The sequence below is a fragment of the Podarcis melisellensis genome (assembly GCF_964234715.1).
Source record: "Podarcis melisellensis genome assembly, chromosome: 14".
NCBI classification, from domain to species: Eukaryota; Metazoa; Chordata; class Lepidosauria; order Squamata; family Lacertidae; genus Podarcis; species Podarcis melisellensis.
In genome coordinates, this window is record NC_138546.1 from 34,580,953 (window position 1) to 34,723,964 (window position 143,012).

At 46.4% G+C, this 143,012-nt stretch overlaps 3 protein-coding genes and 2 long non-coding RNA genes across 11 annotated transcripts; 1 reads left to right on the top strand and 4 right to left on the bottom strand.

The window, feature by feature from the left end:
* Positions 1–4,009: 4,009 nt before the first annotated feature.
* LOC309356180 lies at positions 4,010–6,832 on the bottom strand. 2 transcript variants are annotated; one of them, XR_014162688.1, is made up of 3 exons: positions 6,747–6,832; positions 5,673–5,737; positions 4,010–4,608 (listed from the first exon to the last, which is right to left on the bottom strand). It is a non-coding gene; the product is annotated as an uncharacterized lncRNA (long non-coding RNA). The 2 variants fall into 2 exon arrangements; XR_014162689.1 differs by having other exon boundaries at positions 4,010–4,688.
* A 39,861-nt stretch (positions 6,833–46,693) lies between these two features.
* Positions 46,694–54,153, bottom strand: MRPL46 (mitochondrial ribosomal protein L46). Its single transcript, XM_081888775.1, has 4 exons — positions 53,921–54,153; positions 50,803–50,980; positions 48,437–48,610; positions 46,694–47,107 (listed from the first exon to the last, which is right to left on the bottom strand). Exons 1-4 carry the CDS (start codon positions 54,122–54,124, stop codon positions 46,857–46,859), a joined length of 807 nt encoding a protein of 268 aa, XP_081744901.1. The 5' UTR covers positions 54,125–54,153; the 3' UTR covers positions 46,694–46,856.
* Positions 54,154–54,825: 672 nt separating this feature from the next.
* Positions 54,826–69,575, top strand: MRPS11 (mitochondrial ribosomal protein S11). Its single transcript, XM_081888820.1, has 6 exons — positions 54,826–54,985; positions 59,613–59,729; positions 61,380–61,478; positions 63,106–63,235; positions 66,638–66,703; positions 69,234–69,575. Exons 1-6 carry the CDS (start codon positions 54,933–54,935, stop codon positions 69,339–69,341), a joined length of 573 nt encoding a protein of 190 aa, XP_081744946.1. The 5' UTR covers positions 54,826–54,932; the 3' UTR covers positions 69,342–69,575.
* A 53-nt stretch (positions 69,576–69,628) lies between these two features.
* LOC309356954 lies at positions 69,629–77,149 on the bottom strand. The gene is made up of 2 exons (XR_014162958.1): positions 75,630–77,149; positions 69,629–72,959 (listed from the first exon to the last, which is right to left on the bottom strand). It is a non-coding gene; the product is annotated as an uncharacterized lncRNA (long non-coding RNA).
* A 7,911-nt stretch (positions 77,150–85,060) lies between these two features.
* On the bottom strand, positions 85,061–108,030 carry DET1 (DET1 partner of COP1 E3 ubiquitin ligase). Of its 6 annotated transcripts, none has more exons than XM_081888576.1 (5): positions 106,072–106,171; positions 103,232–104,406; positions 97,717–97,907; positions 93,321–93,512; positions 85,061–88,263 (listed from the first exon to the last, which is right to left on the bottom strand). In XM_081888576.1, the coding sequence occupies exons 2-5, from the start codon at positions 104,312–104,314 to the stop codon at positions 88,074–88,076; spliced, it is 1,656 nt and encodes a 551-aa protein (XP_081744702.1). In that variant the 5' UTR covers positions 104,315–104,406; positions 106,072–106,171; the 3' UTR covers positions 85,061–88,073. The 6 variants fall into 6 exon arrangements, with proteins under 6 accessions (XP_081744702.1, XP_081744703.1, XP_081744700.1 ...); XM_081888574.1 differs by lacking the exons at positions 85,061–88,263; positions 106,072–106,171 and adding exons at positions 89,306–89,631; positions 107,792–108,030; XM_081888573.1 differs by lacking the exons at positions 85,061–88,263; positions 106,072–106,171 and adding exons at positions 89,306–89,631; positions 106,212–106,342.
* Between the last annotated feature and the right edge of the window lie 34,982 nt (positions 108,031–143,012).

Below are 143,012 nucleotides of genomic sequence, written 5' to 3' on the forward strand. Positions count from 1 at the left end.
GACATATAAGCAGCTGCCCTGCCAGGTGGGCAAAGATGCTCAGCCAGAGATTTGATCCCTACCTGGAGGATTGCACTTAAAAAGCCTTCGCACAGACACTGTGTCTTCTGCCAGGAAAGCTCATCACGAAGTTTCCAGCAGGCTAATTGTCTCCTTGGGCCAGGTGAGGTGTGGAAGGAGATGGAGGAGGAATGGTGGAACTCGTAACATGATGGGATGCCAGACGTTGCTTGCACCAGCAGAGGAGAAATGCACCTGTTGAATTTGTGTTGTCATGCAGCTGTCAAGAGGCACACAAGAGGCATGAGCGGCGAGAACAGCCCTAATTTGAGAGGCGTCCGGTCTCATTCTGCAGTAGGCCAACACATCTGCAGGCACTGGGGTCTCATCAAGAGCAGCACTGTTCCGCCCATCAATTCTTCATCACCACTCCTTCTAATAGCAAACTCAGTGCCGCTGTGCCAACAGGAATGGAACCAAAATGGGGGCACGGAGGAGGAGGAAGAGGGAGGGAGCTATCAGCATGCTTGAGGGGCACCTGAGGTTTGCAGAAGTACAAAAAGGTGGAAATTCTGTCATTCTGTCTCTCTCTCAGACACACACACAAACACATATATCCCAGTGAGGAGTGAGTATGCTCAGTGAACAGCATGAACCACAGAAGATTGAGCGTCAATTGGCCTTCAACTGAGAAAGGACTGTAGTTTAATGGTAACTTACAGGCTGACTCTTGGGTTGCTGTTCCAGAGGTAATTCAAAGGAACAGGAAAAAATGTGCAGATGTTGCTGTCTCTACAAGGGCGGAACAAGAAATAGCTAGACCAATCAGCAATCCCAGAATGTTAGCAAATGAGGGTTTATTCAAGTCTTTCACACCACAAAAAGCAAGTTCTTTGGTGGGACATTTCTCAGCTGCCTTCTCTTGTCTTAAGCAGTGGTGTAGTGTGGGGGGCGCAGGGGCAGTTGCCCCAGCCACAGAATTGTTAGGGGCACACAATTTCAACACCTGTTGCACTTCAAAACAACTGCATGCTTCTGTTGCTGGGCTCCGTTGAAAACGGCTTCTGCATGCAAACCAGACAATGGAATGACTCTACTTATCTGTGCAGCTGTGATCTCCTGGGTGACATAGGTGCCGTTAGGCAGTTGAATGTGCATGTATACTCCGTCCATTTCTCTCCCACCCACCCCGCACTGTGTGGCCCCAGGCACTGGCAACCCACGCTATGCTACTGGTCTTAAGGCTGATGCACCATCTCTGATGCCTCCTAAACAGAGAGAGCCTGGCCACAAGTTAGCCTCGAAGACTTCTTTAAAACTTCAGTTTGGTGGGGTAGGAGAGAGGAGGAAATTCTAAGTTGGGATATTCTTTAGAAAAGGCCATAAGAAGAATCTGCTGAATCAGATAATAGGCCCATCTAGTCCAGCACCTTGTTCTCACGAGTCCCAGCCAGATAGATGCCTTTGGAAAGCTCAAAAGTAGGACCCGGGAGCAACAGCACTCTCCTCCCATGCGATTCTCATCAATTGGTACTCAGAGGCGTATCGCTACTTTTCATATATGAGGACAAAGCTTGAGAAGTATGGAAAGCATCTGTCAGAGATTCTGAAAACCTCTGAGTATTTGGCAAGCGTTTCCACTGGTTACAAAGCACAGTGCAATTAACGTGTAAAGATAACTTATTTTCTACTGCAGATAATGCATTTTAATCAGTAATGTCAACCTGTAATTAGCGTTTCATTTTTTATTATTATTATGTTTTAATCATTAAGGAGGAAGATGTTAATGATAAAGAGTTTATAATGTAGATATACAGTGTTAGGGTTGAGGAGTTGGGTATCAGAGGACTTCCCCTGAGGTCACATGACCCAGGCAGCTCCGAAGGCTTAGAGGTTGTTGCACAAGTTTGTCTGAGAAGCTCGAGAGAATAAAATGGTCTCCAGGCATTCTTCATCCCTCTGGTCTGTCTGTGGGCCTGGAATTGGTGTAAGCTGCATCAGTGGTATTTGTGCCTGTTGGGACTGATAGGGAAGAAAGCAGGGAGCCCAAGAGTAGAAGAAGGCAAAGTCAACAATAGACAGAGCCAATGACAGGCATAGCTAACTAATTCTGTCTTTGACCCTACTCTCCTCCCTCCTGAATGCTATACGAGGCAACACAGGGAGGCAGTGTGGTGTAGTGGTTAGAGTGTCTGACTAGGGCCTGGGAGGTAAAGGTAAAGGTACCCCTGCCCTACTTGCACCCGGAGGTGCTTTCGAACTGCTAGGTTGGCAGGCGCTGGGACCGAGCAGCGGGAGCGCACCCCGCCGCAGGGATTCGAACCGCTGACCTTTCGATCGGCAAGTCCTAGGCGCTGAGGCTTTTAACCCACAGCGCCACCTGCGTCCCAGGGCCTGGGAGACTGGGGTTCAAATCCTCACTTAGAGGAAGTGGAAGGGGCAAGCAGAATATAAAATGGAAGAATGGTATGAAGAGGTGTGGGCTATAGTGTATTAATGATAGATTAACACGTGCCATTAAGGTAAAATGGGGAATATGTAGGAGAAATGGTTTTGAGGAGACATGGGAGGCATTTGTAGAATTTGTACTGTTAAGACAGAAAGGGGTCAAACCATTGCATGAGGTGTTGAAAGAGGTTGGATAGTTACAATGGAATGGTCTCTGTGGTGGAGTGCACATTTTTATTCTTATTTATTTATTATTATTACTTTGTAAAAAAAAATAATAAAAAAGAGTAACAAATATATTAAAAAATCTCCACTCAGCCATAAAACTCTCCAGGAAACCTTGGGTCAGTCGCTGCCTCTTAGCCTAAACTACCTCACAAGGTTGTTGTGAAATGAAGGGGAAAACAATGCATGCCATTCTGAGAGAAAAGTTAGGATACACTGTATATGCAATAAAATAAATACATCAATAGGTAAAGGTAAAGGGACCCCTGACCATTAGGTCCAGTCGTGACCGACTCTAGGGTTGTGGCACTCATCTCGCTTTATTGGCCGAGGGAGCCGGCGTACAGCTTCCGGGTCATGTGGCCAGCATGACTAAGTGGCTTCTGGTGAACCAGAGCAGCACACGGAAACACCGTTTACCTTCCCGCCGGAGCAGTATCTGTTTATCTACTTGCACTTTGAGGTGCTTTTGAACTGCTTGGTTGGCAGGAGCAGGGACCGAGCGACGGGAGCTCACCCCGTCATGGGGATTCGAACCACCGACCTTCTGATCGGCAAGTCCTAGGCTCTGTGGTTTAACCCACAGCGCCACCCACGTCCCTAAATACATCAACAGAAGAGGACAAAAATGGCAGCCGGTGCCACCACTTCCTGGAGTGGTTTTACTGTAAGTCAGGAATGAGGAAAGTGAGGACTGCCTGAGAGCAGCTTGAGCTGGGTGGGACACTGCCCATTCACACATATGGACCAGCCTCCCCTGGTTTGCACATTATTTACTGCATTTGTGTCCCATCTTTTTCTCCAAGTGGTTCAAGGTGGCGTGCGATTCATCCCCTCAACAACCCTGTGAGGTAGGTTAGGTAGAAAGGCAGCGATTGGCCCAAGGTTACCCAGGATGCTTCATGGCCAGGTGGGGATTTGAACCCTAGTCTCCCAGGTACTAGTCCGACACCCTGACCACTATACCACTGTAGCTCCCTATGTCATTGCTCCATTCAAAAGGCACCTGCTCCCTTTGCATTGCTGTACTATTGCCTCCATCACTCACCCTTTCTGATGGGGGGCCTAAAAAGAGGTCCCCAGCAACTTACATGTGGTAATTTATATGCCTCGGCACACACTTGGAAGCAATCGCCGCCATTCAAACAGCAATGCAATACATCTCACTGGAGATAGGGGGCAGGACTGTGAACAGCCAAGTTGAGGGTGTCTCCTCAGTCTGTTGTCAGGATCTGACTAAATGAAGATGGAAGGCACTAGCCGGTAAATCCTCAAGGGAAACCCCAGAGGAGGAAGGCTCAGAACCAAGGGATTGGGGGTGAGACACCGAGGAGAGGACTGGGAGGAGGCGCCGGGTGCCAAAGGGGCAGCAGGGTTTAGTGAGCAGGTGGAGCCTGTGACAGACAGCAGTTCAGACTCTGAGGCTGAAGCAGAGGGAGGGGGTCAAAAGGCTGCTGAAGGATCCAGGGGGTCTCCCCCTCCTGCTGTGACAAGCTCCCCTCCCCACTGGACTTCAAGAACTTGCAGAGTAATGAGAAGAGCAGAACAGAGGTCAGAGGTATGCAGATATCGTTGGCTTGGAAGACATCTAGGAGAGGAGCAGTCTTAGAAAGGGTGGAAGGCAGGGACATTCAGTCCTCCTGGCAACTGCTCCGTAGGGGCAAGACCTGCTGGGAAGTATTGCTGAGACCACTAGGCCAAGTTGTGTGTTTGTTTCCCTGGGGGGGGGGGAGAGTTAACTTCACTGACAACCGAGATCTGCTTCCTGTCTTGCTGACCTCCAGCCGTTCCATCGGTGTAGTCTGGGCATTGCTAAAAGTTGATGGGGAAACCTCAAGGCCCCTGCTGCTCTCCTTCCTTGATGGTTTTTGATCTTTTAAACCAGGCTCAGACTGGACAGCACTCAGAGGACACTTTCAAACAGAGGACTGTCCTCTGTAAAGTAGAGCACATGAGCACTCTCTGAAAGACTCCACATTCTTCAGCAGCCAACTTCTTTCTTTCTCGCCCACCCCCTATCAGACAAAATCTTGCAAATTAAGCAATCTCATGCTAATGGGCACCAATTTGCATACATTCCTGCAATTTGCTCTGATTGCAATATGAGGGGGTGGGCGCATATTACCGCCTTGACTCTTTTCTTTCCCCCCTCCCCTTCAAATGCAGAAACCTGCCCTACCCCCTGGGTAAATCTGCATGAAGCATTCTCCTCATTCTCCTTCGCACCAGGGGCACGCAATCAGTCCCCTGGGGGTTCCTAGACAATGAATCCCTTCTTACCAGGCCATGGGTTAAAAGAGAGGGGGGAGAGGGGAGAAACAGGCAGAGACAGTGTAAGAAAGCGTCAGCTATAAAGTGGCAGCAATTTCTAAGCTGAGAGCTCTTGAAAAATCTCTCTGACCCACTCCCCATAAGTGGTGCTTGGCAGACCTCTCTAATGCACCCTTCTTACAAGCTCTCTCCATTCTGAGAAAGGAAAGCTGTCAGGCCGAGGGGGAATCTCTCAGCTGCAAAATAAAACTACAGTAAGCCTGCCAAGGATCAACTAAGATGCCTATAAAGATCCAGGCGTTGACATTCCCACACGCGTTAATAAAGCAAATTGAAAACCTCTATAGCTGGTAGCTCTCGCTTTTCTACCCCCTCGCCCGTCAGGACCAATCGCTAGGGAATCTCTTATTTATCAGAACTTTTGGTAACAGCCCTGAGCTAAGTTTCAGAGGATGGAGACGCAGAAAAGGCTGTAGAAGGGCATGGTCAAAGGGCACAGTCTAAGGAATAGGTAGTAGGTAAAGATAATACAAACATTTTATTCAGTTCATATTTAAAGGCAAATCTACCAAATTCTCAGTTTCCAAGCAATACGCAAAGCAAAAGGCAGCCATCTCCAGAATTTGCACTTCTCCCAATTTTGCAATCAATTCTCCACCCAAGTAACATGTACAAACATATTTATACTACTGTAAAATAAGCGTGCAATGGTGGGGGGGGAAACTTACCGGAGAAAATGAAGATAGCTCCACCTAGATTTCAGTACCTGCAAATCAGCACTTCCCTGAATAGACTGATTAGAAATTGAGATATTTAAGAGAGAGAACACCAAATTTGATAAAGTACTAGAATCAAACAAATCAGGGTGATGCTCAAAGATATAGAAAACGATCATCATCTGACTGCTCTAGATCAGGGGTGAGCAGACTTGCAGGATCTACTTTGTTTTTCACTAGAACTTCGAGATCTACCAACCATAGCCTGGTGCAAAATAGATACTCTTAAAACAAGAGAATTCTGGGAATCTGTTTTAAGTACCAGAGCTGAAGAGAACGCATGGAATTTCCATACAAAAAACGGATCCCTGGTTATCTCAAGGTGTCTTTGTTTCAAAATAACTGAGGGCAGGGAGGGAACATGCTGCTGCTTTTATTTCTAAACAATTGGGAATCTGAAATCCTTTCCGTTTAACTGGGGTAGATCCAGGCCAGTGGAGGGAAGGTACACTTGACCAGGTACACTTGCCCAAGGCTTTGGAGAGCTACACTGGTGGGGGACTGCCAGGAGCCTGCTGGACTTACACTGTCGTGCCAAGAATAACCCGTGCCTCCCAGCTTACTAGAGACTCCCACCTGAGCCCCAGAAAAGCTCTACACCAGCAGTCAGTGAACTGGGGGACTAGGCTAGTCCCCTAAATGCTCCTGGTAAGTGAAGGTATTAAAGTACAGTGGTACCTCGGGTTAAGTAATTAATTCGTTCCGGAGGTCCGTTCTTAACCTGAAACTATTCTTAACCTGAAGCACCACTTTAGCTAATGGGGCCTTCTGCTGCTGCTGTGCCACTGGAGCACGATTTCTGTTCTCATCCTGACGCAAAGTTCTTAACCCAAGGTAATATTTCTGGGTTAGCAGAGTCTGTAACCTGAAGCCTATGTAACCTGAAGTGTATGTAACCCGAGGTACCACTGTATTAACATCTGGCACCTCCCTCCCAAAGCCCAGGAAGCTTCTCCCCAGCTTAAGGAGGGAGGCTTGATGCTCTGATGAGTCCAAGAACCCTGTCTCCACCTTCCCAAAACCCACCCAGCTTGGGGAAGGAGGCAAGAAGGCTCCAGCATCCTGTTGGATGCCTGGCAACTCCTTCCCAAAACTCAGGAAGGTACTGCCTGGCTTAGGGAGGGATGCACAATGCTCATGCATGTGACATTAAGACATCACGTTGTCTTACACTACATCACGATGCCACACGCTACACCCCCCCATTGCCCTCGCAAGCTGGTACCTCTGGCCCTAACTATTCCCCTACAAATAATTTTACCTCATGCCACTGCTCTACATGGGCCTGTCCAGATCTACCTTAGGCTGACCCCTACCTTAGATTATTAAGTGCAGATGCACCTAATGAATGACTGGTTGGCCCACAGCCGTAAACTACATATAACGAATGATATATAAATACAGCTGTTTTGTATTAAAGCATGAGCAACAGCCAAGCTTTGATCTAGAAGAAATTAGCAAGTGAGAAGATGAAAGCATCCCACTGATTGCATTCTTGGGCTGGAGAAATCTACACCTGTTTTGCCTGTCAAGAGCACAGATGTTCAAACAAGGGATGGGGAGCCTCAAGACCGGGGTCTAAATGTGGCCCTTGCAGCTCGGCCTCCACCACACATTGTCCTGAGCCATATCTCTCACCAGCCCAGCTCTGCGCCCTCCTTGAGCATATTCGCCAGGCTAGGATGTGTCATTCCTCTGGTGTGAGAAAGAACCTTCACCTGTGGGATTTAAGAAAATAAGAAGAATCTGATGGATGAGGCCAGGAGCCAGCCAGATGTCCATGAAAAGCTTGTAAGCAGGACCCGAGCTCAATGGTGTTCTCCCCTCCTGAGGTTTCCCGCAATATATTCGGTGGCATATGATCCCAACAGTGGCTGTAGAACACAGTCGTCATGGTTAGTTGTCACTACAGTGGTACCTCAGGTTAAGAACTTAATTCGTTCTGGAGGTCCGTTCTTAACCTGAAACTGTTCTTAACCTGAGGTAAAGGTAAAGGGACCCCTGACCATTAGGTCTAGTCGTGGCTGACTCTGGGGCTGCAGCGCTCATCTCGCTTTATTGGCCAAGGGAACCGGCGTACAGCTTCCGGGTCATGTGGCCAGCATGACTAAGCCGCTTCTGGCGAACCAGAGCAGCATACGGAAACACCATTTACCTTCCCGCCAGAGTGGTACCTATTTATCTACTTGCACTTTGACGTGCTTTCGAACTGCTAGGATGGCAGGAGCAGAGACTGAACAACGGGAGCTCACCCCGTCACGGGGATTCAAACCACCGAGCTTCTGATTGGCAAGTCCTAGGCTCTGTGGTTTAAACCACAGCGCCACCCGTGTCCCTTAACCTGAGGTACCACTTAGCTAATGGGGCCTCCCACTGCCGCCGCACCGCTGCCACATGATTTCTTTTCTCATCCTGAAGCAAAGTTCTTAACCTGAGGTACTATTTCTGAGTTAGCGGAGTCTGTAACCTGAAGCGTCTGTAACCTGAAGCATCTGTAACCCGAGGTACCACTGTAATAGCCTTATTAGTGGGGCAGGAGAGCTGGAAAAAGAATCACATCTGGTAACCAATACACCCCTTTCATTTCAGATAGTACACGGGTACCATGCTTGATTGCTATTGTTTAAAATATACCCATGCCCTCCTGCATCTAAGCCTGTATCCAAGCCAAAGCACCTGGTATTGAGACTATTGCATAGTCTTTCACTGTTTACCCCTGATTCCACATACCTTCTTCTTCTTTTCCCCTCTGGACCCATCTGCACTATACATTTAAAGCAGTATTATACCACTTTAAACATAGCTTTCCCCAAAGAAGTGTAGTTTGTTAAGGGTACTGAGAATAACTAGGCGACCCTTATTCCTCTCACAGAACTACAATTTCCAGAGTGGCTTAACAATCAATCCCTCTTCCCAATACTATGTTGGGAGAATTGGGGGGGAGGGTCGCACCTGGAAACCAATGCCCCCCTTTGGTTTCAAATAGTACATGGGTAGGCGAATCTAAAAAGCCTGGGACACACATTTTCACGGTCCTCTAGTGGCTATGGTGGCTCATTTAACAAAAATAATGTCTGTAGCATTAACTCTGGAAGTGTAGACTCGATTCTGACCGAACTAAGCCTCCTGGTGTATATTTTGCTCTAATAAGTTTAGTTTGGTCAGAATTGAGTGTACTCTGCCAGAGTTAGCACTAAATACATGACTTCTGGTAAACGAGCTAATATAGAGGGCCATGAAAATTTGCGTCTCAGGCTTTTCAAACTCGTCTACCCAAAAGGGAGAATTAGTTGCCAGATGTGAAATACATTGGTGTTATTTTCGGCTCTCCTACCCTTCTATATCCTCCATGAACTTGTCTAATCCTCTTTTAAAGCCATGCAAGTGCCCATCACTATCTCCTGTGGGAGCAAAGTCCGTGGTTGAACAATGCACTGTGTGCAGAGTCTTGTCTTGCCTACCCTGAACCTTCCAACATCTGGCTTCAGGGGGTGTCCACAAATTAAAGTGTTATGGAAGAGGGAGAAGAACTATTTTTTCTATCCACCTTCTCCATCCATGCTACTTTTCTCTATCCAAACTTCTAACATGTCACCTCTTGTTAAGTTTTCTCTAAACTAAAAAGGTTCCCATGTACATTGAACAGTTCAAGGAAGTCATAAAACACGATAGGGATACATTTGAATTTGCAATTAGGTATAACAGGGCCGAGGACATGGGTGGCGCTGTGGGTTAAACCAAAGAGCCTAGGACTTGCCGATCAGATGGTCAGCGGTTCGAATCCCCGCGACGGGGTGAGCTCCCATTGCTCGGTCCCTGCTCCTGCCAACCTAGCAGTTCAAAAGCACGTCAAAGTGCAAGTAGATAAATAGGTACCGCTCCAGCAGGAAGGTAAACGGTGTTTCTGTGTGCTGCTCTGGTTCGCCAGAAGTGGCTTAGTCATGCTGGCCACATGACCTGGAAGCTGTTTGCGGACAAACGCCGGCTCCCTCGGCTAATAAAGTGAGACGAGCGCCACAACCCCAGAGTCGGTCACGACTGGACCTAATGGTCAGGGGTCCTTTACCTTTATAACAGGGACACTACAAATATAGCAACAGTTAAAAAAAATATAAATTAAAACTTAGTCACTAACATATAACCTAAAATTATCATTTAAGACCTTAATCATTATGATAGCACAGCTTATTCCCTAAGTTTTATGGGAAACGCACAGAATTTGGCTACCCTTAAGGTGAACTCAGGATCCTTGTCCTCGACCAGGGATTTTAGACATAGAAATTCCGATTCATTTGGAGATTTTTGCATAGCAGGCCTAATAAATACCAAGCGTATATCCCCGTAGAAACGGCAGCATAACAAGGCATGAGAGACAGTTTCTACCTCCATCAAGCCGCAGGGGCAGACTCATTCCATGTATGGTTTACCCTCGAATCTGCCCTGCAATAAGGCAGATGGCAGCACGTTGAATCTAGCGAGGGTAAATGACTGACGTTGAACAGTTGTCAAAGGGCTGGCACAGGCCAGAGCTTTGCTTTGTTTTTAAGCTAGGCTCCCCCTGCCCACACACACACACACAAAAACCCCTCCACAGAATGGACATTATCTGAATAAGCCAGTTCTGCATAGAGGCACAGACCGCCTGCTGTCTTACCATTTTCCTTCCTCCTTGGCAGGAGATTTGCAGACCTTTTGAAGTCAGGTTCCTTCCGACCGAAGCAACATGCTCAGCCTGGGTTCTGAGTCTCCCTCAGACCCAACCGCCTCTCCAGAAGAACCTATTAATTGGCATCTATTCATGGCAACAATTATAAGGATATTAAATGTGTATTTATATCCCGTCACCTCCGTTCTGTAGCCACAGGGGGTTCCTCATCAAGAGGTAATTGAAAGGGAAGAGAAGAGGCGCAGGGGCTCCCTCTTAGGAGGCCGACACGAGCGACAGGGAGATGGAAACATCGTTGGGTGTTTCTGCCATTTATAATCGTAATGGATTTTACCCTTCTTCTCTCTTTGCTGCCGAACACAAGTGCAAATGGCAGATCTGGTAGCGAATGTGATGCAAAGCAGGGAGGGGAGCGATTCCATTAACTTTGCTACTGACACTTAATGGATGGCCTTATGATATGCCATCATAACATATCAATCCTCATCTTGCCTTTGGGAGCGACTGGAGAAGGTTGGCGACGGTGGAAGAGTTTAGAGGAACATCTCACACCTTCCAACATGACGCAGCCCAAATCGGGGACGCCATCTTCTGGGTCTGCACTCCTGGCTAGAGTCACATGACCCGTGCGAAAACACGGCCCTCCAAAAAGTGCTTTTTCAGGCACAGCACCCAAAAACATGTGTTTGGGGGCACCGTTCATGATTGCTGCCTCATATAAAATGCCTTTTTGGGGCAGCAATCTTGCATGGCACCCCAAAACACATGTTTTCAGGCACCATGCCCCAGAAGAGTGCAGCCCAGAATCATGTGAGATTGTGGTAGCCATTTTGGCCCCTGTCCTCTGGTGAGAAAAACTGGAATGTCCTGTTTTCTTCCAGGGGAGTTGACAGGTATGACTTTTCTGGGTGCAAACAATGATGAGAAAACATAGCTCCGTGGGATGAAGGTGCTCTTCCAGGCCTCTCCCTCTGCCCCTGGGACACTCCTTTGGAGAAGTGTACACTAAAATGCTGGGTGTCTCTCTCTCTCTCTCTCTCTCTGTGTGTGTGTGTGTGTGTGTGTGTGTGTGTGTTCCACAAACCGATGTGGAAATGTGGTTTAAGAAGAAAACTGAAAGCAACCCAAATGGAGAGATTAGTGCATCCCTAGTCTCACACACAACTTGGCCTTTGCTTGAATGTACAGAACTGCTCTTCAAAAACAGCCACAGATCTGGTGTTGCTCCTTCAGTTACTGCCCTGCTTGAGGGAAGTTGCACTTTTGAGAAGAGATGAAGGACCTCTTTCTTGGTCAGCAGTACTCACCTGAGGCAGTCTTGAGCAGAAGAAGGGGGAAGGGGAAAATGAGATCAATTTAGCTGCGCTCAAGATAGCTAGTAACTGAGATTTGTGCTGTAACAAGGCACCTCTGAAGCGAGCATTAAAATTAAAAAATGAGAGGAACGAGAAGAGGCTGGAGAAGGGGGAAAGGAAGACTTAAACCTAGGTCCTACCTGTACTATAAATTTAAAGCAGTATTATACCACTTTGTTAGTCATGGATTCCTCCAAAGAATCCTAGGAACTTTAAACCACTCTGCAAATTGTAGCTCTATATGGGGGGGGGGGGAATAGGGGTCTCTTTACAACTCTCAGCACTCTTAACAAACCATAGTTCCCAGAACTCCTTGATGGAAGCCATGCCTGTTTAAAGTGGTATGATACTGCCTTAAATGTATAGCGCAGATGAGGCCTTAAGTCCGCGTTGCCTGAAGAGGTAGAAGAAATTGTTGCCATGGTTTTCTGCCTTAACTTTGGTTTAGATTCTATACCCTAAAACTACTATTTAACTTGCCAGTTCAAGTCTTTCCCCCAGAGGATGCGTTCCAGGGTGACAACACCAAAATCTGCTTGTCATATGGGAGAAGAAAGGTTCACAAAATGGAGAAAGGAGATTGACCATAGTTTCCTCTATGGAGGTTCTATGCTTAACAATGGTTAAGACAAATTACAATTTTCAACACACACATCCTTCTAATAAATCAATTTCATATCTTGATTTGTGTCCAGTCCCTATTCAGTGTGGAATAATGGTTGGGGTGTGAGCTTAGGACTTGGGTGATCCAGATTCCAAACCGCACTTGGCCATGAAGCTGGCCAAGTGAACCAGGGCTGATCAATATCTCTCAGCCAAGCCTACTTCACAGGGTTGTTGTGGGGAGAAAAAGGGAAGGACAGAAAGAACTGCCTTGGCCTCTTTGAAGAAAGGCAGGACATCAATGTGATAAAGAAATAAATAAAACCATGGTTCAGTATTCATGTCCTACACCTACATCATGATGGGAAAGTTTAGGAAACCATGGTTGTATCATTAGGAAACCATGATTGTCTCATGCTATTTATGGACATAGAAAAGGAGCCTGGATGTTGTTACAAGGGGGTATTTCTATATGGAAAAATATCTCTGCCTAATAGTCTATTTGGTTTTAACACTGCGTGCTGGTTTTCATAATTCAGCTCTAAGTGCCAAGCACTGTAAATGAGCCCATTAATGACCCTTTAATTTACTTCACCGGGGCTGAATTCATAAAACATTCATGTTCCATTTACGCAGGATTTTTCCCAATAACTCCTCAGGGCAAGTCACTGTCGAGGAACGGCCGAGATGGTTTCTTTCAGATACCATTCAGTTAAGGCTCTTCCCTCCCTCTCTGCCCCTTTCCATAAACTCAGCACGCAGCTTTCCCCTCCCCACCACATGAAGCTGTCTTCCTAACAAGGGTAGCAAAGAGTAGAGGAGGCTTTGCGGAGGTCAGTTGCTCAACAAATGATGGGAACAGACTGCTGCATCCTAAGCTGTAGCATAATTGAGGCTAAGCAACTGCAGACCTTTGGTCAGTACCTAGGCGGGAGATCACAGGGAGCTCCACATGAGGTGCAGAGCTTTCAAAAAGAAGAAAGGAATGTACATCATAAATAATACCTAGAGCAGGATGGGAAATATTTTTCACCTTGAGGGCCACATTCCCTTCCAGGGTCCACATGTTAGTGGTGGGTGGGGCCAGAAGCAAAAGTGGGTGGAGCAACTAAGGTTAATTTGACCTTTATACAGAAGAATATAGGGACGCCGGTGGTGCTGTGGGTTAAACCACAGAGCCTAGGACATGCCGATCAGAAGGTCGGCGGTTCGAATCCCCGCGATGGGGTGAGCTCCCATTGATTGGTCCCTGCTCCTGCCAACCTAGCAGTTTGAAAGCACGTCAAAGTGCAAGTAGATAAATAGGTACCGCTCCGGCGGGAAGGTAAACGGCGTTTCTGTGTGCTGCTCTGGTTTGCCAGAAGCGGCTTAGTCATGCTGGCCACATGACCCGGAAGCTGTACGCTGGCTCCCTTGGCCAGTAAAGTCAGATGAGCGCCACAACTCCAGAGTCGGTCACTACTGGATCTAATGGTCAGGGGTCCCTTTACCTTTTTTACAGAAGAATATATTCTACACAAGCTCCTCTCTATCCTCTATCCAGGCAAACAAGAGGCATTGTCAGAGTTCAAGGATATCATCCAGGCAGGCAGGAACACACTTTTTTAATATAATAGTTTATTAGTTTTCCAAAAATAACAAAAAATAAAACAACAACAATACAAATTCATAACCAAATATAGAAAAATTGACCTCCCCCTGGTCCCTTCCCTGGTTTCATTGTTTATCATCATACCGCATGTCTATTGTAAATTTTAAAACCTTTAAAATTACTTATTGTCCATTCATAATATCATTACAAGTAGTTCTAAAATCTTGCTAATGTGTTAACCTGTGTACATTGCTTCTGTATATATGCAATAAAGTCCTTCCGGTCTTCCTTAAATTCATTGTCATCTCTTCCTCTTAATTTCATTGTCAATTTTGCCATTTCAGCATATTCCATTAGTTTGACTTGCCAATCTTCTTTAACTGGGACACATTCTTCTTTCCAATGTTGTGCTAGCAATATTTGTGTGACCATAGTTGCATACATAAATAGTCCTTTTGTGATCTTGGTATATCCACTCCCATAATACCTAGTAGGAAAGCTTCTGGTTTTTTACAAAAGTTATTTTAAACATCTTCTTCATTTCACTATAAATCATTTCCCAATATTCCTTTACAATTTTACAATCCCACCACATATGGAGAAATGTCCCTTCTGCTAATTTTGGAGTGCCCCATTCAGACCTGTGCTTCCCCATCTCAAGCTCGCAGCCCAGAAAGCAGTTTCGTGTGTCGGATCAATAAAAGACAACTCGCTTTCCCAACCTCTACAAATCCTGGCTAAGGAGAGCCCTGCCAATCACCCATCTTAGACCAGCATTCTGTTCTCACAATGACCAACCAGATGGCTGTAGGAAACATGCAAACAAGAACCAAGCAAAAGAAGACTCCCCTCTGGTGGTTTCCAGAGATATTCAGAAGCATTACTGCCACCAGCTGTGGAGGCTGAGCATACCCATTATGGCTAGTAGCTAGTAGGTGGACTGATAGGCTTGTCCACCATGAATTTCTTCAATCTGCCTTAAAAGCCACCATTCCCTCCCCAGATCCTTCAAGTGTCCCTATCTTCCAGGGACGTTCCGGGATTTACAGAGGCCGTCCCAGTTTCTCCTTTTATCCCAGAATGTCTCGCTTTTCCTATTTTCATTGGAGAAATGGTGGAGGGTATGGAGTTATGTGATTCCTGGACCAGGAGATAAGTAACTATACAACCTTTAGAAAACATCTGAAGGCAGCCCTGTATAGGGAAGGTTTTTTGTAAAAAAAAAATCTTTACTGTTTTATTATGTTTTTATATGTGTTGGAAGCCGCCCAGAGTAGCTGGGGCAACCCAGTTCAAAGGGCACGGTATGAAGAAGAAGAAGAAGAAGAAGAAGAAGAAGAAGAAGAAGAAGAAGAAGAAGAAGAAGAAGATGGTGATGATGATGGTGATGGTGATGATGATGATGATATAGGACGTCCCTATTTATCACCTTGCCGACAAAGGTCCGTATAGTTAAAGCTATGGTTTTCCCAGTAGTGATGTATGGAAGTGAGAGCTGGACCATAAAGAAGGCTGATCGCCGAAGAATTGATGCTTTTGAATTACGGTGCTGGAGGAGACTCTTGAGAATCCCATGGACTGCAAGAAGATCAAACCTATCCATTCTGAAGGAAATCAGCCCTGAGGGCTCACTGGAAGGACAGATCCTGTAGCTGAGGCTCCAATACTTTGGCCACCTCATGAGAAGACTCCCTGGAAAAGACATCAGGATGTTGGGAAAGATTGAGGGCACAAGGAGAAGGGGACGACAGAGGACAAGATGGTTGGACAGTGTTCTCGAAGCTACCAGCATGAGTTTGACCAAACTGCGGGAGGCAGTGGAAGACAGGAGTACCTGGCGTGCTCTGGTCCATGGGGTCACGAAGAGTCAGACATGACTAAACGACTAAACACAACACAATTTTCACTGGAGAGACATTGGAGTGTCTGCCTCCCATGGAAGCAGATCCCATTGTTTCACTCTTTATATCTCTCCCAGTTTTGCTTCCATTCACACTCCTTCCTTTGACTTTTTATTTTCTGTAGATCACTCGGTCTTCTAGCCATCCTTTCCTAACCCCCTGTTTCTTCTGCTCTTCCTTCCATAGGCCCGTCAGTCAAAGATCAGTGCCTCACATAACCAAGAAATAGGAAATGCCCCATCAAAAAATAGAGGACAAAAGAAGATGCAGATCTGCATATAAATTGCATGTGCTGATTATCTGACTATCTATTTTTATATGTGGTTGAAAAAACATAAATAATTAGAAATACAATGCTTCTTACCATAGTGGGGAAGACTGTGATCATCGATGACCTGTGTGTCTCCTTAGTTTGCATTCCTGGTGCTGCTAACAGTTGATGGGCAAATTCAGGGCCTCTGCTCTCCCTTCTTAAGGTTGTAGCTCACTGGCAGAGTGTCTCTTTGCATGCAAAAAGTCCCAGGCTCAACACACACACACACACACAGCATCTCCAGTTGGGACTGGGAATGTCCCCTGCCTAAAACCCTTGAAAAACATGTCCAATCAAGATTGCTGAACTAGATGGACCAACGGTCTGAGATGGTACAAGGTAGCTTCCTATGCTGCTACATTTAAAACACAGAGTCCACCAACTGGAGCAGCCTTTTCCAACCTTGGTTTCCCAGATGATGCTGGACTATAGCTACCAGCCAGCAGAGCCCAATGGTCAGGGATGATGGGTATTGTAGTACAGGAACATCTAAGGACCTAACGCTACAAAAAAAATAGAATAGGGGATTCCTTCAAATAGAGGACCAACACATGGTTGTCCTAGTTCTTAAGATAACTCAGCCACAGGGAGGCGGACATCATTCAGGCTTCCTATTCTCCCTGTGACAACTAGGCAAATGAGCCAATCACAGCCAGAGGCTTCACAGCTCCCATACAACAACAACAACAACCACAACAAAAGTAGAACAAAAATGTAAGCTCACAGCAGTAATGCCAGGATGCTGCTGTGCAGAGTTAATTGATTTGAATGATATTACTATTCTGGTGAAGTAGTCACATGACCTCAAGGCAGGTGTGCAGAATGAGTTGCTAGATGCCTGAGGTAGTTGTGCCTTGTGTGTGTGTTTATTGGGGGGGGGGCACTTTTGGATGCTCTTCGATGCTAAAAATAAAAGTCTGTGTCCATTTCTGGGTGCTGCATTTTAAGAAGGATATTGACAAACTCAGCCATGTCCAGAAGGCAATCGGCATGGCAAAGGGTTTTTGCACGAACTTCACGAAAACAAAGCAGCAGCAGAAATGAAGCTCACAATCAGGAATACTGACACAGACCACCCCCTACAACTCTGTCAACACATCGTTCCTCTTCAGGATGTCCCACCCCCTGGAAGAAAGAAATGCCGCCGCCCCTTCATAACTCCCCAGTTGTTTATTTATTTTATTAAACCTACTAATTGCTTTTCTTTTTACAAAGCTACTTACAAGAATAATTAAATAAAATTTACACTGAAACCACTGGCCGGGGTTGGTTGGTGGGATGTGGAGTCTAATTTGAGCTCGATAGTCTCAATATATAAGGGAGCTTCCTATATGCCTGGGACCTCCATCAGAGATTTTACACAGGGGATGAGAACCTGTTGCGTTCCAGTCGTAGCTGGACTACAACTGCTGCCGCCACCTGACCACTGGCCATGTTGGCTGGAGCTGATGGGAGTCCAGCAACACTGGAGGGCCTCAATGTTTCCATGCCAGGGATAGACTAGGCCTCATGGAGGCACTTGTGGCCTGATAGGCACATAAGCAGGGGTCAGCAAGGCTTGCTGGGCATGGGCCAGATCACTCTGGGCCAGATCCTACGTGGGCCAAGTCAGCACAGCACAATGACAGAAATTGCTTCTGCGTATGCCCAGAAACCAAAAATCACGCCTGTGCAGAAGCAATTTTTTGTGTCTGGGCATGCGCAGAAGTGATTTCTGGGCCGCAGACATGCACAGACACGATTTCCAGTGTCTGGGCATGCGCAGAAGCGATTTCCAGAGCCGCTGAAGAGAGTCTCTGCTCCGTGCTGTGTCAATTTAGCACAGCGCATGGGGACTCGCCGAGCAGACGGCTCAGCTCGGGGGCAGCTCAGGGGCCCGATAAATGCCCTCCGGGGGCTGCTTCTGGCCCATAGGCCTTAAGTTGCTTACCCCTGCACATAAGTGATCCCACAAAGAAGACAGGAAGGACACATATTTTGAAATCAATATCTATCATCACTATGTCCAAATAAGGCTTTGGACCGGGTTGGGGAATCTGTGGCCCCCAGATGCTCCTGGATTCCCATTGTCCCTTCCCGTTGCCCATTCTGGTTGGGGTGGATGGGCGTTAGAGTCCGACAACATCTAGTGGTCACAGGTCCCCCATTCCTGCTTTGGAGGCAGCAGCTGGCAGCTCTGCAGGTTCAGAAGACCTCCTTGTTTTCCATGAGGTCTCTGTTTTAGCTCAGAGCATGTGCTTGGGAATGGAGGATACGGACCTTAAGAGCGATAAGAAGCCTAAACAAGCAGACTGGCTGCTAATCTGACAATCAGAGGAAGACCTGAATGCCAGAAAGAGAAATGGAGGGTGCCCTACACCGCGATGAGAGACTCGTTGGCTGCAAGGAAGGTAGCACTTTGCATTCCTTAAGTGCTGGGCAAGCACAAATGAATTGAGATTTATTGGGAGTGCCCGGCACTTTGCTGACACCAGCAAAGTTCTAAGGGAAGATAGTGGCGCAAGTGGGTCTTCTCCAGACACAAGAGAGAGTGGAAGGTCTGGAGCTACTCCGTCTTGTCAACTCTCAGGATGCATCGCTGCCTTAAGCTAAGGACATCCAAAATTGACAGCTTGGGCCTACACCCAACTTTCCAATGCTCTCCAGTCCAGATTTATGACTCTATTACCATGTGCTCTGGCCTTTCAATGCCATTTAATCCTAATGCCCTGTAGTCTTCCTCTGGCCTTCAAAAAAACAGGTTTCCCCACAATGTGAAAGGATGAATTTTACATCAGGAGAGCCATAGCTCAGTGGCAGGGCATCTGCTTTGCATACAGAAAGTCTTAGGTTCAACTCATGGCATCGCTAGGTAGGAAGATGTCTGAAACTCTGAAGAGCCACTAACAGTCACTGCAGACAGTACAGAGCTAGAAGGACCAATGATCTGACTATGTTCCTTCTTGCTTAGGACAACCTGCAGTTCAGTGGCACAGCATCTACTCTGCCTACAGAAGTTCCTAGGTTCAATCCCCAGCATCTCCGGGTAGGGTTGGGAGAGTACCCTCTCTGAAACCATGGAGAGCAGCTGCTGTTCAATGTAGGCAGTACTGAACCAGATGGACCAATGGGTTGACTCCGTATATGACAGCTACCTATGTTCCTATGAATTACTTTTTTTCTCATTAGGACTGCTGTTTCATGAATGTGGACCCAAAGGTCAGGTTACCAAAATTGTCTCAAGGGGAAGTTGAGGGAATATCTTCAGAGGGAAGGATAAGATGGCTTCTCTACCAACTGGAGCTTCCATAAGCAGCATAGGTAAAGGTAAAGGGACCCCTGACCATTAGGTCCAGTCGTGGCCGACTCTGGGGTTGCAGCACTCATCTCGCTTTACTGGCCGAGGGAGCCGGCGTACAGCTTCTGGGTCATGTGGCCAGCATGACTAAGCCGCTTCTGGCGAACTGGAGCAGCACACGGAAATGCCGTTTACCTTCCCGCCGGAGCGGTACCTATTTATCTACTTGCACTTTGACGTGCTTTCGAACTGCTAGGTTGGCAGGAGCAGGGACCAAGCCACAGGAGCTCACCCCATCGCGGGAATTTGAACCGCCAACCTTCTGATCGGCAAGTCCTAGGCTCTGTGGTTTAACCCACAGCGCCACCCGCGTCCATAAGCAGCATAGTCAGGAGGAAATGACTACATGATTAGATAATTGTTGAACAACAGGAACAACAAATTATTAGCTCATGGATCATGGGAGATGGAGTCCAAAAATATCTGGCTGGCGCTGCATTAGCTACCCCTATTTCAAGGGGCCCATGACAGACAACTGCAAGGGACAAGTTGCCTCCGATCAGCTCCCAGGGGAGAAAAAGCACATGTCTCTCTGGCCACATGTGGCTTGGTGTATGTCTTATATGGAGATGCAAGCCCATTCCAACAGGAACCCAGAATGATTTTCTTTTGGCTGCCTAGCTAGAAATACATGAGTGTTCTTCGTTACATAGAAGGAGGGGATGAAGCCCAATGGTTTGAATTAAGAAGGAAAATATTTATAGAAAACCCCACACTTTTTCTTTTACAAGAAAGGTTCTCTATAGCTCCATGGTGACTGAAATCTGCTCTGAGCTTCAGCAAGCTGCTAAATAAACTGGATTTGGGGTTGCCAAGCCTCAACATCAAGCTTTGGCAGCCTGGTTCCCTCTAGTTGTTTTGGACTAAAACTCCGAAGCTGGGCTGGCTAGGGCAGATGGGAGTCCACAATATTTGGAAGATCCCAGATTGACAAAGTCTCTCTACATGCACCACAGGCAGTACAAGGTATTGCTGCCTCAGTTTACCAGTCCAGTTTGCCCAGTGGTCCACTTAACCTTGTGGAAGCACATTTTCTAGCTGACGTATTTGGCTGTTGGGCCTGTACTCCAATGGGATTGGCAAAGCACCAACTGTTTTCTGTCTCAAGCCAGTTCTGATGCAATATTTTCCATGCAATTTTTATTGATTTTCTACAGGAACTCAGTGAGAAAGACCAAGCTAGACATGACAGCGACAGGCCCATGTTTTTCAGGGAATGTAGAAAGTTTGCAAAAGAGGACCAATTGGGAGAGGAAGTGTTAGAGTACAACAACAGAGATCATTCATTGTGCAATTAAGGGGTTAATTCTGTTGGCATTAAAGCCAATAGGTGTGTGGGTGGAAGTGTTGCTTAGCAACGAGGCAGAGTGACATGATCCTTGCTGAGGTAATACATGCCCGCATTGGCCGATTGGCTCCTAATGGGGAGGGAAAGGAGGACATTGAATGGTGAAAAAGAAGGCAGAAGTGGCTTCTCTCTTGAGGTTACCAGTGTGTGAATCACTGTGGCCAGGCTACCCCTGTCCATCCATAGCCACTGACAAACATATATCCACGCAGAAACACGTCAAAGGCAGATTTATGGAACCAGCTGGAAGGAATAAAAAGCATGTCTTCACATTTTTGGATGTGACACCAAAGTCCTTTTCCGGCATCTCTTCTGGAATGTGTCCCTGTCATCGTGGAAGCATGAAAAATGAACAAAACAAAACATGATCTCACACAAGCAGTGATGTTGAAGTTTAAGACGTTGGCGTCCAAAACAAGTTATGGAGCCATGGACAGTCTCCTTACTGCTCCAACAAGCACTCTGCTTCCCCATGTGCTGTTTATTGCTAAACTCTTTTATGGAAGGGCCATAGCTCAGTGGCAGAACATCTGCTTTGCATACCAAAGGTCTCAGGTTTGATCCCTGGCATCTCCAGCTAGGGCTGCACATGTCCCCTGCTGGAAAACTTAGAGAGGTGCTAGATAGACCATTGGCCTGACTCCATATGAAGCAGCTTCCCATGTTCCTATGGAAGCAAACATGCACATGTACCACCAGTTGTTCCACCATTTGGGGGCCCATTTGGGCAAATGGCTTGGGGGCTGGATGGATAGATAAAGGTAAAGGTAAAGGGACTCCTGACCATTAGATCCAATCGTGACCGACTCTGGGGTTGTGGCACTCATCTCGCTTTATTGGCCAAGGGAGCCGGCGTACAGCTTCCGGGTCATGTGGCCAGCAAGACTAAGCCACTTCTGGCGAACCAGAGCAGCGCACAGAAACGCCGTTTACCTTCCCGCCAGAGCGGTACCTATTTATCTACTTGCATTTTACGTGCTTTCAAACTGCTAGATTGGCAGCAGCAGGGACTGAGCAACGGGAGCTCACCCCGTCGCGGGGATTCGAACCGCTGACCTTCTGATCGGCAAGTCCTAGGCTCTGTGGTTTAACCCACAGCGCCACCCAAGTCCCCTATTATTGTGAAATAGGATGTCCTTATTTTCATTGGACGAATGTTGGAGGGTATGCCATAGCTCACTGGCAGATCTTCTGTTTTGCAGGTCCCATGTTCAATCCCCAGCATCTCCAGGTAAGGGTGGGAATGTCCTCCTACCTGAAACCCTGGAGATTGACTGCCATTCAGTATCCATGATACTAAGCTATGGTCTGACTCAGTATAAGGTGGCTTCTTACCTTTGCCTGCCTGCTTTTCCTTCCTGCTTTGTTCTACCAGCCTTTCTCAACCTTGGCCCTCCAGATGTTTTGAGACTACAATTCCCATCATCCCTGACCACTGGTCTTGTGAGCTAGGGATCATGGGAGTTGTAGGCCAAAAACATCTGGGGACCCAAGGTTGAGAAAGGCTGTAACCCTGCAGGGAAGCATATGGCTCATCTCCCCAGCTGCCAGTGGGGTGACCAGGCATCTCAGCCAATCCAAGAGTCCAACCGTTACGCCACCTGCCTGCCCCTCTCTGGAGACCTGAGCCCTGCACTGGTAGTGAGCATCGTTAAGCTGAAAATTGTTCAGGTTCAGCGATCTCTGCCCCACCCCAGAGCCCCCAAGGATCTGCCACCTGATAATAAGGTTACCCCCCTTTTAGAAGCTTCCTATGGGGGGAGGGGATGCCAGTGTGGTGATGCTATGAAAAGGTCTCTGTGGAGTACAATGTTGAAGGCTAAAACTGGAGTCCTAAACACTGTTGTTGTTTTTCCTTTGAAAAATGTTTAGGGGTACTCTCATTTTCCTACTCATATTGAAATACTGCCCCTCAAGGACGCCAAACTTAGATTCACAAAATGTTTAGGGGTATGCGTACCCCTGCATCTCCCCAGAAAAAAGCACTGTCTAGACACAAAGATTAAGGTGTAGGGGATGTGTGTAACTGTCAATTTCGGCTTTTCTCCAATTCTCGTTTTTCCATTCTTAAATCCAGTCCTCCACATTTTCATCTTAGTCCTTTCTCATCTTAGTTGCAAATTGGTATTACTCTACAAAGTTTTTGCAGACACATTTTTTGCAAAGCCGTTTCTGCCAATGTACTGCATTTTTTGTATGTCGCTTTTCACAAGTGTATGCATTTTTATGCACACTCTAGGAACGCATTACAGGGGTGGAGAACTGCATTACAAAATTCGGAGAAGTGCCAGTTTTCAAATGATGGCTATGTTTTAGTTTGTGCATTGTTTTTTTAAAAATGCAAATCAGGGAGGTTTGTCTTTGAACATGAAGGTAACTGGATTTCTCCCTCGTCCCTTCTAGGGAGTCAGCTCCATCAGCGAGAACGGAGTAAACATGCAAGGAATTGCATTGCCAAAATACTGTCCTGTGCACATTTAATGGAGACTAACCAGGGTTGTGGGGGACACTTGGGAAAGATGCTTTCAGTGGCACCCCTCCCTGAGTGTGCCCACCAGCTCCTGCTGCCCCTCACCACTGTTGCTGCTGCTGCTGCTGTGTCTCCTGGGCTCTATCTGCATCATTGCAGTGGTGAGGAACTTTTGGTCCGTGGGTGTAATTTGGCCTACCAGACCTCCTAATCTGGGCTGCGGGGTTACTTCAGTCAAGCCACACTCAGCTGCCCTACGTCTCATGCCATATAGGTGTAGATCAGGTAAAGATGCATCTAGGCCACAAGGGGTTTTCAGGAACCACTAATCAGCTGGTCTCCAGCACCAGCAAAGGGATTTGCGAAACCTCAAAATCAGGCAGTGGTTGGGGCTTGCAAAGCACAGCAGTGTGCAAGCCAAAACAGGTTACTTGACATGTGGTGAGTAACAGCTGAGGAGCCCCAGCCACCTGTCCACCTTGACGCATTGTTTGTGGGAGGAGAGATCTGAATTTAGCCGATAAGTGTGGGCAAAACATACAGAAGGCTGTTGTTCTTGTTCATCTCACTCAAAGAGGCAAGGTCAACAGATGCAGCAGCAAGGAGGAGGATCAGGGCAGGAGGCTCAAGAGATTGTATGGGGTGGGCATGGGGGGGGGGCTTTACTGAGGCACGAGCCTTGGACAGTGCCCTGCAATGCCAACTCCTGGTGCCAGCCTGGGGAGTAACTATACCATTTCACATTTCACAGACGAAATGTGCTTGTAACATCCCTGTTCTGTTATCAAAAGCGATTGCCCGACCTGAGGCTCCCTGTTCTGCCTGGTGCATTTGATGACTCTGCAATACACCATCCCTCAATTATTTAAAGGCTAAGAGAGAGTGTTTCTTCTTTTGGCTAAAGTTTTTTTTTTCCTCCCCCCAAAAATAATTGGCTTACGGTTAGAGTGCATTAACAACAATTCAAAATACACCTTGTGGAAGGGAATGTTGGAAATGTTGCTGCATGGCACCTAAATGCCATGGGTCCATAAATTTACTTGTGTACACATTTACAGGGAAGGTTCACAGCTTAGTGGCAGAGCAACTGCTTTGCATGCAGATGGTCCCTGGTTCAACTTCTGGCACCTCCAAATAGGCATATTGGTGACCTCTTTTGGCCTTGTTTTTGATGTTGCATCTCCTGCTTGGGGTGGCTTCCGTGGCCAACCTTATTATGACCAGGTGGACCATCTGGAGTTTAGTAAGTCTCATTGAACTCATTGTGGACTTTTTTCCAAGTAAGAATGTGCAGTGAGTAAACATCTCGACCAAGCCAAGTTGGTGGGATGGAGGACATCAAACCCCTTCCCCTCTTCACAGGTATGGTTCTAGGTTAGGGGCAAAGCCCTATATTGATCTCTCCAGTCTCTTACCCCAAACTGCCAGTACACTCAGCCATAAAACCAGCTTGCCAGACCCGGCTCCATAGGCTAAGGATACCCAACAAGTTGGAGTGTTGGCCTGAGTTCTGTCAGCTGACCTTGCATCCCTATGGAGAAGCACCACTTCCTATGTCACATTTGGGAACTTCAGGCCACAAGACTGAATGCAGACCTTCAGGCACATCTGCCTGGCCCTCTGAACTTTCTCCAGGCATATGAAGAAGGGCCTCAGAGTCTGGGGTGGTTTATATGGGGAGAGGCAGTCCTTCAGATATGGCGGTCCTGAGCCATTTAAACTATCATTGTTCCACCCATTTTTGCCTCTGGCCCTGCCCACCACAGGCATGTGGCCCTCAGAAGAGTGCCCAGAAGGGAATGCAGCCCCTTGGCTGAACAAGATTCCCCACCAAGCCCTATATAACACTTTCACACACACTGGTCTGACTTTCCCATCGGTTGACAACACAGACACTCTCTCTTCGTGCTTCCCCCCAGCTCTGCCTGGAATCATCTCACTTCATCTCATCTATCTAATCTGCTGTCAACGTCCAGCTGGTCAATGGCAACATCTCCCACCTTCAGCCCTTGATTCCTGTTTGCCAGAGCTCCAACTCATTCACAACCTCATCTCCTACCTCTGACGTCTGCACCGGTCACCCCGCATCCAGAATCCAGAACCTAGGACAGCCCCAAGCCTGGCAGCACCTTGAAACATCCAGACAAAACAAGCCCATAAAAATTAAGGCTGACGGCCAATTAAATTTTGTTCAGTTAATGAATCATCATCTCCCTTTCAAGCATTTAAGCTTAAATGTGAAATCAATTTGCTTATTACTAAAACCTCGATCCAGGTGTCTTTTTAGAGGCATTGAATGGCATATAAGTTAAAAGACAAAGGTCGCCTCCAGATTGTCAGTGTTTTGCAGGAGGGATTCAATCACGTAAATTTAGGTTTCTGCAGTTAAAGTGTTCTGGCACAAGTAGTCCACTATTGTTGTTGTTTTCTAAAAACACACGCTAGACTTTCTGTGATCAGCTTAGTTGGTTAGAGCATGTTACTGATAACGCCACAGTTGCAGGTTCGATCACCGTATGGAACAGCTGCATATTCCTGCATTGGACTAGATGATCCTCAGGATCCCTTCCAACACAACAATTCTATGATCTTTGATTAGGTAAAATGTAAAAGGTAAAGGACCCACGGACAGTTCAATCAAAGGTGACTATGGGGTTGTGGTGCTCATCTCGCTTTTCAGGTCTAGGAAGCCGGCGTTTGTCCACAGACAGCTTTCTGGGTCATGTGGCCAGCATGACTAAACTGCTTCTGGCACAACGGGACACCATGATGGAAGCCAGAGCACACAGAAATGCCTTTTACCTTCCTGTCACAGCATTACCTATTTATCTACTTACACTGGTGTGCTTTTGACTTACTAGGTTGGCAGAAGCTGGGACAGAGCCGCAGGAGCTCACCCCGTCTCAGGGATTCAAACCACCGACCTTCCAACCACCAAACCCAAGAGGCTTGGTAGTTTAGCGCCACCCACATCCAGACATATTTCTCCGCCTCTCGTTATGCTAGAACCCAGGACCATCCACTGAAGCTGAATGTTGGACGATTCAGGACAGGCAAAAGAAAGCACTTCTTCACATGCAGCAGCAGCACATAGTAGAGCAAGGGGATTTGCTCCCACATCACGTAGCAACAACCACCAACTCGAACTGCTTCAAAAGAGGATTGGCAAAGTGGTGAAGATAAGGCTTCCTGGGGTTACTAGCCATGACGGCTATGCTCTGCCCCCCACCCGTGTTGGAGGCGCTGTGCCTCTGAATACCAGTTGCCAGGATCCAATCGCAAGTGGGGAGAGCGCTGTTGTACTCTGGTGCTGCTAAAGGGCTTCCCAGAAGGCATCTGCCTGTCCACTGTGAGCACAGGATGCTGAACTAGACATTGGCCTGATCCCGCTGGGCTCTTCTTATCTTCAGAGGAGGGGGAGAATGGAAAGGAGACGTTGCCCAGAGAGGTGAAAAGAGCATTTACTCAGCTGAGCAGGTTAGAACAGTGTGTCACTTCATCCAGCAAATTATCTTTCTTTTGCCACGTTCTTTTATTGAAGCCGGACTACCAGAGCCTCAGATCTGCTTGCTGACCAGAATTTGAATGGGGCTCATTGAGGGTTTTCGTGGATAATAGCCTAAGAACGCAAGAATCACCTTGCTTGATCAGGCCAAGATACCGCTTGCGCTGGAGATGCTCCCAGAGCTGTGTCTATTCCTTGCTCTCCCGCTGTCAGCTCCAAGCAGAACAGCAGCTAACTTCATGCTTGGGCACGCCAATGTGGTGTAGTGGTTAAGAGCGGTAGACTCGTAATCTGGTGAACCGGGTTCGTGTCTCCGCTCCTCCACATGCAGCTGTTGGGTGACCTTGGGCTAGTCACACTTCTCTGAAGTCTCTCAGCCCCACTCACCTCACAGAGTGTTTGTTGTGGGGGAGGAAGGGAAAGGAGAATGTTAGCTGCTTTGAGACACCTTAGGATAGTGATAAAGCGGGATATCAAATCCAAACTCTTCTTCTTCTTCTTCTTCATAGGTGGGCACAGCCTAGCTATCCATGTGGAGAAACAACAGAGCAGGGGTGGGGGAGCTCCACACACACACACACACACACACACACACATTCCCACCTGGGCAAACTTCTGAGGGGTGCGTGCCAGGGTTGCTCAGGGCCAGAGGCAAGAGTCAGCAGGGCAATGGATGCAGTGACATAGCATGGGAAGCCCACAGGAACAGTTGCCCTGGGCGCAAGATTGTTAGGGCCACAAAAATTGAACACCTTGTGCTGCCTCAATACAGCTGCATGTTTCTATCGCTGGACTCCTTTGAAAACAGCTTCTGCATGAGAACCAGGAAATGACCTCTCCAGACAATGGAATGACTCTTCTTATCTCTGCAGATACAATCAGTTGAATGCACATGTGTACTCCGTCTGTTTTGCTCCCTCCCAACCCTGCCTCCTTGTAGCCCCGGGCACTGGCAACACAAGCTACACCACTGAATGGATGTGGCTCTTACTTCCTTGCAGTAAGCTACATTACAGCCGCATAAAAGTCAGAGGTCTCTACACCTGCATCCCTCCATCTCCCATCCAGGGAAGCAAGAAGCATTATGACAATTCAATGTCACATTCCAGCCAGGCAAAAGCACTCAATGAGGGCGCTGAGCTGTGTCCGTTCAAAAATTCTGACGGAAATGGGAATAGAAATTGCCAGCATTTACTTATTTGTCCCGTGTCCGGAACGGAAATCACTCCTGTGAATGTGATAGATATTCACTGTTGTGGCTTTTAGTCCACAAAGAACACACAGTTTGCATTGTGTTTCCATTGCATTGACCTGAATGGGGTGGAGTAACATAATGACAATATAATCATATTGATGGTCAAAGTTACATGCTTTCGCCACAGTGGACAGCAAGACGAATAATGCAGTTTGGGGCAGAAGGTGAGCTGCAGCAGAACAGAAACATGTGGCTAGTACAGGGCAGAACGGGAAATGATGCCTTTCTACAGCCCTGCTAGCTGCCCAACAGGCGGAAATATAGAGTTCCAGCCACCAGGCATCTCCAATTGCTCTTATGTGTTTAACTGGTAAGTGTCTTGTTGAGGAAAAGAGATTCTTTGCTTCTCATTCTTCCTAGTTCTGCCAAGAGATTTCATGTCTATTTGCATTACCCAATGGTGTAGTTGGGGGGAGTGGTAGAGGGGCTGTTGCCTTGGGTGAAAAATTTGGGGGGCTCAAAATTTCAGGGGGGCCACTTTGAGCAGGCACCCCCAAACTCGGCCCTCCAGACGTTTCAGGACTACAACTCCCATCATCCCTAGCTAACAGGACCAGTGGTCAGGGATAATGGGAACTGTAGTCTCAAAACATCTGCAGGGCTGAGTTTGCCTATGCCTGGCTTTGAGGCTTTAAAAAAAACAACAAGTGGTGAAATAATTAAGAATTATAAAATAACAAGCCACTGCCACTGTTGTCTCCTCAGCTTCCCTCTTTCTCCTGAGAAGACCCTTCCCCACCACCATCACCCAGCCCTGCCAGGAAACACAAGATAGGGAACACAATATTAGCTTTGCCCCGGGGTACTGGCAACCCACGCTGCACCACTGGCATTACCTGCAAGCAAAAGTTCAATTTGTCACTAGCACCATCCTGATCCCAACTCTGAAGGAATCTCCAGTTTCCACGCTGAGCCTCGGTCTGCTTTGACAGTTCCAGATTAATATTCATAAGGAAAACACAAACTTGCGGAATCGCAAGTCAGCGTCTTTCCACAGGCTCAGACCTACTGGCCTCACCTGACCCCGTCTGGAAGATCATTTCAAATCCCATTAGTGCCACAGGAACAGTCCTTACGCATGAAGGATCTCATTCACATGGGTCAGACTGCACGGCCTCCACCTCCCCGTGACCTGTGGCTATAGACTTGCGGCCAAGAGAGTGTACAAACACAGGCATCTCAGTGCGAATTCCATTCAAAATAAACTTGCCTACAAAAAGCAGGGCTGCCCACTAGTCTGGCGCTGTTGTGTTTCAAAGGAGGCTGCCATTCCGTTGCAATAACCATAATGAAGTTAAAGCACAGCCATAGATGGCAGATGATATTGTTTCATTAAGCTGCCTTATGCCATTGGTCCCTCTAGCTTAGAATCATCTACTCTGACTGGCAGCAGCCCTCCATGGTTTCAGTCTCTCCCAGGTCTACCTGGAAATGCCATGGACAGAAGTTGGGACCTTCTATATATGCCAAGCAGATACTCTACTACCACTGAGCAAGGGACCATTGCTTGGTCCCAGCTCCTGCCAACCTAGCAGTTTAAAAGCATGCCAAAAAGTGCAAGTAGATAAATAGGTACCGCTTCGGCAGGAAGATAAACAGCGTTTCCGTGCGCTGCTCTGGTTTCAGTGTTCCATTGCACCAGAAGCAGCTTAGTCATGCTGGCCACATGACCTGGAAAAACTCCCTCGGCCTGTAAAGTGAGATGAGCGCCGCAACCCCAGAGTCGTCTGCGACTGGACTTAACTGTCAGGGGTCCTTTACCTTTAAAATAATAATAATAACTCTCAGCACCCTTAACAAACTCCCAACTCCCAGAATTCTCTGGGGGAAGCTGTGAGTTTTTAAAAGTGGTATCACAGTGCTTTAACTGTACAGTGTAAAATCGGGACGAATGCTGATAAAACAGGTGGTCGGAGGAGACCATGGTTTGACTATCGCCCAAAATGTTTCCTTGTCTATTTATTTATTTATTTATTTATTTATTTATTTATTTCGTGTTTAACATTTAATATCATCTGTTCAGTGCTTTCTCAGATCGGGCAGGTCCTTCCCCCTTCCCATATAAAGCAATGATTTCAATATGCACTGGCAGCTGGTAAACATAAGGAAGCAAAATAAGCAAACCATCGCCATTAAATACGTGTGCTTGGAAGGCATGCAACTTCTGCACGGGGCGTCATGGCAGGCTGCGGGCACAAAGCATCCGATCTGAGGGGAGGGGGAAACACAGGAAGAGAGGCCGACCTTTTGACACCCAGCTTATTCAATGCCTCTATTGGGAGACAACAGGGTCGGCCAGTCCGGGATGCTGGTAGTGGTTTGCAAAGCCTCGCACTGGCAGGCTGCTCACGACCATGGTGCCTTGGCCAGCTGCATTGCTGCAGGCTGCTTCACAGCGGCAGGAGGCAAGGATGGCAGCAGGCTGGCGACGGGCCGCTCCGCCAATGCCAGATGGCAGATGAGATTACGAGAAATTTGATTTTGAAGTAATCCATAAACCTGGCTGAGCTAACGTCGTTCCGTATGCATTATCTTGTAATCCCGCCGAAGAGAACATTTTCAAGCAAAGAGACTAATTCCCCCCCCCCCATCCCTGCGAGGGCTCCGACAAGCACCAGATAATCCCCACTTTTCTGTTGTTGCTGGAAGTGCTTACAGGGAACCTGCAATGGCAAGATGGGGCTCTGCCAGCTCCACAACCGAGGTGACGCCTGTCTCCAACACTTTGCAGATCAGGGGTGATGCACTACACAGTGGACAAGCAGATACAAAAGAAGGCAGGGAGACATAGGAAGTTGGCCTTTGCAGAGTCAGGCCATTAGGCCTTCTAGCTTACTACTGTCTACACTGACTGGCAGCAGCTCTCCAGGGTTTCAGCGCTCCCAGTCCTACATGGCAGACTTTTCACAATGGCAGTGTCATTGCTAACTGGGTTGCCATCCCTCCACCACCACCAGCACCCAGGGAATAATGGGAAGGTTAGACCAGAGCACTTAATGGGAAGGTTAGACCAGCCTCCTCTGCAAATGGATACACTGAGCTAAGAGGGGGATTGATTGTTATGAAGCACATCAACAATCATCACCATTATCTTCATCCACAGACAGCTCTCTCATGTGACATGCAGGTGTAATCTGACATACAGTTTGGGAATGATTACTCAGACACCCCCCCCCCAAGTGTCCCTATTTTCCAGGGACAGTCCTGGATTTACAGAAGCCATTCAGGTTTCTAATTTGATGTCCAACATTTTCTTAGGACATCCCTATTTTCATCAGAGAAACATTGGAGGATATGGAGTTATTGCGACCCCTGAGCCAAGGAGATAAGTAACCATACAACCTTTAGAAGTCACCAGAAGGCAGCCCTGTATAGGGAAGTGTTTTTTTTAATGTTCAATGTTTCTTTATTATTCTTTTATATGATGGAAGCTCTACAGAGTGGCTGTGGCAACCCAGTCAGATGGGTATAAATGATAAATTGTTGCTGTTGCTGTTTGTAATGGTTATATGGGGTTGCTCGTGCGTAAGTTGCTGCCACTCCTGGCTAGGTAGCCTGGTTAAACCTTTCCTGGCTGGACAGCCCTTCACTTCGTGGCTGTTCAGTCACTAGCAGAATCCGTCAGTGGGCATTTCTTGAACTTCTTCCAGCAAAGAAGTTCTTTGACGCCAAGTCTCCGCCTACTTTCCCTGCGCGGAAGTCTTCTGTGCAGGGTGGGTGTGGGTAGCGGAGGACCTGTGCTCTCCCCGCTGGTCTCCAGCGAAGAGTCCTGGAGCCCTCTCTCCGATTCCCCCATCCGCCCCCCTTTATCCCTGGTGTTACGCTGATTTCCTTCCCCAGCTGCTGAGTCCCCTCTCTCCCTGCTTGGCCCTTCTCCAGCATTGCTTGGGAGGCCTGCCTCCACTTCTGGCTCCGATGTCAGTTTCCTGACACTGTTGTTATTTTATTTTATTTTATTTATTTATTGAATTTATATTCCGCCCTATACCTCAGGGCGGTTCACAGAATAAAATCAAGATATAAAACCACAGAATACATAATGAAAATAAAAACAACCCAGTAGCCCCCCCAAAAAAACACACACATTTTAAAAGGGCAGAGGATGTAAATTGGACCAACCAAAGGCCTGGTTAAAAAGGAACATTTTTTGCCTGGCGCCTAAAGGTGTATAATGAAGGCGCCTGGCAAACTTCCCTGGGGAGAGCATTCCACAGACCAGGGGTAGGCAACTTAAGGCCCAGGGGGCGGATGTGGCCCAATCGCCTTCTAAATCCGGCCCTCGGACAGTCCAGGAATCAGCGTGTTTTTACATGAGTAGAATGTGTCCTTTTATTTAAAATGCATCTCTGGGTTATTTGTGGGGCATAGGAATTTGTTCATTTATTTATTTTCCAAAATATAGTCCGGCCCACCACGTGATATGAGGGATGGTGGACCGGCCCACGGCTGAAAAAGGTTGCTGACCCCTGCCACAGATGGAGAGCCATGGCAGAGAAGGCCCGTTCTCATGTTGCCACCCTCCGGACCTCTTGAGGAGAAGGCACATGAAGGAGGACCTCAGAAGATGATCTCAGGGTCCGGGTAGTTTCATATGGAAAGAGGCGGTCATTGAGGTACAATGGTACCTAGGGTTAAGTACTTAATTCATTCCGGAGGTCCATTCTTAACCTGAAACTGTTCTTAACCTGAAGCACCACTTTAGCTAATGGGGCCTCCCGAGCACAATTTCTGTTCTCATCCTGAAGCAAAGTTCTTAACCCGAGGTACTATTTCTGGGTTAGCGGAGTCTGTAAGCTGAAGCATGTATAACCTGAAGTACCACTGTATTGTTGAATAGGACATCCTTATTTTCATCAGAGCAATGTTGAAGGGTATGACATGGAGATGTCGGGGATTGAACCTGGGATATTCTGAATAAAATGTATCTGGCCGCTCCCCAAAACCAGTTGTCCAGTGCTGATGCCAGTCTAGATTAAAATAAACCATTTACAGAGTTACTAGCAAGCTTGGTTAAGATCAGCCAGAAACAAAGGGCCTTGCTTTAATCTTCTGCAGATTCCTCAGATCTTCTTGACCTCACAGCTCATCTGACTACCTTTCATAGCCTCCCAGCATCAGGGCAGGAATTGGCTCAGTGGCTTCCAGTTGCTAGTTTAAGGGGCTCACAGCTGGGAGAAAGAGCTCATAAAACTTGTTTATTGAGCATTTAGGGGGTTTTCTCAGCCCAAAATCAGTTCTGGCACCTCTTAGGTAGACACCATTGCCATTATAAGAGAACAAGGGATGTGTTCGTGGTGAGTTCCAGTACCTCTTTTTCTAGGAAAAAAAAATTAGCACTGTGAGCATTCACCCTGATTTATTGGAGGGAGATTACACAACACAGGCTCTTGAATGAGAGCCAGTGTGGTGTAGTGGTTAAGAGCGGTAGACTCGTAATCTGGTGAACTGGGTTCGCGTCTCCGCTCCTCCACATGCAGCTGCTGGGTGACCTTGGGCTAGTCACACTTCTTTGAAGCCCCTCAGCCCCACTCACCTCACAGAGTGTTTGTTGTGGGGGAGGAAGGGAAAGGAGAATGTTAGCTGCTTTGAGACACCTTAGGGTAGTGATAAAGTGGGATATCAAATCCAAACTCTTCTTCTTCTTCTGCCCTCCGATTTGTTTGCAGAGAGGTTAGACACTTGCATCAAAGCAAGCATTATCTTATACTTTCCATTTCTATTTCCCCACCACATATAACAATTGCAACAAGTCCGACATTTGGAGGAACTGTGGTTTTGCTGCATGAGACCTCCACATGCACAGCCTGAATCTGCTGGTCCTGTATGTGATTGGACCCTATCCGAAATGGCAAGAGTCTGGAAGCACCCTTAGATGCTGGAGAGAAACTGAGCTCCAACCCAAAGGAAACAAAGAAAGAAAAAAACACCAGAAAGCAGCTGAGAGAGAGAGAGAGAGAGTCAAGCGGCTCTGACATTGCCGGAGCAATTCTCGCCTCCCAGCCATGTGAGATCTGAATTATTCCTCCGCCAGTAGTTCCTCCTCCGAATGCCATGGAAACCACCCCGTTCCAAGCAGACTCTTGGCTTGATGAAAGGAATAAAACATGACACTGTTTTCTGCAGGCAGCTACTACAACACCAACACCCTTCGCATGTGTGAATTGGGCCTACGGTGGGTCTGTCTGTGCAGCAGCTGAACTTCCAAACTCCCCATAAAGCAGCCGTGAAAAGGGTCTTCTTGAACCCGAACAAGCATTTGCAGAATTTTTTTTTTGCACAAAGGTCTTGGTTTTTTGCACAGAAACCTATACCTGGCAGATAAATTCTCCCTAAGCAAAAATGTAGGCATGTTCCTTAGAGTTGCCACGCTTACAACTTTGAGGTACATGCATTAACAGCTGACGGTTTTGTTTCATTTTATTGCTCCTAAATGTGAAAAGCTTCATGCTACTGTTAAAGGCACAAGAGTGAGCCAGGAAGGCTTTCTGGCCAGCTGGCAACTCCACTGGCCGAGCATGACCGGGGCTGTGGGGTGGTGGCCCCGGGGCACATGATTCTGAGGACACGAAAGGGCACAACCAGTAGTTCCCATGACAGGTGCCCTGTGAGGAGGTAAGCCGCACCGGGCCCAGGCCTTTGGAGCTGGGATGGCACCTCCTTCTAGAAAGAGAGGAGAGTGTAGCTCTGCATTGGTTGACCGGGCAACCACCTGCATGGGTGCCAGGCAGGTGGTGTAGTATGGTCCTGCTTTGGCTCTGGTGGGGGGAGCCTGGACAGCCGACATGGAGTTGCAGTCTCCTCTCTCTTGGAGAAGGAGGCTCCATCCCAGCCCCAAAGGCCCAGTCCCTGCAGGGCACCTGTCATGGGGGGGCTGGTTGTGCCGTCTCACACCCTCTCAGAATCCAGTGGTGTCAGCATCGGAAGACTCTGTTCCCCCTCCACACCCTGCCCCCAGCATACATGTGAGCCCCCCAGTGCCCAAAAAAACCCACACTGTGCCACTGGGCAATCCTAATACTGTGGGAATGTTCAATGAGGCAGGGGAGGATATATTGTTTAATTATATCCTTCCCAACTTGTGTTAACAAGTTCTACAGTTTAGCAGAGTAACATTCCCCCTTTTAAACTTACACAGCAGATAGGTCCTGGAAAAAGAGGACGTAAACATACCCCTGACAGAGCCATCCGGACTCTGCTGAAAATCCTCTAGCCAAGGAAGTGTCCACCAGTCAGTTCCCAGTCAATCTCTTCCCCTGTTGAACCCCAAAGTCGGACACGACTGGACCTAATGGTCAGGGGTCCCTTTACCTTTAAGGAAAGGTTGGACATTCAGGGATCAAATCAGAAACCAGGATGGCTTCTGTAAATCCAGGACTGTCCCTGGAAAATAGGGACACTTGGAGGGTCTGGGCTTATGGTTTATGTGTTACTACCCCCACCAGCATTGCAAGTTCCTGATGCAGAGGAATGCATTTGTGCAGTGATTTAAACATTGCAAACGCAAAGCAATCCTGATTCAATGGATCAATCAGGTCCATATTTAATCAAGGTGCTTTAATGCATGTGCTGGTGTGCTCCTTTACATCAGCAACTTGAAAGTCCGGGGGGGGGGGGTTGAGATAAAATAAAAATGTTGACAAACGGTGCCAGTTCCAAAATTAACTTTGCAAATTTTCCAGAGTTAAACCCAGAAAGGCAGGTGGAGCGAAATAAGGGACCCTGTCAATCCATGGAACGGTTTAAAAATAGGGAATGCAGAACACTGGCTCATTCATAAGCAACATACAGGCCGGTTTACGACCCAGCCTCCAAATGGCAGCCAAGTTATATATGTGGCTCATGTCAAACCCTTTAGATGTCAGCTTAGCCATGCGCACGATGCATTCCAAGCCGGAAAAACAAAGCAGGATGATGGCATATGAGTGTTTGCATGTGCTTCTAATCCTGTTCTAATTGGGAACTGCAACCAGAGAGCTTGGCGCATATATATATATATATATATATATATATATATATATATATATGGGGAATTTTACAAGCACACTCTTTGCCAGTCAGTGCTTGCCCTCTAGTGGCCTAGACAGATTTGGTGTGCATCTTTCAGTAGTAACCTTCAGCAGAACATTAGGTCAAACTCAAAAAGCACTTCTCGAATCCAGCCAAAAACGTGCTGGAACCAGACATCTAATTCCATACAGCAGCGGTCTAAAAATAGGCCCCTAAGAACCTTTTAAGACAGTGGTTTTCAGTATTCCTCACTCTCCGCTGTAACATTAGAACTCAGGAGTACCCAGGAAAATTGACAAGTGTTGATAGGGCCAGGACTGGGCAGGGAGAGAGCACTTCTTCACACGACAGCTAATTATCTTAAGGAATTCAGAAGCACAAGATGGGCCGATGGTGACTATTAGCCTTTGAACGGGATGATTACAGCGAGTAGGTGTGTTAACGGCTATATGGAGCCTCCGGCTTCAGCCGCAGTATACCTCTAAACACAAGGTAAAGGTAAAGGGACCACTGACCAGTCGTGGCCAACTCTGGGGTTGCAGCGCTCATCTCGCTTTATTGGCCGAGGGAGCCGGCGTACAGCTTCCGGGTCATGTGACCAGCATGACTAAGCTGCTTCTCGTGAACCAGAGCAGCACACGGAAACACCGTTTACCACTCCCGCCGGAGTGGTACCTATTTATCTACTTGCACTTTGATGTACTTTCAAACTGCTAGGTTGGCAGGAGCAGGGACCAAGCAACGGGAGCTCACCCCGTCGTGGGGATTCGAACCGCCGACCTTCTGTTCGGCAAGTCCTAGGCTCTGTGGTTTAACCCACAGCGCCACCCGCGTCCCTGTTGGGGACCAAAAATAGAGGACGGTATTCTTGCGAGATTCCTAGAAGCATTTGGCTGGCTATTTGTTTTCATTATTATTATTCATTTTCATAACAAATCTAACAAAGAAAGAAAAGAAAAATTTAAGGTTGACCGAAGGGGGGGGGGACTCCATAGGCTCACCTTGTGAATAGATCAGCCATCAATACATCCATCTTTGTTTATATGAAATAATTGATATTAATTCACTACAGTTCCCAGGATTCTTGGGGTGGGAAGCCATGTGCTTTCAATGAATGATTTCCTCAGAATTCAAACATGAATGGGATTTGTGGCCCATTGTATTTCCCAGGGAATGGGGGGAAATGGATGTGGAATCCTCCACACCCCCCGCCGCCCCTTCTCTTGGAAATGAGCAGCGCTGACAGGTCACCAAACCAATTATTCAGGGCTCACAGATCACTAAGCTGGCTAGAGAAAGACATCTCGATAAATTCCCATTTGCCCAGAAAGAGGAGGGCGCTGGCTGTCCTTCCGAAGCTGTCCTGCTTCTTTACGCGCCCATTAAATGTGGATTAAATCTAGTTACTTTCCCAGATATTTCACTCTCCCACCCACCCGCCGTTTTAATGTTCAGGAATAGAGTGGCTGGGAGGGTAAAACCCAGCCAGATAAATGTAATGTGCGCTATTACTTTGATAAATGAAAGCGAGCCAGCGCGTGGCAAGCCGGGAGCTGCAGAGCCACAAAGATACAGTCTTTGGGAAGCTGAGGCTCTGGTTCCACTTTCCACACATTCAAGGTGCTGGATGCGGCCCTCCAGGCCTCCCTATCAAGCCCTCAGGCCTCCTCCCCCACCCACCCCAGCGACTTCCCTTTGCCTCAAGCCACACTGCTTCTTCGTACCCCAAATGTTTTTGCCCGGCTGGAATGTGCCCTTGAACTAATGCCTCTCGCTGGTCAGGACAGAGGATACAAAGGTGTCTGACTGTGTAGAAACTAGCTTACTTTTTACATTCATTGCTCTGCCTTCAGCTGGACAGCTCAGTCAGTTGGAGCATGGTGCTGATAACGCCAAGGTTGCAGGTTCGATCCCCGTGTGGGACAGGGGAATATTCCTGCATTGCAGGGCGTTGGACTAGACAACCCTTGGTGTCCCTCCCAACTCCATGATTCTGCTTCTAAGATGACGCATGCAGCCTAGAAGTTTCAGCACGGAAGCAGCAGCAGGCTGCAAATTATAGCATAGACATGCCGGGGGGGGGGGGTCCGCCTTCGTTTGCTCCTCTCTCCCAATCAACCTCAGTCTCCAGGACATCATTTAATGCATGTATTAAAGAAAACATAACAGACATCGCCAGAAGGGTCTCCACCCCCATCGTTCAGCCCGGACTCTGAGGTCTGGTGCCAAGGGCCTTCTAGCTGTTCCCTCCCTGCGAGAAGTGAGGTTACAGGGAACCAGGCAGAAGGCCTTCTCTGTAGTGGTGCCTGCCCTGTGGAACACCCTCCCATCAGATGTCACAGAGAGAAACTCTGACTTTTAGAAGACATCTGAAAACAGCACTGTTTAGGGAATTTTTTAATGTTGTGTTTTAAATATTCTGTTGGGAGCTGCCCAGAGTGGCTGGAGAAACCCAGCCAGATGGGTGGGGTATAAATAATACATCATCATAATTATTATTATTATTATTATTATTAGGTTTGGGTCCTGACCTGGCATCCCTGTTGCCAAGTGTAAGGATATACATCAGACTTCACCAACCTGGGCTGGATCTACATTGATCTTCTAAACATTATTAAATATAAGTTCTATAACACTTAATGGCATTTTCCCATTGGCAGTGGCTTGCTGCTCTGCAGCGCCCTCAGGTGTCACATTTTAATAACGCATTTTAACGTTATAAATGACGGGTGTGGATTCAACCCCTGGTGCCCTCCAGATACCTTGAACTAAAATTGCCATCAGCTGAAGCCATCACAGCTGCCCTACCTTATGCAGGAGTTCCACATCACTTTTCCTGAACTGCGTGTGCCCCCGGAATACTTCCCAGAATCCCCTGCATCATGCAGGTGTTCCGCCATCTTTCACGGACCATGTGCCTCCTGGAACACTTCCCAGAATCCCCTGCCTTGTGCAGAAATTCCACGGCGGACAAGCCACGATTCCTCTGCAGAGAACTTGGTGCAGATTCCATGAGACTGGAAAGTTCAGGAAATCGCTGCCTTAAACTGTTGTGCCACCTGGCAGCCGTGAGTGGGATTTATTTTCTGACAGCATCACAGGCCCCCGTCTTCATCAGACCATGGATGCCAACTCATGGGAGAAACAGCCAGAACTCTTGGACATGGAGAGCAGCAAAGCCATTGCTGTCCAAAACTCCTCAGGCTTCTCACAGGGAAGAATTTCCAACACAAATAAACTAGCAATTTTTTTATTTTATTTTATTTTTCACATGAGGGAATGCCTGCCAAGACAGCTCAAAATCTTTCTTCCACTCCCCTGCCCCCCCCATTTTTGTTCCAGCAGAATGCATGCATTAAAGAAAACAAAACAGACAGGGCTTGATTGAGTTTGATTTGCTTTTAATAAGGAGATAAGGGGAGAAGGGGAGAACAGCAAAAGCCCAGCTAAAGTGTTCCCAAAAGTGCAGGCTTCTTTCTGGGAAGAGTGGGAACCTAATTCTCCAAAGTAGCAGATGAGGAGATTAACCTGTTTCTGAAGCATATCACTTCACTTTGTCCATATTCTCATATATTTTGAATTGCCTGAACATGTTAGGGAGAAGCGTTCCGCTCTTCTCCCTGAGAGGCTCCTTTTCTCCTGCAGGGAAATGATTTTGTTACCATATTTTGAAGCAAGAGCTTCCTCCTTCCACCCCCTCCTACCTGTTTAGCCCTGACACAAGTTTACCAACTCAGGCCTCAAAGTACAGTGGTACCTCGGGTTACATACGCTTCAGGTTAATACACTTCAGGTTACAGACGCCGCTAAGCCAGAAATAGTACTTTAGGTTAAGAACTTTGCTTCAGGATGAGAACAGAAATCAGGCTCTGGTGGCACGGCAGCAGCAGGAGGCCCCATTAGCTAAAGTGGTGCTTCAGGTTAAGAACAGTTTCAGGTTAAGAACAGACCTCCAGAATGAATTAAGTACTTAACCCGAGGTACCACTGTATATGTTATATAGAATATGGCAATAGACTCCCTTATGGTACCACTCCAGACTGCAGCTGGGGAGAAACTCAAGAAATGCAAATTCCCTGCATGCAGAAGATAAGCAGGTCAAGGAGACAGGTGGCTCAACTGGAACCCCTTTCCAGGATAACTTTGGTATTGTGCATGTGTAAATAATAATAATAATAATACCCTGCCCGTCTGGCTGAGTTGCCCCAGCCACTGTGGGCGGTATATAAAAACATAATAAAACATTGCACATTAAAAACCTTCCTTACAAAGATGTCTTCTAAAGGTTCTATAGCTACTCATCTCCTTGACATCTAATGGGAGGACCAAGTTTGTTAAAGGTGCTGGAAACTGTAGTTCTCTAAGGGTAAATTACAGCTCCCATGGTTCTTTGGGAGAAATAATGTCCTTTAATGGACGGGTGCAGCCATCAGGATTCAATATTAGACCGTGGAGAAAGGGTACTACTAAAATTAGCCACGTGTTTCTCTCGCCCCAGTACCTTCCAGCCCCCAGAAGCAGAGCTTTAGTTATCAGACCTTGGGAAACTAATTTGCAGTTCTTTGGCCTGAGCTTCATTCTCGCCTTTTATTTATTTTCCCCTTTGCAGCCTGCATCACTCTTGCCTGCCCAGGTCTCGGCAGCTGAGCTGACTCCCTGCCGAGGCTCCCAGGGTGGTTTCGGAACAGAGGAAGGGATGAGGAAGGGTGTGCTGCAGAAATCTATTTTATTTATTGCAAGCCTCCAGCTTCGTAGCAGCAGCCTGACTTCTCCAAAATAAAAGGCTGCCGTGCCGCACTTAAAGGCAGCTCGGCGAGTGATTAAAAAAAATACTAGACTTTCTTTTCTTTTCTTTTAAAGTTTGAGGCCTCTAGCAAGACAGGTTCCCAAGGTGGGTTGGCAAAATATCTCCAGTAATCTTCAGCTCGGAGCCCTACGGTCTCCAGGTAATTAAAGAATGGGTCCTTCCTCAATGCTTGAGAAACTCACACAGAGAGGAAAAAGCCACAAAATTGACACTGCAGAAACTCAGGCTAATCCCACCTTGGAGAAAGCAGTGTTTCAATCAGTCATAGCTCCTGGGCAGTTCTGGCATCAGAGAGAGAGAGAGAGAGAGAGAGAGAGAGAGAGAGAGAGAGAGAGAGAGAAAGAGAGAAAGAGAGAGAGAGATGGGTCAGGTATCTGCCAGGGCCACAAGATGACTGAAGGAAGAAAACCCTGAGGGGGAACGGAAAGAGGGGATCTCAAAGCTGCACTAGTAGCAATTGAGCATCTTAAAAAGCAGAGACATCACCTTGCCAACAAAGGTCCGTATAGTTAAAGCTATGGTTTTCCCAGTAGTGATGTATGGAAGTGAGAGCTGGACCATAAAAAAGGCTGATCGCCAAAGAATTGATGCTTTTGAATTATGATGCCAGAGGAGACTCTTGAGAGTCCCATGGACTGCAAGATCAAACCTCTCCATTCTTAAGGAAATCAGCCCTGAGTGCTCACTGGAAGGACAGATGGTGAAGCTGAGGCTCCAATACTTTGGCCACCTCATGAGAAGAGAAGACTCCCTGGAAAGGACCCTGATGTTGGGAAAGATGGAGGGCACAAGGAGAAGGGGACGACAGAGGACGAGATGGTTGGAGAGTGTTCTCGAAGCTACCAGCATGAGTTTGACTAAACTGCTGGAGGCAGTGGAAGACAGAAGTGTCTGGCATGCTCTGGTCCATGGGCTCACGAAGAGTCGGATACGACTAAACGACTAAACAACAAACAAGTAGCAATTGATTGTAAGCCTACTCTGTAGGACAGGGGTCCCCCAAACTGGCACCTACCAGCACTTCATACAATCTCAGTAAATGTCACTTCAAAAATCTGCAATGTTCAGGTCCTTTTTTTCAGATGGAACTTGCAGCTCAGTTCCGGCACCTCCCAGGTGAGCACCGTTACTATCCTATGTCCTTTGAAAATGTTTGGGGTTTTTTTTTTTGCCACACACAAGAAGGAGAGAGTTTGAATGCCTCATCTATAGGTGTATAAATCATTTAATGTGTCAGTACAAATGGAAGTCATTAAAACTGCAGTTGCGATTGTTAAAACCAGGAATGGGGGGGGGCAGTTAAATGTCCCTACCACGTGTTATAAGTAATTTTAAGGTCTTAGATATATAATAAATGTTCATAAATGTACCAAGCAAGCACGTACATAAATATATAAACCACATGTCTGAAGCAGCACAGGAAGACAGTCCTGAAACCATTTTGACTCCCAAACTGACCAAATGTTTCTCTGCAAGGAGAAATAAATCATCAAACCATCAATTCTAGCGCCTAAATTGTATAAATTGGGATCTCAATGATCGGTATTACTCATTGTATTATAATTTGGCATTGTTATAATGAGGCTAATATTGGATTGTTGAAATTGAAAACTAACAGAAATTATTATCAAAAATAAAATTTGGGGTGGGGGGGCGTTATTGGGTTTTTGTTTTGATTATGTATTTTGTGGCTTTAATATTTTGATTTTATTCTGCGAACCACCCCGAGACCTTTGGGTATAGGGCGGTATAAAAATTCAATAAATTATAATAAGAGAACAAGAGAAACATTCATGGTGAGTTCCGGAACTTCTTTCTAGAAAAAGAGCACTGACGCCATTTTGTGTCCCTGCCCACTTTTCTGCTCTCTCGTGTGTGGCAGCCATTTTATGCTATGTCACACATCTCACGGAAGCCATTTGGTGAATATCACCCACACAGCCTCCAAATACCAAACGTTATCCACTGGCCCAAATAGTATGCTAACCTCTGTTCACAGGGAGAGCTGTGAATCAAAGAATGTAAAATGAGCCCTGCGGGACCAAACCAGAGGTCCATCTAGCCCCAAATCCTGCTTCACACGATAACCAACCAGATGCCTCTAGCAAGCCCACAAGTAGGCAGTGAGTGCAATACTCCCTTTTTGTTGACTCTATGCACACATGCGCGCACGCACACACACGCGGTTGGTAGGCAACGGTCAATTCCAGGGTTTCCCAAACTTGAGCCTCCAGCTGTTTCTGGACTTCAACTCCCATCATCCCTACCTAGCAGGACCAGTGGTCAGGGATGATGGGACTTGTAGTCCAAAAACTGCTAGAGACCCAAGTTTGGGAAACTTATTCCTTCTGAATAAGAAGGTTCTCTTTTTAGATATTATGGTGAGCAGCTGCTGATAGCCCTTCTCCTTCTCCACAAAGTTATTCAAGCTCCTTTTAAACCCATCTAAACTTGCGGTTGTGACCATGTCTCAGGTCACGAGCAACATTAAAGGCACTTAAAGTATCAGTATGATGCTAGTTGAAAAGGAAAGATGCTCATATCTTAGGAACTCTTAAAATGTCATAAATAAAAATCAATGCTAAAAGAATGAAACGGCAATACCTCTGAACAGGCTAAACAACACTCTCTCTCTCTCTCTCTCTCTCTCTCTCTATATATATATATATATGTTGCAGAAAATAACAATACAGTGGAACCTTGGTTCTCAAACGGCTTAGTTGATGAACAAATCAGCTCCTGAATGCAGAAAACCCAGAAGTGTTCCTGTTTTTTAACGTTTTTCGGAAGCCAGACGTCCAACACGGCTTCTGCTTGAGTGCAGGAAGCTCCTGCAGCCAATCGGAAGCAGCGCCTTGGTTTTCAAACATTTCGGGAGTCAAACGAACTTCCGGAACGGATTAAGTTCGAGAACCAAGGTACCACTGTATATGACAATCCAGTGTCCATTGACAAACACCAGATTTAGAGTGAAACAAAGAAAAGTAACGGGTTGTATTGTTAGCCCTATTCAGAGTAGACATGTTGAAATTTACGGATGACTTAGGCCATATTCGCACTGTACATTTAAAGCTCTATCATTCCACTTTAAGCAGTCATGGCTTCCTTCGCACCCAAATTCTGGGAGGTGTAGTTTGTTAAGGGGGCCGAGAGTTGTTACAAGACCCCTAGTTCCCTCAGAGTTACAGTTCTCCAAGTGATTTAACATCCAATCCCTCTTGCCAGGGAATTCTGTGAGAACAGGGACCTCCTAACAACTCTCAGCACCCGCAGCAAACTACAATTCCCAAGAATCTTGGTGGGGGGACCATGACTGTTTAAAGAGGAATGGTGCTATTTTAAGCCTATGGTGTTAATGTGGCCCTAGGTACATTTATTTTAATAGGCCTACTCTTGAGAAGTACAGTGGTGCCTCGCAAGACGAAATTAATCCGTTCCGCGAGTCTCTTGATCTTGCGGTTTTTTCGTCTTGCGAAGCATGGCTATTAGCGGCTTAGCGGCTATTAACGGCTTAGCGACTTTAAGAAAAAGGAAACAAACTCGCAAGAACTCGCAAGCCCATAGGGAAATTCGTCTTGCGGAACGACTCAAAAAACGGAAAATTCTTTCGTCTTGCGAGTTTTTCGTCTTACGAGGCATTCGTCTTGTGAGGTACCACTGTACTAACTCTGGATACAACCTGTCATTTTTAACCCATCCATAGAATTATGTTTTTGGCAAAGGGGAGCAGTATTTTGCCTTTTGCTTCAGGCATCAAGATGCCTTGGGCCAGCCCTGTTCAAAATGCACAGAGACTTTATAAATACTCACTGTGCACAGAGCAGTCTCAGAGGCTGCAGACACCACAAGAGGACGTTCAATTTGTCGTCAGTGACAGCTGGTGCCCATTAGGATTGGTAGGGCAGAAGGCAGAGAGACTCATGGGTGGCGCTGTGGGTTAAACCACAGAGCCTAGGACTTGCCGATCAGAAGGTCAGTGGTTCGAATCCCCACGACGGGGTGAGCTCCCATTGCTCGGTCCCTGCTCCTGCCAACCTAGCAGTTTGAAAGCACGTCAAAATGCAAGTAGATAAATAGCTACCGCTCCGGCGGGAAGGTAAACGGTGTTTCCGTGCGCTGCTCTGGTTCTCCAGAAGCGGCTTAGTTATGCTGGCCACATGACCCCGAAGTTGTACGCTGGCTCCCTTGGCCAATAAAGTGAGATGAGCGCCGCAACCCCAGAGTCGGCCACGACTGGTCAGGGGTCCCTTTACCTTTACAGCCAATGACAGATGAAGCCCAATGCTTCTAGATTTGTCCCCTTCCTTTTCACTGTGGAGTTCTGCAAGGGCAACATTGAGAGTGAGGAGAAGGAACTTGATAGTCAGGGGCACCCCCTGGACAGGATGTAATAAGGCAGGCAGGTGGGAGCTGGCAAGCCGAGGCTGGTGGGGCCAAACCCCATTTGCCCTAATTAGATCAGGTTCCTGTTTGCTGCCCCACCTCTTCCAAGTTAAGAGAACTCACTGAAGTAATCTTTGCAAAGGCCTCAAAAATTCCCTGTATTCTAGAGCCAACAGATACTTGGAAAATCAAGTCACAGAGAGGGCAAAACGGAAGGCACTAAATTTGGAACTGTTCAATAACCTTGCCACCGTAGTTGCATACATGATTGCCAAAAATTGGAAAAGCAGCAGCGTCCCAACTAAAACAGACTGGTTATCTAAAATGATGGAATACTTCCATATTGCCGAACTAACAGGGAGAATAAGAGGAGATATGGTACAAAAAGTGAATAAGGAGTGGGCTATCATTAAGGAATACATCAAAATTTATGTGGAAAATGTAGGATTTCTGACAGATACTGAGTGAATCCAGAAAATGATTAGAGTGAAAGGAGAGTAAAGTTAAGATAAAAGAAGAGATTAAAGAAATAAGGAAATGTGTTTAAGCTAGTTGGAAAAATAAAGTAGCGTAACAAAAACGGCTGAAATTCAAGTCACTTGGTGGGTGTCTGTATGGGGTAGGTGTGTAGGTATGTTGATATGTATAGTATAGGTAGGTATTATATAGAGTAATGTAGGTATGTTTTATGTTATGAAAATTAGGTAGTGTGTTGTGTATGTGTGTTGTATAAATGTATATGTATGTGTTTTATATGTTAATAAAATAAAATAAAATACATAAATAAATTTGGAACTGTTGCTGGAGTTGCAAGTGTATCGAACCTCCTCCAACCCTATAAATTTTGCAGTCCAAATATATTAGTTTGCTTTCACGATCCAAGTGTAGAGGAGGTATCCCTTTGCCATCTGTGAAATGGAATTTTGCATTTTGTTAAATCATTTATATTTGAATTGTGGAAGAATGATTTTTTAAATATTTTTTGCCATTTCCACTGAGTACCACAATATTGCTTTACAATGGGCTACTAAAGTAGTAAAACTCAGAACATCTATAAAAAGAGATGGGGAGACAGACAGGTCTTGAATGTGCCCAGAAACCGGAATAGGTGAGAAATCCAATTATAACAAATTCTGTTTGCCCGTCCCATACAGAACTGTGCAAAAAGGAAGTGGCCTTCACCCCATTCACATATAAGTGACAGCAATCAGTATGAGTTTTTGTGTGTGTACATGCAACAGGTACCACACTTGAGACTGTGATTCCCAAAGCAGAAAGGCTGTTTTACCCAAAGAGGGTTTTCTCAATTAACCTAAAGCCTCTCTAATTCTTCTATATGAGACAGCTATCTGTACTGTCTATTGTGTTGCGCTAGCCTTGCCAGGAGGTGTGTGTGTTTAAGAGCACACAGCTTAAACATACGACAGATTCATTGATTCTTGGACTATTTTATTTCGCGAAGAGGAAAACATGCACACAAATGGGATCCTTGTCCAGGGCCAAACACGGCTCTGCAAACGTGAAACAAACACTGAACAAATTCTTCGCCCAAGGCAGTAATCTTGACACAGGGATAAAAACACCATCTCCAGCACTCACAAGTCCACAAGAAAGCGAGCAACCTGGGAGTGGTACTTGGGTTTCAAGTAGTCCGCCAGCTCCCCTTTGCTGACCCAGACGTAGTCCACTTTCTCACTGGCCAAGGGCAAGTGGCTGCCCTCCAGGAGGGCTTTGAAGAAGAAGACCTTGGCTCCCGTGCCGTCTTCTGTCTGGGCTGCCTTGGGGAACTTGTACTTGTAAAAGCCACATGGTGCATTGCCTAGGAACTTGGCCTCCGTGTGGGTTCCTTGGAGGTTCAGGAGTCAGGCAGGAAAAGAAACAAGGGAGGAAACATATTTGTAAGATCAGGTGATACAGAGACAGCAGAATATACCTGGTGATGAAGACTTTTGCCCCTGCACCCCATTTTAAGGTGCCTGTTTTTGGCTGGAATATATAGACCCTGGCACCAACTGCCTCAAATATGCTGAATAATATTTAGCATTTGTACAGCATACTGAAAGTGCTTCACACATAAGATCCACAAACTGCCTGGAACAGAGTTTCCTAGACTTATTTGGCCTACTGCCCCCTTTTCAGGAAAAAAATATATATTACTCAGTGCCCCCCTGGAAATCTACTTTCTTTAAGCAAACAAACAGAAACAGAATAACAGAATAACAGAAACAGAAAAACAGGAACAGAATAACATGCGTTATTTTATGTATCTTTATTTCTACCTACGTCCTACAACATAGTAAATATGTTGTTGTAAATAAAGACAACCTTGAAGCTTGAAATTATAAAATTATGAAAATCAAGCATAGTAACATTTAACTCTATGTTATACCGGTAAGTGTCATTACACAAAAGATGAAACACTTCCAAATGGCTTTTCAAAATTTTCTTCTTTCTTTATGCTTCCACTGCCCCCTTATTTTTATCCAACGCCCCCCAATTGCACCCGAGGCTACTACCGCCCCCCTGGATTGTTCTAGTGCCCGCCCCCCAATGGGCAATATAATCCACTTTGGGAAACATTGGTCTGGAACTTCCCTTCTCTATAATGTTTTCTGCTCTCTCTCCTCCCACAAACCCCCACCGGGCCCAGCAGTAATTTAAGAGATAAGATTGGTAACAAGTTCACTGTCCCAAGGGGCTTGCAATCTACCAAAAAAAATGTGATAAATAAGACACAAGGGAGGATACAGAGAAAGGAAAGGGAAATAAAGGTACCGATCAACAAGAGAAGATAGTGAGAATGTTTCAGATAAAGGTAAAGGACCCCTGACCATTAGGTCCAGTCGTGACCGACTCTGGGGTTGTGGCGCTCATCTCACTTTATTGGCCGAGGGAGCCGGCATACAGCTTCCGGGTCATGTGGCCAGCATGACTAAGCCGCTTCTGGTGAACCAGAGCAGCGCACAGAAATGCTGTTTACCTTCCCACCGGAGCGGTACCTATTTATCTACTTGCACTTTGACGTGCTTTCGAACTGCTAGGTTGGCAGGAGCAGGGACAGAGCAACAGGAGCTCACCCCATCACGGGGATTCGAACCACCGAGCTTCTGATCGGCAAGCCCTAGGCGCTGTGGTTTAACCCACAGCGCCACCCACGCACATCTTAATCACTGACCTGAGAGAGAGGCCAAGGCCCGTTCTGCTGTGGCTCGCAGAGTCTCCCCTTCTTGCCACTCTGTTTGAGGCAAGAGCCAAATGTCTTGGTCCCCAATCTTCTGCTTAACCAGGAGCAGAAGGTTCTGGTCTAACTTCCTGTTCAAAGATGTCCGGTCATTTTTCTTGTCAGCCTCTGCCAAAGAAAGAAGCCACGAGTCAAAGGAATTCAGCCAGCCAGTGATGAATGGGATTCCCAGAAGTCTTTGCTGAAAAGGCCATATGAAACCATGTTAAGTATCAACACTCAGTTCAGGTTGCCTAGACAACATGCTAGGAAGAGTTTGGACGCCGCTTGCAACCTGAACAGCATACATCATATTTTGCACCTTCGGGTGACAAGCAGAATTGCGTATTTCCCCCACCTCTCTTTTTATTTTAAAAAAGGTCATTGAAGTAGTTCAGTGTCTAATCTTATTAGACTTATTAAAATTGGCTTTTAGTTTGTAGGGCTCAGACAAAAAATACCTGCAGGGGGGTGCACAGATTCTGAAGTGCGTGACCTTTTGGCAACGTCTACCTCTAAAAATAAACTGCCCTTCTTTCTCCCGCTCAATTCACAAAATCATTTAAGGCAGAGAAACTGGATTTAGCCAAATATAACTCTGTTTGTTTCAAACAGAGAGCTTGAATGTGAGCATTCCACTTTTAATTGAAGAGTGGGCAGCTGGATGCTCAACGGAGGGTTGCAAATAGCCACTTGCCTAGCTGCCTATAGCGAACAGGAATTGCCTCCAGGTGAACAAGTGGATGAATCGTGACCATATTGGTTCTTATGCCACATCTGACTATTAGCAATGAGTAACATGGGCTCAATTGGGACGCGGGTGGCGCTGTTGGTTAAACCACAGAGCCTAGGACTTGCCGATCAGAAGGTCGGTGGTTCGAATCTCTGTGACAGGGTGAGTACCCGTTGCTCGGTCCCAGCTCCAGCCCACCTAGCAGTTCGAAAGCACATCAAAGTGCAAGTAGATAAATAGGTACCGCTCCGGCGGGAAGGTAAACAGTGTTTTTATGCGCTGCTCTGGTTCGCCAGAAGCAGCTTAGTCATGCTGGCCACAAGACCCAGAAGCTGTACGCTGGCTCCCTCGGCCAATAAAGCGAGATGACCACCACAACCCCAGAGTCGGCCACGACTGGACCTAATTGTCAGGGGTCCCTTTACCTTTTTAACATGGGCTCAAGCTATTGTTTTCTTAAGGAAAGCGGAGAAATTAAAGGACTCCTTGTTCTGCTGATAGGATGAAAATCAAAACAGGAGCATTAAGAATCAAAGACTCATTTCTGTGTCCATTTTTGAACAGGGGGTAGAAAACTTTAAATGTCTTTATAAACCATAGCTTTCCTCAGTACTTTGAGAGAGGTGTGTTTCCTGTACTTTTGAGCACCTGCTTTAAAACATTTTGTTTAATTTTTTAAAAAACTTTTTTTCAAATTTTAGTATTTCTGATAAATCCTCCAGAGGTTTAACTAGAATCAAGCAAGATATAAATCTTATTTAATTTATTAATCATTTGGAAGTGATATCATTGGGCTCTATGGTTTCCTGTAAAGAACACAACACTCCCTGTGGACATAATCCAGTTTCTCTTACTAAAAACATAGTTAATTAAAGTCTCCCCCTTTCTACCACACTGCCCTGTATGTTATTCTCACCAGATTAGAATTAATCCAAGCCTAGTTAGAACCAAGCATCCCCAACAACAGGGCTAAGGGACCCTTTTGGACCAGAGGGCTATGTCCTTATCTGGCCCCACCCCATGGGCCCACTTTTGACAGGTGAGTGGGACAAAACATCTGTCAATCACATTGTCATCATGCCATCAGATGGGCAAGGCAACCCACCTGCCAGTCATCTGATGTCCTTATGCCATTGGCTAATTGACATGTGGCCTCTCCCACCCCCCGTCAAAGTCTGTTGCACAGAGCTTCCCAAGCACCCAAAACTGGGCACTCAGAAACTGCACAAAAGCGGCTTTGCTGCTCCTGTAGCAACCAAGTGGTTTGCACTGAAACTGCTGCTAAACCACTGGTCTTCCCACCTCTGTTTTAGCAGCACTTTCAATGCATACCCGTTGGTGCTACTGGAGCAATATGCTCCTGTCTTGCCCATCAGCTGAAACAAGTCTTGCTCCAGCAAAGTAACAACACAGAGCTCACTTCCAGCTGACATATGTTAGCGGGGAGGTGGCTGCAGCTTAAGGAAAATCCCCTGCCAAGCCAAAGGGGGAGGTCTGATGGGCCAAGTCTGGCCTTCAGACTGGAGGCTCCCCTACCGCTGCCCAACACCACCCCAATGAGGTAGATGGAGGAAGCATGGGCTTGAACCTGTTATCCGTGGGGCAGGATTGAACTTCCGGAATTTCTGTTCCCACAAGTCTTCCACATCTTGAATCAGCACGATCTCCTGCCCAGCATCGTCATCGTCTTTTTTCCTCCGCAGACGCTCCTCCTCTGCAAAGCGGCGGAGTTCGTGGTCTGAATAGAGGCTTTTCTCCATCTCGACCTGGCAAAGCAAAATAAATAGAAAACTGTCTGATCCGGAGCCCAGCCAGCAGGCTTCTGCAAATCACTTTCCTGAGTGCTGCATTGTTTAAGATGAGGTTGGGGAATTCGTGGACCTCCCTCTCTCATCAAGTATGGCAAACGGTCCGAGATTATGGGGGAAGCCGTCCAGCAACATCTGGAGGGCCACATGTTCCAAGATGTGCAAGAAAGAGATTTTTGATTTCAGCATGCAAGATACAACACCAGTAACACAAGATGTAGCATGTTGAACAGAATCCAGTGAACCTCAGTCACCCCCCCCCTGCAAAAAACCCACCTTGGTCCCTTGAGTGGTAACTGTGAAAATTAGATGTGTTATTTGTTACGCTGAAGTTTTTTAGCCTTGTTGCTATCAGCCAAAGGCTCTCCAAACACAAGGCTTACATGCCTCAGAACTGTTGCAGTCACCCAAAATCTTTATTTCACCTCCCCTTCTTCAGACGTCCAGCCCTTATTCATATCTCACTAAACTGAGCTCTGCCGCACGATGAAGTCAATTCTAGAGTGGCTTTCAGAAACAATCATGCAGGAAGCAGGCAGGATCTGCTCTGTCCTCCTTCTCCCACACTAGCAGCTGCTTCCAGCTGCTGGAACCACATGGAAGAACAGACACTAGAAATCACCAGCCCCTTGGGAGCCCCATCTGCGCAGCTTCATCCTCCCCTTCACTATCTGGATTCACTCACCAAGGACTTAATTTGACTCAGCTCAAGTGTCTGCCTTTCAGAGCATCTTTCTCGCTCCACTGAATCTCATGATAATTGTTTGTACATTTATCCTCCCCTTCCTCTTATTTATTTAAGGTATATGTGGGAAGCTTTGGTTCTCCAGGCATTGTGGAACTACAGCTCCCATCAGTCCCAGCAAGCATGGCCAATGGGCAGGGTTGGTGGGAACTGTAGTTCAGCAGCATCTGGAGTTTTCCACACCTGAATTAAGGCTATACCCAACTACACAGAATATACCCATTGAATCTAATGGACTCAACTTACTCATGCCCATTGTTTTTAATGGGTCTAAGGTAAAGGTAAAGGTACCCCTGCCCGTACGGGCCAGTCTTGCCAGACTCTGGGGTTGTGCGCCCATCTCACTCAAGAGGCCAGGGGCCAGCGCTGTCCGGAGACACTTCCGGGTCACGTGGCCAGCGTGACAAGCTGCATCTGGCGAGCCAGAGCTGCACACGGAAACGCCGTTTACCTTCCCGCTAGAAAGCGGTCCCTATTTATCTACTTGCACCCGAGGGTGCTTTTGAACTACTAGGTTGGCAGGCGCTGGGACCGAGCAATGGGAGCGCACCCCATTTAATGGGTCTACTCTGAGTTAAATAGGAATATAGCCCTAATTGGTTAAATTTCTGTTCCACTTTTCGTCCCAAAGAAGTCCCAGGCAGTAAAACAACAGATTTGATTTTTTTTTAAGGGTGGAACTCTGCCCAAGACCCAGGATAGCTGCGGCCTTTTTAAGAGTAGGCAATGCTGGAGTGCAACCTTTATTATTTTATGATTGTTTTTTATTAAATTTGTATATCACCCTTTGTTTGAAAATCATAGGACAGTTATAAAACGGTAGAGTAAATAAATGCATAATTCCTTAGACATGGTATAATAATTTTCCATATTATCTTTTAGATAAAAATAATGGGACCTCTAAATTACGAACATGAGACCACCAGTTACTGGGATGGAGGGACAAACCAGGAGATTACAATGGTACCTCAGGTTACATACGCTTTCAGGTTACATATGCTTCAGGTTACAGACTCCGCTAACCCAGAAATAGTGCTTCAGGTTAAGAACTTTGCTTCAGGATGAGAACAGAAATCGTGCTCCGGCACGAATTAAGTTCTTAACCTGAGGTACCACTATACTGCTGTCTTCATCTGCGTGCAAGTAGACATCCAAGTAAACATCTCAGAGAAATCTGGGAAGCTGCTGACTGGGAGGGGAAGGAAGGGTGCTATTTGACCCTCCAGATGTCATTCAACTCCATCAGCCAGTGATGATAGGAGAAACCCCGATGAATTTAACTGGACTTGCTTCTGAGCAAAGCTGATTCAGATTGCAGCCTAAAGCAGCAAGAGGGGACCTGTGGTTCCTCCAGATATTACTGGACTCTCAGCTCCCATCACCCCCAACGACTGGCCACAATAGTTAGGGAAATCCGAGAAGGGAGTCCCAGCAATCGCACCACTGCTTTAGGCTGCAAACCAAGCCATGCCTACTCAGAAGTAAGTCCAACTAACTTGTTGAGATTCCTGCATTGCAGGGGGTTGTACTAAATGGTGCCAGATATCCTTCCAGGTCTACCATTCCGTGATTCTACACTCTCAGGTAAATGGGATTAGGATTGCAGTTTTATCAATCTGATCCAGAAAAATACCTTTTACAGTATATGGTTTTGAGTGGGGGCGGGGGAGAGATTGGCTGGCAATTTGTTGTTTACAAAATTAAAAGCTATATCCAGTGGTACCTCGGGTTAAGTACTTAATTCGTTCCGGAGGTCCGTACTTAACCTGAAACTGTTCTTAACCTGAAGCACCGCTTTAGCTAATGGGGCCTCCTGCTGCAGCCGGAGCACAATTTCTGTTCTCATCCTTAAGTAAAGTTCTTAACCCGAGGTAATATTTCTGGGTTAGCGGAGTCTGTAACCTGAAGCGTATGTAACCTGAGGTATCACTGTATGTAAGTGTGTGTGTGTGTGTGTGTAATATATATATATATATATGCGTGTGTTAATTATATACATTCTATATATATATACACACACACACACAATATATATATCTTTCAATTTTTGTAAATAACAAATTTTTACATCGGCCACTCTGAGGCTCCCCTCTCCCATTGAACACGCTGCTCCCTCCACCCGATGTGCGCATGCGCCCCTCTGCCTCTTTCACCTGCTGCAGCAGCTCCGTCATTTCTTTCTCCTCCGGACTCATCTCCTGACTGACTCTGGGCGGCCTTTGCAAGCAAAGCGCCCCGAAAAGCCTCCATTTCGGCCCAGCTGCCGCGGAGCCGCCGGAAAGGCCCCTCCAACAAGCGCGGGTCGGCCAGTTCGCCGCAACCCCGCTCAGAAGCACCCTGGCGAAGGGCGCCGCCATGTTTGTCACCGCCGGACCACAATGCACCGCGGCGGCAACCCGACCGTAGAGGTAGGAATGAAGAGTTGCGCGCTGCCGGCGATTTCATTTTCCCATTTATAATTACAGTTATTTAGCCTTTCCGCCAAGAAGTGCAACGCCCTCTCCTTATCTCATTTTCACAACAACCCTGCAAAGTAGGTTAAGCTGAACAGGCAGTGACTGGCCCATGGTCACCCAGTGAGCTTCATGGGCGAATGAGGATTTGAACCCTCACCTCCCAAGTCCTAGTCTAACAGTCACCATAATAGCTGCCTCTGCTTTATTTTTAGAATGGTTCTTAAAATTACTATTATTTGTGTCGTTTTTCACACACACACAATAAAGTCTCAATACGACTCACAAGAAAGTAAAAGAACTTAAAAGAAATTTCTCCACGAAAATGGACCCGTGTCGAACAATGATATGATCACTCTTAGTTAATATATTTATGACTTTTCGTTACGTTTACGTCCTGTAGCTCTAGGAAATTCCCATCTCCATGGTGGAAATCCGTCTCTAGTTTCCATTGCTGGCTAGCAGGGGGCGACAACGCACCGTGGTCGAGGCCTGGGCGCCGTACGTCTCTCCGCCTACGGTTTCTCCAGGCCTGGGCGCCGCCATTTTAGGATTAGTCGTAAGCAGAGGCTCTGTACGTACAGAGGGCGCCGCCATTTTGCCATCGCCTATAACCGCGAGAAGAGCTTTCCGTTGTAGCGCCGCCCCTACCGTCCTTTGAGAGCTTCGCGGTGCCCGGCGAGAGGGATCCAGACGGTGGCGGGGAAGGATCATGATTCCTTGGTTGGCGCTTGCCCGGCGAGGGCTTTTGGGGGGCGGCTCGGGGTAAGAAGTCGCAGGCCGGGGGGGGGGGGAAGAGGGCTGGGTTGGTCGAGGGAAAAGTTCTGGAGCTTCAGTTTGGGAGGGCATGCCAGGCGGCTTGTCTCCCTTCAAGGCCCTTCTGCCTTTGAAGTCATTAAGTAAGGCAGAAATCCAACAGGTGGAGCATCTGCCATCCCTGGGCAGGCTGCTGTTGGGGATGCCAGGCGGCTTGTCTCCCTTCAGAGCTCTTCTGCCTTTAAAATTTGCAGGGAAGGCAGAAATCCAACCGGTGGAGCATCTGCTATCCCTGGGCAGGCTGCTGTTGGGGATGCCAGGCGGCTTGTCTCCCTTCAAGGCCCTTCTGCCTTTGACGTCAGCAGGTAAGGCAGAAATCCAACAGGTGGAGCATCTGCCATCCCTGGGCAGGCTGCTGTTGGGGATGCCAGGCGGCTTGTCTCCCTTCAGAGCTCTTCTGCCTTTAAAATTTGCAGGGAAGGCAGAAATCCAACCGGTGGAGCTTTCACCCATGCTGGGGGACGTCTGTACCCGGTGATTCTATTAACGATTTGCAGTATCGTGGATGCACAAGCTAGTGGGAAAAAGTGGCGGAATAAGACTTGGGAAGATCCAGGTTCGAATCCCTACTCGGCCATGCTCAATGACCTGCACCCAGTCGCTCGTGTGCAATCTCTCAAGCAGGGATCTTGAGAGGCAACTTTTGGGCTGGGTTTGTGGCCCACCGGAAATAGCTGAGTACCACCACTGCAGTCACTTTGGGCGCTGCTCCCCGATTCAGAAGCCGCAGGTCCCCCTCTGCTTTAGTACAATAATATGTTTATCTCAAGAACACAGGATGAGAGCCTCCTTCGGGCTTTATCGGCATGACTGAGAGAGTAAAGTGATTTACCGGTAGTTAAAGGGGACACGGGTGGCGCTGTGGGTTAAACCACAGAGCTTAGGACTTGCCGATCAGAAGGTCGGCGGTTCGAATTCCCGCGACGGGGTGACCTCCCATTGCTCGGTCCCTGCTCCTGCCAACCTAGCAGTTCGAAAGCACGTCAAAGTGCAAGTAGATAAATAGGTACCGCTCCAGCAGGAAGGTAAACGGCATTTCTGTGTGCTGCTCTGGTTTGCCAAAAGAGGCTTAGTCATGCTGGCCACATGACCCGGAAGCTGTGCGCTGGCTCCCTCACCAATAAAGCGAGATGAGTGCCGCAACCCCAGAGTCGGCCACGACTGGAGCTAATGGTCAGGGGTCCCTTTACCTTTAAAGGATGGGCCCATAGATCTGTGTGGGGAGAGCCCTGCAGAAAGTCCCAGGTTCAGTCTCAGACATCTTCCATTAAAAGCATCCTAGGTAACAGGTTTGGGGAAATGCCCCTTGCCCCAGCCTGTCTGGAACTACTGGCAGTAGCACACAGCATTTTAAAGACACTGTGAGAAACTGGGCTAGATGGATCATTGGCCTGATCCAGCAGGATCTTATGTTCTTATTAAAAAATCATTTTTAATTGATTTTCCAATAAAAAAAACATCCAATTAATATATCCAATCATAATACTTCGATTTGGACTATAATTTGATCTTTTTTATTTTAGTTTTTTATTTTAATTCAGACTCTTATGTTCTTAAAACTTGGTCAATGGGAATCCTGCTGCCACCAAGTTATCCCAGATGACGTGTTGGATACATAGCAGATTCATATGTTCATACAGCTTTATTATTATTATTATTATTACTATTATTATTATTATTATTATTATTAATGCCCCGCCCACTCTGGGCGGCTTCCAACAAAAGATTAAAAATACATTAAAACATCAGTCACTAAAAACGTCCATAAACATGGCTGCATCCAGATGTCTTCTAAATGTCAGATAGTTGTTAGTTTCTTTGACATCTGATGGGAGGGCGTTCCACAGGGCGGGCGCCATTACCAACTTGGTGCCCTCCAGATGTTTTGAACTGCAGCTCCCATCAGCCCCAGCCAGCAGTTGAAGTCCAAAACATCTGAGGGCACCAAGTTAGGGAAGGCTGATAACACACAACTGCACATTTAACTTCTGCACATTCAGCTTTATGTGCTTGGCAAAAATAAAAGGGGGCAGGCATCTGGAGGGGGGGACGACTTTGGCAATCCTCACCCCCATTGCATCCCATGTGTTCCAGCTATACACAAGTTTAGCTTTATGCTCTATCCTTGGAATGCAGCCTTTGCATAAGCTGAGAATAGTCTGTAGTTCAGTACAGCGGTACCTCAGGTTACAGACGCTTTAGGTTACAGACTCTGCTAACCCAGAAATAGTACCTCGGGTTAAGAACTTTGCTTCAGGATGAGAACAGAAATAGTGCTCCAGCAGCAGGAGGCCCCATTAGCTAAAGTGGTACCTCAGGTTAAGAACAGTTTCAGGTTAAGAACGGACCTCCAGAACGAATTAAGTACTTAACCTGAGGTACCACTGTAGTATTTCAGACACATCTTTTTCCCTTCCAGATGCTACCAAATTTCTCGTCTGTTGGGGGAAAGGGGACAGAACCACTAATACTGTTTTGTTGTGTAGGTAGGTAGACCAGGGATGAAGATATTACAGCCCAGGTCTTGTGAAGACCACCTTGACTTATATAACCCTGCCCATACACTTGAGATCTACCAAGGGTCCTTCAGTGTCTGCCATTTAGGATGGTGATCAAAGGAGATAGATGCTACTCAGCAAGGGTCCTGAAACAATCATGGATTTGCCCCTTCAGCTCTGGCACTTGGTAGGCCTTTTGAACACCTTCCTCTTCATCGCTGCCTTTAATTGATATCCATCCATCGCTTGCATCTCTGGAGCAGATTCTCCTATTCTTCTGCTGCAACTTTTTATTAAGCACTCAACTCCGCTGTACTCTTTGTGAGGGTACCGTTGCACTTATCAGCAGGTTAAAACATGCTATTAAACCCAATCAAATATTTTAAAGTCCCCAGAGCTGTGAGAGGCATTGGTGTTTTTTTGGTTGGTTTGTTTTTTAAAATCCTCCCAGCTCTTCTGATGCCACAGGAGTTGGTGGCTATTGCAGCAAGGCCGTTGGTTCACATGGAAACGCTTGCAATCTGCTGAAGCGATAGCAATCTCTTCCTCTCCATCCTGTTCAGCAAGGTTATAGATGAGCCCGTTTAATTAATTGCTAGGAGTGGTTGCACAATGTTGCGTGGTTGGACAAGGTCTGCAGATGAACTTCTTTTGTGGGTGATATTCTTAATTGTATACGCTCTTCATAACATATGCTGTTGAAGTAGCAATACAGACTTGCAGTGAAAATGGCCCTCTTCCTATTGAAGTGACAATGCATGGGTTCCCCCCCACCCCAATCCCATTCATTCTAGGCATCCTTGAATTAAGAAGGTGTTTTCAGGGAGTGGGTGTTAAAATACACAACTGATTGCCCTTTTTATTATTCTTGACTAGTATTTCAAGTGATGTCTGGTTTTTAATTCCCTCTTTTGGTGCGCTGGAATGACAATCGTAAATGTCTTGCAAATGTATTGAACAATTCTGATGGCCTTTTGAAAACCACTTGGGGGGGGAGCCTTGTGAGGTTGGTCAGTTTGAAAATCAACAGTGAGGCTTTGATCTATATATTTTCTCTCTATGTGGAAACCATTAGTTGATTTATTTACTACTTAAAAAAAACAAGAACAAACCCTTAAGCATCCTCCAAATTGTTCAGGGCAGTGTATGTGAGTTTTCTTCTCTTACCCTTGCTCCTCCTTGTTTTATTCTCACAACCGCCCTGCATGGTAGATCATTTACAAGTACTTTCCTGCTCAATTGGACCAAGACAGCTATCAAATCCAGAATCTGATTCTCACAGTAGCCCCCCCCCCCGATGCCTGTAGGAAGTTCGGAAGCAGGACTTGAGTGTGACGTCGCTCTCCCCACTTGTGATTCCCAGCAGCAACTGGTATTTGGAGGCTTCACTGCATCTTGTGGGAGGGAGTCTCAGAGTTTAGCCCAGTGCTGCATGCAGAAGTACTTCATGCCTTTCTGTCCTGAATCATCCAACATTCAGCTTCACTGGGCGGTCCCTAGGCTCTAGTATTATGCAATTGGGAGAAGGGGAGCGAAAATCCATCTATTTCCTTTCTTCACGCCACGAGAGAGTGTGATGGGCTTAGGCTACCCAGTGAGCGCCATTGCGGGATTTGAACCCGGAACCCGTTCTCCCACTGTGGCCTCCTGCGTAGACAAAATGGCAGTATCCACACTCGGGGAGGATGCTTTGGCGAAATTGGGTGAGCTTCAGAAGTACAAAATAACTTGTGGAAGGAGGGAGATTGCTTGGTAGTCACAGAATACTCAGGGGTAGGGGAAAGAGGGAGATTCTAGGGGAGAGGAGATGGAACAGAACGGAACCTAGAAGGGGGAGCATCCTGGAAAGGCATAGCTGGGTACCCTGAAAAGGAACACACTGCATGTACAACTTTTGCCTTTTAAAAGTGCCCCATCCTTTAAATCGAGCGATTATCAGCAGCTGGAATTTGATTGGCCAGTCCTGAAAAGTAATTTTTAAAACTCCATCAGTCTGCTGTTTTGTTGTTTTTTCCAGTCACTGCTCTAGCTATGCTAACCTGCAACCTCCGGCTTCTCTCTCCTTGTGGCAACTGCAGGGTTACCCTGTCTCGTGGTGTGCAGACATGTATTCAGAGACTTCAAGGGCAAACTGGGGATTCCGCCAGCCCAGCTGCTGAAGAAGAGGCAGAAGCTGCGAACAACAGCGACTTCAGGTGAGGCGTTGTTTCGCGCGGTTTTGAAAAATGGGATGAGGCACTGCTGTTGTGACATTCAGAGGGCCCAGTATCCTGTGACCCAAAGGGACCATCTTGAGGAACACGCAGAAACCGTAGGAAATTTGAAAACAGATTTCTGGAGTCCCTTTCCAGAAGATCACTTATTGATCTCGGCTCTTCTGGAGTTGCATCTTTCTGCCTGTGGTTGCAAACTGCCTTTAGAATTGTGTGAGATGCTTTGAAATTGTTTTGTTTGCAGCTTAGTCTCACATGTTTCAAAATTGAACTTCGGGGAGAGAGCCAGTGTGCTCCCAGGAGGTCCCAATTTGCACACATCCCTCTCCTCCTTCAACCAGTGTTTGTGGTCCTGGCAGTGACTTCGCTCCTGCTGTGTGCCTGTTCTTCTTTTGTGTCCATGCAAAGACAGAGGGCGAGAAGGACTGCCCTCACTCTGATGTGGCTTCAGGTGTCACTGTGCTGCCAAGCCTCTGAACTTCGCAGTGTGATACAAAACCACACTGAGGGGTGGTACCTATAGGATCCTTATACCAAGTCAGAATATTGGTCCATTTAGCTCAGTATTATCTGCACTGACTTCCAGGATCTCATGCAAGGGGTGTTCCTGGCCCTACCTGGAGATATCAGGAATTGACCTTGGGGACTTCTGTATGCAGAGCAGACACCTTACTTCTGAGTTACGGTCCCTCCCCTAGATTTCCTGCCCTTTTTTTTTTTTTTTTTGCATCTTCAGGTAAAGAAAAATAAAATAGCTGGCTCATATTTGGGTATTGTCTCCACCACCACCTTGAATTTTAAAGGTGCGGCTAATTTGCAGGTGCAGCTTACAGGAAAAATCTCAAAGCAGTTTACAGCACATTAAAACCTCAAATAAACCAACCGAGAATAAAACAAATTCAAGCTTCAAGGAAAATATTTGAGATCCTTTTCTAAGTGACATTTTGCTTTCCCTATATATTTAACCTACGTGATTTATATAGCTGCCCCGTAACAGAAGTACTGTAGGAAGCCAGTATGGTTCAGTGGTTAGAGTGTCAGACTAGGACCTGGGAGATCAGGGTTCATATCCCCACTCAGTCATGATGCTCAAAGGGTAACTTGGGGCCAGCCACAGCCTCTTAGCCTAGCTCACAGGGTCATTGCAAGGATTAACTGTGGAGGGAGTGTACTCCTTGGAGAAAAAGATGGGCTGTAAATGCAATATATAAGCTCTTCTGCTTGCCTGTTTAAGAAAGCTGGAGGCTGCAGCCAGATAGAGATGTCAGTCGCTAATCTGGTATCCAGAGATCTCCACAGGGTTGCAATTGGACCCATGGCAGTTGCAGAAATGCACCGGGCACCTGGCTAATTACTAACACTGAGTGAGGGGGCCTCTGAGCCATCTGTGAATGAGTTAATGAAATTAGGGTGGGGGAGATGCCTGCTTAGTCCCAATTTAATTTTACTTAACCTGAGCATCTTAAAGGTAGGAGAATGGGCAAGGTGAAGCAAGAGTAAGCCAAGTGCACTGTTTGCTGTTAAGACTTCTTAACCCTCCCCAGGCCACACAGAGGTTCTTCTCTGAATGCCCAGACCGTGTTAAGTTTTGCATCAAAACTTCACATTCTCCCTTTCCATTTCACTTTTCAGCTTTTACCCCCCGGCACCAGGGAAAGGGAGCACTCTGCGGTGGGATGGGAAGAAGTTCGAAGAGATCCCAATAGCTCACATCAAAGCTACATATAACAAGTAAGTGGCAAGTTTCTCCGAGCGTGCAGTTTGGGGTGGGGATCTGTCCCCCTTTAGCGATGGGGCTGAATAAAGACAACATGGAAATGTCTGAGGTGAGAGCCAACCTGACTTAACTGTGGATGGTTTTACACAACGTTTTGCAAAAATAATAATATCAAATGCCATTGAAGTTCTATACAACTCGGGTGGCGCTGTGGTCTAAACCACAGAGCCTAGGGCTTGTCGATCAGAAGGTCGGCGGTTCAAATCCCTGTGACGGGGTGATCTCCCCTTGTTCAGTCCCAGCTCCTGCCAGCCTAGCAGTTCGAAAGCACCTCAAAGTGCAAGTAGATAAATAGGTACCGCTCCCGCGGGAAGGTAAACGGTGTTTCCATGCGCTGCTCTGGTTCGCCAGAAGCAGCTTAGTCATGCGGAAGCTGTTTGCAGACAAACACCAACTCCCTTGGCTTATAGAGCAAAACGAGTGTGCAACCCCAGAGTCGTCCGTGACTGGACCTAACGGTCAGGGGTACCTTTACATTTACCTTTAAGGTTCTATCTAAAGAAAATTATGCACCGGTTCACACTAATTCCTATAATTCTGTGAGACTCATGAGCAGGGCTAAAGAGGGATGCCCCCATCTCCTTCCCCACAATTATTTGCTATATGTTTAGAGCCATTGGCTGTACCCCTCTGTAATATTAAAGATCTACCAGGATATTGAATTACAGTGGTAACTCAGGTTAAGAACTTAATTCGTTCTGGAGGTCAGTTCTTAACCTGAAGCACCACTTTAGCTAATGAGGCCTCCTGCTGCCGCTGCGTTACTGCTGTGCAATTTCTGTTCTCATCCTGAAGCAAAGTTCTTAACCCGAGGTACTATTTCTGGGTTAGCAGAGTCTGTAACCTGAAGTGTATGTAACTCAAGGTACCACTGTACAGCTAAAATTAATACACGTATGAGACTGGAGTTATTATTGAATATATGACTCCCTTTGGCGGACATTCGAGGGTTAGGTATATGACGGTCAAGCTGACTGGTAATGTCTTTACAATCTTCAGCCATCTCTCTGTAAAAGCATAACGCTTTGGGGAGGAGAAGGGAGGGAGGGTCACAATTTTTATTGGGGTGTTTCATGATGTTATTGTATTTGTTGTATCTCTTTATCCTTAAAAGTGATTTTATTATTTATACCTCGCCCATCTGGCTGGGTTTTCCCAGCCACTCTGGGTGGCTCCCAACATAATTAAAAGCACAATAGAACATCAAACATTTAAAACTTCTCTAAACAGGGCTGCCTTCAGATGTCTTCTGAAAAGCAGATAGTTGTTTATTTCCTTGACATCTGGTGGGAGGGCGTTCCACAGGGTGGGTGCCACTACCAAGAAGGCCCTCTGCCTGGTTCACTGTAACTTGGCTTCTCGCAGTGAGGGAACCACCAGAAGGCCCTCGGAGCTGGATCTCACTGTCTGGGCTGAACAATGAGGGTGGAGACGCTCCTTCAGGTATATGACGAAGGGGGTGGAGCAGTTTCCGCTGTGAGGTTATAGCATTTGGGGGTTTTTTAGTCTAGAGAAAAGGCAAGCATGGAGTGACGTGACAGAAGTGTCGAAACCATACCCTCTTCTCTTCCCTCCTTGCAGCACTCACATCCTGATCACCTCGCATGAGAACGTCGCCTTGACCCTGTCGACCTGCGGTAGCGAAGGGTTCAAGAACGCCAGGAAGGCCACCGCCATTGCAGCACAGACCACGGGGATCGCAGTAGCAGCTGTGAGTGAAATCTAAGTCGCGGCACCCCTGGAGGCAAAGGTTTTCCCCAGGGGGAAGGGCGAGGGCCAGTTTTCCCGCTTGGACGGATCTTCTTGACGCAGGCGGGGAATCCCAGTGTGTTGGCTCTGTGTTATTTGCACAGAGCTCCTCACTTGCGTCCTGTACCTAAATGATGGCCACAAAACTCTTTGCACATTTAAATAAATATATGCTAGTATTTTTATTAGATGTTAAACTTACTGGTCACTTGTCACCCAAAGAGTCTCCAAGTGACATTGAAAAAAATATGCATAAATACAATGGTACCTCGGTTTTCGGACATCTCCATTGACGAACATTTCGGTTTTCGAACGCCATAGACCCGGAAGTAAATGCTTTGGTTTTCGAACACACCTCGGAAGTCGAACAGGAAACACTGAGTGCAAGATCCTGAGGCCTAGCTGTCAGTTATTGAGTTTTGGGTTTTTGACCGTTTCAAACTCGGACGGTCTTCCGGAACGGATTACGTTTGAAAACTGAGGTACCACTGTACATTGTACTGTAGAAAAAGTGAAGGAGGGGGTCATATAACACGTTAATGTTTGAAGGAACGTATGAGGGGGGCAGCCCCCCAATAACAGTGATAGAAAACATTGGCAGCACGCCTCCAAGAAACAAAACAATATTCCCACCCAGTAACCAGCAGATAATAATAATAATAATAATAATAATAATAATAATAATAATAAACCCACCTCCATTAGCTTGTCAACCTGTGATTTTGATATTGAAATCTTCCCCTCTCCACCCAGAAGACATTGGAGCCCTCAATTCTCAGCAAGATCTTGATCACAAAGATGTTTGCACAAGCAATAGAAAACATGCCGTGGGTTCAGTGGCAAACCCAGGCTTGTGGCTGCATAGTGTAAAAGGAAATATCTGAGTACAGCACTAAGGCCAGTGAGAAAAGGGCTGCAGTGATCACTCTTTCGTTGAAAGAGAGCCCCCTTATTTGGGGGCTCGTTCCCTCACTTGATTGACTCATTAACCCATTTAGTTTTGCACATTCTTTCAAGATGGAAATTGGTTTTCTCCTACATCTAGTTCAGTCCAGAGTGCTTGTGAAGAGCTTCTGCACAGAGATGATGGATGTGTATTGTCAGTTCTTGGTGTCCCAAGGGTCTTGCTAACAGCTTTCTGGGTGTTGGTGTATGTTTTAAGTGGGCTCAGAAAACGGGAATGAGCATTGTAAAGGGAAAAGTTCCAGTGTGCCCTGAAACAGGTGGCTTATATTGAGCACTGGTCCTGCTCATTGAAATCAATGGGCCTAAGTCAGCCACATTCATTAAATTCAGTGGGCTTACTCTGAGTAGGACAAACATGTGACTATCACCCTAATTATTTATTTCTATGATTTCTATTTACAGTATTCCTGTAGAAGAAAAGACCACTAAAATAGCCACTAGATGGCAACCTTCCCATATTATAGTCAGGGTATCCCATATTCTCTCTAGAAAGTTGCCAGTAGCCAGTTTGGAAGTAGAAGACATTTAACAATGCCACTGCGGTAGGATTAAATGCCCTAGAACGTAACATTTCAGTTTTGCAAATGTAGCAAGTTCTCTCACATTACAAGGTCATAATTCTCATCCGCAGCCTGCTTTTTATCTCTCTTTTTTTGCATCTTAATTCATAGAATCATAGAACTGTGGTGTTGGAAGGGACCCAAAGCATCATCCAGTCCATTCCCTACAGTTCCCTTCCTCCCAGAATGCCCCTTTCCCTTTAATGCAATATCACTGATAGAGAGGAAACCACTACCACTTAGAGCCTATTTGCACAAGCCCCGTCGGTACCTCTGCAACTGCAAAGCTCTTTTCCTGCAGTTTCCAATCCATCACCATTATTAAAAAAAGAAGATAATTCTCTTATTTGTGGATTCTTAGAAGAGGCCAAGGGCCCATCTAGTCCAGCATTCTGGCCTCCAAGGGGTCGGTCAGATACCTCTGGGATGCTCACAAGCAGAACTTGGAAGGCATCATGACTTTTCCCATCTTCAGTACCCAACCATTCTTACTCAGAGGCAATATGGTCTCTGACGGTGGAGGTACAACGTGGCCATTGTGGTTTACTAGCTGTCAATAGCCTCCATGAATTTGTCTACTCTTCTAAAGCCATCCGAGGTGTTGGCAATCCCTGCCTCTTGTGGCAGTGAGTTCCACAGCTCAGCTGCGTGAAGAAAGATTCACTTGCCTTCCGCCTGCCAATGTTCTGTTTGTTGAATGGCTCCGGAATGTAACATTACCAAAGAGGGAGGAGAACAATTTCTTATCTACTTGGTTCTCAACATCCCATCATCTTATCACGTTGCTCCTCACCCACCGTTTTTCCTAAGCTGAAAAGGGTTGTAACCTTCTCTCGGGCGGCAGCTGCTTTCCTAAGCCACATTTGTTGCGATTCTCAGTTTTATGCAACTCCAAAAAGCTTCCTTGCAGTCAAGATCTAGCCACTCTGCTCTCCCTCCCTCTTCACCACCAAGCAGCTGCTCAGTTGCTGACTTCCCATTCTTCCTAAGGAAATCATTAATCCAGTGTGCCGTAGTGGTTAGAGCATTGGACCCTGACCCAGGTGACCAGGGTTCGAATCCCCACCAAAGTCACAAAGCTCATTGGGGGATTCACTCTCAGCCTTGCAAGGCTGTTGGGAGGTTAAATCAGAAGAGGAGGAGAACGATGCACTGCACCTTGAGCATTTTGGAGGAAAGGTGGGGTATAAATGCAATAAGTATGTAAATAAATATATAGAAAGAAATGTGACCATCAAAATGACAGACACAATCCTAAAATTGTCTGCTTCCCCCCCCCCACACACACCGTACTATTTCCCCCCTTCATCCTTCCTGCTATGGAGAGAGGTCTCGCAAGCCACTGTATTCTAGGGGCATGTTATATTTATAATAATATATAATAATAATATATTTATTATTATTAATAATAATAAACAGGAAGGTTTGTCTCTAGGAGGCTGCCCACCTCAATGACATTCAAAGCTCATGCTCTTGTTGCAAGCCTGAGGGACTGTCTTTGTATAGATTTAGTAAGCTGCTCTGGTGGGGAGGGGTGATTTTTGGCTCAAGCACAATGTGAAGGTGCTTAAAAACCAAGCAAGACACAGACCAATCTGGCCCCATCCACCGACCAGAGAAGGAGCAGCTTGCTTTCCTCTTCCCTCCCTGTTCCATTTTCCTTTGATGAGATGTCTGTGAGAGCATGACCTTGCTGGCAGGGACAGTCTTTATATATGCAGCACTCAGAAAATGTCAGGTGCTTGAGAACTGTTTAATAACAACAGCAAATGTGGAGATTGAATGTGGGGGTGGTTCTTTGGCTAAATGTGCAAAATGTCTTTGTTTTCCCCACCCAGAAAGCTTCGGCAAAGGGTGTGTCCCACGTCCGAGTTGTGGTGAAAGGCCTAGGACCTGGGCGGTTGGTAAGTGTCTGCAGTTCCTTACTGAGGGTTTTCATTGGTCCTGCTGTGCTCATTGAAATTGATGGGCATTACAAGCTTAAGTCCATTCTATTTTAATCCACCCTGGGTGCTGTTGGTGCAGATGGCACATTACAGGGTGGCAAAATAGAAGAAGGCAAGTCTCTGCCCCTGCCTCCAAGAAACACACAGCCTTTTGAAAGCAGGAGAGATGCAGCAATGAAAAGGTAGAAGCAGAAACAAATATGGGGGGCAGACATTAGCTGATTGTTTCAATTGATGGTGAGGACCAGTGGGAATTGTCAAGAACTTATATGGCTCAAAACACAGTTCTGGGGTGAAACTTTCCTTAAAATGTGCCTTTGCTCATTTACAGTGGTGCCCTGCAAGACGAACGCCTCGCAAGACGAAAAACCCGCTAGATGAAAGGGTTTTCCGTTTTGGAGGCGCTTCGCAAAATGAATTTCCCTATGGGCTTGCTTCGCAAGAAGAAAGCCCATAGGGAAATCTCCGGGGACCTCTTTTAAATGCTAGCGGTGGGGAGCAAAGCCTTTCCTCCGGCCTTGAGAAGAGGTCCAGGAAGGCCGGCGGGGGCCAAAAGGCTTTGCTCCCCACCGCCAGCATTTTAAAAGCAGTCCGGGATAGCAGGGAAGCTTTTGAAGGCAGGCGGGGGGGAGCAAAGACTTTTGCCCCCCACCCGCCTTCAGAAGAGGTCCAGGACCTCTTCTGAAGGCGGGTGGGGGGCAAAAGTCTTTGCTCCCCCCTGCCTGCCTTCCCGGGAGAGCGGAGAAACACAGTGCTGCGTTCCTCCGCTCTCCCGGGAAGGCAGGCAGGGGGGACAAAGACTTTTGCCCCCCGCCAGCCTTCAGAAGATGTCCTGGACCTCTTCTGAAGGCTGGCGGGGGGCAAAAGTCTTTGTCCCCCCTGCCTGCCTTCCCGGGGTCTTTTAAATCGCCCCGGGACAGCGGAGAAGTCTCCACTGTCCCGGGAAGGCCGGCGGGGGGGAAGCAAAGACTTTCGCCCCACGCCGGCCTTCAGAAGAGGTCGGGGGACAGACTGTCCCCGGACCTGGTCTGAAGGCGGTTTCCATAGGAACGCATTAATTGATTTTTAATGCATTCCTATGGGAAACCGTGCTTCGCAAGACGAAAAACTCGCAAGACGAAAAGACTTGCGGAACGAATTAATTTCGTCTTGCGAGGCACCACTGTATATGCATAGGTGACTCTGGGAAATGAAGGCTCAAGCAATTTTTCCATTGAGAAACTGACCTGTGGCAAAGGAAGTAGCCTCAATTTGGAGTCTTGTTTCTGCCAGAACTTGCTGGCCACTGAGCCTCCCCATCTCTCCTTAGCTGCTGTTGGTTCTCCCTGGGGAGGTTCATCAGGCACCTTCCTTATAAATCTTTAGGCGCCAGGCAAAAAGTGTATCTTCAACCAGGCCTTCAGCTGATTAATATTCTACAGCCTTTAAAATGTAGTTTGGGGGGGTATTGTAAGGGACGGGGTGGCGCTGTGGGTTAAACCACTGAGCCTAGGACTTGCCGATCAGAAGGTCGGCGGTTCAAATCCCCGCGACGGTGTGAGCTCCCGTTGCTCGGTCCCTACTCCTGCCAACCTAGCAGTTTGAAAGCACGTCAAAGTGCAAGTAGATAAATACCTTTGGCAGGAAGGTAAATGGCGTTTCGGTGCGTTGCTCTGGTTCGCCAGAAGCGGCTTAGTCATGCTGGCCACATGAACCGGAAGCTGTATGCCGGCTCCCTCGGCCAATAAAGCGAGATGAGCGCCACAACCCCAGAGTCGGTCACAACTGGACCTAATGGTCAGGGGTCCTTTTACCTTTATCGGAAACATTCTCACAATCTTCCCCTGTTGATCGGTACCTCTATTTCTCTTCCCTTTCTCTGTATCCTCCCTCGTGTCTTATTTATCACATTTTTTTGGTAGATTGCAAGCCCCTTGGGACAGGGAACTTGTTACCAATCTTATCTCTTAAATTACTGCTGCGCCCAGTGGGGGTTTGTGGGAGGAGAGAGAGCAGAAAACTTTATAGAGAAGGGAGGTTCCAGACCAATGTTTCCCAAAGTGTTTTATATTGCCCGCTGGGGGGTGGGGCGGGCACTAGAACAACAAACTGGTCTGATTCCATATAAGGCCCAATCAGCACTCTGCTTTAAACAATCATGGCTTCCCTCCCAAAGAACTCTGGGAAGTGTAGTTTGTTAAGAGTTGTTAAGACTCCTTAATTCTTCTCACGGAGTTGCAGAGTGGTGCAACCATCGTTCCCTCTTCCCAGAGAACTCTTGAGAATTATAGCTCCGAGAGGGGAGCAGGGGGTCTCTTGGCAACTCTCAGCACCTTTAACAAACAGCATTTTGAGGGGAAGCCATGATTGCTAAATTGGTTAAACCACAGTGTGTTTTAAAGGTATAGTGCAGATGGGGCCTGAGTCAGCTTCTCGTCTTCCCATGCAGGAAGCTAAATGTTGTGTTGTCTGAAGGGTGGAAAAAAACACTCATCTCTCTCTCTTTCAGGCAGCCATCAAAGGACTTACCATGGGTGGCTTGGAGGTGATTTCCATCACAGACAACACCCCCATCCCACACAATGGCTGCCGGCCTCGAAAGGCACGAAGGCTGTGAACCGGAAGCAGAGGGTCAAAAAGAGAGAGGAAGAGAGACTGCGTTTGGGGCTCGTGCAAGTCTGGTTCCGATGCGCCTCCTGTAGCCATCTTGAGGGGGCAGCGCTACCTGCCCCTCATTCCTCCATCAGAATGTCAAAATGGAGATGGCCTTGAGCTTAGCCCAGTCACAGAACAAGCAAGCGGCTGTTTTTATCATCCAAACAAGTCTTGCCTATAAAATCTGTAGGTTAAAGTAGCCGCCTCTAAATGTCTCCTTTCTCAGGCTGCCACATTTTTATTGTACTCATTTTCTCTCTGGAATTCCCCAGGAAGAGGGATTGATGATCAAGCCACTCTGTCACCTGCTGCTATGTGAAGGGAACGGGGTCATATCCCTACGTTTAAAGCCCACGGCTTCACCCCCAAAGAATCCTGGGAAGTGTAGTTTGCCTCTTCTCAGAGGTGCAGTTCCCAGAACCTTTAGAGAACTACACTTCCCAGGATTCTGTGGGGGGTGAAGCAGTGTGCTTTAAATGTCTAATGTGGAGGAGAGTCTCTTGTCCAAAGAAGACTGGAAGGAGGTAGGGCTGTTCCTGGAACTTTTCAGGGAATTGGAGTGGGTGGGTGTGAGAGCATGCCACAATTTGTTTCCCTACACTCTGCCACACAGCTCGGAAGGTAGGTTGCTCCCAGTCCCTCCTCCCCAGTTCCCCAGTTTAAACAGCCCTGTTATCTGTTCCCGATAACCTCGCAGCTGCCACCCACAAATGTTGACCATTGCAGCCGGGAGGTTGGCTGATTACTCAAAGCCAGCCTTGCAAGAAAGCTGAGCAGAGCCGATGCTTATAGTTAATGAACAGCCAGCAAACATACTTTGTTTTGTCATGAGCGCTAATGGGGCGTAGATTGCTCCCCTTCGGTCCAGCTGCCAGCTCCAAAGTGAATGTTGTTGTGTCTGACTCCCTCCCCTTGATGCCATTATTTTTCCTTCTTTGGTTCCTAATGTTGTAATCAACTCTGCTCTTCTTTAAAAGAAAGGGTGCCATGGCAACCTGGCAGCCATTTTAACTCCTGACTGCCCTTGTTATGCATTGCTGGAAAAAAACGACTCTTTTCCCTCCCTCCCCAACTTTTCTTGCTTCTCTTTATTTATTTGTGTTTGCAGAGAGGGGGAGGATTGGAATCAACTTGTTTTGCTTTAAGGCAGTTACAGAGATGGGGGTTGGATTGGAACCGGTTAGGAAGAATGCAAAATGAGCTCAGTGGCCCGCCCAGTCAGGACCGCAATATCACAAGGACCAGCTCCCCCCATATGAACAGAGCTGGACCCTGCAGTCATTATCTGAGGCCCTTCTTCATGTGCCTCCTCCGCGACAGGGTCTGGAGCACAGCAACACGAGAACAGGCCTTCTTGGTGGTAGCTCCCCGCTTGTAGAATGCTCTTCCCAGGAAGGCATACGTGGTGCCTTCATTACATCTCTCTAGGCACCAGGCAAAAACATTTCTCTAAAACCAGGCCTTTGGCTGATTCAACAAGACCTCCTGCACCCACGATATGAAACCTAAGTTGCCCACAGGGGTGCATGTCAAAATTTGAACGCAGTTCTATTCCTGAAAACAACCCAAGTGTCTTTGGGCTCCTTAAAAGACAAAGGACTACATTTGATCAGATGTGTGATTTTCAGGTACATATATACACATCTGTGGGAAGAAGGCAGCAATTGTAAGAAGTGAAGTCGGAGATGCAGAAAAGTGCAGTGATAATCTTTCACTTAACAGAAATAATTCACAGAATGGTACACAGAATTCCTGGCACTGGTTAGCCAATTAACACACAACATAGGCTAAAAAAATTTATTATTATTTTTTGTTCTATCCAGAACTCTTTTTGCAGCTGGAACTCAGTTCCAGCACCTCTCAGGTGGGCGCCATTGCCATTATAAGAGAACAAGGGAGGCGTTCATGATGAGTTTTGGCAGCGGAAGTTTGTTGCAGAATATGATGCGCAAGCTGGTTGCCTTTGAATCTGTTCCACAATAGCACAACTTCCTGTAATGAGTTTCTGCTAGCACAGCTGTCGCTGAATTCCTCTGTTGCACAACATCAAAACGCATCCTGCCACAAGTGGACAGAAAACCCAAGTCTCTTCAATCCACTAGCATAAAAACACCACACTGTTTCAGAGGTGAACGCGTGAACATCCCCAAGATGCAGCCCTTCAGCTTTCCCCTTTTAAAATAGCACTGTTAACATTTGTGTAAGCTGCAAAGCTTGGCCTGGCAAGCCAGCCTGTCTCAGTGAGGAATGTGACCCATTATTGCCTGGGAGCAATCTGGTGCCTGCCCTTCTATACATTTGTGTTTGCTTTGCTCTTCAGATCCTTGTGCATCTCTCGCTTGGGCAAAGGCGGGCTTGTTACCTTTCCAGCTGCCCATTAGGCCAGGGAAATGTAACATCTTGACATGTTTGCTTCCTTGCAGATCCTCCAGCTCAGCATAATCTCCACTAGGGGTTTGTAAACATCGACCTCTCTGCCTTTGTCTTTCAGACTTAGTGGGGTATCTTGTGACTCCATGGCAGCGATATGGCTAACGAAGATGAGCTCCCGAGAACTTTCCTATACTGTACTCTGGAGCTGGCTATAGCTAAAGAACATCCTTTTTTTTTCTCCTAGCCCTTATGCTGCTGTCAAATTCCCCCTCCCTTTTTTGAAAACTAACCTACTATTTTGGGATTCACTCACATTAAGTTTGTTGTGATCACCAAGGTGTGGTGCGACATTTTCAACTGTCAAAGTGTCCTGACAGACATTGTCTCGCCGCAAAAAGCCACTGTAGAGCTGGAAATAGTACGTGAATTGAAAAGCACCGAGGAAGCGCAGTCTAAACCATGGTTTGCCTGTTGTACTTTTGGAAGTGCAGACCATGGTTATTCTAAACCAGGCATCCCCAAACTCGGCCCTCCAGATGTTTTGGGACTACAACTCCCATCATCTCTAGCTAACAGGACCAGTGGTCAGGGATGATGGGAATTGCAGTCCGAAAACATCTGGAGGACCAAGTTTGGGGGTGCCTGTTCTAAACTATGGTTTGCACAAACTATGGCTTAGCAGGCTGTCTGAACTTTGCCTCTGCCATTAAGCCATGAAGAAGGACCTGAGTTAAGCCTGCCACCAACATCCCTAAAGTTTTTTAATGTAGTTTGCAAAAGTGGTGTTTTGCTGTTTGATCTTTTCCACTCAGCCTTCTTTGAACTACTCTCACTGGCTGCTCAACTTGTTGTGGGAGGGGGGGAGGGAGAGACCCTACATAATCAATAATCAACTTGATTTGCCTCACCAGGTTGTTTTGCGAGGAAGGGTGTGGTATAAAATAAATAATACCTATTAAGTAAAATTGAGGAGGAAATATGAAAGGGGAAAATAATTGTGCCAAGTCAATCAGCAATAGTTTTCTTTTAAAAATAAAATCAAAGCTAGTTGTCATTCTTTCCTTATTTGAGATTTCGAACCCCTCCCCTCCCCGCCAAAAACATCTCCGCTTCCCTTTCTGTCAGTGAAATGTGTCAGGTGTTAAGTTCTGGTGCCTATTCAAATTTTCAATTACAGAGTTAATTAAAGGTTAGTGCCTTTAAATACCTGGCACCCCAATAGGAATAGACGAGATAAAAGAAGTAATAAAAAAATTGAAAAATGGGAAAGCCCCGGGACCAGACGGATTTACAGCAAGATATTATAAAGAACTGGAGACAACTTTGATGCAACCAATGAAAGAAGTGATGAATATGATTCTGAAGAAGAAAGAAATCCCAGAGACGTGGAGAGAAGCATTCATAACATTCATCCCAAAAGCTGATGCAGACCTGACGCAAGTTAAAAACTTCAGGCCAATCTCCCTATTGAACACGGATTATAAAATCTTTGCAGGGATATTGGCGGGAAGGCTGAAGAAGGTTTTACAAGAGATCATAAATGAGGACCAGGCAGGCTTTCTACCTGGCAGACAGATGAGAGACAATGTAAGAAACATCGTAAACATTGTGGAATATCTGTCTGCCAGGAATGAGAAACAGGCAATGTTAATGTTCGTGGATGCGGAAAAAGCATTTGATAATGTATCTTGGGACTTCTTAGTGAGAAATATAGAACAGAGAGATATGGGTAACGATTTTCTGAATGGAATAAAGGCGATATACACGGAACAAAGAGCCAAACTGATAGTAAATAGTGTGATATCAGAAGAGATAAAAATTTCTAAAGGTACCAGACAAGGTTGCCCACTGTCTCCATTGATATTCATCATGGTTCTGGAGGTGCTATTGGATTCAATAAGGAAAAAGGAAAGAATAAAAGGGGTGACGGTAGGAAAAGATCAGCACAAAGTTAGAGCCTTTGCGGACGATTTAGTGTTGACGGCAGAAGATCCGTTGGAATCAGCAACAGAAATACTAGAAGAAATGGAGAAATTTGGAGAAGTGGCGGGATTTATAATAAATAGGAAGAAAACAAAAATTATGGTCAAAAATATGGAGAAATCAGCGATGGAAGAATTACAGCAACAAACAGGAATTGAAATTGTCAAAAAAGTGAAGTACTTAGGAATTTGGCTGACTACAAAAAATATTGACCTGTATCAGAATAATTATATACCGACATGGAATAAAATTAAGAAAGATTTGATAGTATGGAACAAACTAAAACTTTCCTTCTGGGGTAGAATTGCACTAATCAAGATGTCGATACTACCTAAAATGCTATTTCTATTTCAAATGTTACCGATATTAAAAGGAACGACGACCTTCAAAGAATGGCAGAGGATGATCGCACGCTACGTCTGGCAGGGGAAAAAACCTAGAATTAAACATAAATTATTGATAGATGCGAAGGAGAGGGGGGGGTTTGCCCTGCCAGACCTTAGGATGTACTACGAGGCATCATGCCTCTGTTGGCTGAAAGAATGGATCAACCTCAAAAACACAAAATTGTTAGATTTAGAAGGTTTCGATAATAGAGCAGGATGGCATGCCCATCTATGGAAAGAGAAGAAAAAGGGTTATAAGTCGTTTGAAAACCATATTTTCCGGAGAGCGTTGCTGGAAGTATGGGATAGATATAAAAACATCTTGGAGGTAGGAGTGCCACATTGGCTATCCCCATTGGAGGTGTTAGCAGTTAAAAAAGTTAACATGAGAGACAATTGGGCGACATATGGAGAACTAGTGGTGAAGGAAGGGGGAAAATGGAGGATAAAACCCTACGAACAAATAAAAGGACAGGTTTACGATTGGCTACATTACCTACAAATAAATGAAATGTTTAAGAAGGATGTAAAGGAAAAAGGATATAGAGAAAGAGACTCGGAATTTCAAACAGAAATAGTGAACAACAAACACAAGGTGATCTCAAAAATGTATAAAATTCTGTTAGACTGGCACACGATGGATGAGGGGGTGAAAGATACGATGATCCAATGGGCCAGAGACTTGGGACATAATATAGAAATAGACGAGTGGTATAAAATATGGAATGAAAACATAAAATTTACAGCTTGCGTCTCCCTAAAAGAGAACCTAATGAAGATGGTGTACAGATGGTATCTGACGCCAGTGAGATTAGCCAGAATGTACAAAATTAGTAATAAATGCTGGAGGTGTGGAGAGAAGGAGGGTACATTCATGCATATGTGGTGGGAGTGCAGTAAAATAAGGGAGTTTTGGGGGATAATATATAGCAAACTGAAGAAAATACTAAGATATAACTTCGATAAGAAACCCGAAACTTTCCTATTAGGAATAACAAGAAAAGTTATAACAAGGAAAGACTGTAAATTTTTCCAATACGCCACCACGGCGGCAAGGGTGCTGGTGGCCCAGAATTGGAAGGGAAAAGAGGTCCCGACCTTGGAAGAGTGGAGGGCAAAGCTTACGGATTATGTAGAACTAGACAAATTAACAGGCAAAATAAGATATCAAAAAGATCAGAAATTTTTGGAGGACTGGGGGAAATTTACCGATTATTTGGAAACAGTATGTGAGGAACATACAACGTTAGTGTGCCTAAAAGAAGCTTTGTAAAAGAGTGAGGAGCATTACGTGAGAACAAATAAAGATATTACTGTAAGACCTAATGGTAATGTTGAAATTAAGAAATGTGTAGATATGATAGAAATTGCGGAAGATTGTCGGGAAAGTTGAGGGAGGTCCAAATAGGGAAGAGCTACGATATGTACTTGGATGTAAAAAAAGCTTTTATCTTTCTGTGTTATCAAAAACTTAATAAAAACGAATAGAAAAAAAAAAAATTAAATACCTGGCAGCACTAACTACAGCAGGTGGGGGAGGGGGCGACGCTGGGAAGGAATGAGGACAGATTGCAAAAATGAACTGAAGTTTCAGGAGAGTTCTTTGGAAAGGGCTGCTCTCTATGCAGGTTTGGCCAAGGAGGAAAATACGGCAGCTTCTACGTGAAAATATTTGGATCGCTTTGTCCTGGATCACATTGGAGTTCCATCTAGTTCAAATGTTTTGGGACTGGAAAACGCTTCAGAATATAAATACTGACCAGTGACACCCAAAACTTTGAAAAGGTTTTAGAGAAATTAACACAAAAGCTAAGGTCACTAAGGGCTGACCAGGAGGCAAAAGATGAAGGACCCGTTTGAGAAAATATGGGAAGCGTTTATGGATTACACAAATGTAAAAGATGCTTCCCCCCCCCCCCATGTATTCTGGATTGTGGATCTTTTGAGTTATTTTCTCTAAGGAAAAATGAATGGTTAATCAGTTTGTATAGTCACTGAGATTTTAAAAAAAACTGTTAATAGTCACCTTTTTGTTTTATCCTTCGTATTTTTTTTAAAAAGTTTAATATAAATCTGTTTTCGAAAAATAAAAGCACGTTTTGTTCCCCAACTGCACCCAATAGACTGCAAAAGCAATGCAGGTGGCGCTGTGGTCTAAACCACTGAGCCTCTGGGGCTTGCCAATCAGAAGGTTGGCAGTTCGAATCCCCGCGATGGGGTGAGCTCCTGTTGCTCGGTCCCAGCTCCTGCCAACCTAGCAGTTTGAAAGCACGCCAGTGCAAGTAGATAAATAGATACAGCTGTGGCAGGAAGGTAAACGGCATTTCCATGTGCTCTGGTTTCTGTCACTGTCCCGTTGCGCCAGAAGCAGTTTAGTCATGCTGGCCACATGATCTGGAAAGCTGTGGACAAACGCCAGCTCCCTTAGCCTGAAAGCAGGATGAGCGCCACAACCCCATAGTCGCCTTTGACTGGACTTAACTGTCCATGGGTCCTTTACCTTTTGCACCCAGTAGTTGGACATTCTCAAAGGTAAGGTGAAGCGAAGGTGCTTCCATTGGCCGATTTCGCCAAATCTGTCATTTGGAGCTGCGTTGTCTTTGTGGCGGGGAGGCGAGGGAAGCAAGTTGCCTGGAACTGTTTCACGCCTGCCTGATGGGATATGAGTAATGCAACAAAGGAAGCAGCCTTTTATCCCAGTCAGACCATGGCTCTGTCTAGCTCAGCACTGGCTCTGCTGAATGGCAGTGGCTTTCCAGGGTTATAGGTTGCCAGCCCTATATGGAGATGCCACGAGGGATTGAAGCAGGGAAACCTCTGCATGCCAGAGCGACTGTTTCTGCAGGGACAGGTTGGTCAGCTGAACATGATCTTCCCAACAGGCAGGCGGTGCCCACATCTCATGGCCCTCAGTCTGTTCTGACTTGCAGCAGAGTGCATCTCCTTTTGATTCAACAACACAGACTAGCCGTTCAAAAAATATTTGAGGAGAGTGCAATGCAGGCTCTGTGAGAGGTGTAGCCTGGGGAAAAGGCTTGAGATCCTGAGGGCCAGATAGAAAGCCTGAAGGGCCACTTTCATGTCCTGGGCCTGTGGTTCCCCATCTCTGCATTATTTTCAGGAGGGTGGTACAGGGTTCAGGACCCCTCCCCTAGCGCTACTTCTCGGAAATTGAAGGCCCCTGTGGCTGCTTAGAAAAAGAAAAACACACATTCAAAAACTCCAGAGGACCATCTGCACATCTCTCGTATTTCATCGCTTTCAGCCCTGCACAGGATGCATAATATTTTGGTCCTCTTGTGTCCCGTGCGGAGAATGTAAGCTCTTTGGGGCAGAGACCCAATGTCCTGATGTACCTCGGTCTAAATGGCGGCGTGGTACGGATCACAACAAACGTTCAACCTTCGGGAGTCGCTTCCGATTGCTTTCCACAAGCCCAGGTGGCATTTATTCACCCGGCTCGCCTTTCCACATTCCTTAAACACATTTTTCGCAGGGCAAAGAAGATCAAGGGCCCTTCAGTTGTTGTTTCTGTACTTTGGCCACCCTCTCCACTCTCTGCAAGACACCCTGGCTTTAATTGGCGTACTCTTTCCATCTCTGGAGCTGCTAGGGTGCTTTTGTTATCGAGCTGGCTAAAAGCCTCCAAGAGGCCTTGCCCTGATGGAGGAGTTTGGTAAAGGAGGCAGATGGAAGAAGCAGGCAGCTTCCTTCGTTCCTTGGAAGCGCTGAATGGGGAGGGCAGTCTCTACTACAGACAGACCCTCCAAGTGTCCCAATTTTCCAGGGGCAGTCCGGAATGACAGAAGCCGTCCCGGTTTCTGACTTGATCCCAGAATGTGTGCCAGTTCAAAAACAGAGTCCTGTTTATATGAAAAATAAAATCCCTGCACCAAATGAAGGAAGCGGTGATGCTGAGAAGCCCTATAATTTCGAAGGAAAAGGTCACCAATCCACTTTAAAGTCTTTCACTGCAAAGGCAGACATTTCTTGAGAAACACAGAGAGTGTTGATTCCTTTACAGTGGTACCTCGGGTTACATACACTTCAGGTTACAAACGCTTCAGGTTACAGAACTTTGCTTCAGGATGAGAACAGAAATCATGCTCTGGCGGTGCGGCAGCAGCAGGAGGCCCCATTAGCTAAAGTGGTGCTTCAGGTTAAGAACAGTTTCAGGTTAAGTACGGACCTCCGGAACGAATTAAGCACTTAACCTGAGGTACCACTGTATTGTAAATGGAGCCTGACACTGTCTACTCAGAAGAAAGTCCCACTGTATTCAATGGAGCTTACTCCCAGGTAACTGGGTTAAAACTGGGTCACATACTGCCATCCAAAGCATTTTGACTAAAATCTTAAATCCCACTTAGTACCATAGGATTTACTCACTGGTATGTTCCTGATCATTCTCACAGTTTCTATTATTATCATTATTATTTCATGCTTTTTTCCATGACAGGGACTCAAGGAAGCTTCCCACTATAATTTCATTTCATTCCCTTTATCTGTGGAAGGTGTTGTATACAATCCCTTTCCTCAGACAATTTTTCTTTGCAACAACCCTGCGAGGCAAGTGATTAAGATAAAGGAAAGAAAAAAGGCAACTGTGCCCTGGTGTCTTGGGTGCAGAGCTCTGCACATGCTCAGAGGCCTCCAAGCCTAGCACCTTTGTACAGTGGTACCTCGGCTTAAGAACTTAATTTGTTCTGGAGGTCCGTTCTTAACCTGAAACTGTTCTTAACCTGAGGTACCACTTTAGCTAGTGGGGCCTCCCACTGCCGCCCCGCCGCCGCCGCACAATTTCTGTTCTCATCCTGAAGCAAAGTTCTTAACCTGGGGTACTATTTCTGGGTTAGCGGAGTCTGTAACCTGAAGCGGCTGTAACCTGAAGCATCTGTAACCCGAGGTACCACTGTAACTCAAAGGTAAGTCACCTTATTTGCAAACCCTTGAAATGAGAGCGAAGGAATTTGCTGGTGCAAAATTTAGTGGCTTGGTTCTTCTGTCTTTCCACAAGGTCCCATGGTGGATCCTTGAGTGAAAGCGAAGAAAGATGATCGCAATATTTTCCTCCTGCCCTAAGGCAACCAACTTTCGCAGGGCAATTGTCAGAAACGGCCCTCTTGCCGCTCTTTACTGAACAACCAAAGGCTTTCATTTGCTTTTGGTGCTGTTTATGGCAGATGCGCATCAATCCATTGCCTTGTCAGCACTCAGATCTGCCCAAGCAGGTCTGTACCGGACAGATGGGAAGGAAGATTAATTTGTAAGGTGAGCTGCCGAGCAAGGCTGAAGCTTTTTCCTCTGTGCAGCAAATGCAGCTGCCTCCTGTGTTCACCCCCTCCAAGGCATATATAGCAAAAGAGATAATTTGGAGAGCCCAGTTTAGTGCTGATGACCAGAGACACAGAAAGACATTCATCACTGGTCACCAGAGCAAGAATTACACTGGCAAGATCCAGGTGCATTCTTCTTCCGTGTCCTTTTGTCTCGGCGACTGATCTCTGATCCTCACACTTCAAGCTTCCTAACACCGTTTCCAGTTATCATACACCCTTCCCATTTACTCTGCGTCTACTGCTGGTTTTGGAAGCTAGTTTACATACCCAGTTAGCCACAACCCACATTTATTTATTTCATAAAATTAAAATAGCACTCGATTGCAAAAAGCAGCAACCTCAAAAGCGGTTTACAATGAGAATAAAACAATGGATGGAATTATCAGTAGAAAAACACCAAATTTAGAATTACAGTCATTTATCCTCGCTAGATTCAATGTGCTGCCATCTGCCTTATTGCAGGGCAGATTCAAGGGTAAACCACACACGGAACGAGTCTGCCCCTGCAGCTTGATCCTTCTGTGATGTATGTATTTTTTTTTGGGGGGGGGGGTCTTGAGCTACAGGGTGGGCAATTTCAAAAGTATATAGGGGCTTGCACACCATTGTTCTGGGTTCCTCCTTCCTCCTGCATGTGGTGAGTGAGCACCCTGTTTCAACAGTTTAATAAAGATCAGGCATAATAGCTACTTTGCTTCTCAATATTCTCTGTTTGGCCTCTGTTATTTTCTCCTACCGATAGAGAACCTACATAAGGACTCTATACGGGCGGTTGGATACCCCATAAGCAGTGTTTTTATATATATATATATATATATATATATATATATATATATATATATATATATATATATATATATATATATATATATATATATATAACATAGGGTTGCCATATTTCCAAATGTAAAAATCCGGACTTTTTTGGGGTGATCACCCCCGCTCACCCCTGGGGCAGCCGCTACCACCAAGCCCGGACCAGAGCCAGAGCTCAAGCTTGAACCCAATCAGCCGTGCACACAAACTGTTTTTAGAAGAAACCCAAAACCTGGACATTTGCTTACGATTTTAAAAATCCCGCCGGGTGGGCATGTAGTCCCCCCCCCAAAAAAAATAACAGGACATGTCCAGGATTTCCCAGACATATGGCAACCCTATATATACCAACAGTAGCCCCTTGAACTTAACCCAGGAGCAACCAGGGCAGATCTCTTAGCAGAGGTGTTATATGCTGACAGGCACTCACTCTTGCCAGCACCCCTGCTGCAGCACATGTATTCTGTCATTTCTTATGAAATAATGCATCTGGATGTGTTTTCTATAAAGCAGCTTCAATCTGAGCTAAGAGGGGAGGAGAACATTTTAAGCTTGCAATGTGTACACAGCCTTCCATGGCAATGAGCTAAGGGATTCATGAAGTTTGCATATTAGCAAATCCGTGGTTGTAGGTACCTTTTTGAGATGCTGGTGGAAGTGTACTTTAAATGACAATCTGTCATGCCTTGGCGGAAGGTAAGGCCATCTTCATTCAACAGGTGTTTGTTGTTGTTTTTCCCCATCCTCTACTATAGCAAGAAGCTGGAATTGAAATAGACTAGCTTTCACTAATAATAATAATAATAAATAATAATAATAATAATAATAATACCCTGCCCATCTGGCTGAGTTGTCCCAGTCACTCTGGGTGGCTTCCAACACATATAAAAACATTTATAAACATTTTTAAAAATCAAACATTAAAACTTCTGATACAGGTGATTTCAGATGTTTTGGACAACTCCCATCAGTGACAGGCAAAGCTGGATAAAGCCTGCCAGATTACAGGCAAATAATTGTATGATTTCTGTGCTAGGCACCTTTAAGGTTAGAATTTTTATTTGTTTATTTCAAAAGAAACATCTGCAACTGATTGGGCAGAGCTGGGTGATTTGCAGGCAGGCTAATTTAGGTAGGGACGCAGGTGGCGCTGTGGGTTAAAGCCTCAGCGCCTAGGGCTTGCTGATCGAAAGGTCGGCGGTTCGAATCCCCGCGGCGGGGTGCGCTCCCGTCTTTCGGTCCCAGCGCCTGCCAACCTAGCAGTTCGAAAGCACCTCCGGGTGCAAGTAGATAAATAGGGACCGCTTACCAGCGGGAAGGTAAACGGCGTTTCCGTGTGCGGCTCTGGCTCGCCAGAGCAGCGATGTCACGCTGGCCACGTGACCCGGAAGTGTCTCCGGACAGCGCTGGCCCCTGGCCTCTTAAGTGAGATGGGCGCACAACCCCAGAGTCTGTCAAGACTGGCCCGTACGGGCAGGGGTACCTTTACCTTTAATTTAGGGGGTGCAAGGTAAGCTGCCTGGCCCTGTCCTCTCCCCGTCCCTCAGTATCTGCTGCCTGAGGCAGCTGGTTCCTTCTCCATAATGGTAGGGTCATTCTTGCCAGGAGCCAAACCCAAAGAAGGGCCATAGCTCAGTGGTGGAGCATCTGCTTTGCATGCAGAAGGTTCCCAGTTCAATCCTTGGCATCTCCTGGCAGGGCTGGCGAAAGACTCCTGCTTAAAATCCTGCAGAGTCAGTGCCAGGCAATACAGACAATACTAAGCTATATGGACCAAGGATCTGAACTCAATGTAAGGCAGTTTCCCATGTTCGCATGTTCCCTGGTTGCGTATGTGGAAAAAGGAGCATAGTATTGATGCTCCAAAGAGAATCTGAAGGCCCTTCCTGTGGGTCCCTGATCTGCCACGATTTGTTTACACAGTGTGGTGTAGTGGTTAAGAGCGGTGGACTTGTAATCTGATGAACCGGGTTCGCTTCCCCGCTCCTCCACATGCAGCTGCTGGGTGACTTTGGGTTAGTCACACTTCTCAAAGCAGGTAACATTCTCCTTTCCCTTCCTCCCCCACAACAAACACTTTGTGAGGTGAGTAGGGCTGAGAGACTTCACTCAGCCCCACTCACCTCACAGAGTGTTTGTTGTGGGGGAGGAAGGGAAAGGAGAATGTGAGCCGCTTTGAGACTCCTTCGGGTAGTGATAAAGCGGGATATCAAATCCAGACTCTTCTCTTCTTCTTCCACTTGATGCTACGGCCTCCAAGCAATGGGTCTGCAAGGCTGAGCAAGCTTTGAAGCTTCAACTCTCCGTAGAACTGAACGTCTGAAAATGGTGGGCTGGTGGTCATCCTTCCGGCAGATTTTCGAGAGAAGGAAGGCAACGTCTGGCAGGAAAGGAAGGGTTTTCCCTGACTGGAACTGAGCCAAAGCAGGAAATGAAGGTGTCTTGGAACACATCCAGCAATTCCCTCCCCGAGATTTAATTTAAAGCGTTAATCAGAGAAGAAGCCATGTGCTGATCCTTCCTGGTACAACAGGTGCAAAGCTTAGAGTTGGCCGTTTAGTAGCTCTTAGGTGCTCGCCGGGGACTTGAAAACACAGCAACGCCGGGATTATGTGTACCTGTTGCCCTTGGAGAGCACTTGAGGGGATAGGGAGAGTTTGCCCTGCTCCCTCCCACTGCCACGCCAGGATGGAGCTCTGGCTGATCACAGTCACCATGGCAACCAGGAGAGGCAGCCCCCTACATGGAATGTTCCCAGTGCAGCTCCGAGTTGAAAAGAGTGGTTGTTGTCCACTCTATGCATGCAAAAGGGCAGCGACTCTTCCATTCCCTTGTATGGATCAAGTGCTTTGTGACCTGATAAGGTGACACAATCTTTTAAAAAACAAATAAATGGAAGACTATGCTTGACAAGGACACCCAAGGCCCTACTATTATACACACACACACACACACACACACACACACACTTTTTAAAAAACAAATAAATGGAAGACTATGCTTGACAAGGACACCCAAGTAGCAACGATCCAGGTCTGGCCCTACTATTATACACACACACACACACACACACACACACAAACACATGTTTTTAACATATCATTTTCAACAGTAATTAAACATACTTTTACATCTTATACAATTTTTTTGACTTCCATCAATCACATCTGAAAAATTTCCAATCTATTCACTTAATATATATTTCTTACTTTCACGATTACCTTTAAATCTCATAACTAATATCTCTATTCTTCTTTCCCTACTTTGCAATATTTCATATATTTCTCCTTACAAAACGTCTTGTAGTCTACTAGCGTAATTTGTTGATTACAGTTGCTCTTCAAATAATTCGTATATTTTTTCCAATCTTCTGTAAATCTCTGGTTCCGCAGGTTGCAAATCCTTCCTGTCATTTTGTCTAATTCTGTGTAGTCCATTAATTTTGTCTGCCATTCTCCTTCCGTCGGAATTTCTTCCTGCTTCCATTTCTGGGCTAACAATACACTTGTAGCTGTTGTGGCTCTACTATTATATAATGGGAGGCAGCTGCCCTACCATCCCCGCAAAAATGGCTATGGCGGAAGCTGTTGCCTTATCACCAGCGCTGGAGAAAGAGTCAACTGCTAGTTTGGTCAGATTCTGTGCATGCAATTGTGGAGGCGGGGGGGGGGGGCACCATCATGACCTTGTGTCAGACCAGCCCTGGATCCCTTGCAAAGTGCTGTCTGGCGGGTCCACTCTGACAATGATGCTCCTCCCTGCTGGCATTGCCTCCTCCCAGTGGGCCAACTGGCTGCCTTCAGCTGGTAGTCATCAAGAGCTAGTTCACACGTGAAGGCTCATCCCTTGGCCGACTGCAGCATCCTGGTGTGTGTGAATGGGCATGGGAGAAGGGGCCCCCACAGGAGAGGCGCTTGCATGTCATTTCATGATGCTTTTCAGTTTATACGGTGGTACCTTGGTTCACAAACTTAATCCGTTCTGGAAGTCCATTCAACTCCCACAATGTTTGCAAACCAAGGCCCCGGAAACAATGCCGACAGCCGAAATGGACTTTCGGCTTCCAAAAAAGTTCGCAAACCGGAACACTTACTTCCGGGTTTGCGGCGTTCAGGAGCCAATTTGTTTGGGAGCCAAGCCGTTCGGGAACCAAGGTACCACTGTACATTCATTCTGCAGCTAGCCTTTAAGATGACAGCAGACAAGTGTAGAGAAATCAAGTGACATACATTTGTGAACACACATAATCCTGTCCCATGTCAGTAATGTGCTTTTTGGAGCACAGGAGTCAGCATGGTATTGGTTAAGAATTTCAGACTAGGACCAACGAAATCAGAGTTCAAATGGTCTTAAGGCATGATGAGTGGATGCTATGAAGACTGATGAGGGATCTTTGGTCAGTCATTCTCTCCAGCCTAATCTAAGCTTTTCTTATGAATTGGATGCTGACCCTGCTTAGATGCAAGCAGGAGAGATGGGACTAAAGAAACTTGGGTGTCCCTGTTATGTCTAGCTTCACCCTTAGAGTTCATGTGTCTGAATGCTATAGAAAAACACGTTCCTGGAACCTCTGCAAAAGGTTCTGGAATACTGGAATAAGCATAGGCAAACTCGGCCCTCCAGATGTTTTGAGACTACAGTTCCCATCATCCCTGACCACTGGTCCTGTTAGCTATGGATGATGGGAGTTGTAGTCCCAAAACGTCTGGAGGGCTGAGTTTGCCTATGTCTGTTCTGGAACCTCTGCAAAATGTATGTAAAAGCAAAGAGAAGACAAAGCCATATTAAAAAATAGATTTCCAGTTTATTTTGCTTTTAACTTTGCACAGGTAACAAATTCACACCCTATCCCTGGTGGAAACAAAAATATCAGGTGTAAATATTATCCGTTTGGGTTTCCTAAAGACATCAAAGGGGAGGAAGAACATACATTGTTGCAGATCATACAGTGATAGGCTCTGCCCTGCTGCACTGTGATACCCACCTCCCTTTAGCACACACTCCCAATACTTCATAGCTGTGAACACAGGATCATAGAGTTGGAAGGCACCACAAGGGTCATCTAGTCCAGCCCCCTGCAATACAGGAATCTTTTGCTCAATGTGGGGTTCGAACCCACAACCTTGAGATCAAGAGTCTCATGCTCTACCAACTGAGCTATGCCAGGTCTTATGCGCAGCACTTTTCAGTAAGATAAATCTATCAATGGTTGCTAGCCAAAATGGTTATGTTCTACCTCCACCGCTGGAGGCAGTATGCCTCTGAATACTGCCGAGTGCTGTTGTGCTCAGGTCCTGCTTGTGGGCTTCTGAAAACAGGGATGCTAGACACGTCCATTCTTTGTCTCCGGAAACTAAGGCCCAAGGATGTCGATTGCAAGACACTTTGTTCCACAGAAGCAAAGAGAATCTTCTAAAGCTAAACAGCTTTCGGGGTGAACAGTGCGAGATTGACCCTGCTCAAAAGGACCTTCCAGGACCAAGACAGCAGAAAGTTGCCTATTGCAAATAAGAATCGTGTCTCAGTGGCAGAGCATCAGCTTTGCATGCAGAACGTCCCAGGTTCAATTGAAAGCATATCCAGGTCAGCCTGGGAGAGAACCCTGCCTGACACAAGCAGAACCACTGCCTGTCACTGTAGACAATACTCGGCTAGGTGGACCAATGGTCTGACTTGGTACAAGGCAGGTTCCTAGGTCAGAGTTAAGATATTGCTCTGTGATGCTCATTTAGATCTCATGGGAATTCACCCAGACCTCCCAAGGTCCACATGTGCACAGTTGTTGCAATTACTCACAGCAGTGGGAAAGTGCAATGAGAGAGTGAGATGCACAATGCTTTCCCCTCCATCGGGAATGCCCCCCAAAGATACTCCATTAGAGGCTTTGCTTCCTGATGAGAACTGGCAAGGTACAACCAAGGCTGATCTTCAGACAGCTGGACCGAGACCTAAATTACGGAGCTGTGAATTTTGGGTGGGTGTCCAAAAATGTGCCGATCATTCAATGTGGCTGGAGGGAAGATGGCTCTTTGTCTTGAATGGATCAGGCTGGGCCATGTCTGTACTGTGGTTTCCAGTGACCAGCGCAAGTTAACAAGGCCATCCCTTTGTGCCTGTGATAGACATGGACAGCCACTATGCAGCTGAAACAACATGGAAGGCCTACCTTTTGCTTTTCCAGTTATTTACAAAATTAAATCCCACCTGAGCGCCGCAAAGCATGTCCCTCCCTTTTAATGTTTTATTTCCAAAAATATTATATACTATTTAATTGTGGGAGGAAATACCACAAACTGGCTTGCAAAGAGAATACTCCTTGTTTACTCCCTTTGGGTGGGCAGATTTAGGCAGCATTATGGCAAAGGGAGAACAGAATGTGGGTAGCAGGAAGATAAAAAGCAAACTTCTCTCTCTTTCTCTTTCTAAAGAACAAATAAATTCTTGACTAGAGTAGAAAGACCCTGGAGATGTGAAGACTGAGGAAAAACAAGGGGGGAAATGGAAATATTGGAGTGGGATAGGAAGAAGAGGGACAGGGATGTTTTCTCCCTAGAGAACCTATTTTTTTCACACAGAAGAACAGGACATTTTGAGGAACCATGAAAAGCAGCTCCATTGAAATGTTTTTTTAAAAAATAATGAAATGCTTTTTAAGGCAAGGTTTTAAATATTTATCTGTTAGCCAATCTACAGCAGGGATGGGAAATTTGTGGGCCTTCAAACTCTCAGCACCCCTAGCTGGCATTGGCAATGGTCAGGGTTGATGGGAGTTGTAGTCCAAACCTAAAATATACTGTAGTGATAAATGACAACACTCAAATCCAGAAGCATTTCTGCAACTAGAGGGTGCTGCTATCTTCATGAGAGGACCATACACTTTATTTTGTTTACTTTACTACAAAATTTGTGGTTATTTTCAACTTTTATTTCCCCCCCCCCTACTTCTCAGGTGGCAAAAAAGGAAGATACATGTGCACAAAGTACAGCAGTTTGCATCTCTCTCTAGAATTGGGTATATCTGCAACTTTGCTTGCACAAAACTAAGGCATTTTTATACTTTTGAGTCTGCAATCCTACGCTTTGTTTACCTGGGAGTTAGCGTCACTAAAGAGTGGGACATATACTTCTGAGTAAATATGCACAGGGCTGTCCTATCAATTTCATAAATACGCCACATGATATAGCTTTGTGTGCCAAGTTACGAATTATGCATTTTATGTTGTTAAAGCAGTAAAAATACATTTGGGTTTCATAAGAAAATAAATATTGCATATATTTCAAATGTCCTCAAAAATTACGCCACCCTCTCCCTGAAAAACAACACACACATTACATTTTTCCAGAGCTTTAACATTTCCATAAATTTTACACCTCTACTCTGAAGCGATGAACTCTGATCCCACTGTTACAAGACTGCAGTGCGGGAAGAGGGAGAAGGAAAGACTAAAATCTTTGGTGTTAAAAGGAAATGGTTCCTCTGTTGTATTTTGCTCACGTAGCAATGCCAATCTTTTTAAAAAACAAAACAATGCGAGGCATTATTGGAGCAGAAGTAATTTACAATATAATCTGTTTGCTTATTGAGAATGGCAGAAGGGCTGAAAGTCTGAGAAACATGAGGAAAACGATGACTTCATCTGTACTCAGGCAACGCATCAAAGCCGCACACTGTTAGATGAGATGCACATCACTCCTCTAAAGCTGTTTGGTTTCCTAGAGCATGAATGTTCAGCTTTGGTGTGCCTCTGACAAAATGTGTACACTCAGTGCCCATGGCGACCATAAGGGGAAAGTGTGCTACGTGCAGCTGTGTCTCATATGGAAGTTTACAACGTATTCTGCATTAGTCCGCTGCACCGAAATAGCAAAGGGCTCGAAAGGGTGGAAGGTGAATGCAACTAGGCGTCGGACGGTGTGATTGATGGGCCGGCCCAGGAGTCCTGCTTGGATTTCAAACTTTAGAAGCCCGGAATCTCGGGCATAGAACCTGCAAGGGAGACAGACAGACAGACAGATAATGATGCTCGTAGGCCAGTCTTAACTACATGAAACTGAGTAAGAGGAAATCTACTGTGACTGAGCAGGCAAAGAAAGATGCCATGTTGTTTTGACTAGTGATAAAAAGAAATAGCGGGCATTACGACAGAATTGCGAGAAAGTTCTCATAAATGCAGTTCGGAAGAAGTCAAGGCCAGCTTTTCAGAAAATGAACTGTAAGGGGCCTAAATGACATTATGGGTTAGCTAGTGAATGGCCCATGAAATGGTGGAAACCTATGATGAATGAGACCATAAAGACGGGCTGCAGCAGGGCGAGCGCAGATTGATGCTCCCCTCCCGACAGCTAGCAGTTCTGTATCCTTTTGTTCCTTGGTCTGCAGAGCCTAACAGTCTTTGCTGTTTGGTTGCCAGGCATTCAAACATGTTTGAAATGAGAGGAGCATTAAGAGGCCCATCTTGCCAACCTGATGCCCACGGGAAACGTACAAGCAGAACCTTGAAACGACTCAATAAGAACTGAGCAAACTCAGTAAACTCAGTAGACACAGAATGCTGTCTGATTTGGGGTTGTGAGGGTGAGAGGCAGGATGGGGCAGAAAACCAGAGCGAGTGGGTGGAGGAATCTAGAAAAAGGCATGGCACTCTACACTGAAACATGCTGCAGAAGGTCCCACTTATTATTATGCCAGAAGATGTGGTGATAACTACAATGGGAAAGTCTCATAAGGCAGTCCATTCCATACCTTGTAGGAATTAGGTCTTTATGGCAGCAACTAACCTCTGGAACTGCCTCTTTCTACATAGCAGGCAGGCACCCATTTCAGTTGCCTTTTTGGCCCGTAGTGGAGATCTTCCTTTCTCAACAAATCTTTGAAGTGGATGTCTTTATCCCAGTCTATATCTGCACTGGATTTGTCCCACGTTGCCCTGCCGGGCGGGCCACATATGGAATTGTTTTTACAGGTGGAATTGTTTTAATTGTTGCTGTTTTTTACTGTGAAATTGCTTTGAGGCCAAAGGTAGAAAGTTTGAAAATTGCAGCTGTACAATATAAGCAAAAGGCACAGGCCAACCGTGTCCTGGGGGAGTTGCAGCTGCAACTGCAACGAGTTACTTCTCCCCTGCTTTCAGCTCAACGTGTCTCCCTCCTATAGAAGCGGGCGCCATGTGCTTCCCCCAGCAGGATGTTGGCTCCTGGGCCAACCACTTCAGCTACTGAATGGGACCAAGGATGCTCTTTCAATAGGTAGACACCCCTCCAGGTTTGGATAAGGCAGCCAGCTGAATTCCTCACATTCTCTCTGCATTGCCATTGTTCGTTCTCTCTGTGTCTCCTCTTGAAAGCCCCAGCTAGCCTGACAATTAAAGGAAACAGACTGGGTGGAAGAGCAACAATCTTGATAGCTGGCTTTCTAAAGGGTTTCCTCCTCCACAGGAGCAGCCTTCTGAACTGGGGGTGGCGGGGAGAGAGGGGGGGGAGGGAGAAGAGAAAAGGAAGTGGAGCTAGTGTTGTTTCCACCCCCCTCCCATGCAAAGCATGGGTCTGCTGCCTGCCCCTCTCATTCCAATTCAGGGCAATTTACCATACTCAAGAAGAACGCCCTGTAATCTCCAAGATGGGCTCCGTATTTTTAAATCTATTTTTGAAGAGTGCTCTGCAATCAGAGGCCATTTCCACAGACTCACATGCGGTGGTTAAATTAGATGCTGAAATGCAAGATGCGTGTCAATAAGAACAGTAATATTGAGCATCTCCCCCACCCCACCCCCAAGCCAATTGTTAAGAAAATGGAAAGTTGTTTTGCTTCTTAAAAGAAATTCTCCCAAGTAGGTTGCCTATTAAACTTTCCTTTACGTCTCCCAAGCTTTCTAACGGCGACAGAGGCTGAAGACGGTGAAGCCACACCATTGCTTGTGCCCCTATTCCCTCTGTGCCCCCCCCCAAGTTTCATCCTTGAGCTAGGAAACTCCTGAAAAACACTTCAAGTGGGGCAGTCTGGGAGGGGCTAGAATCTCTCCAGTCACCCCACCACCTGGCACAGGTGTTAAAAGAAGCAAAAATTGGTCGTTCTGCCAGCTGCAGCCTGGTATAAGAGAAACACTGTGTGGTCGTGGGAGGGCAGGGGGAGAAACCCATGGAGCAATCCCACAATGCAGAAGAGCAAGAACAGCAGCAATTCTTTTTGTGGAGGAAAAAGTGGGGGGGGCAGGCAGGCAGGAGCCGAGTGTGTGATGGGAGAGGGTACAAAGCTGCCAGCCTGTTAATTTGATTAACTGGCCCCTGTGAAGGGGCCGAGATGGCACAGCTGAAGGCAAAAGGTTGACGCTGGCACAGTGGCGATGTTGTCATCACAGCCCACCAGCATCAAGAGCGTGCGAAAGAAAAAAGAGTAGATTCAGGCAAGCTTAAAGTGCCCAGGGATAAGTTTCTCCCTCTCTCCTAACTAGATTTCGGTGATATCCAACAAAAGTGAATGCTGGCATATGCAGGTCAGGTGAAAGAAAGTGTGTGTGTGGGGGGGGGGGTGTTTCACATACAGCATAGTTAAAACTAAGGAATTTGTTGCCACAAGAACAAATGATGGCCATCAACTTGGATGGCCTTAAAAGAAGATTGGACAAATCCATGGAGGACAAGACTATCAATGTCCACTAGCCACGATGGCTTTGTTCTCCCTCTGCTGTGGGAGGCAGAATGTCCCTGAGCTGCGGGGAATCATAGGTGGGGAAAGGGCTGTGATGCTCAGGTCCATGGGTTTCTGGTTGGCCACTGTGAGAACTGGGTGCTGAATGGGACTGGGCTTTGGCCCAATTCAGCAGGGCTCTTTTTATGTCAGTTTCTCACTCACTCAAGAGCACAACAGTAGGTCCCCTGAAGTCTGCTGTTGCCTGTGGGCCCTACTTTTCTGGCTCCCAGGACACATTTGGTTGGCCTCCAGGGGGAAACAGGATGCCTGGTGAGATGACCTTTGGTGTGATGCAGCTGGGCTCTTCCTATGTCCTGTGTCTGGAATTTTCATCACCCATTTGAAGCTCCATTAGAATGCGCATCTTTAATGCTCAAGTTAAAGCTGAAAGGGTGGAATTCATCCTCTTTGCAAACATGTTTCATTTGGGATCGTCCCTCCAAAGAGGAATGCCTTGAGAAGTATTATACATCCCCTTCAGTTTGGGCCAGTCACTCTTCCTGCCGATATAACTCCCTGAGGACCAGAAGGTCCCAGGATTAATCTCTAGAATCTCTAGAGTCGAAATGTTTCTTTAGCAGCACCTCCAGGATCTAGGGAGAGCTGAAGCCAGTAAGAAAAGGCAGTACTGGGCTAGGTGAGAATAAAGCAACTCCACAGCTCAGGAGTAGCAGACAGGCTTCTCAAGTTCGATCGCCAGCATCTCCAGGTTACAAAGGTAGGAAAGACCTCTGCGAGAGACGTCTGGAGAGCCATTCTCAGTCTGTGTAGACTATTCTGGGCTGGCTGGATCTGTCATGTGTTCTCAGGTGTTAATTTAAGGGAAATCTACAAGCAAATCCTCCTAATTTAGAGGCATCAGCCAAGTCAGCTGACTTTGGGGTACCGTGAAAGGGCAGCAATACCAACCAATTATGTAGCAATTGATCATTACTACTGAGAGCACCCCATCTGTAAATTCTGTCTCAGGCACCAAACTTGCTTGGTTAGGCAAGTCTCTCAAAGACTGAGGGTGCATTTTTCTGTCCCCTCTCTGCCCCTCCAACTGAAGGTTCTTCTGTGTGGTCAGCAACTCCCGAAGACACAAGAACCACTCAAGAGCTCCAAAATGCTGCATATTGCCTCTAGCCCTATACAACACCAGCTGACAAACTATGTGAAAATGGCTAACTGCTTTGTTTACAGAAGCTCATTAGTGAGAATATCTGCATTTTGTCGGGAGAAAAAATATGTTGCCACCTACAGCCCAGTGGAACCTTCCTATAGCATCAAGGACAGCAGCAGAAAAACAAGCTGAAAAGTAAGATGGGATGACTCATATACATTAAGTGCTCTTATGACTGGGAGGCACACTGAACAGGGTTAGATGGTTCAAACACTCCCCCAAAACTGCAGAGAGAGCAAAGGAGGCACTACCATATCGTGGGCAGGAAGGAAATCAATTTGATAAAAATTCCCAAAGAATTCATTGGATGGCTTTCAAACCACTATCCACCTCTCCAGATCACAGAGTGTGGTTGGGGACATGGGAACTCCTGTATGCAGGTCACATCTGGCCAAAATTTCATATTGCCCTCTGGGGGGCCCAGTTGTCCAGGGGAGCAGAAAGGGCCTTGATGTCCTCTGCAAGGCATTTGAGTGGGAAATGTCTCAGTAAACTTGTGTTCCCAACAAATATGCAAAAAGCAGCCTATGCATTTTGCAACTGCATGCATGAAGTTTTGGGGATGCAATTGCATTTTTTAAATCTGAAAATTTAAGGAGCTGCAAGGCAGAGCTTGCAGTTCAGCTGCGCGTTGACTTTATTTACATGCTTCTGCTGAGATGACTGAGTGGTGGTTGCTGATTTTCCTTTTGCACAGAGGGTGCGGGAAAACTCTCTTTCTTTTCAAGCATTATAAAAAATAAAATCTATGAAGAAAAATGGAAGGTGAAACAAGTGGCTTTTCTAAGGATGCCTCTGTTTCCATGGGAAATAGCTTTGTGGGTATGTTGGCGCATAATTCTGTGTGTGTTAAGGGAGTGTTTGTGTGTGGGTTTGACCCTGCTCACTTTGGGAATGTGGCCCTGGGCAATTTTCCACCATGGTAACGTAGCCCCAAAAAACATTATCCTACCCACCCAAGAGAGTCTGGGTAAGAGGAGGGAATCAATGCTGGCATGGGTGAGTAACAATGGTTCTTAGAAGACACCTAGCAGCATCACAACATCCAAATGTAAGAACAGTGAAAGCTAGATCAGACTAAGGCTCATGTAAGCCAGCAGCCAGCTTTCCCCTTCACGACGCACGCGCTAGATACACAAAGGTCTTGTGTACTAGATCTAAACATGGACCATCATGGGGGCACGCCACATACCTGATAGGGTGGTCCCCACACGTCTTGGGGCGCTCCATGACAGACACCCACTTGTCGTCGTAACTGAAGAGGGAGAGGTCGAGGTAGGGGCTGCCACTGTAGGACTGAGCGCTGATGGGAAGCTGCCCCAGCAGCCGCCGCACGGCTTCTGTGTGCCCACCGTACTTTGCATTCACAATGGTGTCCTTGAATCTGAAGGCAACAGGCAGGTTGGCGGTATAGAGATGAAAGGCACGAAACAAAAATCACCACCACCCACAACGCTAAGTCTTAGCCTTGGAAGAAGCAGAGATAGAATGATACAAAAGGAAGGGAGGGATCCATGTTTCAATGGAGCACATCCCTGCTACATCAAGCTAAAAATATCTGAGGAAGCAGCAATGGAAAGAACCTCTGCCCAAGGCGTTAGAAAGCTGCTGCCAGTTGCTGTACAGCGCACTGTCGCATCCAAACCATACATTTAAAGAAATGTGATGCCCCTTTGACAGCCCTGGCTTCCCCCAAAGAATCCTGGGGACTGCAGTTTCTTTAGAGTGCTTAGAGCAGGGGCCGGCAAGGTTTATCTTGCCTGGGCCGGATCAGTCCCACGGAGATCCCTCTGTGGGCCAGATCGCATGCGCATGATTTTCAGTGTCTGCATGTGCACAGATGCAATTTTTGGCATCTGCGTCTTTGCAGATGCAGTTTTGGGTGCCGCAGAAGTGAGTTCCTGCGCTGTGCTGCTTTAGTGCAGCACATGAGCAGGCAGCTCGGTTCAGAGGCGGCTCGGGGCCAGTCAAACGACTTCCGTGGGCCACTTCTGGCCTATGGCCCTTAGGTTGCTGACCACTGGCTTAGAGTTTATAGAAGACCCCTTGCTGAGCCACAATTCCCAGCACTTCTACTGCAATTTCAAGGTTGTCTTTTTTGGTGTTTGTGTGTGAAAAGCTAGCAGTTTCATATGCCAGTTACAGTGGTACCTTGGTTGTCGAACTGAATCCATTCTGGGAGTTCGTTCAACTCCCAAAACAGTTCAAAAACCAAGACAAGGCTTCCAATTGGCTGCAGAAGTGTCTTGCACTCAAGTGGAAGATGCACCAGACGTTTGGCTTCCCAAAAATGTTTGCAAACTGGAACACTTACTTCCAGGTTTGTGGCATTCGGGAGCCAATTTGTTCGGCAACTAAGCCATTCGAGAACAAAGGTACGACTGTATAGCAGGAGTTGGGGACCCTGTGACCCTCTAGATGCTATTAAGACTCCCAAGTCCCAGTCTGCAAAGCCAATGGTCAGGGATGATGGAAGATGTAATCCAACAACATCTGGCGAGTCAAGGATTCCCCACTCCAGAGTTACACAGTATTTTTTTGCTGACAAACCATCTGCATTTTAAGCAGCAATTGTTTGGTGCAAAGTGTTCAAAGTGTGCTCGTTCACTGGAAGCACATTATGGGGTCCTCAGTGAGAAGATGAGTGATGGAGGAGAAGCTTCCCTGAAAGACAGTGAGCCTATCCTTATAGATCGTTCCCCTGCAACAGCTAGCCACAGCTGTACTACTCTGGCCAAGTTCTAAGGTGCAGACTCACTTTACACAAGGCAACAATAAGACTCAACATGTTCAGGCAGGACACCAAACAAACTGAGTGGGAGTCCTAGAGCACTGTCCAAAATCCTCTGCAACAGACCTGAGGTCCATGTCAAAGCAGATGTCTCCAGGGAGGGACCCCAGCAGATAAAATCAATGTGGAAGGAGGTGTCCTGATGCTACCACATGAGTCAATCAATTAAAGGCACTTGCATTCAATTTAGGTGCCTTTTTTATTTTGCTTCTTCACAACAAGATAAAAGTACATTAAAAAAAGCAGCACAGCCACTGCACATTGTTGAAAGGAGAAGCAACCTTTAATATATTCTTTTGCAGATTCCATTAAAGTAACACATGCAAACCAAGGCAGTTTTTAAAGAAATCCTAAGAGCTAGCAAAAATGGGGCTCTGCACCTATGATGGTAACATACAAGAGTCAGAGGATTACTCTGCAGTCTTGCTGAAGGCAGAGTCAAGTTTGGATACTTGAGGAAGGTTCACTCCCCTTCTGACTGGCCATCATTACTGCACCCCCCAAAAAAGTTTGATCCTGCCTCTAGAAGAAGAGTTAACCCTTGCTAGTATGCTCCACTCTGATGAGCATGAGGTCAAAGACCTGTCATCAACCCACAGCTTTACTGATCAACACTGACTCCCACCAATTAATCAACTGAAGCTTTAGTTGGTTAATCTAACAGTCAAAGATTTCAGCCTTGCAATAATTAAAAGCTTTTATAACGAACTGGCTGCCTTATTCCCCTTAAACAGCACTCATAGTTTGCTTTCTGGAGGTAGCCTTGAAATTAACAGATACTGATTGGCTCCTTCCCAGGTTCAAGAGCCCCTAAGCTACATAATATGGCAGAAACTAGAAATGTGGAAGGAAAGAGATGGATTAGGAACCCATCAAATTAATACAGGTTTTCTCTAAGAGCTACAGATGGCTCCTCCAAGGTTGAAGGATGATGGGGAAATCCATCCTCAGATGTTGTTTAGATTATGTAAAGGTGAGGGACAGGCAGGTGGAGGCAAAGAAGACCTTGTTCTTGTTGAGCTGCCTAGAAAATGCTTTCCAGTACAGTACACAGTCTAAAGTAGTTTTCTTGCCTTTGAGATAGAAGAGAGTGTTATACTCTCGTCACTGGACTCAAGTGTACAATTCACAAATAATCATTATTTGCCTTGTTGTGCCATATGCATGGACTTTGCTGGCTCTCATGCCACCCACCCTTCTTATATAGACTCCCAGCTAGAACATCTCTCTTCCAGAATTCCTTTGGTATACCCCGTTCTTCCTCAAGCCAAAGGGCCATAATAATGCAGTGGTTAGAGCAGAGGCTTGCAGAAAGTAGATCTGCTAGTCCTGAGGGCGATCTGCAGGACAGCAGGAGCTTCTCACTCCCAATAGTTGAACAATAGTGTGTGTGTTTGTGTATGGCATGGCTGGCCGTTTGCTAATTGCTTCTGTCTCAGCCTCAGTGTTCCTCACTTGTAAAACAGGAGTCTTAATTGGTTCCCTTTGATCTCATCTTTGTGTAGTTCTGCTGTCTGATTTTATTCTAATCCACCCCCCCTCAAATCTACAGAGTTGCTATAAAATTACAAAACAGGTCAACACCAGTCATGTTAAGCAATTATCATAAAGCAATTCTAAGCATAAAACGAACCTTTTAAAAGTAATTCATATACAATGTAAAAGGCAGCAGGTGAAACATATAATCAGCAACAGGCCACAACTCATCCAAAAGCGTGAATAAAAAGATTAATCTTAAACTGGCACTAAAGCCAGGTAGAGTTGGCACCAGATGCATCTTTGTGGGGAGGGCATTCCAGAGGCAGGGATGCACCACAGAGAAGACCATTTCCCACATCACCACACCTTCCACTTCACCTGGCAGTGCAATTACAAGAGGGCCTGCCACGCTGACCTTTAAGCCTGGACAGGTTGGTACAGAAAACAGTATTGTGGCCCAAGTCATTCAGGGGGTCCTGTGTCAATGTTAACACTGTGAACTGAGCTCAGAAACACACAGGCAACCTGTTCAGGCTCTTTGGAACTAGTGCTATGTGGTCCTAATGGGTTGTGTCACTCAGCCAGCCACATTCTGGATGAGATGCAGTTTCCAGACAGCCCCACGTAGTGTATGTTACAGTTATCCAGTCAGGTGTTTTTGTGCTACAGTTAATAAGTAATTAGTAAGTAATTTTCAGTTGCATATGCATGTTATCCCAATATTTGCCTCTTGGGGTACAGGAGGTAATCAGCTCCACCCCAGGCCACCATTTGCCCATGGCTCCACTCCCGTTGTACACACTATGGTTCTGGTTGAGGGACCTCAGTCTAGTAAAAAGCAACAATGAACAAACCCTTGCCTCTGCCATTAACTTACAAGCTGGCCTTAGGTAACCCAGCACCCCCAGCCTCACTTTCCTCAATATGAGGACAAAACTACCGGCTTACCCTATATGGCTGTTTAAGGATGACTGATAATGTATGTAAAGCACTTGGAACATGTTAAAGCACTACACTGAGGGTATCTAATGTGCTGACAGACTACAACTCCCATTATCCCTGACCACTGGCCACATTAGTTGGGGTAATGGGAGCTGAAGTCCAGCAACATTTGGGGGGCACCATGTTGGTTATCCCAGCACTCCATAAATGCTTGCTGTCATCATCATCATTCCTATTATACCCATGTACACCAATGGCACTATAGCAATAAATTTAGTTGAGCCAGAGAGCTTGATATGAAGCCAGTTTTTAGCCTCTCCAACTTCACTGGCTTTGCAAAGTGACTGGGCAACCATGCACGGTCCAAAGGGCTCACCGGCGTTGGATCTGCCTGGCGAAATTGTTGCTTGAGGCCGAGCAGGGGAACTGGACCGCTTCGCTGTGCAGTGTGGCATTCCGGAAAAGGTCGCAGAAGTTCTCGAAGAGTTCCAGCAGCTCGTCCGATGTGTTCTCAAATACAGCAATCACCTCGGTGGTCACCATGTTGTACACAACAAAAAACGAAGGCTGAGCAGGAGGAAGCAGAATTGACGTCAGCCAGCTGAGCCCAGGTGGAAGACACAAAGGCCATGTTAAGTGAGCAACTTGCACCACCAAGCCATTAAACCAACCAAGATACGATGCTGTTTTGTGGCTGGATGGGAGGATTCTGCATTTCACCTGCCAAGTTCATTGTAACTTCCAGCCATCACAATGGGCGACAGATTAACTATGCTATTAACTACCGTCAAATTATTAACAAAGCAATGTGAAATTCCTCCAATTCTTGTTTTGTTTATTTCAAACTGGACACATCAATGTTGCTGTTTCCTTTCTCTGCCAAACATGAAATGTTTTTTCAGAGTGGCAGATTTAATTTTAGCTCCTGCTGCGAAGTGATTTTTAAGCCAGGTGGTGGCTGGCAATGAATTATTTTCCCCTGTATATGCAGAAAGGTGAGAGTTGGTAGGCTTTATTTGGGGAGGGGCTGGGGGGACACTTATTTTCTTTTCCTGTCTTAATATTTCCAACATGCCGAGAGGAACCTTTTAAAGCGCATTGTGCTCCACTGTTGCCTGTAAATGGTGTACCCTTCAGGGTCCCCCGCTGCTGGGGAAATGAAAGACTGAGCGCCATTAACTATTTCTTTTGAATTACTTGCGTTCTTATCCAAGAATGTCCAAAAGCTGCATTTTGGTTTTGCAATCAGTCACCTAGGTACTTGTGAAGAAATCTTTCCCTAGGTAACATGCTATGGACAAAAGATCAGGTCTATGTTTATTTCTGCATGTCTACAGACCAATTACTCAAGTCTGCACTGAGTTTGGCATCTCCAGAATCCTTGCATCCCCTTTTCTTTTTATAAAGGAAAAGTTTCAAGTCCATGAAAAGTCATGGAGGGGGGAAGGAATGCAGCTTGCTGTTATAGCCACCATGCCAGGGTCAATTGTCTGCTACTGGCAATCTAAGCCCTACCCTCCACATTCTCTCTTGCTGTTTCTCTGCTACTCCAATCCCTGTCAAAGATGGGGGGGGGGGGGGTTGCAGGGAGGTGGAGAGTGAAATCCTGAAAGCACCATCTATCTTTCCTGGACCAGCATATTCAACCTTTAGTGGAACCAGTGACATCTCAGATATAATACAACAGATCAGGTATGGGGAACTTTTGACCCTCTAGATATTGCTGAACTGAAACACTGATAAGTCTCTGGCCATGCCTGATATGGAGGATGGGAGTTGTACTTCAACAACACCTGAAGACTCAAAGGTTCCCCACCCTTACAATAGGTGCTTGCAACTTTTGTTCGACCAAATTTCACTTAGCACTCTTTATCATAATAAATGTGAAAGACCACTAATGGATCCCACACAACAAGTAAGATCAACACTTCACATTGATTACTCAACAAAATGAATCTGGAAGTGCCCAAGAACCCTATTGATTTCCCCTTGGGAAAACTCTAATCTTGCAGGGAAGTGCTAGGTCCAACCCAGTGTCTTACAGATGCAGCTTATTGACCTCAAAAAGGCAGGAGAGTGCAGAAAAAGCCCCAATAAATACCTCTCCCTTCTTTCCTGGAAAACCACAACTTTTTCAGACAGCGTATTCCATTGATTCTAAAGGCCCCTACATCCCAACATTGAGCCATTAAGTTGCTTCTTGTCCTGTGTATAACAGAGCTCACATTCTACAATAGCCTTTTCAACATATATGTTAACTTTAATCAGCATGCGCTTCCATTAGCAATTTTAATCTGGTATCCACATTACATATATCCAGACCCTTTTAAGTCCCTTCCACCACACCCCACAGCTTGCATACTAGACTTTGTCTCATTCTTGCAATATTCCTATGAATCCCTACACAAAGCCAGTCCTGGCAACCAGTACTATACACAGCAGCAGAGATATTAATTGATCTCAGTAGAGTTGTAGGTTGAAAAAAGAAAGTGACAACTCCACCCGAAGCATTGTGGCTAAAGAGGCATTTGAACCCATGTCTCAGCCTAACCATGACCAGTGCACCGTACCAGAGAAAAATTTGTATACCAAGAACTGAGGGCCTTTTGTGACTCATTGCCACACTACTAACTTGCATTCATCTTGCAGGCCTATGCACACTTTACCAGGGAACAAGCCACATAGCACTTACTTCCAGGTAAAGGTGGACAAAATCAGACTGTATGGTTGTCATTCATGGAAACTCTTACACCAGTCATTTATCTGAAAAGGTTAATCAATGGACTCAATGGTCAAATTTAACGACTGAAGAGCAAGGTGATTGACTGCAAGATAACAACCCAAATTGATCAACCAGCACAAAGATCAACCTTTTCAATCCCCTGACCCATTTCTAAGTCTAACCACAGTCCTACTTTCAATGTCCATGTTTCCCTGTGTCCACTTTTCTTCCTCCTCTCTCACTCGCTGCCCTTCTCCTCCCCGTCTCTTAAAAACACTTCAGTAAAAAAAAGGAAAATGGTCTATCTGCTGGGATCCATTGCACAACTGAGTGAGTCACAACCAAACTAATGACTAATGAGCCTAAACTCCTAAGCCCTTATAACAGATCGTAAAATGATAGAACCATGTTACAGATAGGTAGCCGTGTTGGTTTGCCATAGTCAAAACAAAAAAAATTCCTTCCAGTAGAACCTTAAAGACCAACTAAGTTATTTCTTGGTATGAGCTTTCGTGTGCATGCACACTTCTTCAGATACACTGAAACAGAAGTCACCAGACCCTTCTATATAGTGAGAAGGTGGGGAGGGGTATTACTCAGAAGGGTGGTGGGAATGGGTGATAGCTGTGATAGAACCATGGTAATCAATGAAGCAACTGTTAAAGGTAGCACTTTAAAACAATTTTAGCAGGAGTTTAAACCAGAGATTAGAGAGAGAACAGTGCTGGTGCTAAGCCAACCCCCCTGGAAAATGAATTGCACAAGTGGGGTGCCACAAGGCCCTGAGAAAGCCCAGCCATGGCCCAGCCTACCAGATGTTAGGTTGACAAGAAGACAGTGTTCCTCAACCTTAGGTCCCCAGATGTTGCTAGCTTCCAAATCAAATCATGCCCAGCCAGCTTAACCAATGGCCAGGGATGGTGGGGACCCCAAGATTTATTTATTTTTAAAGTCTTAAGTCTCAGTGGCAAACAACCACATAGTGCAATTCTGTTCTGCGTTTATTTTCTTACATTTATACCCCACCTTCCATCCATCATGGGACCCAAAGCAGCATACATGTGGCTCCCAGGTGGTTATGCACCCACCACTGCACAAATCCAGACCTGCATAGCTTCTGCAAGGTGGCAGCCCCATGTGTCCTCAGATCATGCCCTATATTAGAATGTTTATGCTGCCATTTGACTTGCAGCTAATAAGAGTTTCTTAGCTCCACTGACATCTTTCCACTTTGCAACCTACTGCAGTTCTGTTTCATGTTGTATCCCTCATCGCTCATTGTGCATAGGTGAGGGTATGAAGAAAGGGTTCTGAAGACAGTATCAGTGCTGAGCAGGTTGATGTGGGGGAACAGGCCCCATCCCCAGACACCTGGGTCTCAGGTCGTGTAGGGCTTGAAACATAAGCTCCAGAACTTTGATTTGTGCTTGGAAATGGAAAAAGGACCCTCGTGCAACTATTCCAACAGGCAGCAAAGACTGGAGTAGCCAGGAAGGACTGTAATTCAGTGGCAGATTATGTGCTTTGCATAAAGAAGGTCCAAGGTTCATTCCCCAGCCTCACCAGGTAGAACTGGTAGAGACTCCTGCTAGAAACCAGCCTCTGCCAGTCAGTGTAGATCTAACTCAGTATTGAGTTAGATGGGCCAATGGTCAGACTTGGCCCAAGTAGCTTTGTATGTTTCTGTGAAGCACTGTTTCAACCCATTCTTGGCTTGCCTGGGAAGGGAAAAAAGAGCTCCAGATGCATCAAAGTAACAGGCCATCAATCTTGCCTAATGGAAGGAGAGGCATGACTCACAATTGGCTGGGGTGATTTAAAGTAATAATAATAAAGGAGCAAGGGGGGGGGAATCAACATTTTAACCTTTCTACACCAATCAACATCACAAACAGGAAAGAAAGGAAAGAAACTAAAAACAGCCCAACCCAGCAGCATGAACATGCATGCCTCCTTTCTTCAGCTGTTTCCCACTGTGTTTAATAGTACAGGGCTCTTGCTCCATTTTGGAAAGGAAGCTGCTGCAGATTTCATAAGAGACAATCGTGAAAGAGTCACCATCAGGATGCTACAACATAGGCTCCCCAGCTGAGTGGTTGCAATGAGAAGCCACATCTTTATAGGTAGCCTTTTTGTCTAAAAAGCAAGGTACAAATGTTTTCACTAAATAATATATACGATTGCAGGTTTCCCCCCTTTTCAGAGACTAGTGAAATTTACATTTGAGGACACTATTTCCTTTAGTTCCAGCAGCCAAACAGTATCACTTGGTCCATATAGGATTCAAGTTTATATGTTTCTAGAACCTTTGTTCAATGAGCGTTCAGGGACACAATGGTAAATATAAATACACAAACACACAACACTGCCATTGAAGCAAAGTGAAGAGATGCAATAGGAACAGGGCTCCAGGAATATGAATTATATTGAGTGCAGGTTAAATGACAACTTTAATATAAATTCTTGTAACTAAAGGAAGGAGAAATGTCATTTTTATTTCAAATATTCTGGACTGGTTCTAAGGATTAGGAACCTGACTAGAAACTTGACTATATAAAATACAGCGGCTGGAAGGATAAGCAACATGGGAGGGCTATTGCCTTCGTCCCTGGATGCTTCCCAGAAGCATCTTGCCAGCTACTATTGGAAAGAGGATGGTGGAATAGAATGACCCTCAACCTGATCCAGGAGCGCTCTCCTTGTTAGGGAAAGGTAAAGGGACCCCTGACCATTAGGTCCAGTCATGGCCGACTCTGGGGTTGCGGCGCTCATCTCGCTTTATTGGCTTCCGGGTCATGTGGCCAGCATGATTAAGCCTCTTCTGGTGAACCAGAGCAGCACACGGAAATGCTGTTTACCTTCCCGCCAGAGCGGTACCTATTTATCTCTTTCACTTTGATGTGCTTTCGAACTGCTAGGTTGGCAGGATCAGGGACCGAGCAACGGGAGCGCACCCTGTCGTGGGGAATCGAACTGCCGACCTTCTGATCGGCAAGTCCTAGGCTCTGTGGTTTAACCCACAGCGCCACCCGCGTCTCTCTCCTTGTTACTCACACACAAAAACTCAAAACAGCATGCTGATGGAAAGCCTGGTCGACAGGATTTCTAAGAACAATACCAGAGTTTCAATATCCTGCCAGAATAGCTCCCACAAAGGTGAGCTCCATACCTGTGAAGGGTCTGTCACCCGTAACGTGACCACGTCTTCACTTGTGTATTTGATGAAGAGATGGTTCTCATCCAAGAGCTGCATCTTCCACATGCGAAGCTGCCTCAGCTGGTCAAAATACTGGAAGAACCTCCTTTTAGCTATAGCACTCCCATCCTGTTCTGCCCTTCGCCACAAGTAGACCAGCAGCCTGTGCTTCAGAGAATTTATGAACGGTTCTTTGTATGGGTTTGCCATGCCTGTCTGAGAATCCCGCTGAACCTCTGGATAGACAGCAGAGAGTGTGAGGAGGTCATCTTCATAGCAAAAGCGGCCTATTGTTCGTACATCAATAAAGGTGCCCTCAGGTGTTACCTGAAATACATGGATGGTTTGCTGCTGTACAGACAGAATGGCCAGGATATTTTTATATAAGTAGAGCCCTTGGTTGTGGGACAATATGACTTTATCACATTTGAACGTCCTGGTATCACAAAGCCTGCCTGTGTGAAGGTCTATGATGTGCAAAGAGTAATCTTCCAAAGGTGACCTGGGGTTAGGTGTCACTGATTCACTGTTGCGGTAAACCTCAAAAAAGGGAGGGTGGGGCTCCTCAGGCAAATAGGCAGCAGAGCCAACAATGACATAGCGACAATCATCTGTGAACAAGCTGCATTCACGGTTCAAGTGCTCGCCATTAGAGGCCACGTTGGTAATGTGAAGGAGGACAAAGAAACGTTCAAAGAGTCGCCCACGGATGTTGATGGACCGCTGGTCATTGCCGTTAGCTAAGATCTCCCCATCGTAGCCCTGGAGGAGGTCCTCTGCTGCCTGACACCCTTGATATTCATAGATCTCCAGTGAAGTCTGATCTGAGGAGAAGGCAATGAAGTACCTTCCATCAGGGGAGAACTTCCGTAAGAAGCAGGGTGGTTTTTCAACATTGACCACGGTAAAATTGGGGAAGACATTTTGGTGGAAGATGCGCACCTGGTGCCAGTGGGTGCCAGTCTTGCCAGAGGTGATCCTTCGACGTTCTAGACGGTAGATGACGTTCTGGTTCTGGATCCGACGAGGCCTGATAGTTGGGGCCTCATGATCCATAATATCTTCAAGTGGAAAAAGCCCCAGGGTGGCTAGAATCTGACAGAGTCAAAAGGCATATCATGCTGTCCAAGAAAAGAAGGGTGTGGTTGCTGTGAGAATCAAATTGTAGAGAGATCAAAGGAAATTGAAGTCAGTGTTAGATTCACACACATCTCTTTAAGAATAAATATATCATGGTTCATATAACAACAACAAATACTATAGGTAAATCTAGTATGTCAAATGGGTGAGGTAGGACTCTGACTCATGAAAGCTTATGCAACAATACCTCTGTTAGCTTAAAAGTGGCACAACACAGGAAAACCTATGGCTCTTGAGATGTTGCTGGACTCCAACTCTCATCAGTTCCAGCAAGCACAGCCAATGGTCTGGGATAATGGGATTTGTAGCCACATCTCAAAGTTCCCCATCAGTGTTCTGTCCAGTTCTTTGTATTGAGTGCCAAAGGAATGTCTGCCTACCCACTGACCAGCAGCTGTTTACATGTATTCAATATACAAAGCCTGAAGAGGATACCTGGGCTTTAACAAAACACATATGAGAACTGAGCATTGCCTTATTCTTTGTGGGAAAGACATAATTGTAATAATACATTTGTTGAAAACATTTAAAATTTTGCAAGAAGGAATTGGCGAGTAAGAAAACTCCTTCCCACTTCAATATTTCTATGCACTCTTGCAGTAAAGTAACAGATGATCTGGCCCAACAGAACAGCTAGGGAGCTATATCTATTAATACAGTGTCTCAGGAAATATGAGCTGAAATGAAACATGAAGATTCTCTGGCGTGACATGTATGCATCATGAAAATGAATGCCTATTATACAACAAAACGTACTCTAGAAACAACAGCAGCACAGAACCAAATTACAATCATTCTAACATATTATAGTAGAAACAAGCTTTAACAAAAAATATCTTCATGGTACCATGCTGAGATGCTGAGGTTAGAGATGACAGCAAAACTGCAGAAGCATGGGTTTCCAATGCTTTTCAGAGTTCAGGGCTACCTCTTTTACAACTTTATCTTTGCATTGACCACTAGAGAAAGGATTAGGCTGAAGCTAGTGAGTGGCCCAAGGTCACCCAGCCAGATTCAGAGTTCAATGGGGATTTAAATCCTGGTCACCTGGGTCCAAGTCCAAATACTCTTATCTGGTGTTCCCCAAAGATCTGACAGAAAAGTGTGCCTTGGTAGAACTAAATGTGTGTGTGTGTGTGTAGCATTTATGAAAATAGCCATAGCTCCGTGGCAGTGCACATACTTTGAATTCAGAGTCCCAGACTCAAACACTCACATCTGAAGATAGGTTTGGAAAGATCTGTCTGCAACCTTGGTGAACCAATGGCTGCACAGAGACAGTGGGCATCCTTCTCCTCTTCCTCCACGGGTAGCTGTGTGACTTCTGGGAACTTTCAACCATCAGATTTATTTATGAATTGTCTTAAAGGGAGGGGGCACCCTCGACACGATACTGGCTAAATTGCTCAAAGATGGTCTTTCAAAGGGATTTCTAGGTGCTGCTTCCCGGGTTTCAACTTCCTTGCTATTTTGGGCAGGTGCGGACCCGAGGCCACGGCGAGGGGCGAGGGGAGCAGCGCGAACTCTCCCCTCCCAGCCAACCCTTCCCGCCCCCAAACTCGGGCTTCCGCGGGTGCGACGGAAGGGTCGAGCAGGGAAAGGTCCCGCCTCGCCGCTTCCCACCCAGGCCTCCCCTGACGGGGGAAGAACAGCAGCCCGCCTCCACAACTCACTCCGCGGAGGCCGCCGCCATGTTTCCGCCGAAGAAAGAGGAGGAGTGGGGGGTGAGTGACGTCATGCACTACCAACGAGTCCCCATAGCCTACCGCACCGCGAGCGGAAGGAGCGTAGCCGCGGTAAAGCGGAGACTTACCCGGGAACCACCGAGCGACAAGCGTCAGAGGACAGAGTGTCGACCGCCCTGGTTTAGTTTTCGGCGGCTGCTGTTCTCTGTGTTTCCGCAGCGGCCCCTGGCGGACGGAGGTCGCGAGGGTGGCGCCTCGGTACCCCGCTGTCTCCGCCTCCTCCCGCTTGGCTGCCATGGCAACCGCATCCTCGCCTAAGGCGGCGCCATGGCAACCAACTTCCTAGGAGGGAGGGCTCCTCGCGGCAAACGTGGAGCATCCCTCTCTCTTCCCCATGTCGACTTAGTAACGTCTGCTCTGCCATACCCTGGCAGGGGGCATGAGCACCACCATGTTCTCCACTGACGTGGCCACCATCAGAGCTGGGGCTGCGTACGGTACCCGCCCCATAAAGGAGCTTTTGGGGGGCCATTTCTGCCCCACCTCCCGGTGCAGCATGGGGAGGAGGAAGCCTGATGCCAATCCCCCCCCAGGTTGCCATGCCAACTGCTCTCACCAGTTGGGTGCCTTGCCACAGCCTAGTAGGGTGCCATGGCAACCTTAGGTACCATGGCAACGTCTCTCCCCACAACCAACCACAAAGCACACACATCTCCACAAACAGGTCATGAGGGCAACAATGACTCTACCGCACCCCAAAAAAGGCACTGGGACACCCCAAACGCACAGTGGGACTACTACTAACCCGGTGGGAGCCTCCAGGAACTGTGACAACTTCTTTCCCCGGAAAAGCTTTAGCATGCATGTCAGAAATAATTTCTGATGTCCAAATGTCATCCCTGTGGGAACAGTACAAAAACTGATTTTCTCCCTCAGGATGAAAAAATACATACTTACATATCTTCTGAGAGGCCCCTGGCGTTGAAGCTTGAGAGAATACACAGACTATTCTATTTTCCACTGAGGAAACTCCTAAACAAATACTGCAAGCTCTTTGCACTGCAAAAATTTTGGGGGCTTGTTCTATGGCAAGAGTGGGCAACTTCAGGCCCAGGGCCAAATGCGGCCCTCGGGGCTTGAATATCTGGCCCTCTCCTTAGCCACACCTTTCACCAGTCCTGCTTTGCATTCTCCTCAGGTGTTTTTTCTGCTGGCTGGACTATGTCCTTGAACTCAGCTAATGCCTCTTACTTGTCTAGATGGAAGGAGAAAGGGGAGTGTAGAAACTGGCTTACTGTAAAATGTCCACACATTGCTTTGGCTACTTTTGCCTCTGGCCACACCTGCCACTGGTATGTGCCCCCCATCCAGAAGGCTGCACTGCAGGAAATGTAGCCCTCAAACTGAAACAGGTTACCCATCCCTCTTCTAAGGTGTGCACACTGCCTTCACATGGGGCATTGAACGGACGTCCTGGGCCCCATTATTGTTCCACCTATTTGTACCCTGGGACATACCCAACACTGTGTATCACAGGGAAATTGTAAGCTGAGGATGGTAAGCTGCCTTTTCACTTCCCTGTCATGACCAGTGTTATCTTGAGTTGTCCTTGTTTAGTTTTCTGGGAACTCCAGGGTTCCTGGAAGTGGAACACAGTTTGAAAACCATGTTGACCCTTGCTTCTGGATAGATCTCAGTTTTTACTAACCATTTGAGTTGTTGGGCAGTTGCCCCTTTTGTCGTCGCTGCAGCTTTGTGATGGGAAACATAGCTTCAGTTCTATCAGCTGAACATCTTCCAGTTCTTAAAAGAATGAAATAGCCTTGGCCATGGCCAAATTTTAGACCTTAACAAACAGCACCCATTCCAAAGGCGTATAGTAATTGGCAATGTAAGCAATACATTATATCCGTGATAGAGAGCCTGTGGTCCGCCAGATGGTGACACAGAGAGGAGCAGAGAGAAAATATGATGGCACCGTGAGTGTTAGCCAAACAGGTTACTGATTACCAATTACTGTTTTTTATATATTTTTAGAAATTTTTGTGGTTGAAATGCCTGACTGAACTAAAATGGTATGTTTATCCAGTTGTCAGTTACCACCAGTATTGGTAACAAGAGACAAGGACATAGAATGCCTTTTCAATGCTTTATTCACACTTTGATCAATACAGTTCTCATATGGAATACATTACTTCAATGTACACAACCTATGCTAAAAATAATCCAACATATTAAGCAAACAGTATAGTATCCCAGCACAGCAGAAATCTAGACTATTTGGTTGATGAAGTCAACTAATAGGTAGGAGGAGTCTTACCAAGCCAGAAGGTGTTGTGTGATCAGATGCAATAAAGTCTCCTCTTAAATGGTCAGTTGTGACTGAATGCTCCCCAAAGCCCCAATACGTGCCATTTTAGGGGTTTGCTCCTCCCTTTCTTGCTCTGGGAATCTCCCACCCTTTTGCTACCATATGGCATACAAGAGACTTGTGCCCAACTTGTGTTTTCCCCAATGTGTCAAGTCTTCATACTATCTTGTTTTGACTAAGTGTATGACTAAACTTGTTTTTTTACTATTTAATTTGTTTTTCTATCACCCTTCTACATATCTTTCCACTAGCAGCCCTAATATCTTTACTGTTTCCTGCTGTCATCTGCTCATAAATGGCCATGCTTCAGTTGACCTGACCCATCCCAACTATTTCATCATCTATATCCTTAACTTACCCCACAATTACTTTCGCTGGAAGCCTTCCCCATAGCTGGTATCTTTCTAATATCATTTTTAAAGGCTTCCTATCAAAAGCATATTTCTGAAGTCTTTCTTTTGAAGTCCTCCCTAATATCATGCATACGAAGCATCACAATGGATCAGTTACCCTCTCAAAAGCTGCTAAGGACTTTCTTGATGGCTTTTGCAACCAACATGACCCAGCACTCCTCAATCAAAGATGGCCACATGCTCTTGATTAACGGAGCTTCAAGTTTATCTGCTAGTCTTTTATCTGTCTGATTTTCTTCTTAATCCAGCATGTTAGGGAAATAAAGGCTATAATGAGTCCTATTTCAAGGACACAAATCAAAATCACTCAGGGAGAATGGTGCAGTGTGTGTGTGTGTGTGCGTGTGTGTGCGCGCGCGCGCACACACACACACACACACACACACAGAGTGTGTTCTATGCAATCTTGTAAATTCTGCCCACTTTTGGCTCTGTCACTACCTACTGCATGTACCCTCCCCCCAAAAAAAAGTATCCCCAAGGGAATGTGGCCCTCAGCAGAAAAGAAAAGGTTTCCCTAGCATTGCATAGGCTACAAAGGCTTTTACAAACAGTTCTTACAAACTGTTCCACCCGTGCACATGCAGGTGATGGAATATAAGAGCTACTACACGTGCATGATATCATTTTGGATACTTTTCTATATAAGTGGTCAATAAACACTTGCAGAGGGTGAGAAAAGAAGTATCACTGATTCTGTGCTTTTAAATAGGCATATATTCCCCAGAATCAAGCACCATCCACCTAGGAAAATATTCCTTTCATGATTTGTCTAGTTAGACAAATTGCAGGAAAAAAGACTGTTAGCCAAAAAGGCATGCTGAACCAAAGGATCGGGATATGGTGTTTAGGGTACAATCCTATGCTCCAGATACGGGAGCTGGGGAACTTTAGGATCTGGAAGAAGCTGCTACACTGGTGTATCCAGAGATATGCCTCTACTAGGGAAAATACACCAGTGCAATTTCAGAAATAAAGTAGCTGAATGTTACACCTGCATATCCTTACCACTCAGGCAGTTCTGCTGTGAAGTACCCAAAACAGTGGTAATGTGTGTGATAGGAACATAGGAAGCTGCCTTGTACCGTTGAGTCATTGGTCCATCTAGCTCAGTATTGTCCACTCTGACAGGCAGCAGCTCTTCAAGATTTCAGACTATGGTCTCTCCCACAGAGAGCAGAGCCAAGCAGAGACACAGCCCTTCCCAGTCAAATCCAGGCTGTGCTCTAGACTCTTCCAACAAGGCCCTTCAATGGCATTATGTTCTGCTGCACTGTTGCAGTGGGACAGGGTTGGGCACAAATGGAGCACCACTGTTTAATGGACAGCCAATAACATCACTTCCCAGGGCACACCTCTGAGTCCACCAGAACTCTTCAACAGACTGCATGTTAAACAAAGCAGAAGAGGCACGCATGCAGGGGTGTGGTTTGGAGGCTGACTTGGAGCTGAAGCCACAATGTCTTCATTGGTCAAAAATTCAAAATGACCTACAACACTTGGGTGTGTGTGTTAAGGATCTGGACAACTGGCTAGAAAAGGTTAATCACTGCTGGTCTAAAGCTCTCCAAGAAATGCTTCGCTGCAATATTTGGGCCATTTTAAAAGAGATGTGATCTGGACTTAGAATCATAGAATAGAATCATAGAATCATAGAGTTGGAAGAGACCACAAGGGCCATCGAGTCCAACCCCCTGCCAAGCAGTCTCCAAAATTTATAATGCTTGTGATTCATGTAGACTATTGGGATTTCATGCCTTGTGAAAGGTAAAGGTAAAGGTAAAGGTACCCCTGCCCGTACGGGCCAGTCTTGACAGACTCTGGGGTTGTGCGCCCATCTCACTTAAGAGGCCAGGGGCCAGCGCTGTCCGAAGACACTTCCGGGTCACGTGGCCAGCGTGACATCGCTGCTCTGGCGAGCCAGAGCCGCACACGGAAACGCCGTTTACCTTCCCGCTGGTAAGCGGTCCCTATTTATCTACTTGCACCCGGAGGTGCTTTCGAACTGCTAGGTTGGCAGGCGCTGGGACCGAGCAGCGGGAGCGCACCCCGCCGCAGGGATTCGAACCGCCGACCTTTCGATCGGCAAGTCCTAGGCGCTGAGGCTTTAACCCACATCGCCACCTGCGTCCCCTTGTGAAAACAGAACAGCAAAAGCCACTTTGCTGTCTGTTCTGTCAACAGATCGAGATTTTCATAAGTTTGGGAATAAGTGTTGCAACTTGAATTCTTCTTTCAGTGCTTGGGAAATATGTTTTAGTGGGAGGTTAGACAAATCAATATCCCTGCTGTTTCCTGAGTGTTTGGATCCAACTTACAACTCCATGAGTTCCCCTGCATTGACTGAAAGTAGCTGAAATCAAAGAGTTCCATTTTTTGAATGTTATGAAATAAGACAACCATGGGACCCAGTATGGTGTTAGCAACCCTAGGAACAACCAGTTCGAGATCTGCCTTGCTGTCACAGTAAATAACCAGCAAACTTTTCTCCATCCCATCCCATTCCTCCCGAGCCTTTTCAATTATTGGTGGGAGGCCTATTTACTCTTGACCTCATGCCTAGCGTTGTTGACATGAAACGAGATTTCCTACATCTGCACACACACACACACACACACACACACACACACACAACCATATCTTGTTCTTAGGATTCCTATCCTCAGTTGTGTGTGTCAGTGCAGAGTGCTGACCTTGGAAAGAAGAAAGCTGTTTTCAGTTCAGCGAGCGGGCAGGAGGAATATGTAATTTTCTGTTGTGGCACCAAGGATGTAGAACGCCTGAGATCTTCCTTTTCATTGGGCAGTGAAAACATTTATTGCAGCAGGCTTTGAGGGTGGCTTTTAATTTGATCACATTGTACCATATTGGGGCTGCATTGAAAGGTGGGTGCAGAAATAAAAGCTAATTCTGCTTTTGTACAATAGGTAAATTTGCAAACGCACACAGAGAGAGGCCTTCCACCTTCAAGACAAGCAAAAGTATCCGTATTCAAGGACACATTCCAGTCTGGAAAAATGTGTGAAGCCATTGGTGTAGATGTAGAAAAGGTGTGTTCTGGGGAGAGTCCCAAGGGCCAGACTGAGGGGAGAGTCCGCCCCAGGACTGAGGTTCCCCATCGCTGCCTCATATTGTTGATTTGTGCATTTGTAAAAAAAAAAAAAAAAATGTTGGATGTTTTGAGTAGAATAGAGTTGATACTTGGAAACGAACAATACCTTCTTACGGCAGTTTCACAGCTCTCTGCATCCTTGAGTGGCTGCAGGGTGAGCTTATTTGAGTTAGAATCTCATTGCGGATCTGCATTATGTGCTTATTTTCAGATATTCATGGGTAGCAAAGAGGAACTCATGTTCCCATGGGCATAGCCAGGGGGGCAGAATTGACACAGGGTGTTTTTTCAGATGTAACTCACTAGAACTCAGTTCCAGCAACTCTCAGATGGGCGCCGTTGCCATTATAAGAGAACAAGAAAGGCACTGACGGTGAGCTCTGGCACCTCTTTTTCTAGAAAAGTAGCACTGAATGGATGGATCTGTTAATACGGTTCTCTCAGTTTCTACTTTTCCCAGCATTAAATTCAGTTATCCATATTTCTGTAGCGATTTATTATTTTGTAAAAATACATATGAGAATCAGTATTTTAGTGCAAATGTCTGGTACTAAACATATTTCTGTAGGCAGTTTTGACTATTGTACACATGTTTGCAAGCAATTTCCCCAATTATTTATTCAAGGCGTTTTTATATTGCTTCACCATTAGCATTTCTAATGGCATAGTGTGTTATATTTCACAAATATATTCATGGTTGTTCACAATTTCCCTTAATGTATAATTTTTTGAAAGCATTCGTTAGAGATCTGTATCTGAAAATTCTGATTAACTGCACATTTGGAAGGGCACCTGTGTTTCAGTTAATCCCCTTCCCCATTTGCTAATTTGGTAGATTCACCTTCAAATGTCAGCTGAATCAAATTTCCCCCTCTTTGTTACTCCAGATAGTATCTTCAGTTACAGTAGATCCACAGACATCTGTTCCCCCCTGAATTTTGAAATAAGAGACAAGAACTCTCGATAAACGACTGCCGGAACACCTTGAAACAAAGAACACCAGCCCTCAGTGCCAAAGGAAATGATGGAGAGATGTGAGATTTTGCGGAAGGGAGATGATGTGGGGAGATCATAAGCAAAGCCTTTATGAAATACAGTGGTACCTCTGGTTATGTACTTAATTTGTTCCGGAGGTCCGTTCTTAACCTGAAACTGTTCTTAACCTGAAGCACCACTTTAGCTAATGGGTCCTCCTGCTGCTGCTGCACCGCCACAGCATGATTTCTGTTCTCATCCTGAAGCAAAGTTCTTAACCTGAAGCACTATTTCTGGGTTAGCGGAGTCTGTAACCTGAAGTGTATGTAACCTGAAGCGTATGTAATCCGAGGTAGCTTTAATGTCAGAAGGCCTGGAAATATCCATGTGGAAGGTGTTGCAGGCGGAGGAAACACTGTTCCTCGCCCGTCTGCAGCTTCATTTCATTCTGCTATTCATGCACTGCTCAACCAAGGACAGTGAAGTACTTCTCTAGTATAGCTGCAGTTGACCTCGCTCATTTACCCTGACATGCGCTACCACAGGGTGCGCCATGCTTGTTTGAAGCTGCTTTCTCCGTCCCCTACCAAAGCAAGCTTCTTCCATGAGAGCAGAGTGAGAGGGTGAAAACCAGCCTAGGGCCCCTGTTACTGAGGAATTCACCCAGCGACAGATATATTATTCCCCAGGTTCCGTGGCCTGATGGTAAGAGGGCCTGGTTTCGTCCTCAGCTCAATCTCTCTTGTTCAAAAAGGGTTTCTCAGGAATGGAAACAGCAGCCAGCTCCCCAACAAATGATACCCGAGAGCTATGAAAAAGGGGGAAAGGGAAAAAAGGGTTCTTTCCTCAAACAGATGTGGCAGGTTCAGGGACAAACAAGCAGCAAAAGGTCAGGCCTCTTACACCTCTGACAATTTTCTTCCTCCGCTCCCGTCTCTGGCACTGGGAGAGAGGGTCCATGCAAAGCAATGCAGCTCCCAGCCAATTTCTATCTCAATCATTATGAGGGTCTGACCTGCCTTTTGTTCAGCCACCCCCAATTATAAGGCTGCTGCGAGCTAGACTAAAGCTTATGCCATCTTGCAGTACTCCAGGTAAGACATTATGAGCTTGTGGGGTGGGAGGGGGGCAGGGAGAGGTTGTATGTGGATTAGCACTGGTCTGGAGGAGTGCTTTATTCATTGCATTTATATTCTGCTTTTTCTCCAAGGCATTCAAGGTGGTCATATGTTTCCTATGCTCCCCTTTGCAGACCCTCCAAGTGTCCCTATTTTCCAGGGACAGCCACGGATTTAAAGAAGCTGTCCTGGTCTCTGATTTGATCCTGGAATGTCCCCCTTTTCCTTGTTGTTGTTTAGTCGTTTAGTCGTGTCTGACTCTTCGTGACCCCATGGACCAGAGCACGCCAGGCACTCCTGTCTTCCACTGCTTCCCGCAGCTTGGTCAAACTCAGGCTGGTAGCTTCAAGAACTCAGGCTGGGAGCTTCAAGAACACTGTCCAACCATCTCATCCTCTGTCATCCCCTTCTCCTTGTGCCCTCCATCTTTCCCAGCATCAGAATCTTTTCCAGGGAGTCTTCTCTTCTCATGAGGTGGCCAAAGTATTGGAGCCTCAGCTCACGATCTGTCCTTCCAGTAAGAACTCAGGGCTGATTTCTTTAAGAATGGATAGGTTTGATCTTCTTGCAAACCCTTTTCCTTAAGACATCCCTATTTTCATCAGAGAAATGTTAGAAGGTACAGAGTTATGCAACCCCCAAGCCAAGGAGACAAGTAACTATACAGCCTTTAGAAGACATCTGAAGGCAGCAGAAGTTTCTTTAATGTTTAATGTTTTGCTGTGTTTTTATATATGTTGGAAGCCTCCCAGAGTGACTGGCGCAACCCAATCAGGCTTTATAGCAGCTGTGATTATAAAGAACCTCCTTATACAACCACCTTAATTTCCAAAAGGGGGGAGGGGACAGGAACCACAGTAGGAGATTCAAGCTGGACTCCATCCCATGCTGACCTTGAGCAGAAGCAGACAGGGTGTGATGGAGCAAAGCCGGCCTCAGCTGCAGAACTTCAGAGAATACCAAGCAAGCAACTGGTTCTGCCGTCGGAGGCTGAACCGAGATCCTTTATTCCTGTGCATCCAGCCTACTTGTTCCAAATTTCTGCAGCTCCTCAGGTGCAGTGGTAACTGGTAGCCATTGGTGGGGTAGAAAGCAGGGAGGTCAAGGATAGGTGGAGGCAGAGCCAAGGACACAGCCAGCTAATTCCAATTTAGCTCCATCCTTCTCCCTGCTGAGTTCTGCCAGGGACTTAGGAGGAAGGAGTCGGCAGGCAGTGACAACCTGTGGGCAGGTTGTAAGCAAGAAGGCAGGTGGGTTGGGGGCTGGCTTAAGGCTAACTGAGCTTGGTGGGGCACTGCCCCATTCACTCTAATGCAGTGTTTCCCAACCTTGGGCCTCCAGCTGTTTTTGAACTACAACTCCCATCATCCCTAGCTAGCAAGACCAGTGGTCAGGGATGATGGGAATTGTAGTTCAAAAACAGCTGGAGGCCCAAGGTTGGGAAACACTGCTCTAATGGGCCCAGCCTTCACTAAGGACTTGGAGCCTACTCAGGATTGTGACTCCTCATTGTCAGTCTCTTTGGTTGACAAGCAGTCTAATGGGCTTGTGAAGTGTGGTGGGTTTGTGTTAAGGTTACCAGATGTCCCTGTTTCCTGGGGACAGTCCCTGGATTTACAAATCAGTCCCCATACAATATTTATTGACGTTGAAAAGTGTCCCCGGATTCATTGAAAAAAAATCTGGTAACCTTAGTTTGTGTTCTTCAGGGCAGGGTACAGCTTTAAGAATCAGTTCCTCTGAAGGTCTCAGTTCAGCAGGGCTTGGCTCAAAGGTACAGTGGCCACTTGCCATACTTTAACAAAGGACCCCTGGTCGCAATCTACCCCACTATGGTGAAATGTCTTGCATATTCCTATTTAAATCATAGTAATTCTTTCCAAATGGCCACCAACAAATATAAATCAGTAAAGGCAAACTTATGCCAGTGGGTGCCCTCTGTGCTTGATGGTACGTAAGATGCTAACCCTACCTGGCCACCAAGCTCACCTAGGATGCTGCAGCCCGGATTGGTACCCAACACCTCGGCTTCTGATGCTGCTGGTCCAACTAATCTGACTGGCTTTTCCTCATGTGGTTGAGAGCCAGTGTCTGAGCTGCTGCTCAAGATGAGCTCCTGAAGCACTTGTTCATTCCCAACCTATTGTTGGTAGATGCTGAGTTTTCAAAGCTTCCACGGCCAGGAGTAGCCAGGGCCTAATTTAAGAGCTGAGCCTTACTCAAAGAGCTTTGGTTCCTCATGCCAGAGTTTTATTTCTCCATAGATAATAGAGCAGATTCTTTGTTTGGCTGTAAGAAGCTGCAGCTGCCTTTTGACGCAATTCAACCCCAGTCTCTTTTTTTTGCGTCCTTCAGTAAATCAAAACAGGCACTGAGAGTCTCCGTTCTCTTAGTGTGGAGAGCTGGGGTAAAAGCTACAATGGATTCCATCTAGCCACCGTCAACAGCCTCTCCTCAAAACATGTGCTTAGAGGAGTCTTTGTCAACCTGGCACAACTCTGAGGTTTCGAACTGCAGCTGCCGCCAGCCTGCACGGGACATTTACCACTCCAGGGCTCTAGCACTTCATTTCCATCTGTTGCATGTGTAGTTGCAGTTTGACACTGAGCTGGTCTGATTATAGAAGCAGGAGACACAGTCTGCTCCTTGCTGGATCCAAAGTTGTGACTTGGGGGCTTGCCTGGAATCCGAATAGAGAAGCAAAATGTTGTGGGGTTCATGCTGTGAGCCCGCCCCCCCAGTCTTCAAGTTGCATAATATATGTGTAAATAAAGCCATTCATGCAAAAGACACCACAGTCTTCTCTGACCCTCATTCCAAGGAAACTGAAAGCCAGGAATGTAATAAAGTGAAATGCTTCTGGGAAATGATTTATAACGAGATGAAAAAGATGTTGAAATATACATTTGTAAAAAAAAACAACCAGAAGCATATCTACTTGGTATTGTAGGCACTGACATTAATAGACAAGATTAAAAAAAGTTTTTATATGCAACAACTGAAGCAATAGTATTACTGGCACAGAAATGGAAGCAGGAAGAACTACCGACAAAAGAGGAATAGCAGACGAAATCAATGGGCTATGCAGAATTGGATAAGATGACAGGGAGAATTCGAAACCAGCGAGACCAGGAATTCTTGAAAGTGGAGTAAATATGCGAGTTATTTGAAAGACAATTGTAATCAATTGACTACTTGTAGGATTACAAGAGGTTTTGTAAGGAGAACCATGTGAAATATTGCAGAAAAGACTTATGAGAATGGATTTTAAGTTACTGATTATTAAAAGTAATAGTTAGGATAACAAATGTAAGATTAAGAGAGGAGGTTTGAAAATCATAAGATGTGGTTGATGGAAGTCTCAGGCTAAAATAGCCAAAATGATGTATAAGATGAGATGAGATGAGATGATTTGTTCTGTTTGGAAAATATATGTAAAAACCAATAGATAGATATATAGATAGATAGACAGGAAGGCCTGGAAAAAGTGCTTAGAATCCCTGGAGTCTCTTACCATGCAGAGATTGGAACAATGTGTAACAACAACAACAACGTCCAGCATTAAGGTGCACTCCAAACCTCTGTGCTGAGTTGGGGTTGGGGGCTAGATTGTCCTGGGATGTCACATTATGGGGTTGGGCCTGACTTGGGCCTGGTACAGTGATTTCTCCTTAGCCCAGACTGCTGTTCATGGCACAACTGTGGATGCCCTGCCAAGCAACATTCACGGTGGAATCTTGTTGTTTAGTCGTTTAGTCGTGTCCGACTCTTTGTGACCCCATGGACCAGAGCACGCCAGGCACTCCCGTCTTCCACTGCCTCCCGCAGTTTGGTCAAACTCATGCTGGTAGCTTCGAGAACACTCTCCAACCATCTCGTCCTCTGTCGTCCCCTTCTCCTTGTGCCAACATCTTTCCCAACATCAGGGTCTTTTCCAGGGAGTCTTCTCTTCTCATGAGGTGGCCAAAGTATTGGAGTCTCAGCTTCAGGATCTGTCCTACCAGTGAGCACTCAGGGCTGATTTCCTTAAGAATGGATAGGTTTGATCTTCTTGCAGTCCATGGGACTCTCAAGATTCTCCTCTAGACGGTGGAATCTACACACATATAAAAAAAAATTGTGAAAATCCTTTTTAAAAAAAGTTTAGAAAAATATATTGAATTTGCCATTGCTCACCATCACCATCTAGTGTCACATTTGCATAATTCACTCTACAGCACACTTAAAACATTTAATTTGCAGCTGCGTAGCTGAGTCCCAAGTTTGGCTTGTGTGCCCTTACCTTAACAACACACCCTGTGTTGTTTTTGCTTTGCTTTGGCACCCGAGCCCTCAGTAGATCAGACAGTAATTAAAAAGCCCAATGCAGTCCTAATCGTTAGCACACGTAAGGGTCCAACACCGCCGATCCGTCCATTAAAAGTTCTCCGTACCGTTTCACCGACGCATGCACTTTGAAGGTCAGAAGGGACCACTAGGCGCGTCAGGGCTTGCGCCTTGTGTAATGTAGGCAATTGAATTGCTTCCAATTGTTACAATATCAAGGCCACTAAATTGTGTTTGGCTAACAACGTGTCTGTTGGCTCAAGTCCTGTGAGTCAATAGCATCAGTGGGAGTTAGGGCAGCGTAAGCCGTGTTGTTAGAACAGGTGCACGAAACAATGAGCCGCAAACTGGGATGAATTTATCACAGAGGGAGATACATTCCTGGCCCTGTGGCAACCGATATTATACCACCAAAGGTCCCTTTCTTGCCTCTCTGATTGTCTGTCTCTAGTGCATCCATATTTGCATTGCAAGCCGTGCTTTTCGTCAGAATTGTTTCCAGATGAGCGCAACCTGCGGGTCCTCCATTGTCACAGGATTGTTCTAGGAAGGCACCTCCTCATTCTTAATAGTTTCTAAGCCCACAAATGGCTTCATCAAATACAGTAGTTATTATTTTTAAGATAATGCTCCTTGGCTCAATTCCCTCCTCCTGGAATAGCAATGAGAAGGATAAGCATTAAGCACAAAGAAGGCTTCTCTAATGCTTTGCATCTTGTTCTTATAGCTATAAAATGGCAATGGGGAACCTTGGGCTTAGGGAACAGAATGAGGCCCCCTATGCCTCTCTGTCAGGCCCTTGGGACCTTTCCCATGCCACATACCTAGCGATGGGGGAGAAGTTCGATTCAGTTTGCTTTTAAAGACAAACTTACAGAATTTAGCCTTTTCCAAACTACACATGAGCCCAAACTCAGCCAGCCTTTGAAATCTGCGCTTCTCTGAATTTTGCAAAGCAATTCTCCAGCTGCATAATGTATACACAAAATTCATGTGCTAGGGTAAAGTATACCCTCCAACATTTCTCTGAAGAAAATCGGGACATCCTAAGGAAAAGCAGGATATCCCAGGATCAAATCAGAAACTGGAACGGCTTCAGTAAATCCAGGGCTGTCCATGGAAAATAAGGACACTTGTAGGGTCTGGTATGAGTACATGAAAAACTCCTTAAGGAATGTTTCTTTGTGCAAAAATGTGCATATTAGCCAAAACTGCATACGAAAATGTGTATGTTAGGAGGAATTTGTATGAAAATGCTGAGGACTTAAAAAGAAGAAAAAGCATTCACAAACAGAGGCGGAGATTGGGATGAATTGAACTTGAAACTGGAATAGGGGCCTCATAAGAACTCTCAGTATCTTTATCAAGCTGCAGCTCACAGAATTATTTGGGGGAAGCTACGACTGTTTAAAGTGGTACCACAGTTATTTATGTGTATTGTGTGAATGTAGCCCTAGTCTTTGTTGTTTAGTCGTTGAGTCGTGTCCGACTCTTCACGACCCCATGGACCAGAGCACGCCAGGCACTCCTGTCTTCCACTGCCTCCCGCAGTTTGGTCAAACTCATGCTGGTAGCTTCGAAAACACTATCCAACCATTTTGTCCTCTGTTGTCCCCTTCTGCTTGTGCCCTCAATCTTTCCCAACATCAGAGTCTTTTCCAGGGAGTCTTCTCTTCTCATGAGGTGGCCAAAGTCTTAGAACCTCAGCTTCAGGATCTGTCCTTCCAGTGAGTACTCAGGGCTGATTTCCTTAAGAATGGATAGGTTTTCTTGCAGTCCATGGGACCCTCAAGAGTCTCCTCCAACACCATAATTCAAAAGCATCAATTCTTCGGCGATCAGCCTTTTTTATGGTCCAGCTCTCACTTCCATACATCACTACTGGGAAAACCATAGCTTTAACTGTACAGACCTTTGTTGGCAAGGTGATGTCTCTGCTTTTTAAGATGCTGTCTAGGTTTGCCCTAGCCCTAGTCTAACCACCCCTAAAGCTTCGTGCAAGAATATCAGAACAAATGCTCAGTAAACAGGTCATCTGGGAGAGCCCTTAGCCTACTGCACAGAGGTCACAGCCGCAGCTGTGTCTGAGTGTGCATGCATGTGCACTGTGGCAGAGCACATGTGCATGGTTGCAGCCTCTGCATGGTGCCCCCAACATCCTCTCCAGGTTGCAGATGTGCCCAGAAAGGTTGGTGACCCTTGACAGAAAAATATGGCAGATGGAACTGCTCTGCCTCCACCCACTATAGCAGAGAAATGTGTGGGAACTATGGCAACAGAAAGGGGAAACAACAAGAAGAAAAAAGGAGGAGACAGAGGTTGCTTCAGGGATTAGTCAAAAAGGGAGCAAGGGGCAGGGGATGTTCCTCCAAATTTCCCCCCACTACCCCATTCGCTTCCCCGGGTTTCAGTCAAATATATTAACATCTAAAGATACATAAAGGTATTTGAGACAGTTTTAAATTTCAAGTGCATCTCCCATTTTTCCATTTTTCTTGATTAGGGACAGGAAGAAATTTGATTCAGTTCACATTGAAAGGTGAAGCTATCCAAGTCACATTTTCTGAAAAATGTGAGACTTGAAATGCAGCCCTCCTTAGAAATTTGCACTTGTCTGAATTTTGTGGGACTACCTTTGAAGGTGTCCCGGAAGCTGCAGCTAATCCAGAATGCGGCAACTAGACTGGTGACTCGGAGTGGCTGCCAACACCATATAACACTGGTCCTGAAAGACCTCCATTGGCTCCCAGAATGTTTCAGAGCACAATTCAAAGTGTTGGTGCTGACCTTTAAAGCTCTAAATGGCCTCAGCCCAGTATACCCCCATCGTCCAGCCCAGACACTGAGGTCCAGCCCCGAGGGCCTTCTGGCAGTTCCCTCACTGCGAGAAGTGAAGCTACAGGGAACCAGGCAGAGGGCCTTCTCGGTAGTGGTGCCCGCCCTGTGCAATGCCTCCCACCAGATGTCAAAGAAATAAACAACTACAGTCATACCTAATGTTACATCCACTTCAGGTTGCATGTTTTCATTTTGCGTCCCGTGGCAACCCGGAAGTACTGGAATGGGTTACTTTTTGCTGCTTGCGCATGTGCAGAAGCGCTAAATTGCGCTTTGCGCATGTGCAGAAGCACCAAATTGCACTGTGCACCTGTGCAGATGCAGCGCTCTGAGTTGTGGGCTTTTCATGTTACGGATGGGCCTCTGGAACGGATCTGCCCAGAGAGTCTGGGGAAACCCAGTGTGATGGCCTGGGAATCCGATTCAGAGGCTGAACCGGAGGAATCCCAGCCTTCACAGGAGTCCCCGCCTCCAGGACCGGCTGAACTGGGGCAGGGCCTTGATTCTGAAGCGCCTGCACCTGTGCCGGATCCTCAGGAGCAGGCACCAGGTGAATCCACTCTGGCTCCAGAGGTGGTTGAGGACTCAGTGCCTACAGTTGAGTCTCCCCCTGGGCCCAGTAACCCTTCAGCCTCTCCTGAACTGCGGAGGCTCAGGGCAGAGAGGCGAAGGGAACTGGTTTCTCCCAGGAGGAGTGCTCGCCTTAAGGCCAGGAGAGGCGGGTCTCCTGGGGGCCGGGGCCGCCCCTGGCCTCAGAGAAGATAAAGGCCAGTCAGCCCGGTCCCAGGTTGCGGGAGCAACGTCGTTGTTGAGTACCTGTTCCTGCCCGGACCCAGACCTGACCCTCCAGTGTTCCTGTCCCCACCCGGCTTCCGGCTTCGGACCTCGCCCCGCTCCTTGTGAACTGTTTCCAGGCTAGTGACCCAGGACCGGACTTTGACTACGCCAACGGTAACCTTCCCCCCAGGACCAGCACACCCAGCCAGATGGGTAGAGTATAAATTATTATTATTATTATTATTATTATTATTATTATTATTATTATTATTATTATTATTAGATTGGGCTCTGCTGACCCCTTAATTGTGGATGGGCAACTTCAAGGCCCCTCCTCAAGGCCTCTCTGTTCTGATGGCTCATACCTTCTGTTCCATAGGATACAGCCAGATCTTTTGAGAGCCAATATTCCCAATCCTGCTCCCTCTGAACATGTGCTTTCCATGCAGGAAGGCACTTGGGTTTGCCCTGTGCCGAAAGGGGTGGGCATGCGGGAGCAATGAGCGCATCTCATAGAGGGTGAGTTTGGAAAGCTCTTTTCAGATTTGCCCTGAAATCCAGAGCTGGCATGCAGCAGGGCTTTTAGCTGCACTTTCTCCTCCGTCCTTTTGCATTAACAACGTAGGAGAGAGAGGGAGGAGAGACCGAAATGGGAGCCAAGAGGGGTGCTGGAGGCAGAGGTGCTCGCCATCTCCCCTTCAGTTCCTCCTTTCTCCCTCTTCCCCCCTTTAAAAGGGAGAATGTCAGGGGTCTCTCGAGTTCCATTTACTGGCTGCTGGCCTGTCCATTTTCTCTCCCAGGCTCGAGTGGCTTATTACGCATTCCCAGCAGCAGCCACCCAGGCACTCAATGCTCCTTTATAAGTGGAGTAAATACAAAAGAGATGGGGGCCGGCGGCGTTGTGGTGCGGGGAGAAAAATCCAAGGATTGGATTTTATTTAATTATTTTTATTGACTGGTAAGTGGGACTGGAGTGCCTGCTCCCTCTTCGGAGGATGGTGCGAGGGAGATATCGCTGTGCGTATAGATCTTCACCACCACAGGTGATGGCTCATGGCTTTCAGAAGAGAAATCTGACCACTTAAGGTGAGCTCCATCATGTCCAGAGGACATCAGCTTTTGGAAATCAGCTGCCTGGACAGGAGGGATGGGCTACTGTTTTCACATCCAGCTTGGGTATGGGACTTCCTGGAGGTATCTGATTGGCCACTGTGGGAAGCACTAGGACTACATCCACACCTAGTGGCATAGCGTGGGTTGCCAACACCCAGGGCTGTGCGGAGGGCAGGGGGTAAGAGGAAGGGAAATGGACAGAGTATGCATGCACATTCAACTGCCTGGCGGCGTCCGTGTCACACAAGAGATTGCATCCGCATAGATAAGAAGAAAGGAGTTGTTCCATTGTCTGCAGAGGTCACTTCCCGGTTCACATGGAGAAGCTGTTTTCAACAGAGCCTAGCAATGGAACTGTGCAGCTGTATTGAGTCAGCACCAGGTGTTGAAATTATGCGCCCCTAACAATTTTGTGCCCAGAGAAAACTGCCCCTGTGACCCCACCCCATGCTATACCACTGCCCACACTGTATGTTTAAGCACTGTGATGCTACTTTAAACAGTCACAGGTTCCTCAAAGCATTCTGGGAGTGGTAGTTTGTTGAGGGTGACTATTTGAAGTGGTATCATTGATCTTTGACCTGATCCATCAAGGTTCCTAACACAGAGTGGGTTCCTTGAAGATCATCAAGTTCAAGCAAGGGAACCTTGGGCCCTCCAGTTGTCACTGAACTACAACCCCCGTCACCTCATGTTTGCTAGGGCTGATGGGAGTTTGCAGTAGAGCAAAACTCCAGAGGTCCAAAGGTTCCCCCTTCCTGATCTAATTCAACCCAACAGGACCACAATTCAAAACGCAACTAGATCATTAGCATAGCAGCCATTCAAGACTGCAGTGGTCATCACTTGGGAACGCAGCTCAGAAAAAGCCTTTCTTGAGGAAACTGGTAAGAGTTTGGTCAGATAACTAGCTCTAAAATGCTAGACCCTCCAAGTGTCCCTATGTTCCTTTACATAAGCTGCCCTGGTTTCTGATCTGATCCTAGAATGTCCCCCTTTTCTATAGGACGTCCCTATTTTCTTCTTAGAAATACTGCAGGGTAGGGAGTTATCCAAACCCTGAGCCATCTGAAGGCAGCCCCGCATAGGGAAGTTTCTCAATGTTTAATGTTTTATTATGTTTTATATATGTTGGAAGGCGCCCAGAGTGTCTGTGGCAACCCAGTCAGATTGGTGGGGTATAAATAGTAACATTACTATTATGGATTAGTAAAGGTAAAGGGACCCCTGACCATTAGGTCCAGTCGTGACCGACTCTGGGGTTGCGGTGCTCATCTCACTTTATTGGCAGAGGAAGCCAGTGTTTGTCCGCAGACAGCTTCCGGGTCTTGTGGCCAGCATGACTAAGCCGCTTCTGGCAAACCAGAGCAGCGCACGGAAACGCCGTTTACCTTCCCGCCAGAGCGGTACCTATTTATCTACTTGCACTTTGCTGTGCTTTCAAACTGCTAGGTTGGCAGGAGACTATTATGGATTAAAGGTAAAGGTAAAGGTACCCGCTGGTAAGCGGTCCCTATTCATCTACTTGCACCCGGAGGTGCTTTTGAACTGCTAGGTTGGGGCGTCCCTATTTTCATGGGAGAAATATTGGAGGGTATGGCACGCTCTGTTCTCCAGAGTGGATACCAAGTGGGAAATTGGGTGTTTCTAGTTAGTTGCAGGTCCCTTCTGTGCAATAAATAAAAAATTTAATGTGCACTTTGATGCCAGGTCTGGATGAGCCTTCAGAAGCCCACTGAGTGAGGAGGTCTAGCATAGCTGCCTTGACTAATGGTCATCACCACTAGTGGCTTTCTCTGCATGAATCCGTCTAATCCTCTTGTAGTTGGAGTTGGTCCTTCATGACACAGGAGCCTTTGTAGAGGAAGATCTTTGGGTCCCTCTGAAGGGTGCCCGAAAGACACAGACCACAGCCGTGCTTTGAGACAAATGCCAGGGAGACGCCTCGGCTGCGTCTGTTGCCTCGCGTGTCCAATAAAGGGCAGAGGAGGAAGGGAATTGGCCATCAACGCTTGTGCCTTGCCGGGGCTCCGGGGGAAAGTGCTTTTCTTCACACAAGGCCGGCAATGAAATTAGAGGTAATTGTGAGGCCTGAAGATTCAATAAAACCCAGGGAGGATGTCAGGTGAGAGAAGGGGGCTGTGCAGCCATTTCTGTAAATTGAACAGATGTTCCCTGCCTGTGCCAATAATCAGTTACTGATGACGCTGTTAAACAAACAACACCGAGGCAGCCTCGGGTGCTCTGATGCTGATAGGGGACATCTGTTAGCACCACCTTTGAACTTTTTTTCGCGGCAAGGAGGGGGAGCCGTGCAGGCTTCGCTCGCTCGAACTGGGTTTAATGAGGCCTGGCACCATTAAGTAAAGCTACCCAGCCGCTACCTCTGCTGGGGCTGGGGGGGGGAGGAGAAAAGGGCTGCCGTTGTGGGGCTGGCGTCACACCTCTGTTGACACTCATCTGGGGCAGGAAAAGTTAAGGGCAGCCTCAGAGCGCTGGGGGAGCAGAGAGGAAAAGGGGGAGGCTGGAAACGGTGGGCCTTGCATGCTTGAAATGCATGAGACTCTTCCAGCCTCAGCTTCCCAAAGAGAAGGATGTTGTCAGCGAGAGCAGCAGGTCTTTCCGGTTAAGGTGCAAAGAGCTGAGGGGAGTTTGGAAATGGGACACAGTAGTCAGGGCAGAGAAGAGAGTCATTTCCCTCTACTTCCAGTGTTCAGGGGGCAAGAGGAGGGAAATGACTCGCTCTCTTTTCTGCCCTGACTACTGTGTCCCATTTCCAAACTCCCCTACTTGGAGATCCTGGGAACTGGAACTGGGACCTTCTGCTGCACCACGGAGGTCCTTCCTTTGCTGCCAAAGTAGGGAGCTGTTTGCTGAAGACCTACATTGGCTCCCAGTACATTCCTGAGCACAATTCAAAGTATTGGTGCTGAGCTTTAAAGCTCTAAACAGGCTTGGACCTGTATACCTGAAGGAGTGTCTCCACCCCCATCGTTCAGCCCGGACACTGTGATCAAACTCCAATGGCCTCACTGTGAGATTTGAAGTTACAGGGAACCAGGCAGAAGGCCTTTTCGGTAGCGGCACCCACCCTGTGGAACGCCCTCCCGGAAAATGTCAAGGAAATAAGAAACTATACAACCTTTAGAAGACATCTGAAGGCAGCCCTGTACAGGGAAGTTTTTAATGTTTGATGTTTTATTATGTTTCTGTATATGCTGAAAGCTGCTCAGAGTGGGCAGGGAAGAAGAAGAAGAAGAAGAAGAAGAAGAAGAAGAAGAAGAAGAAGAAGAAGAAGAAGAAGAAGAAGAAGAAGATGATCTGAGGAGACAGTGCAGCCCCACAGCTCCATTAGAAACACAAGGAGCTGACAAGACCAGACAATCAGTCCATTTAGTGCAGTGCTGTCAACACAGGCTGGAAGCAGCTCTACAGGCTTTCAAACAGGGGTCTCCTCATGCCATAAACTCATCAATTGGCTTTAGTCATAACTTTCTCCTGCTCTTGGGCACTACCAGACAGTCATCATTGTGCAGGTGGGGTTCAGTTGCCTACCAGCAGGTTCAGGTGGTGCAATTAAAGTGGATTCTTGCTTACCAAAGTGCTTCAGGAAAAACAACAACCCACCAGCTTTCTTGCAGCAAGGAAAGCGATAGGAGAGAGTTGCTGGAAAGTGTGGGGTGACAAGGAGGCATGTAGCAGAGGTGGTTTTAGGGTAGCGAGACCAGTTGACCAGTGCCATAGGGGATGCTGCAACAGTGATGTCGAATGGAGCACAAGAGGCAGGTATCTGCATGCACCAAATTTCGGTGTCGCACGCGTCACTGCTGAAATTTGAGAGCCCAAAGGCTGCCACTGCCTGTAGCAGCCATCTCGCAATATATTTTAAAGCCAAGCTAGTGGCCATCACTGTCTCTTGTGGGAGTGAGTTCCACAGTCCTGAATCGTCCAACATTCAGTTTCATTGGATGTCCATGAGTTCTAGTATTAAAAGAGTTGGAGAAAAACTTTTCTCTATTGGCTTTCTTCATGTCCTGCACCAATTTTATAAGCTTCTGGCATGCAACCTCTCGCTCGCCTTTCCTGTAAACTAAAAATTCTGAAGTGCTGCAATCTTTCCGTGTATGGGAGTTGCTCCATCGCCTTGATCACTTTGGCTGCCCTTTTCTGATGCCTTTTTTCCAACTCTGCAGTTTCCTTTTTGAGGTGAGGTAAGTGGAACTTGGGTCTGATGCAACGGAGCTCATTTTTCTGTCCTTCAGTCTGCAGCCAATCACAGCCGAGTGATTCATATTCGACCACAGATGCATATCAAGAGACCACGGGCAATACTTCAAGAGAAATGTTCCTCTCCTAAAAAAAAACAGATTTCATTCTGTAAATGGAAGTTGTCAACTCACAAATGTAAAAGCTTGTTTTCCAAGAAATCCTAAGATGGTGTCAATCAGTGCTTCAGGTTGGATGATGTCTGCCTGGCTCAATCGTTGTTATAGCCTGTGTGTGTGAGAGAGAGAGAGGGGGGGAGGGAGGGAGAATATATTGGTAAAGAGAGAGGAGGAGACACTGTTCATCATCTAGGGCTATTAATTATTAAATCAAATTTTATTTGTTTTAGCCATCGGTTATAACAAAGTTTCATTTGGAAAGATGCACAGCAGGGTATAAAAAGAGCAAGAGAGAGAGAGAGAGAGAAAGAACAAATGACACAGAGCTCCAAAATAAATAGCCAAACAAACCATATGGCAATCAAACATTAAATGCAAGAAAATTGAGCACATTTGGTTAGAAAGAGAAAGAAAGAGAGAGAGAGAGAGATCCATTGTACCAGCCTCCCGTGACTGAAAGATGGATAGTTTGATGGTCTGGTTTTGCATATGTCGTGACTGGCAGGGAGAACGTATCATGAATGATTAAAAACAACGACTATCCTTAAAGCAGCAGTGGCCATTGCCCATTGAGACTAGTAGGTGGAAGGAAGAGAGGCCAGCGGTTAGATGGAGCTACGGCCAATGACAGGCAGGGATAACTAATTCTAGTGTTGTCCCCATCCTCACCACTGTCTAGGGCAAAAAAGGAGGCTAAAAGCCACAGTCACACTATGCATTTAAAGCACTATGGTACCACTTTAAACAGTCATGGCTCCCCCCTCACCAATAATTTTGGGAGCTGTACTTTAAGGGTGTTAAGAGTTGCCAGGATGCCCTTATCCTGCTCCCAATGCTACAGTTCCCAGAACCGCATAGAAGCAGGGATAGACTGTTGAACCACTCTGGGAATTGTAGCTCTGTGAGGGGGTCTCCTAATAATTCTCAGCTCCCAGAATTGGCCTAAGGAGTGGGAAGGTGATGCTGGCTAAGGTCATTGGCTGAAACAAGTGGTTCCCATTTGCCCTAATGGACCGGACTCTGCCTCAGGCGTGCCAACAGGAATAAAATATGGGGTTGATAACATTACATGGTGCACACACACCATTTGAATGGCAATGCCCATCAACCTGGGGGGGGGGCAGGCCCCTCAAATATTTTATGGAGTGGTGAGGGGGCTTTGAGGCTTAGGAGTTGGCGCCTATTCTTTGCCTTAAAGCTGTCTGCCCCACACCTAGAATGGATGTAAGCCTTACGGTCAAAAATTTCGTGTAGTAGGAAATAAACAAAATGCAATAATTAACTGAGGCTAAACGGTTATAGCAGAGTAAGTCTCGACAAACTAAAGTCTGGACTTACTCACAAGTAAACATGAAAAAAGCTTGCACTTTAACAATGGAAAAGAGGAGGGGAAACACTGGTGATTATTTCATTTATGTAAAAGATTTTGCTACCGGTACTTCTTGTCAGGCAATTGTCCCCCAAAGTGCTTTACAATAAAACAGACATACAAGTCAATAATAACAAAAACCACCACCATAACAACAGGATTTTGCTTCCAACAAAAATGCAAATAAAACAAAGCAAAAAGCAAACAAACCATCACAACATTAAAAGCTTCCCAAAACAGGGCTGCCTTCAGATGTCTACGGAAATTTATATAGTTGTTTAACTCTTATAAAACACAACAGAAACCACCAGGCACTAAAAGAATCAGTTTCATAATCCTAAAAATAAATGGAAAAATGAAATCGCCGCATGCACATACCCCTCCCTTTAACCAGTACTTGATTTCCCTGGTAATGGATTCAGAAGCTGACGTATTAACCTGGGACACCTCAGGGCTTGAGAGATTTTCCCAGCACAGCAGTTGCAACCTGATGACAGAATTAAGACAAACGGGCCTTGCGTTCCCGTTTTCTTCCTTGTAATTAATTGGGATCCACCTTAGCGATATCAGTTTAACTACTGAAGAGCATCTGCTAAATGCATAGTATGTGGATGGAAAACAAACAATCACTGCCAGGTTTAGAGAGGAAAAGAGGGAAATGAATGAAGAGAGAGCACATGGACTCACGAGCTTTAGCGAGGTTCACAAAAAGAACCTAGTCTTAACTTTTTGAACCTAGGCTGAATAGTTCACACATTTAGTCTCGCCCATGCCAAGAAAGCACACACCTGTGTCTAGAAATGCGAAGGAAAAGGTAAGCGTTGTTGTTGTTGTTTAGTCATGTCCAACTCTTCGGGACCCCATGGACCAGAGCACACCAGGCACTCCTGTCTTCCACTGCCTCCCGCAGTTTGGTCAAACTCATGCTGGTACCTTCGAGAACACTGTCCAACCATCTTGTCCTCTGTTGTCCCCTTCTCCTTGTGCCCTCCATCTTTCCCAACATCAGGGTCTTTTCCAGGGAGTCTTCTCTTCTCATGAGGTGGCCAAAGTATTGGAGTCTCAGCTTCAGGATCTGTCCTTCCAGTGAGCACTCGGAGTTGCTTTGGCCAGAGAACTGGGGAAGGTGGTGGTAGAACAAGCAGAAGTTCTCAGCTTCAAGCCCCAGCATCTTCAGGTAGAACTAGCATTGTCAACTTCCTGAAATCTCAATCAAAAAATCTACTTTCCTGCAGGTGATGGTGGTGCAGAGGTAGTTATGCAGCCAACCGTAATCCTTTGTTTTGGACTCCCTAGAAACAAGCCTCTGATTTTGGGGCAATCATTTTATGGTAGCTTCAGTGAGTACATTGCTGCTTTCAGATGCATGTCTTCTTCATCATAGGCGTTACTTATCCAAAGCAGTCCTCTGAAATGTTCTCCCCCCTGAGGGAAAAAAGTGGATCCAGAATAAACCACAGAAATCAAAGCAGCTTTCCTCAAATTGCTTAGTTTTCTGCTAGAATACCTAAATATTCCTATCCACAGGGCACAGCTACACCACAGAGTGAATGTTGTTTAACATTCCTTCTCCATAGAGAACTCTGAAGCCAGTCACGGAGGTCTAACTAGATTCTTAGCACCTTCAATGAACTACATTTCCCAGCATTACTGAGGGGTGGGAAAGAAGCCATGGCAGTTATACTAATGAAAAACTGATAGAAGCTGGTCGTGAAGATGTGCCTACAGAATCTTTACTGCTAGACTCCCGACACCCTGTCTCGAGTCAGAAATATACTGCACAGATAATCAAAACATACCAGGCAAGAGGAAGGACTTCAGAATGCCACAAAAGCATCGATCTAGTTATAGGTAGGTAGCTGTGTTGGTCTGCTGTAGTCGGGGGCAAAAAATTCCTTCTAGTAGCAACTTAGTTGGTCTCTAAGGTGCTACTGAAGGATTTTTGTTTGTTTGCTTCGACTACGGCGGACCAACACGGCTACCTACCTGTAACTAACTTAGTTGGTCTCTAAGGTGCTACTGGAAGGAATGTTTCTTGTTTTGTTTCGACAAAAGCATTGAGTGTGTCTTCCGCACCGTAGCAGAGAAAATATAGCTTTCACTGAGATTTGCCCAGAAAGACGTTTGGACAAACACCATCAAGCAGCTGAGATCACTTCATTGGGGAAATGGCAGTTTCCTTGCCAAAATCTTAGGCTGTCTGCCTCCCAAGGATCAAATTCTCAGAACAGGGCTCAGCTTTCTAAATTACATTTCTACCAGATGCTGCAAATCTTAACCACCTGAAGGAGTGCCCAACAGGCTTATGAAAACTTTTGATTCCTCTGCCTACTGAGTCATCTGCTATTCTGTTCTGTCACATCCATTCTTTACCCAGGCAAGTTGCAGAAGTGCACGTGGTCCCACAGGCAACAGAGTATACATGGCATGCATCCCTCTCAAGAAAGGATGTAACTGAGTGGTACAGCAGCTGCTTTCTATACACAAACCCTCAGGTTCCATTCCCAGCATCTCCAGGCAGGGCCGAGGATGTTGCCTGCCAATGACACCACAAAGCCACTGCCAGAATAGACAAGAGTGAGCTTGATGGACCAATGCTCTGATTCAATATAAAGCAGCTTCTTTGGTCCCTATGAGCGTGACCAGAAGCAGTAATCAGGACTCCAACACAAGCAGGGTCCGAATGGTTTTCCTCTTGATCAGCATATCCTCCAACATTTCTCCAATGAAAATAGAGGCATCCTATTATTATTATTATTATTATTATTATTATTATTATTATTATTCCCCTCCCATCTTATGTGGGTGGTGCTGTGGTCTAAACCACTGAGCCTCTTGGGCTTGCTGATTGGAAGGTCAGCAGGTTTGAATCTCTGCTCCTGTTGCTCTGTCCCAACTCCTGCCAACCTAGCAGTTCGAAAGTAAGCCAGTGCAAGTAGATAAATAGGTACTGCTGCGGCGGGATGGTAAACGGTGTTTCAATGAGCTTTGGCTTCCATCACAGTGTTCTGTGGTGCCAGAAACGGTTTAGTCCTGCTGGCCACATGACCCAGAAAGCTGTCTGTGGACAAACACTGGCTCCCTTGGCCTGAAAGCGAGATGAGCGCCTCACCTTTGACTGGACTTAACCATCCAGGGGTCCTTTTACCTTTTACCCATCTTACTGGGCTGCCCCAGCCACTCTAGGCAGCTTCCAACATAATTTTTTAAAATAAAACATTAAACATTAAAGAAACTTTCCTATACAGGGCTGCCTTCAGATGTCTTCTAGAGGTTGCATAGCTACTTATCTCCTTGGCTTGGAGGTCATGTAACTCCATATACCATCCAATATTTCTCCAATGAAAATAGGGACGTCCTAAGGGAAAGCGGGACATTCCAGGATCCAATCAGAAACTGGGATGGCTTCTGTCCCTGGAAAATAGGGACACCTGGAGGGTCTGGGTGTCCCACCTGCCCTGCTCCTTTCCCAGGTAAAACCTGCTCTTTAGTGCTAAATTGGAGCAAACACCAATCTGGAGAAAAAGCACGTTGCTGATTGCTCTGATTGAGCGCTAAAGAGCTGTTTTCCCCAGGAGAAAGCAATAGTTCAAGAGGAAGTATGGATAAGCCCTGGATCTGGAGGTGCAAGCCATGGAGTTGCAAAGCTCCTCACCCAACACTGAGCCCGTTAGGCAAGAGTCCCTTGAGCCTTAGGTACACATTCCACCCCTGCAAAGAATCTGGGGACTCCTGGGCCTGCTTGCCCCCAAAGCAGGGCCCAGAGCAGATGCTAACAGAGGGAGGATGGAGTGAAAAGGCTCTAGATCTCAAGAGGATTCAGATAACCTCAGAGGTAAAATTCAGAGTTCCTAGTGAGGAGCGATTGATCATTAAACCAATCTGAAAATTGTAGCTTTGGGAGGGCGGCAGGGTCTCCGAACAACTCTCAGCACCCTATAGAAGCTACAGCTCCCAGGATGCTTTGGGGCAAGCCATGACTATTAAAATGGTATCTTACTGCTTTAAATGTAAGGTGCAAACATGGCCCTGCTTTGGGTTTTATTAGAACTCCAGAAACTACAAGTGAGAGAGACATTGATAGATTTGAAGAACAGAGGCAGGGTGCCTCTGAGCACATGCTAAGCCTAGGAAATTGCTTTCAGTAACAGAACTCAGCTACATTCACAGTCCATTTAAAAAACATCGAGAGGGTCACAGGTTTCTCCACACCTGCTTTGAAACAATTGTGGGCTGCCTGCTTTGCACTCTGTTCCATAGCTTCCAGGCTGGCCCTCCCACTAGCTGCTGGGCGTAGGGGAATAAGTCATCTCTGTTCATCTGCTCTGCTTTCTTGGGGTACCTTAGCTCCTATTGAGACACATTGTTTGAATGTCAAGGGTTATCAATCATTTAAAATACAACACCAAACAGGCCATTAGAAGCATTGCCTCCAGATAACCCATACCACTATCTCTACTCAAGGACAACTTAAGAGCCAAGAATCACAGCAGCGGGTGTGATCACAGCAGTGATCCCAAGGGTACCAGTGTGGTGTACTGGTTAGGGCAGGGGTTAGCAAACTTTTTCAGCAGGGGGCCGGTCCACTGTCCCTCAGATCTTGTGGGGGGCTGGACTATATTTTGGAAAAAATAATGAACGAATTCCTATGCTCCACAAATAACCCAGAGATGCATTTTAAATAAAAGGGCACATTCTACTCATGTAAAAACACGCTGATTCCCGGACCGTCAGTGGACCGGATTGAGAAGGCGATTGGGTCAGATCCAGCCCCCAGGCCTTAGTTTGCCTACCCATGGGTTAGGGTGTCATGCTAGGACCTGGGAGAGCAGGATTCAAATCCCCACTTGACTTGATCCAGAATCATCAAACTGAAGAGTTGGAAGGGATCACAAGGGTAATCCATTCTACCCCCTTGCAATGCAGGAATATGAATCTCTCCCATACGGGGATCGAACCTGCAACCTTGGCGTTAACAGCACCACACTCCAACCAACTGAGCTATCCGCTATGCATGGGTAGTGGAGAATTGTGTGCTCCACCTTGAGCTCCTTGGAGAAAAAGGTGGGCCACAAATGCAATAAATAAATCAGACAGGCCAGCCCCTGCCCCCACAACTTATGTCATATACAGTGGTACCTCGGGTTAAGTACTTAATTCGTTCCGGAGGTCCGTTCTTAACCTGAAACTGTTCTTCATCTGAAGCACCACTTTAGCTAATGGGGCCTCCTACTGCCACCGCACCGCTGGAGCACGATTTCTGTTCTCATCCTGAAGCAAAGTTCTTAACCCGAGGTACTATTTCTGGGTTAGTGGAGTCTGTAACCTGAAGCGTATGTAACCCGAGGTACCACTGTACTTTGGACTCAGCTACATTAGTAAAAAAAGTGTTTTGAATGTGTTATAAATATGCAACACCAGATGGCGCTGGGGTGTAAAAAAAAATCAATTTGATTTTCCATAACGTGTTTTTTTTTGTTATAACGATTTAATTTCTGACTTATTTATAGAATTCCCGTGTAGATCCACCCAATGTTGATGCATTTGGCATTCCCCTATTCCTGTCAGCTGTTATGCAGATTACATCAGGGCATTCCACTGCATCCTTACTCACTTACTCTCAAGACAAGAAGGAATAAAGGAAGTTGTCTTAAACAGACTTTTGGTCCGTCTATTATTGTGGATTCTGACTGACAGTGGTAGCCCAGGTACTGAGACAGGGGCCATTTCTGGCCCTACCTGGAGATGCTGTGAAATGGACCTGGAACCTTCTACACCCAAAGCATGTGCTCTGCTGCTGAGCTACAGCTCCCTCCCCTGACCCATCCTACCCCTAAATGCTGCCTTACATAGTTAGACTGTTGGCCCATCTAGGTTAGCACCGTTAACACTGACCGGCAGCAGCTTTCTGGGATTTCGGGAAGGGAATCTTTGCCAGCTCTACCTGGAGATGCCAGGGCTTGAAGCTGGAACCTTCTGCACGCCTAGCAGATGCTCCACCAATGAGCTGCTGTCTTTCCCATTGAAATAAACATTGCCAGCTGCCAACATTAATGTGAATATGCTAATCACATGTTGGCAGAGCAGGGAGGGGGGGGATCAAGGTTTCCCGGGGGCCTCCTTGCATCGAATGGCATCAGCAGCCAACATGACAGTTTGATTATCAAAAGCACCCTCCAGTCCTCTTTCCAGGGCACTAGTGTACCCTGGAACACCATTTAAGAGCATAAGAAGACCCTGCTGGATCAGGCCAATGGCCCACCTAGTCCAACATCCTGTTCTCTCAGCAGATGCCTGTAGGGAACCAGCAGGCAGGATTCGAGCGCAAGAACACTCTCCCAGCCTGTGGTTTCTAGCAACTGGCATTCAGAAGCCTTGCTGCCCCTAAATGTGGAGGCAGAGCACTGGCATTATGGTTAGTAGCCTCCAGTAGCTCTCTCCTCCATGAATTTGACTAATCCAGTGGCATAGTATGGGGCGGCCCACAGGGGTGGTTGCCAGGGGTGCAAAATTTGTGAGAGGTGCAAAATTTCAACACCCACTGCTGCCTCAATGCAGCTACGCGCTTCCATCGCTGGGCTCCATGTGAACCAAAAGGTGACCTCTCCAGAAAACGGAAAAGCTCTTCCTTTCTTATCCCCGTGGTTGCGATCTCCTTGGTAACACAGATGCCTTAGGCAGTTGAATATGCATATGTACTCTATCCATCCCCCCCCCTTCCACCCACTCAATCTCTACGTGGCCACAGCTGCTAGCAACCCATGCTATGCCACTGGTCTAATCCTCTTTTAAAGCCATCCAAGACAGAGGTCATCATTGCCTCCTGTAGGAGGGAGTTCCGTACTTCATGAAGAAATAAGGGCAGCCCCTTTTATGCTGCTCTTGTATGTCCTGGGTGGGAACATACCCAGCATGAACTAGCCTGTTTTGCTGTTGCTTCATAGAAGAAGGACAGGTTGATGGGGAAAGAGAGAAGCAGAGAGTGTTTGGAGTATCCACTTACTACCTAATGCTTCACAGAGACGTAAGTGATGAAGGTCAAGTGCTTGGAGCTTCTGAAATGGGAAGTGCAGCGGTGGCTGTTGGCCATTGGAACTGGAAGGGCGGAAAACAGGGAAGCCAACTGTAGGTGGAGCTAGAGCCAATGGCAGGTAGAGTCATAGAATCGTAGAACTGTAGAGCTGGAAGGGACACCAAGGGTCATCTAGTTCAACCCCCTGCAATGCAGGAATCTCAGCTAACACGTCCATCACAGATGGCCACCCAACCTCTGCTTGAAAACCTCCAATGAAGGGGAGTCCACAACTTCCTGAGGGAGACACCTTCCACTGTTCCAACAGCTCTTACTGTTGGAAAGTCGTTGTCCCCCATATGTTTGGTTGGAATCTCCTTTCTTGTAACTTGAAGCCCTTGGTCCAAGTCTACCATCCAGAGCAGGAGAAAACAAGCTTGCTCCCTCTTCTATGTGACAGCCCTTGAGATATTTGAAGGTGACTATTGTATGGGATGCGGGTGGCGCTGTGAGTTAAACCACAGAGCCTAGGACTTGCTGATCAGAAGGTTGGTGGTTTGAATCCCCGTGAGGGGGTGAGCTCCCGTTGCTTGGTCCCTGCTCCTGCCAACGTAGCAGTTCAAAAGCACATCAAAGTGCAAGTAGATAAATAGGTACCACTCCGGCGGGAAGGTAAACGGCATTTCCGTGTGCTGCTCTGGTTTGCCAGAAGCGGCTTAGTCATGCTGGCCACATGACCCGGAAGCTGTACGCCGGCTCCCTCGGCCAATAAAGCGAGATGAGTGCCGCAACCCCAGAGTCGGCCACGACTGGACCTGATGGTCAGGGGTCCCTTTACCTTTACCTATTGTATCTCCTCTCAGTCCCTTCTTTTGCAGGCTAAACGTATAGAGCTCCTTCAACCATTCCTCATACAGTATGGTTTAGTCAACTATTAGTCAAGCAATTCTAGGTTTGTTCTCATCCTGTTGAGTTCCACAACAGCAACTGAGACTAAGGAGAAGGAGGCAGTGGCACCCCCTGGTGTGACTGTACAGGTAGGCAAGTGGAAGCTGGCTCAAGTTAGTGAGGCACCTCTCAACTCACCCAAATGGACCAGCCTTCACTGTGGAGGTGATGCAAGGGGGAGAAACCATAATCCTCATCAGTGAACTTCACACAGATGGTTTTCCTGTGGCTGAACGTGGTTGATGTTCAGAGTTAACAAGGGTTGTATGATTAATTCTGACCTCACACCCTGGCAACATCCCTAACTTGTAGAGCTGCATCGATGCCAACAGGATAGGTATTTGGCCATCCATGTGTGTGTTCTGGCTCTCATGCGTTGCGTTTTCTATGGCCTATGGATTACGTTTAAGTAGCACAACATGGTTGAAAGCCAAATTGTTAATTCCTTTGGCTGCCATCCTATGTGGATGGCTGGTACTTAAGTCGCACAGAACTCACGGAAGCCTAACTGAGCCTGGGATTGAAGCCATCATGATTTGTAAAATTTTGGACTAAGTTCACCATGCTAAGAAGCTAGTGCTAAAAGTGAAGGAGAAGAAAAGAAGATTGTTCTTGGTGAGATCTTCTACACACGTTTTTATTTTGTTTTGTTCTAATTTTAATGCATTTATATTCTGCCTTTCTCCCAAATTAGGATTCAAGGCAGTTTCCAACATTTAGAAACATCATTATAAAATGCCAAGTAAGAACAACAAACTGGTCAAAAACAATAATTAGAATGCAACAGAACACATTCAGAAGCAGCAACGAAAATGCAGTTTGCCCTGACAGCAGCCCAGGGATTTGAACCTTAGTTTTCAAAGTTCTGCCTGATGGTGGAAGGATAGCAAAGGGGGACCCAATCTAACCTCTCTTGGGAAGGAATGGGTTGCCTTTAGTGTAACTTCTACTCAGAGTAGACCCATTGAAATTAGAGGACATGGCTAACTGTGGCTCTACCCTTAGTATAACTTAGCTGAATACACCCAACTGATTGACCTCTGAGTGAAGCCAGACAGGATGTTATGTGGCACTTGCTACTACTTTAGGATTGTGGAAGCCAGCATTCCAACAATCAGAGAACTTAGGCTGTTTGATTATGAAGTGTCCAGCTTACCTCTTGGTGAGATCTAGAGAGAAATGGCATATATATGCAGTGATGTGAGTGCAGGGGTCAAGCATTTCCAAAAACCCAAGAACCAGTTGTAGAGGACCTGCCATTGGCTGCAGGTTTCTTCTTTTGAGATGGCATTTGTGCAACCCATTCATCATCACGCCGACTGCACACTGAGCGCATTCAGCCACCAAAGCTAAAGCATACTAAGCCACATCCTTGGTAATCAGCACAGTCCTGGGGGAGCAATTTGCACCTATTCTTTGCCGTTTACAACTGTGGCCCGACAGTGTGTGTTTTGACCTGTGAAGCCCTAGCTGGCTGCCCGCCTGCCTCTGTATCAGCAGGGCTCAAAGTAGAACCTGTTATAAGAATTTTAAGGTCTTAAGTTATATAATAAATGTTCATAAATGTACCAAGCAAACACGTACATAAATATATAAACCATATGTCTGGAGCAGCACAGGAATACAGTCCTGAAACCATTTTGACTCCCAAACTGACCAAATGTTTCTCTACAAGGAGGGAGAGGGAACCTTCTCATTGTCTCAGGAATTAAAGGTAAAGGTAAAGGGACCCCTGACCATTAGGTCCAGTCGTGGCTGACTCTGGGGTTGCGGTGCTCTTCTTGCTTTATTGGCCGAGGGAGCCAGCGTACAGTTTCCAGGTCATGTGGCCAGCATGACTAAGCCGCTTCTGGCAAACCAGAGCAGCGCACAGAAACGCCATTTACCTTCCCGCTGGAGCGGTACCTATTTATCTACTTGCACTTTGACATGCTTTCGAACTGCTAGGTGGGCTGGAGCAGGGACCGAGCAACGGGAGCTCAACCCGTCGCGGGGATTTGAACCACCGACCTTCTGATCAGCAAGTCCTAGGCTCTGTGGTTTAACCCACAGTGCCACCCGTGTCCCTGTCTCAGGAATTAAGTGATTACCATCTCAAAAGAATGGCCAGACTACCAGGCAGTTGTTTCGGCAACTTACTTGGGAATAAACCCCAGTGAATTCAACAGGACTTACGTCTGAGTAGACATGGTTAAGATCCCCCTGTAAGTTGTCAAGACTGCTTTTGACTATGAGAAGCTCCTGGAAGTAGTCATCTTCTGACTACCAGCTGCCCCCATCATACCAGTGTGACAATAGTGGTTACAGCATTTTGCAATCCGTTTGGATGACAGGCAGCCTAGAGTAGCCCAGTGAGGATAGCACATGTTCTGTGGGCATGGAAGGCTGACTGACTGCTGGGACCAAACACAGAAGACATGGGGAGGGGAGCAGAGTGGTTGGAACAGCTGGAAATCTGAACAGGGACAAGTCTACACTGCACTGTTCTGTTGCATGTCTCACTGGTTTTATGGTAATTTTAATTGACTTAGTCATTTATATGGTTTCTGGGGAGGGGTTAATTAGAAAATGAAATTTTCTTTATATCATTCAACAGTACTACATCACATATACTTAAATATAACATAGATTTTTTTAAAAAAAAACTGCAATACAGATATTGGTCAAGAAAAAATAGTAATATAGAACGTAAGTTGAGAGCAGCCATTGTGCTTATAACACGTCCTTGATAGCAATATATTTTCCTATTACAGTGGTACCTGAGGTTACATACGCTTCAGGTTACATACGCTTCAGGTTACAGTCTCTGCTAACCCAGAAATAGTGCTTCAGCTTAAGAACTTTGCTTCAGGATGAGAACAGAAATTGTGCTCTAGTGGCGCGGCGGCAGCGGGAGGCCCCATTAAAGCACTAAAGTGGTGCTTCAGGTTAAGAACAGTTTCAGGTTAAGAACGGACCTCCGGAACAAATTAAGTACTTAACCTGAGGTACCACTGTATATAGCAAATTTTAGATAAGCACAAACAGAACATAGGCTGGGACTTTTCCTGCAATTTTGTGTTCCAATGATTTAAGCAAACTCCACTTCTCAGTTAATTTCTTTGTCCTTATTTGCTGATTATAGTAAATAAGTTGTGTTAGTGAAACTGTATCCGAACCCAGCAACCTCAATTTGCCCTCACCTACGTTCTTACTTACAACCAGTCAGGGGGTGGTTCTGCCTGCCATTGGCTCTGGCGCCACCTAGTGTTGGCCTCCCTCCCTGCCTTCTGCCCTACCAGTCTCAAAGGGCACCAGCCACCAGCGATTCAGAAATAATACCACTTCTGAACTTGGACACTGCGTAAGCTATTTCTGACAACCAAGGAGTTTCCTAAAAGCTGGTACAGTACTGCTTTAGAATTTGCAGCCAAGACTTTTGAGACATGGACCAGGAATATTACTTTATTATTATTTAAAAATTGGGGAGGAGAAAAGGCATAGCTCCCCCATCTTAGCTAGTTCAGGGCGACTTTGCTACTTCTTCCGCCTTTTTGGATTCCAGCTCAAAAAAAAAAAAAAAATGAAAAGAAGAAAAGAAGAGGAGACTGAAAGAAGCTATTGGGCGCAAAGGCTAGGCAGGTAGAGAAGTCACCTAGAGTCCTTGTCATATACTGTAAAGCTGTGATCCTCCTGCTTGTGGAAGAGAGAAAATAGGAGACAAGTCAGTGGTTACAGCATCCACCTTGAATGCAGAAGGTTCCCAGTTCAGTCCCTGGCATATCCAGATAAGAATGGGAGAGATTCTTGTCTGAAACCCTGGAGAGCCGCGTCTGAAATCATAGAGAGCTGCTGCCAGTCAGTGCAGATAACACTGAGCTAGATGAAGGTCCGTATAGTTAAAGCTATGGTTTTCCCAGTAGTGATGTATGGAAGTGAGAGCTGGACCATAAAGAAGGCTGATCGCCAAAGAATTGACGCTTTTGAATTATGGTGCTGGAGGAGACTCTTGAGAGTCCCATGGACCGCAAGAAGATCAAACCTATCCATTCTTAAGGAAATCAGCCCTGAGTGCTCACTGGAAGGACAGATCCTGAAGCTGAGGCTCCAATACTTTGGCAACCTCATGAGAAGAGAAGACTCCCTGGAAAAGACCCTGATGTTGGGAAAGATGGAGGGCACAAGGAGAAGGGGACGACAGAGGACAAGATGGTTGGACAGTGTTCTCGAAGCTACCAGCATGAGTTTGACCAAACTGCAGGAGGCAGTGGAAGACAGAAGTGCCTGGCGTGCTCTGCTCCATGGGGTCATGAAGAGTCGGACACGACTGAATGACTAAACAACAACAAACAGATGGAGCAGTGGTCTTCCTTTGTATAAGGCAGCTCCTGTATTCTTAAATATCTCATGCCGAAGGGCCGTAGTTCAGCAACAGATCACCTTCCTTGTCTGCAAATAGATGGCCCCAGGTTCAAGCCCAGGCATCTGCAGGTAGGGTTGAGAGAAAGCGGAAGGGCTTGGAGAAGCAGAGTGCTGTAGTGGTTAGAATGTCAGACTAAGGACTGGAAGCCTGGAGTTTGAATCCCCACTTGGCCATGAATCTCGCTAAGTTGACCTGGGGGCCAATCACCGCCTCTCAGCCTAGCCTACATCGCAGGGTTGTTGTGGGGATTAAATGAGGAAGGGGGAAACCATGTCTACCACCTTGAGCTCCTTGGAGGAAAGGGTGATCTAGAAAGGCAATAACAGACCCTACAAGCGTCCCTGTTCTAGACTTCCAGAAGCCATCCTGGTTTCTGATTTGATCCCGGAACATTCCGCTTTTCCTTAGGATGTCCAAATTTTCATCAGAGAAATGTTGGGAGGGTATGGAGTTATGCCAAGGAGCTAAGTAACGATACAGTTGTACCTTGATTCTCAAAGGGAATCCATTCCGGAAGTTTATTCGACTTCTGAAAACGTTCAGAAACCAAGGCGCGGCTGCAGGAGCTTCCTGCACTGAATTGGAAACAGCGTCGGATGTTTGGCTTCCAAAACACGTTTGGGAGCCAAAACGTACGAGTACCAAGGTGTTCAACAACCAAGGTACGACTGTACAACCGTTAGAATACATCTGTATAGGGAAGTTTTTTATTTTTTTATGTTTTTATGTATGTTGGAAGCTGCCCAGAGTGGCTGGGGCAACTCAGTCAACTGCACGGGGTAATAATAATAATAATAATAATAATAATAATAATAATAATAGTGCTACAGGGTTTCCCTATTTTCATTGGAGAAATGTTGGGAGTTCATGGAAACGCAATAAACAAAAACCTTCCCCGAACCCCGCAGTGCCACTACCTGCGCTAGAGGGCGCAGTGCTCGGCTTGACTGCATGAAGCAGCTTTTGCCATGAGACTCCCTTCCATCCTTCCAGCCTTTTTTTGCAGAGGAGGACAACCTCGCCTTCCTCAACGCTGCAAAATGTCCGCTCTGGAAGGGGAGAGCGCGGCGCATGCGCGCCCGCACATGGCCCTTTGCGGAGCCGCGTTACCATGGCCGCGCGCCGGGGGTCTTTTGTTCTGAAGTGGGTCTATCTCTCTCTCTCTCTCTCTCTCTCTCTCTCTCTCTCTCTCTCTCTCTCTCTCTCTCTCTCTCTCTCTCTCCCCGCCCCCTTGAGGATGACGTCATGGGCGTCCGCGGCAGTGACGGGGCCACCTGTGGGTTGAGCGAGGCTTTAAAGAGACAGGCTCCGGCCGGGGAACAGGAGACCTGGCTATTGTCTCTGCATCTGAGGAGGAGAGAGGGGGAAATTCTCTCTGACGGAGCCAGTCGTGCTCTCGTTTCACACACACATACCCACACCCTGCACGCCCAGAAGCTTGATTCAGGCAGCCCGGGTTGCACACGCGCTGAACTCGCGTGTACAAGGAACGCAGAGCATCCTTTACACGCGCGCGCAACACACACATGCACACACGCAATAGAATCCCTCGTGCGAAAAAAAGGCTGCCTCCATCAGTGGCAGCTCTGTGCCCGAAAAAAACCCCCTTCCTGGAGGCCGCGGGAATGAATGTTGTGATTCATTCATTCCGTTGCAATTCATTCATCCGCCCCAGAGAGGTGAAACTGGAGGTAAGATCTCTAAATTTATTCTCTCTCTCGCTCTCTGTCTCTTCTCCCGTTTTTCCTCTCGCCTCCTTCCTCTGTACTG

Excerpts from the sequence above, each read along its gene's own strand:
- MRPL46 (XM_081888775.1), bottom strand. The coding sequence starts at position 54,124 with ATGGCGGCGCCCTTCGCCAGGGTGCTTCTGAGCGGGGTTGCGGCGAAC. Across the intron at positions 50,981-53,920 it reads TGACGGAGCTGCTGCAGCAG|GTCGAGATGGAGAAAAGCCT; the intron begins GTGAAAGAGGCA and ends TTGCTTTGCCAG. Across the intron at positions 48,611-50,802 it reads TCCTGCCCCACGGATAACAG|AGGCTGACAAGAAAAATGAC; the intron begins GTTCAAGCCCAT and ends TTTCTTTGGCAG.
- MRPS11 (XM_081888820.1), top strand. The coding sequence starts at position 54,933 with ATGATTCCTTGGTTGGCGCTTGCCCGGCGAGGGCTTTTGGGGGGCGGC. Across the intron at positions 54,986-59,612 it reads CTTTTGGGGGGCGGCTCGGG|GGTTACCCTGTCTCGTGGTG; the intron begins GTAAGAAGTCGC and ends TGGCAACTGCAG. Across the intron at positions 63,236-66,637 it reads CGGGGATCGCAGTAGCAGCT|AAAGCTTCGGCAAAGGGTGT; the intron begins GTGAGTGAAATC and ends TTCCCCACCCAG.
- DET1 (XM_081888574.1), bottom strand. The coding sequence starts at position 104,314 with ATGGATCATGAGGCCCCAACTATCAGGCCTCGTCGGATCCAGAACCAG. Across the intron at positions 97,908-103,231 it reads GGGTGACAGACCCTTCACAG|CCTTCGTTTTTTGTTGTGTA; the intron begins GTATGGAGCTCA and ends CCTCCTGCTCAG. Across the intron at positions 89,632-93,320 it reads TGTGGGGACCACCCTATCAG|GCTAGCTGGGGCTTTCAAGA; the intron begins GTATGTGGCGTG and ends TTTAATTGTCAG.